Source organism: Cervus elaphus, chromosome 27 (assembly GCF_910594005.1).
Source record: "Cervus elaphus chromosome 27, mCerEla1.1, whole genome shotgun sequence".
Lineage (NCBI taxonomy): Eukaryota > Metazoa > Chordata > Mammalia > Artiodactyla > Cervidae > Cervus > Cervus elaphus.
In genome coordinates this window covers 29,406,957-29,551,135 of record NC_057841.1, presented here as the reverse complement: position 1 = coordinate 29,551,135, position 144,179 = coordinate 29,406,957, and the positions used below count along the sequence as shown (strand labels likewise).

Genomic DNA, 144,179 nt, shown 5'->3' with positions numbered 1-144,179 from the left:
TTGGCCAAAAAGTTCACTATGAAAAAACCTGAACGAAATTTTTGGCTAATATTTGTTCTTTTTATTGAAAAAGAATAAGGAATGAGTGTTTTGAAAGAATGCGACTTCCATAGAACCATAAATATTATTGTTATTATACACAGAAAGATGTTTAAAGACCTGCCTTTTCATTATTATTTATCTGTGATTTTAGTCTTCAAAACATGGTGAGAATTGAGGAAATCTGAGGAGTTTATTGTCAATTACAAAATTCTATAAATTTAGATTTAGATAGATTTACATTGTAGTGAGCTATGACCATGAACATATTTCAAAATAATTAATAATATTTCAACTCAGTATTGAGTGAAAGATGATTTTTGAAATAACAGCATAATTTTCTTCAGCACATCTTACAGAGTTAATGAAGCATAACTATATTAGTAGCTACATGATTAAAGGCATAAGAAATTGTGAGTAAACTGCTTTATCACTTAATCCCTTTAAAGCAGGAATATTATGTAGTTATTTATCAAACCATTTGGACTGATGTTTGTATTTTGCTAAGTCAGGGATATTTTAAAGTATGCAAAATTTACATTATATTTTTATTAGTAAAAATGATTCCTTTTTCTTACTAGAGTAACATAGCCCATTTCAAATGATTTCCAAAATAGAATTTTTTTATATCAGTAGTACTATTCAATATTCTGTTATCAGGTAAAGGTAAAGTATAATTTGAACACAGAGAATGTTTAATGCTTCTTAAACAGGAATGTGTTCCTCAATATCATGTACACAAATTACCGTAAGGTAAAATTTCCTGAAGGTGGCAGCATTCTAAGCAAACCTGTCCTCAACTTTTGCATTATAAAGCATTATTACATTTGCTGTTTAAAATGGCTGGTAATATTACAAACCATTAGTAATTATGAAAACAATGTCACTGTAACCATCGTGCTGATGGGATTTCAAAAGAACTCCTACTAGTTATAGTCTATACTTTAAGTTATTCTTCTGTATATAAGCATATGCTATATATCTGCTGTCCCTAACTAGCTTTTTAGCACCAGGGACCAGTTTTGTGGAAGGTAATTCTTCCACAGACTGGGGTGGGTGGGGATGGGGCGGAGATGGTTTCAGGATGATTCAAGCACACTACACTTATTTTATACTTTATTTCGACTATTATTACATCAGCCCCACCTCAGATCATCAGGCATTAGATTCTAAAGTTTGAGGCCTCTGGTGTGTGTATATATATATATATATACATATATATATATATATATCTTGCACAAATATATGAAAGAAAGTGAAAGTGAAATTTGCTCAGTTGTGTCTGACTCTGTGACACCATGGACTGTGGTCCATGGAATTCTCCAGGCCAGAATACTGGGGTGAGTAGCCTTTCTCTTCTCCAGGGGATCTTCCCAACCCGGGGATCAAACCCAGGTCTCCCACATTGCAGGCAGATTCTTTACCAGCTGAGCCACCAGGGAAGCCCTGTGAATGCCAAGAAGACCAGGGAAGCACAAATATATATATAAGACTAAATACTCAATATATATATTACCCAAACACAAATATATACTTTTAAGGGCTTATATACCTATGAAAATTTCTGTTCCCTGAGATATTACATTAATTTTCTTACTAATAAATGTTAGCAAAGTGACAAGGTGCCAAAGATGCATTTCAATATTCCAGTTTTCAACTTTGAATAAGAAGAAATTAATTTTTATGCCAATTCTTTCTCTACATTTCTTGAAATATGAGGAAAATAATCATGATGAATATTATGGTTACGATTCTTGAAACTAAGACTGGCCCCCGTAAATCAGAGGACAAATTCTAATTTAAACATTGAGTTTTAAAGTACTTATTCAATTCCATTCACAGCTTTAAATGAAAACCCGTAAAGGTTCATGGCTACCAATAAAATATGATTTGATGATATACTTTTGAAGCTATAATTCTGTATATTGATGGTTGTGACTGTTATTTTTATATTGAAAGGCAAGTTTCCTGACCTATACTTTGCCAATAGGGACTCTTCTAAGAAGAGAGAGTTCCTAAGTAATGCTAGATAATCACTGTCATCCCTGTAACTCCACCGGAGATCACAGTCACCTCAAGGGAAATGTTAGCCTGTAGGAACAACAGAAACATATGGTTCTTTAGTAGGAATCTTACAATACCCAGTTCTTTCCATCCATGCCCATTGGCTTGTACCTAAATTCTCCTATACTCATACAACCCCTGAAAAAGGAATCGGCATTTTCTCGGGAATAGCAGCCATTTATCCTTTGTTGTGTCATTCATCAATGGAATTCCTCTGGAAGATCCCCTGGAGAAGGGGAATGGCAACCCACTCCAGTATTCCTGCCTGGAAAATCCCATGGCACAGGAGCATGGTGAACTACAGTCCACGGGGTTGCAAGAGTTGGACACGATTGAGCAACTAACACACACACACACACACACACAGAATCCTTTGCTGTGTCATTCATCAGTGGAGTTCCTCCGGATTTAGGTTATTTTTCATTTAAGATGAGATGTGCTTCTCCATTCATAGTTGTTGTTTGGTTGACTTCTAGCCGTTTGTTACTCCTTGTCTAAATTCTACTGTGTTTGTCAGTAACCTCCTGTGTAAATGTTAAGGCAGATTCATCAAGTATAAATTATACTGTCATACAATGAAATGTTTCTTAGAAAGAGAATGAAGTCTTTTGTGCCATGAGTACAAAGACATAGTGTGTCTCTGCAGATGGTAACATGCAAGCCAGCTAATCCATGTGTGACCATATGGTTTTTAGCAAAGAAAAAATCCCTGGAAGTCAGTAAATGCAATCTCAGCAATTTTTTCTTTCCATCTAGAGTTTCCCCAATGGAGAAGACAATGGCACCCCACTCCGGTACTCTTGCCTGGAAAATCCCAGGGACAGGGGAGCCTGGTGGGCTGCCATCTATGGGGTCACACAGAGTCGGACACAACTTAAGTGACTTAGCAGCAGCAGCAACAGAGTTTCCCCAAACAAGCTTTCCTCTTTATCCCTATTGGTTTTCATTTTTCCTTCTTTCCACTTCTCCCTTTGCTCTTCTTCATATCATTTTTCTTTCATTTGTTGTATCTTTTCTCCTCCTCCTTTTTTTTTTAAACCTCTGTCCCTTTTCTCTGCAGTTTATGATTCTGCGAGCATAACACAATTTTTTTTCTGGCCTCTAGACCACTTTTTTTTTCTCTCCCTCTCTGTCATTCCCTAACATTATAATATTGATTATGTTTTTTTTTTCCTTGCTTTCCTCCAAGGAAAATTTGAGAAAACACAAGGTCTGGGACTTGAGGTCACAAAAGCAATAATAACATAGATTCTGGGTGGTGATGGACAATGATTGGAATTATGATTTATCCAGATATCATCAGAGAATAGGGACAAGGATAGTTCTATGAAGTTTACTTATAAATTTAAAACCAAAAATTTTCCAACATAACTCATCCAATGAATCTTATTTTTTACATACTTAGGACTAGCAAGTTTAAAATTCTTAAAATATTTGGCTTGAACTCCTCAGTCAATGCTATAGAGTACACTAAACAAGATATTGTACATACAGATGAAGAAGTGGATTCTTTTTCTATATTTTGCTAAACAGGACTTAGTGAAGAAAAGATTTAAAGAAATAAATGAGAAGGCTATTTTAACAAAATGAGATCACTTGAGCATGAGTGACAGAAGACAGAAATTTAAAGAAGAGAAAATAGGCATGATTCTAGTATGAGGAACTTGAAAGAGATTAGAGAGGAATGAAAGTTGAAATATAAGAAACAGTGAAAGCATTCATATATGCAATTAGCAATTGCCTTGGAGGAAAGCAAGAAAAAAAAATCAATATTATAATATTAGGGAATGACAGAGAGAGGGAGAGAAAGAGAACTGGTCTAGAGGCCAGAAAAAAAAATTCTTGTTGACTACAATAGTAAGAAGGAAATAAATTTGGAACGTAACATGGTGGAAGGGACTTCCCTGGTGGCTCAGTGATAAAAAAAAAAGTGAAAGTGAAGTTGCTCAGTTGTGTCCGACTCTTTGTGACCCCATGAAGCCTACCAGCATTCTCCATCCATGGGATTTTTCCAGGCAAGAGTACCGGAGTGGGTTGCCATTGCCTTCTCCAAGTGATAAAAAAAAAAAAAAAAAAAAAAATCTGCCTACAAATGCAGGAGACACTGGTTCGATCCTTGGATTAAGAAGATTCCCCTGCAGAAGGAAATGGCAACCCACTCTAGTACTCTCACCTGGGAAATCGCTTGGACAGAGGAGCCCGGTGTGCTGCAGTCCAAGGGGTCGCAAAGAGTTGGACGTGACTGAGGGACTAGGTGGAAGAAGCAGTAAGGACTGGTTAGATCTTCTGCCAAGTGGAGAAGATTTAAGCATCTGAGCCAAACAGAAGAAATATCCATGACTGTTGCACAAGAAGTCAGTTTTGCCCTAAATCAAGTATAGTGAAAACACTGGTTCTAGCCAGCAAGCTGATTTTTATATCATGCATGAAAAGAACAAAAAATACATAATCTAATTATCACTGAAAGCAGAGATGACACTAATTATGTTTTAACCTCTTCATAATCTCATGGAATGTGATATTAAGTGAACTGTGGACAACATCAAGCTCATTCTGATGCCCAACTAAAGGCACACAATGAAATTAAAAGTAGCAAGAAGGAATTTGTATTATTCTTCTATGTTAGCTACCTGGAAAATCTTAGGTACTTTGCATTTGAGACAGATTTTCTTGTTTCCTGACCCTTCTAGCAACATAAAGGTAATATAAGCAGTTCTTTGCCAACGTGAACACAGAAAGGAGAGACAGGGCAGAGTCACCCTAAGCATATATCACTCTCCTCCCTCGCCTACGTGTAGAACAAGCTAGGAGATGCAAGAAATGTTGGTTTGATCCCTGGGTCTGGAAGATACCCTGCAGTAAGGAAATGACAACCCACTCTAGTTTTCTTACCTGGAAAATTCCATGGGCAGAGAAGCCTGACCAGCTACAGTCCACAGGGTCACCAAAAATTGAACAAGACTGAGCAGACAGCATACAACAGAACAAGTTAGTCATATCAGAAGTGGGGCATCCATTACCTCCACCCATTTTCAAGTTTCCCATTGGAATACTGACTCCTCTATGGACCTCCAGTACAAGGAAATGAGAACACAAGAGTGGAACATAAGCTCTTAATTTTGGCTATTGGGAGAAATTAGTCAATATTAATTACTCCCGAAGCATCCCCGAATTTTTTACCTCTTTGGAAACAGTTGTGATGTCAGAGGAATTCCATTTACAAGAAGAGTCCCAAGACTTTAAACAGGGTTAGTAAACACTAGAGCTTACCGCCAGATTCTACTGTGGCTGAGTTAGAACACTAAAGATTAGGGAAAGGGCTATTTTTTCTTTTTTTCGCTTCAAACTCTCAGAAGGTAGCCTTAGAGTTGGCCTTCCAGACGGAGAAGCCTAAATGTGGATGCCTCTTGGACCCAGGAAGTCTTGGGCTTAGGAAAGGGACTTCACAAGGCATTTTGCTGCGGGCTGTAAAGGGATTCAAAAAGTTCTTTATAAAAGCAAATTTGTAAGAAGTTCTACATAGACTCATAGAGAAGTTTCAGTGACTTTTTATTTTTTAAAAGTTTTTTTCTTTGACGTGGACCATTTTTTTAGTCTTTATTGTTTTTGTTACAATATTGTTTCTATTTTATGTTTTGGTGTTTTGGCCGTGAGGCATGTGGGGTCTTAGTTCCCTGACCAGAGACTGAACCTGTACCCCCTGCACTGGAAGGTGAAGTCTTAACTACTGGACCACCAGGGAAGTCCCTAATTGCTTTTTAAATGAACATATAATATAAATATGGTATGCCTATTGTGCCTCTGAAAAGTGGACCTATCACAGGTGTATGACTCAGTGAATTTTTATCATATAAATACATCTCATGTAACAAGCTCCCGGATCATGATCTAAAGCACTAACAGAAAGGACTTTAAATATAACTACTAGCCTGAGTTCTAACAGCAGAGATTTGCCTATTTTTTGCTTTTAAACTTTGTTCATTTATTTTGAATAAATGAAATAATGCTACATGTTCTCATATGTATCTGGCTCCCATTCAGATATTACATTTGTATGTTTCATTCATATATTTGGGGGTATTATGGACTGGAAGGGTTATTCTCACTGCTGTATAGTAGTCTATATAGTAGACTATATACTATAGTCTACAGTATATGAACATACTGTAATATATTATCCATTCTACTACTGATGAACACACTTGAGCAGCTTCTAATCTGGGGATGTTATGAACAGTGCTATGATAAACATTCTCATATACGTGTCTTTCGGTGCACATATCCATTCATTTAAGATAGGTATATATCAAACAAGTGGAATTGCTAAGCCATAGGGTAGGTACATGTTCATTTGTTTTAATAGATACTGCCAAACAATTTTCCAAAGTGTTTCTACCAATTTACATTGCAACTGTCATGTGTGAGAGTTACAATTGATCTACATCTTTGACAATCTTTTCCACTTTTTCACTTTAGCCTTTCTGATGGGTGACCATGGGAATTTAGAAATGTACTCTTAACACTAGCTGAGGAGTCTTGGACCCAGATCTTGATAATTCCACTTGTAAATGATGTATCTGTGTCTCAGATCCCACTATTACATGCAGCATCTTTTAAGTGAAAATAAATCAATTTTAAGAAGTCTACCCAAAAAACCAACTTTACCCGTCAACCAACACTTTGAAAAACAGTTGAGGGGTCAATTCTTCAAGCACATCAAATGAAGCTGCAGTTTCAAGGATATATAGTTTTTTTATTTCATTTTTTCCTAATGCTTTTACTTTTAATCAATCTGATTATCTGTTCCTTTACAGATTTATCCAGACTTCATTGGTGCTTTCCAAAGCAGAATACAGACCTACTGGAAAACTTGTTCTAGCTTAAAATGTTATTTATTATATTATTACTACCTGATATTTTCAGTGATAATTATCAGAGATGCAAAGATCATTAAAATAGAATCCCCCTTTTACTTAGAATCCTAAGTAACTCACAAACTTAGGAGAAAGATAACAGCTTACTTATTTTGAGTCTTTGGTGTATGAACTTCACACGCTTATCTCATTTAATCCTCCTTAACAACACAGGCACAGGATCGATTATTGGCCCTTTCTATAGATGAGGAGACTGAGCCACAGAGATGTGAATAAACTTGCCCGAGGTGGCAGTGATGTAGAAGTGGCATTCAAAGTCACTATGCTTTTAACCATGACACCATCCTATGCCTATGACAAAAGACAGAATAGGATATGTGCTTTAAAATAGGGCTGAAAACAAAGTTATCAAAACAAAAAGAGACACAAGTGGGAAAGATGAATTGTGACTGAGGAAATTGGAAACTTTATGGAAAACACATAGGATGAGCTGAGTCTTCAAAATTAGGTAGTACTTTGAAGGAATAAAGTGAGAAGGAATGGACCCTCATGTAGAGGAAATAATACAGATTCAAAATTCCTTGGAGAAGGAGGTGTAACCCAAGAGACTAGAAAAAAATGAGTTAACAAACGGACACAGAATGGACACAGAAATTTAGAGGATGTCAAGTATTTTATGCAGGCTTCCCAGGTGGCATAGTGATAAAGAATCCGCTGGCCAATGCAGGAGATGTAAAAGATGCAGGTTCAATCCCTGGTTCAGGAAGATCCCCTAGAAGAGCGCATGGCAACCCACTCCAGTATTCTTGCCTGGGAAATCCCATGGACAGAGGAGGCTGGCAGGCTATAGGCCATGGGTTCCCAAAGAGTTGGACACAACTGAAAATGTACACATGCAAGTATTTTATGCATCGTGTAATCTTGTATTGCCGTTTAAGTAGCTGACAGATGAGAGTGAATAAGTGGGTAAAGGCTACATTCAGGAAAGCAGCTCTTTAGGGTCTGCATAACCAAAGAAGAACCTCAGCCTAACGTTACAATTTCTCATTCTGTACAATTTATTTTATAATGTTGGGATCTTCAATTTAAGCAACTCTCTTCAAAATTCTGGGGGTGGTTTTGCTAAAGGATCGTTAAATTTAATTGTGTAGAAACTAGGCCAAATTTCAAATCACTTTCAGTAGTGTTATCTTCACCTAATTGTTTTAAAAAATTTATTTTAAAATGATAGAGAAATCACTGACCCAAAATATTATTTTGGCATTAAGGAGAAGAAATAGATATTTTTAAATTATTACTGCAAAAGTATTTGGAAAATGTCCATCCTTGCTTATAATCAAAGAAGCACAAATTATAACAACCTGGAGATGATATGGTACACTTATAAGAAGTCCAAAAATATTTTTGATGATCATGATGGCTATGCTGAGGTGATACTGGCCCAAGGAAACAGTTAGTAGCTCTATAAATTATGTCATGCTTTTTGGGAACAATGTATTCAAGAATCATGAATAAATCTATATTATAGTTATTCTATTTCCAGAAATTTGCTCATTTGTTTATATAGTAGATGGTTATTGAGCATCTATGGTAGGGACCTAGAATATAAATATCAGCAACATATAGTCCATTCCTTCAAGAAGCTAATCTACTAAGTGAAAGCAAACTTGAAAAATAAAACAAAATACTACCTTTCAGTTTAGTGACTTTTATAAAGTATGGTATACATGGAGGGAAGAGAAAACTAAAAATAGGTTATTTTAAGGAAACCATCTGGGACAGCAAAAAGAAATTCATGAGGCTGTTAATTGGGCACCTGCAATAATAAAAACAAAATCAAGAAGAATAAAAAAGGTCAACCCCCCCAATATACTGACTTAATGAAACAGTTTAAAGCATTATGATAAGACAAAATGGAGTGTGACAATATCTTTAAAAATGAAAAACCATATTCATTACAAATTATCATGCAAAATTGTTTACACAACATGCTTGTGGCATGTAAAAATACACATATATGAGATAATGAATAAAAATTGATCAGCGTGACAAAAAGATCATTTTAATAAAAAACGGCATTTAAGATTGTATTTTGTTTCTAATAAAAGGTAAACTTTACTCATTTAATAATTTCTGGAAAATTAAAGGGAAAATATTCAGATGGTAAAATTATAGAGATTATCCCTAAATATTAAGGTAAATATAAGGCAAAATATTAATCTTAAGGTAAATATTAAGGTAAAAACTTTGATATGTTAAGTTGCAGAATGTTGACAACCTAATATTTTTATATTTGTACCAGATCTTCCCAGTTCAAAACCTTCATCAATTATTATCATTATGAACACAATATTTCTGTTAAAGAAGTGGGTGTTGATTGGTGACTATCTCCATATTTCTCAAGTGACAGAGCTGAGATTATTTCAATGATGTGTCATTTGCTTGATTACAAGGGCTGAGGTCTCTCTATCTTAAGTCAACAATGATTTCCAAAGGGCTCAGTAGCTTCTAATCAGAACTTTTCAAACTAACTAACTTTTTCTTTACCTGCCAAACTTTGAATTTAGAACTCCACGTTTTTCTCCACTGGAGTTTATCATATAGCACCATAAAGTTATTCTGGAAGTTCAACTATGACTATGTTCTAATAAAGTAGAACATAGATGCTCTACTTTAACATAAACGTAAGAAATTAAAAATAACTTATTAGAGAATATAACTTTCTTTTTCAACTTTTACAGTTAAAGAATTTATGGAAATATTAGTGTATGTAATAACTTTATTGTATATAATATTTGCTTGAAAGATGGGACCAACATAAACTGTTATGTTGGTCCCATGTTCTGTATAAAATACAGAGATACAAAATTTTGAAAATAAGTTTGGCCAGTAGAGTTTTTCTCAAGAAGAAAAAAATCCTATGAGGTTTTGTTTTCAATATATGTGCACACAACCTATTTTCATGATCAGAGCAAGTAATTGTTATTACAAGAAAAGTAGCTCTCAGAATTATACTATTACTGGATCGACTTTTCAGCATTGACCTCTACTGTTATTAGTTGGAATAATACACTAAGACTTTAAAGAATTGTGGGTGAAGCCCTTGTAACTAATTGCACTTATGAATTAAATAATGATGCTTGGGTTGTGCCTTTTTTCCCCCCAAAGCTATTTGAAGTGTGACCAACAAGCTTGATGGGTACAATTTGACTCCTTACTCATAACACTGAAGACAAGTATACCATGTACATTTTAGACAACTATCTATAACAATTTTTGTTGGTCCCATCTTTCAAACAAATATTTTATACAATAATGTTCTTATATACTCTAACAATCCCATAAAATTCTTTAACTGTAAAAGTTGAAAAACAAAGTTATGTTCTCTATTATTTTTAATTTCTTAAAGAAAATACCTCAAGTGGTTATTAACTTGACTTTGCATAGTCTATTAATAAATAGAAAACTGAAATAAGATTCTTTCTTTAGGAAAAAAAAGAATTATTTATTCTAAATATTGAGAATATCTAACTTTCTAGAATTTTTTATTTACATATGCTTTCACAAAATGAAATTTGTGAGACAGAAATTATAATACTAATGTTTTTCTTATTCTTTTAAAATGATGAATAATAAGAAAAGTAATAAAGGCTCTAATTATTTCTTCTGAATGTTCATTTTGATCTATCCTAATTATCTTAGAACAAATATTTAGCTGTTCGTGATTTAGTTTTTTTTCCTCTTAATCACTTCCTACCCACTCCCAAGTCTATATTTTAAGCAATTTCAATCAGAGCAGATTTTAAAATCCCAGCTTGTTCATGGGAACATACTGATTCAGAGTGAATCTTTCCTAATTATTTCGTATTCACATGGGTGTTCACTTTGGCCCCTCTCCAAGCTTGCAGCCAAGAGGGAAAATTACCTTCCCACACCCAACTAAAAACAGAGTCAAAGAATAATTCCTTTGGTGAGCAGCGTCACTGAATAAGCAGTTTTCGCTTGGTGTGTGTGTATTTTTCTGAATGAAGATCTGTTTGTAGATTAAGCCAACAAAGTAGCTTTCACATGGAAGAATATGCATTGCTGTTGTTTTTTTCTTTAGAAATCAAATTCTGAAATTTACAACCCTTATTACCAAGTTTTTAAAATGCCAAATGACATGTGTTTTACACAGCATGAAACAGTTTTCTTAAAAAGCAAGTTATAATTCTTTTCTTAATCTGTTTTTTAAGTCCTTCATCTTCACCCTTCCAAAATAACATCTTCTTTGATATTATCATCTTTCATGCTGTTCTAAATGAGCATATCTTTGAGTTAGTTCCTTTTTAGAAGGTGAATATACTCAAGCCATGGTCTAAGAAAAGAACTCTGACAGCATTAAGGCACAAAACAGTTTCCTAGCCTTCTGAATATAAAAGTTCAGGGTTAATTTTTGTCTTGTTTGACCTGGGAAAAATATCCAAGCCCTTTAGAGAGGCCTGGTCCAAGCTTTCTCTATCAGGAATTGCTTTGATTTAGAACAACACAGATTGTGTGCTTATGAAGAAGAAAAAAGAAAAATCCCCATGAGCTGAGTTGATATTCTAGAGAAAGATGGAGAGGTTTTTTCAGAATGATGAGGGCAAATGGTGAGGTTTTAAAGTCTCTGATTCCTCTTCAAACCCACCTTCAGAAGTATCACTCACACACACATGCACACACACACACACACCCGCCGTTTCCAAGATGATGAATCAGACAATCCACTCATCTCGGGAGTGGTTTCTGCACTGGTAACTGGCAAAGCACTCCACTTGAGGGTTGACGAGCACTTTTGAAAATGGAGGTGATGACAGACTTGGATGAGCTTTTGCCACATGGCTTATGAGAGTACAATTTTAGAGGCAAGATTTGAGATGAATGCCACTGTAAGTGAAAAGGGATGAACAGAATTAATAATGTGTATGGATGTAGAAATAAAAACAGAAGTTTGAAAATGTTCCTGTCTTCCACATGGTCATAGACTTTACTTTTGACCTAGAAAATGAATGACTTCCTTTCACGTTAAGGTACTTTTGATGTAAGATAAAATATATAAACATTGCATTACTATGTCATTTGTATCCTTGAGTTTGGAAGAGGGGCAAAATCCTAAAACACAGATCTTGCGGTATTATTCACCAGTTGCGAAGAGCTGACTCATTTGAAAAGACCCTGATGCTGGGAAAGATTGAGGGCAGGAGGAGAAGGGGATGACAGAGGATGAGATGGTTGGATGGCATCACCGACTCAATGGACATGGGTTTGGGTGGACTCCGGGAGTTGGTGATGGACAGGGAGGCCTGGCGTGCTGCGGTTCATGGGGTCGCAAAGAGTCAGACAAGACTGAGCGACTGAACTGACTGACTGACTGACTGACAAACCTCCAGTTGGAAAAATTAAAAGAACTTGTCTGACACCTTATTTCTGAAAATTCCCCCATTTTATAACTTTAGTCAGCTAAGAAACCTAGGTTTCATTAACTTTGACTATGCCAAGATCTCAATTAAATGAAGTAGCTTCTCCCATTTTACTTTTTACAGAATCTAGTACATGCAAGCCTGCCTATTTCCAGGTTATGCTCTGTTCAAAACTGAATCTCAGGGAGCATTTTAAAAACAATAGAATAGATCTTTCCATTTTCCTTAACCATATTCCCTTTCTTCCCTTATAAAATGTCCTTTTATGAAGTGAAAGTTGTTTAGTCATGTCCGATTCTTTGTGACCCCATGGACTGTAGTCCATGGAATTCTCCAAGCCAGAATACTGGAGTGGGTAGCCTTTCCCTTCTCCAGGGGAACGTCCCAACCTAGGGATTGAACCCAGGTCTTGCGCATTGCAGGTGGATTCTTTTCCAGTTGAGACACAAGGGAAGACCGATAAAACACCCTTTTATAGTAAATTCTTTATTAAAAAGAGAGACACATAAACACTCTACTCTGATATCCCCAGTTCAAGGCTGTATAAATGGTGCTATCTATCTGAATTTTTCATCTCAATAAATTCTGTGCCAAATATCTCTTTGTTTCCTTCTTTTATCATCTATTATCCTCTATTCTAAAAACAATTGACAATTTACTAAGCACTTTCTGTGTATTCATTCTCCAATATTAGTTTCCTCCTTTTCCAAATGCTTACTAAATTACAATATAAAAGGCTCTCTAATCTTTTTCTTCTGAGCTTACATTTGAAAGTGTGCATGTGTATGTGTGTGTGCGCATGCACATGTCTGCACACATGTGCCCGCACATGCATACACATGCGTGTGCCTTCAATTTTTCCCAGCATCAGTGTCTTGTCCAACTCGTGGGCTCTTTGCATCACGTGGCCAAAGTACTGGAGCTTCAGCTTCAGCATCAGTCCTTCCAATAAATATTCAGGGCTGATTTCCTTTAGGACTGATGGTTTGATCTCCTTGCAGTCCAAGAGACTCGCAAGAATGTTCTCCAACACCACAACAGGAAAGCATCAATTCTTCAGCACTCAATCTTCTTTATGGTCCAACTCTCACATCCATACATGACTACTGGAAAAACCATAGCTTTGACTATACGGATCTTTGTTGGCAAAGTGATGTCTCTGCTTTTTAATACACTTGTCTAGGTTTGTCACAGCTTTCCTTCCAAGGAGCAAGTGTTTTTTTAATTTCATGGTTGCAGTCACTGTCTGCAGTTTTTATATATACATATTTTGTATTGCGTGCTTAGTCATATCCGATTCTTTGCAACCCCATTCACTGTAGCCCACTGGTCTCCTCTATCCATGAAATTTTCCAGGCAAGATACTGGAGTAGGGTGCTATTTCCTACTCTAGGGGATCCTCTGAACCCAGGGATCAAACCCATGTCTTTTGTGTCTCCTGCATTAACAAGCAGATTCTTTTTTTTTTTTTAGCAAGCAGATTCTTTACCACTTGCCCCACCTGGGAAGCCTTAGAGCCCAAGAAAATAAAGTCTGTCACCGTTATCACTTTCTCCCCTTCTATTTGACATGAAGTGATGGGACCAGATGCCTTGATCTTAATTTTTTGAATGCTGAGTTTCAAGCCAGCTTTTTCACTCTCCTCTTTCACCCTCATCAAGAGGTTCTTTAGTTCCTCTTCAATTTCTGCCATTAGAGTGGTATCATCTGTATATCTGAAGCTGTTGATATTTCTCCCTGGCAATCTTGATTCCAGCTTGTGAGTCATCCAGCCTGGCATTTTGCAAGATGTACTTTGTATAGAAGTAAAACAAGCAAGGTGACAATATACAGCCTTGACGTATTCCTTCCCCAACTTTGAACCAGTCCATTGTGCCACGCATGGTTCTAACTGTTGTTCTTGACCTGCATACAGTTTTCTCAGGAGGCAGGTAAGGTGGTCTGGTATTCCCACCTCTTTAAGAATTTTCCACAGTTTGCTGTGATCCACATTCAAAGGCTTTAGTGTAGTCAATGAAGCAGAAATAGATGTTTTTCTGGAATTCCCTTGATTTCACTATGATCCTATGAATGTTGGCAATTTGATCTCTGATCCCTCTGCCTTTTCTAAACCCAGCTTCTATATGTGGAAGTTCTGGTTCACATACTGCTGAAGCCTAGCTTGAAGGATTTTGAGCATAACCTTACTAGTATGTGAAATGAATGCAATTGTATGGTAGTTTGAACATTCTTTGGTATTACCTTTTTTGGGATTGGCATGAAGACTGACCTTTTCCACCACCTCCATTGCTCCAATACTAATACTAGTACACAAGATCCTTCACCTGGGTTTCTGGAATAACCTCCTAGATGGAATGTCTGTTGCTCTTCTCTCTCTCTAAAGTCTATTTTCCACATTGCAATGTAAGGAGTCCTTTGAAAATGAAAGTCAAATCTCATCATCACTGTTTACAACCCTGCAATATTTTTTTCATGTAACAGAATAAAAGTTAAATTACTCATGATGCCTTTAAGGTGGCCCCACATCATCTGTCCCGTGCACTATCTCCTTTCCCTCAAATCTATGTAAGGAATTTCTGCTTTAAGATATTTGCCTGTGTATTTCCTCCATCTAAGATGTTCCTCCAGCAGATATCTGCATGGACAACTCCCTTTCTATCTCAAAGCTTGGACTCAAAAATCATGTGTTCAGTACGTTTATCCTGATCATCTATTTAACTCCCCACTCTTAAATTACTCTTGTCCTGCTCTAATTTTTCCACACACTTAACACTTTCTTATGTATACAATTTATTTATTATTTTTTATACTTATCTTCTCACCCACTAGACTATAAATTCCAATAACCCAGGGATTTTTTGTACTGTTTGTTTACTCCTTTGTCTGTTTATCCCAAATGCCTAATATAGTGCCTAGCAGATGGCGGGAACTGAAGGTTTGCTGAATGAATAGATATGAAAATAACTACCCTTTCTCAAGCTCTAGCTTTCTAGATGGAATACATATGGTTGATCACATTAAGCCTACTTTCCAACATGAATAATTTTTTATGATTCTCCTCCAGATTTTCTCCATATTCTCAGAAGCTTATATGTTATGTATCCAAATGAAGTTTAGCACTTCAATAATGTCTGTAGTCTGAGGGTAGAAGAATATTCACAATGAAATTTGCCAAGTATTCTTCCATATTTATCACAGAATTCCTACTGCATTTCTGATATTATTCCAAGAACTAGAGACAAATTTGTCCCAGAAGAAGAAACAATAAACCTGAGCTCTTTATTCAATGACAAATACACCTGGCTTCTGATAACCATATGATTTTAATGGCAGACTATTTGTTCTCTAGTAAAACATCTCCCTGACCTCACCATGGATTCTTTCTGCTAGACTATGAAACCCTATGGTTTTATATACAATAGAATCTAGAGTAATTATCTACCAGCTTCATACATCACTCCACATTAGTACCATTTGTGCTTCAAAAGGACACATGACCCTTTTCTGTGGCTTTTCTTATTGCCAGTGAGAAACAGCTAGAGTATTCTGGAAGATATACAAGGAACTCATTTGCTACTTGAGGGTAACGTGTTAAAGAACTGAATGTGACCAAGTTTCAGAGTTAATAACAGCTGAGAAAATGAAGCCTTGAATCTACCATGTTTACCTTGATGCCACCTTACTCTCATCTATCAAAATTTTTAAAAACATTCTTTTTTTTATTTGGTGGGCAGGTGGGTAGAGGCATGGGAGGGTGGTAGAGTTTTTTATTTTCATATTCTTGGTCTTTTCATGTATCATAGAGTATGATGCCTTGGCAGCAGAATTTGACTATAAATTTCTGTTTACTTGGCTAAAGTGACATGTTGGTTTTCCCCGTTAAGATTTTACAAGAGATCTTCTCAGAGATAGCAGCTAGAGCACAACTCCTTTTGCCTTTTCTGTCTCCAAGGGATTTCCTGACCCAGGGATTGAACACGAGTCTCTTATGTCTCCTGCGTCAGCAGGAGGGTTCTTTACCACTAGCACCAATGGGATGAGGTCAAAATATCAACATTAACAAGAAACAGCAAGAAATTAATTCCAACTCTTATGAATGACTTTGAGAGGTTCAAGACTTCAATGGAGGAAGTAACTGTAGATGTGGTGAGAATGAGAAGTGGTGCCTCAAAGTGTGATTGAATTGCTGCAATCTGGTGATAAAACTTGGATGAAAAATTAGTTTCTTATGGATAAGCAAAGAAAGCAGTTCCCTGAGATGCGATCTACTCCTTGTGACGATGCTGTGAAGATTGATGAAATGCCAACAGAGGATATAGAATATTCCATAAACTTAGTTAATAAAGCAGCGACAGGGTTTGAGAGGACAGACCACAATTTTGACAGTAGTTTTACTGTGGGTAAAATACTGTAACCAAGCTCCAAGTTATGGCTATGGTATAATAAAACATTATATTGAAACTATAGTTCTTTCTAGGATGTCAGGCAATACTGCAAAGAAGAAAAGCCTTTTGAGATGTATTTTAAAGATTAATAAAGAATTTGTCAGACTGAGAAATGAGGTGAGGGTTGGGGGAAAGAAAACCCAACAGAATGAAACCACATGAGCACAGTCATAGAGGAATGAAAAGGCTCAGCAACTGGAGAAAAGGTTAAGTAGTCCAGTGGAGCACATGTTAGTCATGTCTGACTCTTGGCAATTATATAGACTGAAGCCCGCCAGGCTCCTCTATCCATGGAATTCTCCAGGCAAGAATAGTGGAGTGGGTAGCCATTCCTTTCTCCAGGGAATCTTTGGAAGTGATGAGAGAAGAGAGGAAGATTTTGGTCAGATATTTAGACTTGAGATAGCAAGTGAAGAAAACTCTTCTAGCCAGTAACCTGCCCCCTCATTGGTCTAGAGAAATACAACTTCGTGTAAGCAAATGTATGGGGCCTGTGTAGGCAGTTCATTTATGTATTATATTATGCTAATGGTAAGATTCCAAGTTGTCAGTCTCAACTCATTTTCCTCAGGATGGGACCACAAGACAACCCAGAAGGATTCCGGTGCCGTTTTCAGCACTACCTCTGTTACATTGGGACTCTAAGACTGTTTGCATAAATAGCTCTCTTTCTCAGCCATCCTATGTGTTCTTCCTAACAAAAGATGTACGTGTGATATTTATTGTCCTACAGGAGATATCTGAACCCATTCGACTAATTTATGACTTATCTAACAGACTGAAAGACCCGAACACCCCTGCACACAGACCTTTGGTACACCTGTTGTGTTGGTTCTTGTTTCCAGCTGTTATGAGAGGATCGCCTTTCCCTATGAAGTTTATCCCGCACCCCAGCTATGCCTAGAACACCCAGAATTCTCAGGATGTCTCCTGCATGTTCCTGAAAGCGCTCAACTGACATCTGCCATTTTCTTCCTCTCCTCGCTGACCCCCTCAGGTGTTGTTTGCTCCAGAGATAAGCCACTTTTACATTATGATCATCACCTTCTGCCATGTGCGACTGTCTCCTCGTGGAATCCTCAACCTGTGCAGTCTACAGTGCATTCTGTAAAGAAGAGGTGTCACACTCTTCTTTCCTACCGGGAGCCATGTTTTAGGTTGCCAGTAATAGGTTTTAGTGAAGATATCATTTCAGTTTTACATTCAACCCCTCCTTTTCCAATAGAATCGGGTATGCATCAGAATGTCAAGAGACAGATCGATGTATGAACAACATGGTGTATTCATGATTGTTTCTGCTTCTCTGACAGTCAGTGCTTTGTTTCCTAGACCAAACTTGTCCTCCTGTCTCTCTTCATGGGTGAGAACCTCTCCTAGGTAGCTCATCAGTCCCTCATGCATCTCTAAATTTCTGATGAGCCTATACAGACATAATGAAGCCAGAGGCACATAACTGGGTGAGAGAAAGGGAACTTTACTTGCACTTCAGTTCACGCCTCTACATGTCAGCAGCCATTGTTTGTGAGGAAGTGCCACAAAAGGAGAGATATATAGTTGTATATTTATTCATTGAAATTACCAAATGCTAAAAGAGCTTTCTATGAAAAAAAATGCTTTAAAAGCTCTAAAGTGAAAGCAAATCATTTTATTTATTTCCTCTTAGCATCTTTTCAAGGTAAAAGGAGAAGGGGGTGGCAGAGGATGAGATGTTTAAATAGCATCACCGACTCAATGGACATGAGTTTGAGCGAACTCCAGGAGATAGTGAAGGACAGGGAAGCCTGGCGTGCTGCAATTCATGGGGTCACAAAGAGTTGGAGACAACTTAGCAACTAAACAACAACAGCATCTTTTGAAACGTGTTTCAAAAATATTCAAGTGGAGTTGTTTACAAAAGACACAGAGATAATAAGTATGAGGTCAGGAGAGGAAGTAGAGGCCTCAAGTACTGGAATGGGACCAGCATGGCACAGCCCAGGAGCAAAGCTTGTCCTGGGAGTGAAGCGCTCTTGAGAACCGGATGGTATGGGTCACTCAGAGTTCTTCCTGCCTTGCCCATGCCTGAGACTGGGGGGGACTTTGGTACAAAAACCTTCACCTTTGAAAGATGTTATAATGCATCATTAATTTGATGTCCCTCCATAATAAAGGGTTTCCCTGGTGGCTCAGGGGGTAGAGAATCTGCCTGCAATGCAGGAGACCCAGGTTTGATCCCTGAGTCAGGAAGATCCCCTGGAGAAGGAACTGGCAACCCACTCCAGTATTCTTGCCTGGAAATCCCATGGACAGAGGAGCCTGGCTGGCTACAGTCCACGGGGTCACAAAGAGTTGAACGTGACTGAGCAACTAACACATTCACCATTAGAAAAGAGGATGACATTCTTTTTTCCTCTCACCAAGACTACTGTATCATGGGATCCAACCCTCTTCAGTGGGAGACGGGGCATTGACTGGGCAAGGGAAGTGGTCCACTTGGCATCACCAGATCTGCTCAGGAACACTTTCAGGAAATCCTCCAAGAAATCTCAGAAATGCTTGAGGGTTCAAAGAGTGGTTTGTTCGCAATTGAGGGCTGGGTGTGTATTAGCAGATGGGTGCCCTGTCTGATGAAAGATCAATTTCAATTAAAAGGACCAGATCTATTTATCCACCCCTTTTCCCCACAGCCTGTCCTTTATTGCCTCTCTACGATTTTGTTTATCAGTTTTAGTACAACCATAACCTTTGGCAGGTTTCCTGGGTGGGTCACAATCTCCTTAGGAAAGTCTCTGAACAGATCGTACTGAAAAGCGCATCATTGCCCTTAGTGCTTCTTCAGTTCACTATGAACTCTACCATCGGACAAAAGTTCCTCACCAGCTACAGAAACCAAATTTGGGATTTTATGAATGCGGCAACAGCTTTTTGTCCTTATATACTGCATCCAGGCCAAATCAGTTCAATGAGCTCTTAATTGGCTTCCGAGCAGTGCCTGAACCACATCATCTTGAGTCATAAGGAGTCTAGCATGTCAAGATTCTTATTCAAGTGACTCCAATCTTTCCTTATCTCTTTCAACTTCTTTCACACTTTCACTCCTCCCCCATCCATCCATTTTGCGCAGCAGGTTTTCAAGAGTGCTCACCTTCTCAGAACTGCATCTCACACCATGAAAACATTAGCCTACTTAACTTTTTTTCTCTCCCCTTTCTCAACCTGCCTCTTTTCAAGGACCCAACACGCCTAATCTCAGCAGAGCCTCTCCACCCCGCCTACTGCCCAACCCAGAGTCAGAGCACAGGTTGCTGCACGCTCTGGGCTTCTCCTCCTCCCACCATCCCTCTCCACCCACCGCCCCTGTCCCCCCCGCCCAGTCTACACCTGGAGGCGATCCCCTGCTCTCCCAAGCTACTTAGACCATTATCTTCACTGCCCATCCTGAGAGCCAGTTTTACTGCTCATTGTTCACTAGAGGGAAAAAAAAAAAGCAAAAACCACTGAGACAGCACCCAAGTAACTTTGAGAAGGCAGTTGAGGAGGAATACAGATGCTCTAGACAGTCACTTTCATTTCTTTTTTTTTTAAAACCATAACTCATCACAAGAAATAGTACATAAAATATAGTTTATATAGTGATCCAGTTGTTGTTCAGTTGTTAAGTCCTATCCAACTCTTTGTGACCCCAGGACTGAAGCCTGCCAGGCTCCTCTGTCTGGAGCTCACATTCACATCTATCGAGGTGGTGATGCTATATAACCATCTCATCCTCTGTCACCTTTTTCTCCTCCTACTTTCAATCTTTCCCAGCATCAGGGTCTTTTCCAATGAGTTGGCTCTTTGCATCAGATGGCCAAAGTATTGGAGCTTTAGCATCAGTCCTTCCAATGAATATTCAGAACTGATTTCCTTTAGGATGGTCTGGTTGGATCTCCTTGCAGTCCAAGGGCCTCTCAAGAGTCTTCTCCAGCACCACAGTTCGAAAGCATCAGTTCTTCAGCGCTCAACCTTCTTTATAGTCTAGCTCTCACATCCATATCCAGTACATACACATATACTGAAGAATTTATAAATTAATACAACACACAAAAGGAAAGAATAGAATACACCAAGTATATCATCAAGCACAGGATTAATTTACATCAATTCAATCACATATTTTAAAAAACTGGAAACTTACATGGTATGTGCATAATGTTTATTATATTCTGTACATTTCTGTGTTATAATGATAATATTTGACACTTATTCAGTACTTGTTCTATGCTTGGCACATATATTAAATCATGAAATCCTTCTAACACTATGAGGCAGACACCAATATCAGACTTACTTTAGCAATAAGGAAACAGGCGCAGAAAGGTGAAAGAACCTTCCCAGGGTCGCAGGGGTTGAAAATCAACAGACTAGGATTTGAAACCAGGCTGCCACACTCTGGGACAAGCGCTCTATCCTCCTACACTAAACATGTGTAACTTTATGTCACTATGTAGGGCTATGTTCACAAAACAAAGTATATCGATGTTGATGGGTAATTTAAGGGTTTTTTTGGAGGTTATTATCAATGTGATTTTGGTTCCATCCACTTACTTTACAATAATCTAACTCCTTGCAAGAAGAAATTCATAATGGAATAAATTGATGTTAAGAATTAATATAGTGTTTCTAGTTAAATATAAAGCAGTTTTAGTAAACTACATTTCTAAATCTCAGGGCAGATTAATATTATGAATAAAATACAAAAATAGTAATTAACCAGTGCATCTTTCTATTATTCTTTTAAATAAAAGGGGTAAAATTTACATTAATGCTATCATTTTCAATCGAATAGCAAATAAAAACCTACCTCTAAAAAACATAACTATGTGCTAATGACCAGGCAATCTTAACATCATAAACCTTGGAAAACTGAACAATTCCAACTTCTATCATTAACAGAATGAAAACAATAATGGAATTTTTTTGCTATTTTATCAATAATAATTTTAACAATTATTAGCTAAATTTTCCATTCTTTTTATAACTGTGAAGATAATATAACTCTTTCGCTTCCTTTAATTCTAGGAATGCCTAAGGTCTATCTTTATCCATCATCTGAATTGTCACGATCAGTCAGTTCAGTTCAGTTCAGTCGCTCAGTCAAGTCCAACTCTTTGTGACCCCATGGACTGCAGCACGCCAGGCTTCCCTGTCCATCACCAACTCCCAGAGTTTACCCAAACTCATGTCCATTGAGTCGGTGATGCCATCCAACCATCTCACCCTCTGTCGTCCCTTTCTCCTCCCGCTTTCAATCTTTCTCAGCATCAGGGTCTTTTCAAATGAGTCAGCTCTTCACATCAGGTAGCCAAAGTATTGGAGTTTCAGCTTCGACATCAGTCCTTCCAATGAATACTCAGGGCTGATCTCCTATAGGATGGAGTGGTTGGATCTCCTTGCAGTCAGACTGCAAGGGACTCTCAAGAGTCTTCTCCAACACCACAGTTCAAAAGCATCAATTCTTCAGTGCTCAGCTTTCTTTACAGTCCAACTCTCACATTCATACATGACCACTGGAAAAACCATAGCCTTGACTAGGCAGACCTTTGTTGACAAAGTCTCTGCTTTTTAATATGCTGTCTAAGTCGGTCATAACTTTCCTGCCAAGGAGTAAGCATCTTTGAATTTCATGGCTGCAGTCACCATCTGCAGTGATGTTGGAGCCCAAAAAAATAAACTCTGTCACTGTTTCTGATGTTTCCCCATCTATTTGCCATGAAGTGATGGGGCCAGATGCCATGATCTTAGTTTTCTGAATGTTGAGTTTTAAGCCAACTTTTTCACTCTCCTCTTTCACTTTCATCAAGAGGCTCTTTAGTTCTTTTTCACTTTCTGCCATAAGGGTGGTGTCATCTGCATATCTGAGGTTATTGTCATTTCTCCCAGCAATCTTGATTCCAACTTGTGCTTCATCCAGCCCAGCATTTCTCATGATGTACTCTGCATATAAGTTAAATAAGCAGGGTGACAATATACAGCCCTGACATACTCCTTTTCCTGTTTGGAACCAGTCTGTTGCTCCATGTCCAGTTCTAACTGTTGCTTCCTGTCTTGCATACAGATTTCTCAAGAGACAGGTCAGGTGGTCTGGTATTCCCATCTCTTTCAGAATTTTCCACAGTTTATTGTGATCCACACAGTCAAAGGCTTTGGCATAGTCAATAAAGCAGAAGTAGATGTTTTTCTGGAACTCTCTGGCTTTTTCGATGATCCAACGGATAATGGCAATTTGATCTCTGGTTCCTCGGCCTTTTCTAAATCCAGCTTGAACATCTGGAAGTTCACTGTTCATGTACTGTTGAAGCCTGGCTTGGAGAATTTTGAGCATTACTTTACTAGCGTATGAGATGAGTGCAATTGTGTGGTAGTTTGAGCATTCTTTGGCATTGCCTTTCTTAGGGATTGGAATGAAAACTGACCTTTTCCAGTCCTGTGGCCACTGCTGAGTTTTCCAAATTTCCTGGCATATTGACAGCATCATCTTTTAGGATCTGAAATAGCTCAACTGGAATTCCATCACCTCCACTAGCTTTGTTCATAGTGATGCTTCCTAAGGCCCACTTGACTTCACATTCCAGGATGTCTGGCTCTAGATGAGTGATCACACCATCGTGATTATCTGGGTCGTAAAGATCTTTTTTGTACAGTTCTTCTGTGTATTCTTGCCACCTCTTCTTAATATCTTCTGCTTCTGTTAGGTCCATACCATTTCTGTCCTTTATTGAGCCCATCTTTGCATGAAATGTTCCCTTGGTATCTCTAATTTTCTTGAAGAGATCTCTAGTCTTTCCCATTCTATTGTTTTCCTCTATTTCTTTGCACTGATCACTGAGGAAGGCTTTCTTATCTCTCCTTGCTATTCTTTGGAACTCTGAATTCAAATGGGTATATCTTTCCTTTTCTCCTTTGCTTTTCTCTTCTCTTCTCAGCTATTTGTAAGGCCTCCTCAGACAGCCAGTTTGCTTTTTTGCATTTCTCTTTCTTGGGGATGGTCTTGATCCCTGTCTCCTGTACAGTGTCACGAACTTCTGTTCATAGTTCATCAGGCTCTCTGTCTATCAGATCTAGTCCCTTAAATCTATTTCTCACTTCCACTAATTTCAATCTTATATCTCAGTGGTATTTTTTCAGTCAATAAAAATGGATCAATTTATGAAATCTTACATTGACAGGCTAGGCTGGTGTAGAAAAAAGCATTAAAAGAGTCTAAGACCTGAGGTAACCTTGGACAAGTCTTTCTTGCTGTCTCAGGCCCTCATGTGTCTTTTGTGAACTGAAGAGGTAGAGCAGTCAATAATCACAGTTGTTCCCAAAGATGTGATTATTCTAAAAATATATTGAGTTCATACTGTATGATAAGTACTGTGGCATAAAATAATAATAGTTTACAACTACACAGGATAGAAAAGTTTACTACACAAATTACACATAACCTTAACCTTGCAGCTTCACTTAATGCAATTCCAAAGTTCCCTCTCTCTTAAATTTATAACAAAATGTACTTATTATAAAAATATTTCTTTCATAGAATCATAAACTATTAGAATTAGAAGAAACCTCCTTGTACCCGGTACAACATAACATTTCTTTGTGGGAAAGAACTTTGCCACCCAGAAATATGTCAGCCTCATTCAAGGTATGACTTAAAAATGAGTGGTAGAAGGGCTTAATAAATAATCATAATTTTCCTTAAATATTTCCAAGGAAAACTCACTTTTAATACCACACAAATTTAAATAGGACTTTTTTTTTTTTTTTTCTTTTTTTTCTCTTTTTTTATCGGGCCAGGGAACTGGCCTGGGGGCCGACGGGCGCGGGGTGGAGCATGCGGGGAATCCTGGTGTGGGGTGGGACCTGTACGGAGGACTCCGTCTGGGCCTCGGCTCCCGCTTCTGGGAAATGGCACCTTTCTGTGTGTGCAAGTTGTGTGAAGTACTGGTAGGAGCCGTGCTTGTGGGGGATAATAATAGCATAATTTTTGTTTTATAGTGTTAGTTGCTCATTTCTGTCCAATTCTGTACGACCCCATGGATTGTAGCCGGCCAGGCTCCTCTGTCCATGGGATTATCCAGGCAAGAATACTGGAGTGGGTTGCCATTTCCTTCTCCTAAATAGGACTTTTAAAATACAGTTTATCTTCTAAATGTTTCCATGTCTTTAAAGTATGTGAAATGCTTTGTTTTCAAAACTAAGTTCTACATTGGACCATAATTAGAAAGTTGGTGGTTATAATTTCCAAAATCATTGTAAATTCCACTTCCATTATCTCCACTTCCACAGTTGGCTTAACCACATCTAGAGCCCACCCTGGTTGCCAAATCCAGGACCTCCATCACCATATCTTCCTCTTCCTCCCCATAACAAGAGAGATCTCCAAAATTACCACCTCCAGGTCCTCCTCCATAACCATGACAGCCATGTTCCTAGTAATCTTTGTAAGAGTGTTCATTGTGTAGTCACTAAATCGTGTCTGATTCTTTTGCGATGCCATGGACCATAGCCCACCAGGCTCCTCTGTCCATGGGATTTTCCAGGCGAGAATATGGGTGTAGGTTGCCATTTTCCTCTCCATGTAAGAGTACAGAAGCATTCCTTCTTTGATAATGTTTCAAACGACAAGTGAAACCTTTTTCAAGGTTTTTCTCAAAGTTTTGAAAAACTATTAACCAGGAATTTGGTGTAATGGAACATAACATTATTCCTTTAAAAATGTTAAATGTGTATGTAGAGTTAAGAAGCGGTTATAGGGAAAAAACCTAAATTCTATCTGAGTAAAGTAAGTTGTTACAGAGAATAATGAGTATGCCTGTGAAGTTATATTAATTGGTCACACCCACCAGAAAAGAAAGTCTGAGTTCTTGCTGAGAACATACATTTATAAGACTTACTAATCTAGCAAAATAATATTAATATAAAGCCCCTGTGACAAGTGGTAAGATAATAAGATAGCAACAGACATGAAATAATAGTCAAACCCACAAATTTGATTCTAATTCACCATGTACATCTCCTCAGGCTGAGTGAGATAACATTTACAGTTATGGTCAGAGCTGGGAGGTACAGCTCTAAAGGGACAAATATGGAGTTAGGCAATAAAAGAAAGTCCATTCCGTTTCTAGCAGTGTCCCTGTTGAGTCCATTGTCTCTACTGAGTCCATTCGGTTTTCAGCAGTTTCTCTATTGAGTTCATCATTTCTGTTGAGTCCATTCTGCTTCTAGTAGAGTCTCTATTGAGTCCATTATCTCTGCTGGTTTTTAATAGTGTCTCCATTGAATTCATCCTCTCTGTTGAGTCCATTCAGTTTCTAGTAGTGTTTCTATTTCATTTTAAAATTAGAGTACTATTTAAATCAAATATTCACCCCAACTTAGAGAATCCGATGACCATACATCACCACTTGGTCCTGAGACTGCTTTCAGGTTGGGGTCTGGGAGACTCTAGGGTGTATCAAACTCAATTTATCAACCATCAAAGTCTGAAAAGTCACAACCTAGCCAAGATTCCACAAATACCATCTTGATATATTAATAACCCCTAGTAAGCAACAAGCTCTTAATAAAGTTATCTATGCAGTTAAGTTGAAAAGATGGGTAAACTCTTTGACTCATTGCTAAAAAGAATCAGCTGACTCTAGACGTAACTCAACCACTGGAGCACTCACATCTTTCAGAAAGTTTTGATAGCCTTTCATTTTAAGTGCAATACACCTCGAAATTCAGAGACAGTTAAATAAACTATGTATAAGATCCTTAAAAAGAAAGATGCTTTTAAAAATGGTGAATGATTCATTTCATCATGCCTGCAAAAGTAGTGAATGTTCATTTAAAATACACTTTAACTCTAGGAGTTAAGGAGGTTTTCAGTACTTTCATTAACTCTGAAAGTCTTTTGGTCTGCTATCTCTATTGCAGTAAAATACATGTGGCAGATAATCACATGGAATTTTATACTCAGTTTTTATTTTCAGTGCTTATATTCTACTACTAATTGTGAACATAAAACAATATTGGACTTCCCTGGTGGTCCAGTGCTTAAGAACCTGCATGCCAATGCAGGGAACAGGGGTTCGATCCCTGATCCAGGAAGATCTGACATGCCACAGGGCAACTGAACTCATACACCACAACGTCTCAGCCTGCGCTCTGGAGCCTGTGAGCCACAAGTACTGAGCCTGCGTGTCCTAGAGCCTGTGCTCTGTAACAAGAGAAGCCACCGCAATGAGAAGCTTGCACACGGCCAACAGAGAGGAGCCCCCAGCTCACCGCAATCTGAGAAAGCCCACATTGCAACAAGACCCAGCGGAGCTAAAAATAAAACAACTAAATTAAATTTAAAAAATACTACTAGAGACTATTTCAATAAATCTACTAAGTTTTGAACTTTGGAAAGCTTAAAACTATTTAACATTTTTGTATCAAACATGTGGTTTAAGAAGGTAATTCAAGCATCAGGCTGAAGAGCAACTGAGAGGAAATCTAACCATATTTCCAATTTCTGTAATTTAAAAAAAAATTTTTGTTTCATTCATTTTTTTTTTTGCATTCATATTGAAGACCATATTGCTTACCAGGGTCAATAACGTTTTATTTGAAACACTAACAACTTTCTGTAAATTTATGAGAAAAGCAAACTCATCACAAAAAAAGGAATTTATATCTTCTTATATAGTTACTCTCTCCAATATTTGTCAGGTTGTTGTGTAATATTTTGTGCTTGATACAGCATTGAGTGCCTAGATGCAGGCACTCAATAAATACTAGTGGAATAAATGAAAGCATAATATTAAATTCTCAAAAACTCTTGTGCGTACCGTTTTTTACCTTGTGGGTAAAAAAAAAAAAAAAGGAATATTAGGGGACTACTCAGGGTTTCCCAGGTAGAACCTGCTTGCCAATGCAGGAGACATAAGAGACAGGGGTTCGATCCCTGTATCAGGAAGTTCCCCTGGAGGAGGGCATGCAACACACTCCAGTATTCCTGCCTGGAGGATCCCATGGACAGAGGAGCCTGGTGGGTTACAGTCCACAGGGTCACAAAGAGTCAGACATGACTGAAGCGACTTAGTATGCAAGCGAGCAATTACTCATTATTTGTTTTAAAATAAACATGACTTAGGCTCACTCATGTTAACAGTTTAACGGTCAGTGGTTCTGAGTGGTTTCTGTTTTTAAAGTAGTTCTCCTTTTAAATATTTATATAGTTTGCATTTATATAAAAGCTTTTTATTGGATTGTAATATCACTAATGAATATCTGCCAAGAAAATACTCAATTACTGAAATTACAATTAATTTTATTTGTATTTCATTAATTTTATGAAGAAGATAGTTTTATAATATTTGAAATATTTTATACATATGTGAAAATTTGAACTAATTTTTGGAATTACCACTGTTTAGCTAATAAATGGAGAATATATAAATTGGGGGTCTATCTACTTAGTCTACAGTGATGGGAAAATATAAGCTATCAGAGGTTCCTTGCAATAACTTTAGCCTGTCACATTCCTGGCTTGCAGAATATGACTTAAAGCAAAGTGACTCCACTGACTTAAAGGAAAATAGATAATACAAATATAAAATAATACTGTCATTTTTTTCCACAAGGGCACCATGCTCTTTGAACTGTGACCTCCATATGGATATGCTGACTAACATCGAGCATAGCATATGACATATAATCAGAACACAACCCAAGTTTATTGCATGAGTAAATTATTGAATTTCATTCACTGGCAGGCATCTATATATTCATTATCCATCACTCTCTCAAAATATTCCACTGACGGAACATTTTTTTTTTGTTTTAATAATTGATGGATATTCTTATGCCAAGTATTTGTTGGGATCTGAGTGTGGGGGGAAGAGGGACATTTTGAGGTGCAGGTGGAATCCTGGCTGGCTCACGGACCATAGCATGCTGTGGGTGTGGCCCTCTTTGTACCACCTGCCTCATCAAACAGAAGGCTTCTGGGATATACTCTCTTTAAAGAGAAAGTGACTACTGGAGGTCAAACCTCATTTTATGAAACATCCCATCATGGAGGAACCCCGACCCTAGCAGGTTTTATAAGTAAGGTCTCATTCAATGCCAAAAAGCCCCTATTTCTAGAATTAGGAAGAAAGACCTGTGGAGATTTCACAATGGAATATCTAGCCCTGTGAGACTATTTCTAAATCCAGAAGTCCTGACAATAAACAAAAGACAATGAGAGAAAAAGAATCTTCAGTATAGTGTGAGGAGTTTATAGCAAAGACATACACACCAACATACACACAGGCTGAGGTCATCCATCCTCCAGAAAGAAGATACAAAACAGATAAGCAACCGTATTAATGGTTAAACAAATGTTTGTAGAGGAAAACCCAGCATTTAAGAGAGTTGTTTTAGACCCTGATTGTATAAATAAAATGGGCATTAAACTTTCCCATCCAGAGTCTCATCCCCAGCTTGCATGGAGGAGAAGCAACTTATCACAGGGCATCTTAAGATGCTTCACAGATGAGTAACATAAACCAACTGTTGAACAAACACCAGAAAGTATTGCTGGGCCTTCAGAAAAATAATTCTGATGTGGGCTGATGTGAGCAAGTGGGTGATGATTGCATAGACACCTGCTAGGGTGTGTCCCAATGAGGCAATGATGGAGGGAGGGGAGAATGATAACCCACGTGGCATGCCATCCCTGTAGGGCCTTTTGCAACCCACTCTATGGCAGAAAGAGCTTCCCTGGTGGCTCAGTGGTAAAAAATCTGCCTGCTAATGCGGGACACTTGGGTTCAATCCCTGGGTCAGGAAGATCCCCTGGAGAAGGAAATGGCATCCCACTCCAGTATTCTTATCTGCGAAATTTCAAGGAAAGAGGAGTCTGGGGTTACAAAAGAGTTGGGCATGACAGCAACTAAACAACAGCTGCAAGAGAAAAAGGAAGTTCACCCATGTGTCCTCTTGGAGTAAACAAAACATAGCCAGTTACAGCAAAGCTAACCCAAACAACAATCTCTTGTCAAATCCTGTCTCTTTCAACTGTCTAGGCTTTGGTTCATTGTGACTTTGGCATAATCAGTTCACTCTAAGATGATGCATTTCTCCTACCCCTACATTCCCTCTTCATCTTACAGACATCCTTCACATCCCATCAGTATTCATCTCAAATGCTAACTCCTCTGTGAAGATACCTCTCATTCTTTAAAGCAGATGAGTGTTTGCATCATTCTTTACCATGAAGCCACCAGGGAACTGACTCCAAAGTTTGTCTTCTTTGCAATTTCAGGCAATTTCTCCTTATTAACAGAAACACCAGTTGGCATCCGGTCCCATCACTTCATGGCAAATAGATGGGGAAACAGTGACTGACTTTATTTTGGGGGACTCCAAAATCACTGCAGATGGTGATTGCAGTCATGAAATTCAAAGACACCTTCTCCTTGGAAGAAAAGCTATGACCAACCTAGACAGCATATTAAAAAGCAGAGACACTACTTTGTCAACAAAGGTCCATCTAGTCAAGGCTATGGTTTTTCCAGTAGTCATGTATGGATGTGAGAGTTGGACTATGAAGAAATCTGAGCACAGAAGAATTGATGCTTTTGAACTGTGCTGTTGGAGAAGACTCTTGAAAGTCCCTTGGACTGCAAGGAGATCCAACCAGTCCATCCTAAAGGAAATCAGTCCTGGGTGTTCATCGGAAGGACTGATGCTGAAACTGAAACTCCAATACTTTGGCCACCTGATGCGAAGAACTGACTCATTGGAAAAGACCCTGATGCTGGTAAAGATTGAGGGCAGGAGGAGAAGGGGACGACAGAGGATGAGATGGTTGCATGGCATCACTGACTCGATGCACATGAGTTTGGGTGAACTCCAGGAGTTGGTGATAGACAGGGAGGCCTGGCATGCTGCAGTTCATGGGGTTGCAAAGAGTCGGACACGACTGAGCGACTGAACTGAACAGAAACACCAGAACCTTCTCCACTGCTGAAAATGTCAGAAACTGGCAATAACAACTTAAATCAGGGAATACTCCCGGGATCATTGAGTCTCTATTCATTTGTGTAACAGTTGTGATGTCTACACCAAGACAATATAGGAATAAAATCCTTAATAAGTAAGCTTCTATATCAGAGGCTCTCAAATTTTAAGGCACATACAAGCCACTTTGGACACAAATTAAAAATATCATTATCTGGCTCCCCCTCTCTAGAAATACAAATTTAGTAAATACAATGACCTGAGAATCAACACTTTAAGGACATTTTGAGACACAGTTTTCTATGTATTCTTCACTTAATTTGCAGAGAATCAAACTTAACACCTCTGAATGGAAGTAAATATGTTTAATGGTAAAAACTTTAATAATATCTTGTAGTTATTCTCTGATATGATTAGTCCAAGATAAAGAGTTGGTGATGTGACATTGACACAATTTCTGATAGGACTCAGCATTTCTCTTATGCTTACTTCACAATCAATAGCTCTGAATGGATGCAGATTTTTCTTGGGTGTTCTTCTCACTGACTCTAAGATCACAGTTCTGTGACTCATAATGTACTAGTTTGACTGCTTGGATGTGCAGTTCCAAGGGTTAGTCATCAGCATTTCATATTAACTAGTTAATTATATCATGAAATTTTGATGAGGTCTGCAGTTGCTTGAGTTGAAAAATGCTCCCATGAACCAGAAGCATGTTTTAAAAACCTGTTCCCAGGTTTCTTGTTATGTTTGTCATAATTGCCAAAAAATATGCACTGCTCACTGACTGCAACAGCAATTCACTTTGGAAATCTCCCGTGGTATAAAAATAAAAATAAAAAAAAATAAAAATAAAATAAAAAAAAATAAAGAAATCACTGCTTGAGATCAAGTGATGAAAAAATGAATACAGAAGATACTAATTTCTTTTCAAGATATGATAGAAGTAATTGTGGGATGAGTCTAGAAAAATGTTGTAACAAGAATGGCAGCATTTCTTTTTTTTTTAATTAATTAATTTATTTGGCTGTGCCAGGTCTCAGCTGCAGCATGCAACATGCAGACTCTTAGTTGCAGCATGTGGGATCTACTTCCCTGACCAGGAATTGAACCCAGACCGTCAGCATTGGGAGTACAGTTTTAGCCACTGGACCACCAGGGAAGTCCCCAGAATTTCTTTAAAATAGGGCTTTTGAATTCAACTTAACCTAAAATGTTTATTGGGTATTTATGGGGTCCCAGGCAACAATGGGGAAGCAGAAGTAAAAAGATGAGCTCCCCAACTTTCAGTTCAGTTCAGTTGCTCATTTTTCAAATTGTGATATATGTGCATCTTTATTGACTACAAAATCTAGCACTGGATCTAATAACTACCGTAACTTCAAAATAGTGATGAGCATCAGTCAGTCAGTTTGGTCACTCAATTGTGTCTGATTCTTTATGACCCCATGGACTGCAGAACACCAGGCCTCCCTGTCCATCACCAACTCCCCGAGTTTACTCAAACTCAAGTCCATCGAGTCAGTGATGCCATCCAACCATCTCATCCTGTGCCGTCTTCAATCTTTCCCAGCATCAGAGGTCTTTTACAATGAATCATTTCTTCGCATGAGGTGGCCAGAGCCTTGGAGTTTCAGCTTCAGCATCAGTCCTTCCAATGAATATTCAGGACTGATTTCCTTTAGGATGAACTGGTTGGATCTCCTTGCTGTCCAGTTCAGTTCAGTCACTCAGTCATATCCAACTCTTTGAGACCCCATGAATCACAGCACACCAGGCCTCCCTGTCCATCACCAACTCCCAGAGTCCACCCAAACCCATGTCCATCGAGTCAGTGATGCCATCCAGCCATCTCATCCTCTGTCGTCCCCTTCTCCTCCTGCCCCCAATCCTTCCCAGCATTAGGGTCTTTTCCAATGAGTCAACTCTTCACATGAGGTGGCCAAAGTATTGGAGTTTCAGCTTCAACATCAGTCCTTCCAATGAACACCCAGGACTGATCTCCTTTAGGATGGACTGATTGGATCTTCTTGCAGTCCAAGGGACTCTCAAGAGTCTTCTCCAACACCTTGTCGTCCAAATGACTCTCAAAAGTCTTCTCCAACACCACAGTTCAAAAGCATCAATTCTTCGGCACTCAGCTTTCTTTATAATCCAACTCTCACATCCATACATGACTACTGGAAAAACCATAGCTTTGACTAGATGGACCTTTGTTGGCAAAGTAAAGTCTCTGCTTTTTAACATGCTGTCTAGGTTGGTCATAGCTTTTCTTCCAAGGAGCAAGCATCTTTGAATTTCATGGCTGCAGTCACCATCTGCAATGATTTTGGAACCCAAAAAATAAAGTCTGCCACTGTTTCCATTGCTTCCCCATCTATTTGCCATGAAGTGATGGGACCGGATGCCATGATCTTAGTTTTCTGAATGTTGAGTTTTAAGCCAACTTTTTTTACTCTTCTCTTTCACTTTTATCAAGAGGTTCTTTAGTTCTTCTTCCCTTTCTGTCATTAGGGTGGTGTCATCTGCATATCTGAGGTTATTGATATTTCTCCCAGCAATCTTGATTCCAGCTTGTGCTTCATCCAGCCCAGCGTTTCTCATGATGTATTCTGCATGTAAGTTAAATAAGCAGGGTGACAATATACAGCCTTGATGTACTCCTTTCCTGACTTGGAACCAGTCTGTTGTTCCATGTCCAGTTCTAACTATTGCTTCCTGACCTACATACAGATTTCTCAAGAGGCAGGTCAAGTGATCTGGTATTCCCCTCTCTTCAAGAATTTCCCACAGTTTGTTGCGGTCCACACATTCAAAGGCTTTGGCATAGTCAATAAAGCAGAAATAGACGTTTTTCTGGAACTCTCTTGCTTTTTTGATGATCCTATGGGTGTTGGCAATTTGATCTCTGGTTCCTCTGCCTTTTCTAAACCGAGCTTGAACATTTGGAAGTTCACTGTTCATGTACTGTTGAAGCCTGGTTTGGAGAATTTTGAGCATTACTTTGCTAGTGTGTGAGATGAGTGCAATTGTGTGGTAGCTTAAGCATTCTTTGGCTTGACTTTCTTTGGGATTGAAATTAAAACTGACCTTTTCCAGTCCTGTGGCCACTGCTGAGTTTACCAAATTTGCTGGCATATTGAGTGAAGCACTTTCATAGCATCATCTTTTAGGATTTGAAATAACTCAACTGGAATTCCATCACCTCCACTAGCTTTGTTCCCCAACTTTAAGGAGATTTTAATTTCTCAAGATGCATGTACATAATATCTTGAGTACAACTCATACCATCATAAACACCAGTTCTTGTGACCACCCCTAAGATTTGCAAAATTGTTCCACTTCTAACATTTAAATTCTAATGGGAAAGTTTTAGGACCACAACCTTCTATTCTTCCATTAATCTTATTCCTTTGCTCCTAATAGACATGTCTTTGATTTCATTGAGACCTCCAGATCCTTATACCCTGCATTTCTCCAAAACTATCAGAATGGTTCCCATTTTCATGGCTAGAACAATCCAGGGGTGAGGACTGAGAGTAAAATCACACAAATACATGTAAACTTGCAATTTTGAGACCTGTAAGGGAGGAGGTGTAGGAGGGCCCTCCAGACTCCTTACAAATAGAAGGTGGTACAAGGTGAGACTGAAGAGTGACCAAGTGTCAGACAACTCAGGACCTTCCACCCTAAACTAAGAACTTCTGTTCCCTTTTATGATAAAAGCCATTGAGCATATTTGTAGGTTTGGTTTTTGCTCTTGAAAATACTTTTCCTTGCACTCATGTAGTAAAGAGATTGGAAGCTGGTCCAAATGGATGCAGATCTATTAGGAAGCCACAATGATAATAATCCAGGTGAGGGAACATTATCTCATACCTAAGATAGTGATGGTCAAGATGGAGAGAAGGGAAGGAAATTGAAAGATATTTTGGTTGTGAAGTCAAAAGAATTTGGTGACAGATCAGACGTGGAAGGTTACAGAAGAAAATGGTGTCAGTAACATCTCCTGGGCTTCAGTCTTAAATAACTGAATAGAGATAGATGGTGGTCTTATTAAGCTTGGGCAATGGATGCTGGTCAAAGTGAGAAAACAACGTGAATTTTCAACATTCTGAAATTGAGCTATATTTGAAACTTCCAAGAGGAGATGTCTAGTGGGTATTTGGTTATATAGGTCTGGAGTTCAGAGTAAAATAGGGCGGGAGGTTTTTATTGCATGAAATCACTCTAGAGATTACCAATAAGGAAAAGAAACATAGGACCAAGCTTAATGAAATATTGCAACCAGTGGGTTGAATTCAGAGAATAGAAATTGTTGCATAAAAGCGCAGGTATATTGAATGCTTTTGTTAATTTGTCAAATCACCTTCCCAAAACATTTACCAACTGGAGCTTCCACTTTCACTCAAGGAGTTGATTTCCCATTTTTCTATTTCCTCCCCAACAATGGTGTTATCATTTGATTATCATTTGTTAGAATTTGATTTTGTTATCAAATGCTAATCTGACTGGTAAGATATTTTTACTTGTTTTTGTTGTCATTATTATTTATATATCTAATTCTGACTAAGATTGAGTAACTTCTGCCTATGAATCATTTTATGTCCTTTTTAAGTGAAAGATCTGTTTATGTAGTTTGCCTATTTTAGGAGGGGTTGTCAACTTTTCCTCACAGATTTGCAAGAGTTCATTACATACTATGGGAACTGAAATTTGCTACACATAAAACACATTTTTTTCTAGCTTAACTCTTTTTTTCTTTGCACATGCTATTTGCTATGCTCATGTTTTAATTTTTATATTGCTAAAATTCATCAATCCTTTACTCTTAAGGTTTAGATCGACATCCCCCAATTTAAGGTATTAATTTTTACTCAGTTCTTTTCCTCTATGATTAGCTTCCTTTATGTTTAAATGCTTTCTCCATCTGGAATTTTTTCTGAGGCAGGATAATTTTGTTCTAAGTGGCTGGCCACTTGCCTCAACACCATCTTTTAAATTATGCACAGACTTCTTAATGATCTGAGAAGCCATTTGTATTCTGGACCAGAGATCTTTATTAACTATATGTTAAATCTCTTCTGAAATTCTTAATCTATTTCATTGATCTTTTTATTCATTTTCAATCCCCAAAAGTGTTCACTACTGTAGTGCTGTACTTAATAGCTTGTCGGGCTTCCCTGATAGCTCAGTTGGTGAAGAATCCGCCTGCAATGCAGGAGACCTGGCTTCGATTCCTGAGTTGGGAACTGCTGCTGGAGAAGGGATAGGCTACCCACTCCAGTATTCTTGGGCTTCTCTGGTGGCTCAGCTGTTAAAGAATCTGCCTGCAATGCGGGAGGCCTAGGTTGGATCTCTGGGGTTGGGAAAATCCCCTGGAGAAGGGAAATGCTACCCACTCCAGTATTCTGGCCTGGAGGATTCCATGGACTGTATAGTCTATGGGGTCACAAAGAGTCAGACACAACTGAGCAACTTTCACTTTCACTTCACTTTCAAGGTTTGACTTCATTCATTACTATACTTTATATATACTAGAATTTGTCAAATTCCACAAAAAAAAAGAGTCTTTTTATCATTGTTTTTCTGCACAAAAACAGGGTGTGTCTTTCCGGCACTTCATGTCCTCTTTATGTCCCTCAGGAAAGCATTAAAGTTTTCATCATGTAGATTCAACATTCTTCTCTGCTTCATTATGAGGTAGTTTACATTTATAGTTGCTACTAAAAACTAGTATATTATATTCCTAACTGATAATTGTTTAGATTTTTGAATTTTGTTATTAATTAGGTACTCAGCCACCTGAATAAATTCTCTTGCTCTTTGCATTAATTTTTAAATTGATTCTCTTGGAATCAATGTATACTTTATGAATAGTGATAATTTTAACTCCCTTCCAATACTATTTGGCTATTAGTTCCAGAAAATATTATATAATAGTGGGATCATTTTCATGATTAAAAAAATGTGTTTTGGGACTTCTCTGCTGGTCCAGTGGCTGGGACTCCATGCCTCCAATGCAGAGGACCTGGATTCAGTCCCTGGTCTGGGAACTAGATCCCACATGCTGCAACTAAAGATCCCACACGCCCCAGCAAAGATTGGAAATCCTGCAACTAAGATCCTGTGCACTCACAATAAATAAAAATATATTTCTAAAAATGTGTTTAGCATTTGATGTCAAGAATAAATGGCAGACTTTTGTATGATACATCATTTTTATAAAGTTAATGATCATTCCATTTCTTTATTTTTCATTCTCTGACTTTAGAACAGGTGATAAATTACATCAAGCTTTTTATTTTTTTATTTTTTTTTATTTTTTTTTTACATCAAGCTTTTTAAAGCATTTGTGGAAGTTATTTTTTGAGTTGTTACAATAGTTAAACATTGCAATAGATTTTTCTAACTTTGTACCATCTTACCATCTTTGTACCATCTTACATTCATAAAGAGAATTTCAACTGGTTATGACATTCTTTTAATGTGCCCCTCAAATTTGTATGTTAATATATTATTTCAAACTTCAGCAATTTTAGCAGTGAATAATATTTTCCCATTTGGTTTTGTTGTTGTATTGCTTTTTGTTTTTGTTGTCTTTGTCTAACTTATTTTCAGAATCATATATTTAAAATCTGTCAACGACTAAAAATATAAATTAAAATCTCTTAGTTCTACGCTTTCCTTTGCATTTTTTCTTTTGAGCATGTTATGCTATTTTACTTGATGCAACAGTGTTCATGATAATGATATCTTCACCACATTTAATTATTGTCTCCTTTAAAAATGTCTTTATTTTAAATTATGTCAATAATATTTATTGTTACTCCTGCTTTTTGTTTTGTGTATATTGGTGCTAAAATGATTTTGAAAACTGAACATTAAAAATACGATATTTTCTGGAGTTTAAAATGCCCCAAATAAAATTTTCCTCATTTGTCTCCTAAAATGCTCTTTATTACTGTTCTTCATTGCCATTGGATCCAAATAAGAATCAAATATTGTGTGGAGTTTTGATGTCCTTCAATATGCCAGCAAATTTGGAAAACTTAGCAGTGGCCACAGGACTGGAAAAGGTCAGTTTTAATTCTAATGCCAAATTCAAAATTAGGAAAGGAGTACATCAAGGCTGTATATTGTCACCCTGCTTATTTAACTAGCTTATATGCAGAGAACATCATGTGAAATGCTGGGCTGGATGAAACACAACTGGGAATCAAGACTGCCAGGAGAAATATCAATAACCTCAGATATGCAGATGACACCACCCTTATGGCAGAAAGTGAAGAGGAACTAAAGAGCCTCTTGATGAAGGTGAAAGAGGAGAGTGAAGAAGTTGGCTCAAAACTCAACATTCAAAAAACTAAGATCATGGCATCCGGTCCCATCACTTCATGGCAAATAGATGGGGAAACAATGGAAACAATGACAGACTTTATTTTCTTGGGCTTCAAAATCACTGCAGATGGTGACTGCAGCCATGAAATTAAAAGATGCTTAATCCTTGGAAGAAAAGCAATGACAAACCTTGACAGCATACTAAAAAGCAGAGATATTACTTTACCTGCAAAGATCCATATAGTCAAAGCTATGGTTTTTCCAGTAGTCACATACGGATGTGAGAGTTGGATTATAAAGAAAGCTGAGTGCCAAAGAATTGATGTTTTTGAACTGTGGTGCTGGAGAAGACTCACGAGAGACCCTGAGACAGCAAAGAGATCAAACCAGTCAATCCTAAAGGAAATCAGTCCTGAATATTCATTGGAAGGACTGATGCTGAAGCTGAAACTCCAATACTTTGGTCACCTGATGTGAAGAGCCTATTCAATGGAAAAGACCCTGATGCTGGGAAAGACTGAAGGCAGGAAAAGAAGGGGATGCTAGAGGATGAGATGGTTGGATGGCATCACTGACTCAATGGACATGAGTTTGAGCAAACTCCAGGAGATGGTGAAGGACAGGGAAGCCTAGCATGCTGCAGTTCATGGTGTCAAAAGAGTCAGACACGATTGAGTGACTGAACAATAATAAATCTAGCATAACCACCCACTATATTTTATGTATCATAACATTGGCATTTTTTAAAAGCTCAGGTGTTTTTTAATATAGAATATTCCCAAACTGAGATTTTCCTGATTGTTTTCTCGTTTGGAGATTCAGGTTAAGCATTTTGGACAGGACTATTACATGGGTGACATTATATAGTTTTGACTGCATCATGCAAAGAGCTGCATATTTTCAGCTTCTGCCACTGTAAACAATGCTTAGTTTTATTGACTGGTGAGATGATGTGATATATTGAGACCGTGTAAATACCTGGTTTCCCAGCAAAGCTTCACTCAGTGATATTAACATCCACTGATGATCTTTACCTGAATCACTTAGTATCTTACTAAGCGCAACATTAAAATTTTCTAATTTTACTTTTTTTTCTATATTTATTAGCTGACAATCTCCTCAAAAGAAGACCTTACCATCAGCACCATCATCCCTTCTGAGCAACACTGTGGACTCGCATATTCTTTTTTATTCAGTGTATCATTGTTCATTAACAACATTATTCTTTTTGATGCTTTTTGGTTCAAGGACACTAAAACTGACTATATAGCAGGGATCTTTGCTATTAGGAGATATATACGATAATATTTAGAAATGAAGTGTCGTAATATATGCAACTTTCAAATTATTCAAAATACACAAATATGCAAAATATACCAAGAAGATATTTGCTCACAATGAGAGAGCTAATGTGCCAAAATATTAACAGATTTGAAGTCTGGATAAATGTTTGAATTTTTTTAAGTAGAAGAGGGGAAAAAAACACAAACAAAATGTTAAAAACTGATCAGTTCTTACACCAAACCTCAGATAGGTTTTTTTTCCTTCCATTGCACCCAATTTCAAAAGGAGGGAGGTGGTGCTCTCCAGTCCCCATCACCTATTCCTCCATCTTCATTAAATCTATCATTCAATACTGTCTATTTTACTCCATCATACATCCATTTCCTTTTTCCTTTCCCTGAAACCACACTATTTCAGGTTTATTACCCAAACCATTATGATGACCTCCAAATTTATCTTTCTGTCTCTATTATCTCTTCTCTATCATTTACCATGAAGCTTCCAGGACAAATTCCTCAAGCACAGCTTTGACTAGGTAAATACTGGTTCTTTGTCTGCAGTATAATACCATGCAAATTCCTCAACAGGGCATTCAAAGTCCTTCACATTCTGCCAGTTCATCAACCCTGCTACCTTCAACCTAAATAATATACTTAGATCTAATCTGACTCTTGTTTAGCCTGAAAAATACATATCCCTTTTACCTTCTTTGCCATCTACATCTCCATTTGTTGAGAAGATAGTCATCCTAAAAATTTCAAAATCTACCATTTCCATGAAATGTTCTCCAGTTTCCTTAGTGTGGAAATTATTTCCCTTTTGCAGGACTCAGAACACTCACTATACACTTTCCCTACCGCACATACATCAGAGTGGCTTGAAATAGAGAGAAGCCTTATCATCCCTGTGGGAGCCAGTCAAGATTGTAGCCTTCTTAAAGACAGAAACTTCTATTATCCATTTTCACCTCTCCTATAAACTAGTACAGTTCCTAGCAGGGCTCAAGAATGTTGATGGGATTGATTTTTTTAAACTGCAGTCAAATAACTGTTTCTGAAAATGGTAAAGAAAAATTTTTACCATCTCATAGGCTATACACTCACCCTTAAATGGAAAATATTCTAGATAGCTATCAATGAACATATGTTGCGGTACCATCATCATCAAAAGCAGTCTCCCAAAATGAAAGGCAATGGTGGAAAACACTAAAACCATTGAGGCTGACTGCATTTTGTTTGTACCAGATATAGTAAGTTGGAGACACAAATTTGTTTCCAAGAGGTTGCAATATTAAGACCTTTTGACCTGGGAGGAAATATGCTTACTGCAGTTTCCAGAGAAGAGACATGGCATAAGGTACGCAATGCTGCAGAAAGAATATTCTGGAAAATGAATACAAAACTGACTAGAGAGAAGAAAGCAGAAGTGCAATTAGAGGTATGGCCTGGCAATGCCAGGTGAAAAGGGCCAGGAAGGGAGTTATGACAGCAACAATAAAGACAGAAAGGCACAGATGCAAATTTAAAGTGTTAATATAACAAGAGTTGATTTAGGTAAGCTACAGAAAAAAGAAGAAATCAAGAATTTTGTATCATAAACATGTAGGTTCCCAAAGTACCTTGTGTGCATTTCTATTTAACATGTTGGTAGAAAAAAAAAAAATCTGTTTTATTTCTCATCCCAGCTCATTTGGAGCCACTTAAGGGCAGAAACCATGTTGCACCCATCTTTGTTAACTCCAGTCCTCAGTCTAGGCACATGCGTGTGTGTACGCATGCGTGCCAAGTTGCTTTAGTCATGTACGACTCTCTGAGATGACTCCCTGAGAGAAGACCAAAGAAAAAAAATGTCATAGAACTAAACTGATGACAATTTATTACAGGTAAAAGGGAGGACTGAACTTGTACATGAAGTTCAAAAGAGTACCCTGCAGTGGTACCTAATACACACATGTGTGAGTTGGAGAGTCACCCAGAAGGGAGTAGTAATACTTTTGTTTCAGTATAGATGAAATCTAGAAAGATGGTAGTGATGAACCCATTTGCAGGGCAGCAATGAAAATGCAGAAACTGGAGGCACAGTGGGGGACGGAGAGAATGGGATGGACTTGGAGAGTAGCATTGAAAGATATGTCTTTATTTTTAAAGACGCATGCTGAATTACATAGGAACAAAATCTCATGATGACAGAGATTTTCTTCATGGTAATTTAGCAATAAAATGGATGAAGTAAATATGGCAAACTGTGAACTGTTAAATCCAAATGATGGCTACATAACTACTCAGCTCTGCTGCTCTACAGGGAACATAGCCATAGACAATACATAAGCCAATGAGTATGGCTGTATCCCAGCTATGGGTGACATCTTTAAGAACAGAGTTCAAAATTATTTTCTAAGTTCCACCTAGCACAATACTGAATATGCAGTCATGCAGTGGATGTTCAATGAGAAATTTTTTTTTAAGTTTGGGTCTTCCCTGGTGGTGCAGTGGATAAAGAATCTGCCTGCCAATGCAGGAGACATGGGTTCCATCCCTTGTCTGGGAAGATTCCACACGTTGCAGAGTGTCTGAACCCATATGCCACAATTACCGAAGCCTGCATGCTCTAGAGCCAGGAAGCCGCAAGTACTGCGCCCACGTGCTGCAACTACTGAAGTCCGCACCTAGAGCTTTTGCTCCAGGACAAAAGAAACTAGAGAAAGCAGCAATAAAGACCCAGTAGAGCCAAAAAAATTTTTAATTACTTTAATTTTAAAAAAGAATTGACAATAGCAATCTCTTCACCACTCTTATTGTAAGATATTTCAGTAGGATCCAGTGTTTTCAGAGTCACATAGGATTCCCCTGCTAATGAATAATCTTTCCATATAGAGAAAACCACATAAAGATGTGATGATGTTGGACTCTCATTCTAGAACTGACTAGAGAAAAATGAAAAGTCTCCTTATATCTGATTTAAAGGAAAGGAAGAAGAGTTAGACTGTAGAATATTTTGATGAATTTAAAAAGTCCTTCTGAAAATATAAAGCTAAAACTATAATTGATTATAAAGATGTATCTTTTCCTCAATGATTAATTGCTTTAATTTTGGTGGTTATTTTCAGTCTTCCTGATTTCTGTTCATAATCTCCAGATTAATCTTCTGAATTCTCCTAAAATCAACTAATGTATTAATGAATCATATTTCGTATTACAAAATACAATCTATCCATCTGGTGCAGGAGTCAGCAAAATTTTCTGTAAAGGGCCAGAAAAGTAATTATTTTATGCTTTGCAGGCTACACGGTCTCTGTCATAACCACTCAGCTCTGCTGTTCTAGAGGGAACATAGCCATAGACAATACGTAAACCAATGAAAACGGTTGTGTCCCAATAAAATAACAAGCTAGTGAGCCAGATTTGGCCCATGGCTATAATTTGCCAACACCTACCTATCGTTATTTTTAATTTTATTACAACAATTCTCAACTATACAGAAAACAAAGAGAAAACCATAAGCCATCACTTAGATTCAACAGTTCACATTTTGCCATATTCACTTCATCCATTTTATTGCTGAATTACCATGAAGAAAATTTCTGTCATCATGAGATTTTGTTCCTATATAATTCAGCATGCATCTTTAAAAAGAAAGACATACCTTTCAGTGCTACTCTCCCAATTCATCCCATCCTCTCCTTCCCCAACTGTGTCCACAATGTCTGTGTTTCCACTGCTGCCCTGCAAATAGGTTCATCAGTACCATCTTTCTAAATTCCACATATATGCATTCATATATGATATTTGTTTTTCTCTTTCTGACTTACTTCACTGTGTATAATAGGTTTTAGGTTCATCCACTTCATTGTAACTGACTCAGATATGTTTTTTTATGACTGAGTAATACTCCATTGCATATAGGTACCACAACTTCTTTACCCATTCATCTGTCGATGGGCATCTAGGCTGCTTCCATGGCTGATTCATGTTGCTGCACGGCAGAAACCAGCACAATATTGTAAAGCAATTATCCTCCAATTAAAATTAAACAAATTTAATAAAAAACAGATACATTAATAAATATATTAATACATAGAGATATAATTATAATCAGCTAATTGGTATCAATTGCATAATTTTATATAATTACAAAATATCATAACAATAAATTAATCAATATAACAAATTATTAAGATATACATGACTAATAAAATTTATAATTCCTTAACAGCCTATTTTTAAATTTTTCCAAATATCCCCAAAGTTATTTCTAGAGTTGTTTTGTTCATATCAGGAATCCAGTTAAGGATCAGGCATTGCATTTGACTATTATATACAAAAAGAAAAGTCTCATTTAACCAAATGCTGACTCCATCCCCCAGACTTTTTATGTGACTCATTGAGGAATAGTCTGATTTTAAACAACTTGAGCAAGATCTAGACTCAATACCTCTCATAGGAACACTAACATAGAGGCAAACACAAAAAGTTTTGTTTCTATTATCCTTAACATTTCTCTCAATTTCTTCTCCATTTTTAAGATTTTTAAAAATATCTTTCACCTGTTTTTTAAAACAATTTCTAGAGCTCATTAATGTAATTTAGATATATATGGCACGAGAGGCTCACATATAATATAAAAACATATTCCAAAGGGTTTCTCTGGAATGTATGAGTCCACCATGTAAATGAAGGGGGACAGAACAGTCGCTTACATGAGGCTTAAGAAATTATAGATCAGTAGAATCCATCAGCTTCTGTGGAAAATGCTGATCACTTTGTCTTTCAGGAAGGTACTACAATATCCCAAGTTGTGAAAAAAAATAAAGAAATGTAGACACTTGGGATGACATTCTTGGGTGTGCAATGCCTTAGAAAAGAGCAAAATCCTTTCCCCCAAGAATTTTGATCCTTGTGAGAAAATCTGTCCATTTTACCAGAAAACACCAGGAAAAAAACAAGACAGAAAAATCACCCCAGGTTTCATTAAATTCCCGTGAAGTAAGAACTGCTGGGATGTAAGTGGAAGTGCACATACTGAACATTGTTCATAGTAGAATCAGAATGTAACGAGACCAGGAAGATTAAGCAACCTTGTGCAGCACAGTTACGTCTTAGAGGGGTGAGAGTTACAGATAAGGGGACTGGAAGAAATGCTTGAGGAAACATGACCACAGAAATGAGAGTTGTGTGCTGTTGCCTCTGTTTTAGTTTCCTAGCTCATTGGCATTAGGAAATATGATCAGCAAGGAGTCAAATATAAGGGACTTGGCAACTGAGATAATAGGAAAAGAATCAAATGTGCTGAATGGAAAAGCAGAAAGCTAGAGTTCCCTCAGTTGAGAAAAAGAATAGGGTAGATTTCATTAGAAAGAGCTGAATTGATAAACAACAGGAATTAGGCTTAGGATAATTAGATAGAAGATAATAAAAACAACGATGCTCTAACCTCTTTGCACTGGGGCAACATGGTAACCACTGGCCGTATGTGGCTGGGTTTCTCTGGTGGCTCATGGGTAAAAAATCCACCTGCCAGTATAGGAGACGTGGGTTTGATCCTTGGGTTGGGAAGATCCCTTGGCGAAGGCAATGGCAACCCACTCCAGTATTCTTGCCTGGGAAATCCCATGGACAGAGAAGCCTGGCAGGCTACAGCCCATGGGGTCATAAAAGAGTCGGACACAATTTAGGAACTAAACAAGAAAAAATGGCCTCGTGCAGTTATTTAAATTTAAAGTTAAAAATTTAGTTTCTGAGTTGTTTCAATTGCTCAATAACCACATATGGTTAGTGGCTAGCATAATGGATCCACAGATCCACAATCGATTCAAGTGTTCTCCCAGATAGAGAACATTTCCACATTTCAGGAAGTTGTCTATTGAACAACACTGCTTTAAGGACATTAAGATGAGTAGGGAAAAAAAGGTAGAGAAGGAGATGAAGGAGGAGGAATGGTGTGATTCATAACCTCCCTTCTCCTAATGTCACTAGCTCTCATGTGACAATTAAGACAATCATTGCTCTGCAATATCCAGGTTCTCCCACACCTCCTCTCCAGAAAGCTCCTGGAGACACTGCTGCCTTACAGATGCTCCAGTTGGTTGGGATTGTGGAGCAAGTCACTGAGTTAGGGGTGGAGCCAGGGTTGGGTGTGGGGAAGAGTCATTCCATGGATGAAGAGGACCAGTGTACATCTTAGCACCATGCCCAGAATTCAAGGTGGAAAGAACATTCACTTGTCACTGGGAGGCTTGTAAATGTAGATCCTTCCATCTCCCATGCCCAGTGAGTCTTCAGCCATTTGTGGTCAGACTTTCCTACTACTAATACATTGCTCAGACTAAATCATAGGTCGATAGTTACATTATATCCTACTTGACTAATGAGAAAGTTGATCCAATTATTCACATCAACCAATTCCTATCATAAGTATTCTTATTCACTTTTTTTTTTTTTACCATTTATGCTAGTAAATATAGGCAGCCTGTCTTCTCCTTCTAAGCTCCATGACGAAGAGCATGACATTTCCAAACCATTGAGGAGTAATCTTTTTAGCCACACACCTGTAATGAAATGACAGCATTCTGGAGAACCTCTGACCCTCAGAGATACTCTTCCTTTCTGGGATAATTCTTAACATCTTTTTGACCATAATCAACATCTTACCAGATAGATCTCTTGGTCCAGACTGCTACTTCCAGCTCCATAGACTTCCTGCCACTCACAATATTCATACTAGACATTGCCAGGTGAAGAGGAGATTACCCTTAGAACACTAAAGGCTTTCCTGCGACAGTTCACTATTTATTTTCACAGACTTCAGGGCTCCATTCAGTTTCCTATTTGCATGTGTGGGCAGCTTTTTCTCCAGTGTATTCCCTATGCTCTAATTGGCTCACTATACAGATTCTTGGCTCTGTGCTTGGGACTCATCACTGACTTTTAACCCACCTCTCCTGAAGAACAGCTTTCTGTGTTTCTATTAGTATTTCAGGCTCTGACCCTCACTTTTAAAATTATCACCGAGATTTTAATTGGTGGTTTTTATTGTTTATGTTTAATCTTCCCTAGTGATATTTTACATTTTATTTTACTCCATTTGCAAAGGACAGAACCTTAAAGAGAGAGAAATAATTGGGGAAAGAAGACATTCATTTAGAGAGACAATAGAGACGTCCCTGGACTTTGGCTAATCACTTAAAGGGAACTGTGATTTATTCCAGGAACCTTAAAATTGTAAGTATATACGTTTTGTTTGTTTGAATGAATGCTTAAAAAAAAAAAATCCTCACTCCTAACATTAGCAGAGTTTCTGTCTCTTAAAAATAGTTCAGAAAATGACTGTTTCCTAACGTCCACTGAAATGGAAAGTTTATAATGTTCTACTGTGACCTGAAGGTCTGGCAATGAACATGGGTCACATAATCCTCTTTGAATAGTATAAACATTCAGACTCCACTTCCCTTTTCAATATGGGAAGAAGTTGAACAACCTGTAAAGAGAGCCTAGGGTGAAAAACCCCTATCCATTGTACAGTTCTTCACACTTCTGATCATTCTAAATGCCTGCCACTGGAAACCCTCACTAAAGGAGTGAATCTTCCATGCCCCACAGAAAGCTGCCTTTCAGCTGGAAGAGGGTGTGTCCCTAAGTTTTTACCTGCGAGCAATGATGATCCTGTTAAGCATTTCAGGGAGACCAGCCCAAGTTTTTAGGGTGGGGATCTAAACAGGTTATACGTACCTTCAGACCTGCTCCCAGAGAAGGCAGAAACACCTCAAAGCCTGCATGTAAGAACATCTACTGAGAAATTATTTTTAAGCAGACACCAGCTGAGTGGGGGGAAGAGAAAGAACAGAGAAGCAAAAACAAAACTCCCTTGATCTTGGATGTAAGAGAACCCAGCAGCGATGAACTGGCCCTTCTTCGGAGCAGCTGTGGTGCTGTTCATTTTCCTGGTAAGTGAATCCTGTTAAAAACTTTCCATCATCGTTCTCATTGTAAACAAGAGAGAACTTTTAGGAAAATGTTATTTTGTGTTATTTCTAACCTAAACCCATTAAAAGTTTAGGTTAATGATAAGGTGATTTTTATGGACTAGATTTTTTAATAGTGTTTCTCTCCTTAATTGAAGACTCCAAGGTCATATTAGTGCATCAGTGTCAACTCACCATATCACATCTCTGACATCGAAGTCATTGCCAAGTCACCGGGGAAACACTGAACTTAGGAAAGTCAGATCACTACTTAATAGCATTCTGTTCAAATTCTCCTTTGCAGGTGGGCTTTGAAAACTAATCTCACAGGTGTATCGATTTTTAATCCAGGCATTTTCCCATACTTTTGGTATCTTTGCTGGTAGATTCACTATAATTTTTAAAATGTAAAAGTAGGATCCCTATAAATTAAAACCATAGCTGTTTGTAACTGGCTTCACCACCCAAACAGTCTCATCGGTTCTGTATGTGGTTGGGGATTCATATCCACTAATATCAGAAGCCCCACACTTCTAAACTGTAATTTTATTTAAAACATTTAATTTCAAAAAGAATGGCAGTATGGGAGATTTATAAATGACATAGTAGGTGAGGGAATGGCTATAATTAAGGAATAAGTATAATTATTATGATAATGGTTCTTACTACTAGAAAGTCAGTAATGACCACGAGACTAAAGTTGCACATTTGATGATCAGAGAAACTATAACAAAATACTTTATTACTGCAACCCTACACTTTATTAGTCTTCTCACTTTAGAGACAACTTCTAAGTACAGCACTAGTGTGTTGCATCAGCTTCTCTTGTGTTGAAAAATTGAAAATTGCAGTCTCTCTCACAATAATGTTAATATAATATAAAGAGGAAAGTGCCAGGTAAATCGTGTCTTCCAATTTTGGCAGGATGTAGTGCTGTGGTGAATATTTGTCTCTACTTGCTTCATTTTTGAACTGGATTGTTGGGTGTCTACAGTAACAAGTGAGATCTTTGATTCAACATATGCTGGTTAACTTGAATTCACTTTATTAATTGAGAGGCCATAACCAGTGGGTTTATTAATAAATGAGCATCAGTAAGTGGTAGTTATATAGTTCCAAACTGCCCTTCAAACATTAGCCTTATTCCAGGGACTTGATACTGAGAATCTCATAATTTGGGACATGGCAGGGATTAATGAGCACCACACAGTATGGCATTTGAACATAGGAGTGTTTGTTAATTATGAAATAAGAAAATACTTTTAATTTCATATAAATTTGATCTGATTCAGGTCCATTATAGTATCAGTTGATTAAAGTTTATTCGGATGCTTATGTATCTTCATTGAATCTATAAGGTGCCTTTTTAAATTTTTATGATTATTTCTAATTAATTACATCCTATAAAATTCCTTTAAACAGCCATTTGTATCTAGTCATTCTTCAGTACAGCATATCATTTTATCAAACCCATGTATTTTCATGTAACTTTCTCTCTTTGTAGAGAGAGTTCTGGGCCTTTGTCCTTTATTTTCTGAGTCTGGATAGTTTTTGCCTGTTTGCATGTGAATCATTTGTTTGTCTTTTGCCATATTTTACTTTGGAATCAATCATAAGTTCTCATACACATTAGGAAAATTATTTCTTGAAGAACTTATTTTATAAAGAATTGAAATCTTCCATTTAAAATAACTTTTTTTAAAAAATTTCACTTTCTAAGGTTTAGAAAAATCACAAGTTATTTTTACTACTGATTTTACCAGATGATCTGGATAAATATCCTTTGGAGTTATCCAATCTATTTTTGCTTTAAAATACTTTTTCTGAACGTGAACCAGCACGATATCAAACTTTTCTGCTAGCCTTATTCTGAATGTTTGCTTTTACCAATTTAAAAAAAAGAAAAGAAATCTATGTAAAGTCTTTATATTCTCTGCTCAAAATTGGTAAGTGAAAATTACATTAAGGAGCATATTTGGGCAATTTTGAAAACTTTTAAGACATTTAAACTGATACTATCTTTGATGCAAACCCACTGAGAGCCCGACAACCATATACTTAACAAGTATGCTGTGTAATCTGCTCAATGTTCCTTTAAGTTTTAAGACTACAAATTAGCGGGTTCAATCAAGGAGAATAAAGCTGAAGAAACTTCTTATGGAGGCCAAGCTTGCCACACGACTATTCCATTATCTAGGCAAGGTGCCTGAACAGACACTAGCTTACAGCTGTTATAACATTGCAGGCCAAAGAAATGTTATTAATGCTACATTTATTTTTCTTTCTTTCTTTTTGTTTCCATGAGTTTGGTGTGTATATGTGTGGCTAGCAAGGGGCTGGAGGTGGTTAGAATGAATTCTACACCAGAAAACAAGGCTAACTTTACATCAAATATAAGAAATCTCTCTGAGTGGCTGTAACTGTGGTAGAAGGGATGACATGGTGACTGTGAAAAAGCAAAGTAGAACCAGTAGAATTTTATAGTTCTGTTGATTTCTAAAACTCACTTTGCAACTTCACCAGGTCCAATCGATCAACTCAAATCAATACAGATATCAAGGTGTCTTTTTCTATAAAAGTCAACTTCTGCAGCATACACTCAAAGAACAAATACACCCATCTTTACTACCAAGAATGATTGATTTCTTCAGTTGATCATATCAGCCTCACTTCTCCTCTTTCCACAGTTAATACTTCCATTAAAAAAAACTTCTTCTGACCACCAGATAAACTAATTCTATAGTTTGAACTTAGCTGAAATTATTAAGTTGTTGAAATTATTATGCAGTTGTTTTTAGAGTATTTCTCAAGCCCAGAGCTAAAATATAATATATACTTTATTACATAGTTCATCAACTTATGTGAACCAGAATCTTAAATTTCCATAATTGTGTTTATTGATGCCTAAAGCAAGAGCTAACGAATTAGTACAGACACAACAGAAGAGAAGCAAAAGAGAGGGTTTTAGGCTTTCTTGTGCTCATATTATAGTGATACATATTACAGATATCAGAATTTCAGTAAAATATTTTCTAGAAGATGGAAGCAGCATTTCTGTTTACCTGTTAATTCAAATGTATAAATTGTATTTAAGCAAAGTCATGATGCTCTTAAAAGCTTTGGAATTTCACAGCAGATTTAAGATCAGCCTGTTCTTTAACTTTTATGAGAATAAAGAGTACAAATTTGTCATCATTTAATTGGCTTGAGTTGCTACAGAGTAAAATCATTTGCTGTGTCTGATTGAGGTGACAGAAAAACCTAAAGAACTAGGAAATGCTAACTGGAAAAATCTGATGACTTGGCTGCTAAAGGACAAGATTCACCAACTTAACAAGGCTCATAAATCTAGAAAAATAACACTGTCTATTCCCAGAGCATTGTATTTCTGATAACTCTTCTGCTACATATTCTTCAAGGACGTTGTTGTTGGCTATCTCCGTGTCCTAACAGACACGACATTGTCCTGACACTGGAAGCAGGATGGGCACTTAGTACCGCAGTTAGACTTACCGTGCTCCCCACAGTGAGGGAGCACCCTTCCAGAGCACTGGGTCATGTCACTCTCGCTGGCTATGCTTGGCATGCGATGACCTCTAATGGACTTAGGCAAGTCAAAGTGGTTCAAATGCCACCGGTTGCTGATCTCAGTTGGTCTACAAGCATGGAGCACAGCCTTGGCTAATAAACAACCACAGCTTCACAAATTAAGCACTGCCTGCTGCTCATAAAACTACCTGGCTGTAAGTTATTCGAGGGCAGGTTCTGTCTCTAAGTCACTTTTGTATCCTTCATAGTGCCTTGCACCAGTGCAAGATTGCTCAGTAGACATCTAATTCACAAAGAAGAGGTGTCAATAGGGAATTTTAAGGTGGTTTCTATTTTCTCCCCGCTGCACACACACTCCAAATAATCATGAGGGTATTACACATGAAAACAGTCGCGATGAATTTTTCTGTTACTTTCATGATGCATCATACATTTACATTTTATCTAAGGCTTGTCATAATATTTCTAGGGCTTAGATCCTTCAAAAGTCTTAATAATAAAGCCTTGGTTTCACACATCAGATATGTATTTGTCAAAGAAATAAATAAACCAATCAACAAATAAGAAGAAGGACCTACCAACGTGCTGTCGACTCCAGCTATGGTCGAAGTAATACAAAGGAAAGACAAAACAGGAGGTTTTTTTAAAAGAAGCAATTTATCATATTTTGGCTTTATCTCAGGTTCATTCTTGTACATAACAGTTAGACACAAAATGTGATGCTTTAAAAACTGTCATGTGACTGTTGAAGATTAACACAATTATTAAATGCAAGAAGTTGTCCTTATAAAAACTACTTATTACTTTCAAGACCATTTTTACTATATGTAAAGAAATGTAAACCTCGACGTCAAAAGAAAAAAAAATGAGCTTAATTAGAATCATTGAAATTAGCATGCAATTTTGTGTCTGTGGCTTTTAAATATGTATATGTATGAATTGGCTCCTAAAATAGAGATGCAGGGAAGGTTCATTGAGGATGTGCTTTAAGTGAATTATTCACTGCTTTCTTAGAATATTTGAATTGGAAAGGGCTTTAGTCTCATATACAGAAGAGGAAACTGAGGCACCAAATGGCTAAGTGACTCACCCCAACACCCATATGCAGTGGGCAAAAGAGCTGAGATGTACTCAGCTTGACCAGTCTTCATTACCTAAGTGCATCTCCATCATGGTCTCCACGGAACACATCCCCAACACATCTCATAAACCAAACTAGTCCCCTGCTGCTGCTGCTGCTAAGTCGCTTCAGTTGTGTCCGACTCTGTTCGACCCCATAGATGGCAGCCCACTAGGCTCCCCTACCCCTGGGACTCTCCAGGCAAGAACACTGGAGTGGGTTGCCATTTCCTTCTCCTAGTTTTCCCCAAATAACCTTATCCTTGTTCTAGAGACAAAGTCTAAATTATTCAGGATAGTGTCCTTCAATTTACCTCTTCAACCAAGTGACTTTCATCTCCAACATGTCTCCCTCTCCAAAACTATTTCCTTGCACACTATTAGTAATCTAATTCTACTATCACATCTTTCTAACTTTTTTTTTGATCACCAAATTCCTTGGGAAAGTGATCATTTTCATGTCCTTTTTCCCATCTTATTCCCCAATTTCTTTCAGTCAGAAAGAGCCTGTTCCATCCAACTGAAGCATCCTATTCAAAGTCCTAGAAAACCTCAGATTTCTTCAGGAATCACTCTGTTCAGCTATTTTATATCATCTGATATGGTTCATGCCCCATCTGTCTTTCAGTTTTCCCTTCCTTTGACATCCTTGATTTTGCATGACATTTTCTTCCTGTTTTTTCAGCCATTTCTTTTTCTCCTTTTCATTTCTTATTTTTTGTCATTGTTCCCAGTTACATAGATGTAGGAATTCCCATATTTTATTCTCATCCCCAGGCTGTTTCTTGGCTGTGTTCTTGAGGGATTTCAAATTCTCCCATGATTTCAACTAAGCAAACTGAGCAGTTATTCCTCCACATGTCAGGCCTGAAGCACCATTGTTCACCGTGCTGATGTGCTTTTCAAATAGCTAAGCATCTTCACCCAGGCCCTTCTCCGGCATCTTAAACTTGCCGTGTTCTAACCTGCTAAATTCTGCTATGCCCGTGCTCCGGATCTGCCTGTTTAAAACTGCCGTCACCTGAAATTCTTCCCTCTCTTGACTCCCACGTCCCATTGGTTCTCAAGCCCTGTCAGTTTCACCCTTGCAGTATCTCTCCCTTAATCTTTTCTGGTCTGTTCCCACTGCTCCTGTTCAGCTCTGCATCTCCGGCCTAATTTGATGTAAACACTCACTGCTGGTGGCCTGTAATCACTGCCTCTTCCCTGTGGTTGGCCTAATCTTTTAAACCTGCAATTTTATCATGCCTTTCCCAAGATCAAAAAATTTCAATATTTTCCTACTGCACACAGAGATTTATTGTTAACATTGAAAAGGTAACTATATATATTTAGTCTACCCCTGTCATTTCACAAATGAGAAAACTAAGCTAAGAGAATTCAGCAAGTACACTGAAAGTTTTCTGACCCTATGAAGTACTCTGTTTATTTCATTATTTTGCCTTTGAAAGTCCAAGAATGACAATTTCAGGGTTTGGTTTTTTTTTTTTTCCTGGACTCTGAGCAAATCACAGTGAGATTATGTTCACAAAACATAATTTTAAGCAGACTTGGCAGTTTTTTAATTACTAATCCAGTTGAGAGCCTGGCTCTGTGGTGAAACTTGCTTGATCTTCTGCCTGAGTTGCTACTCATGGGAAAAAGAATGACCCAGCTTCATAAAGTTGGAAGGTTTCTTAGTCATCTGGCATAGTTCTCCAAAACAAACAGCAAGCACTGACACCTTGGTGTGGTAAGGGAAGCACAAGACAGATAGCTAATGCATACACAATTCTGTAACTGTGAAGAAATGGCTCCCAGACAAATAAGATACCCCCACACCCCAGTTCCACACCTACAAATTAGAGGAAAAAGTGTTCATGAGTTCACAGGTAGCAAGAAATACATACCTGCACTAACATCATTTCAATTCGGTGCCCAAAAGGGACTCTACAACAACAACTCAGTTACTTGTCCAAAGTAACTTGGACCATTTGGGTCATTTATTTTTCTTTCTCCTCCCACCCCATGCATAGCATTACTGTTATTGCTGTTATCATTGTATATAAGCATTCCTATTAATAATTCACAAGGATATTATGAGATTAGATTAAAATCAGAATTATTTTGAATTCTCAAAGTTGTAATAATGTCAATTCTTCATAGTATATTTTACTTAGAAATTTACATGGAATAGCCATCTTATATTACACATGCCACAAACACAAATTTAGGCTGAATTGTTTTGGATTGTGAGTGCGTGCTCAGTCACTCAGTCATGTCCAACTCTCTGTGACCAGCCAGGCTCCTCTCTCCATGGGGTTTTCCAGGCAAGAATACTGGATGGGGTTGCCATTTCCTCCTCCAGGGGATCTTCCCAACCCAGGGATCAAACCCCTGTCTCCTGTGTCTCCTGCATTGGCAGGCAGATGCTTTTGTATTTAGCTCTAAATTAATACCCAAACCTCAATTTCTTCATCTGTAAAATGGAAAGAATTATAGTATTGACCACATATACTACTGAAGACTGAGTGCATGGATTTCTCTAAAGACATTTTCCAATATTTAGTTATCATTCAGTAAATTGTAATGGTGATTAATGATAATGATTAACATTTGATACCATGAGTATATAATTTCTATAATAAAAACATAATCTCTTTATACTACTGATATTAACCATTATGAATTATGGAAATTTTTTAAAAATATGTACTTGGAGACTAAAATTTTATTTTTATTTAAGGGTGAAATTGAAAGTGACTATAAAAAGTAATTATTATATTTTGAAATTACTATTGTTAGTATTTTTTAAAATACAAACTATAATTTTCTTTTATCAGTGGTCCAGATAAAGTCTAATTATGACAACATCTCTCATAATTAGCAATTCTGGAAAGAAAAAAACAGAAGTTAAAATTTTCTTATTTAGGGGTGAATAAAAACTAAGAGTGTATACCACCTTTAACTAATTCTAAGTTAAATTTAATAAATGTAGATAAATCCTTCAAATTCACACCTAATTTTTTGATATTTTACAATGTCTTTAGTATATTGATATAGTAGACTTAATATATAAATGTGTGTTTTTAGAAATGCCTTTGTCTTTAGAAAAAAATAATTTAAATTATATACATAATTTTACACTACAAATTATATATAAAGATCAAGGCCAGAGCTGAAACTAGGGAGAGTTCTGTTTGACTAGTTCATTTGTTTGACAGGGAAATTGTTTAATGCAGGAGAAAAGATTAATGAAAGTTGCGTACACAGCAATTTGTCCCTACAGTCCTGTAATTTATTTTCATTGCTGTGGAAGGATGCATTTATATCATCTGTTTTGTTTAATGCCAGCAATAAAACATCAAATATGAACTCATTTTTACATAAAATTGTTTTGATTTCAGCACTTTTATTCTCATATTTCAAAGCAAATTAAAGATTTATCATCTTAAGATTTTCAAGAATACTCAAAAATCTTCCATCTAGAATTGGACTGTGAAAAAGCAAATTCCAAAGTTTTCCAGATATTTTCTGCTCTATATGCTTTCTTTACTTCAGCTTTTCTTTCCTATTTCCATTTGTGGCTAGTCAGATGCCAAAACTATAGTCAAATATTTTAGTATCATTACGTACTATTGAAATCACTAAATACCATCCAAGTGCTTTCAACTCTTCAGACATAAGATTTACTAAGAGATCTTGAGTTCCCAACCCTCATTCTCCCCGGGTTCTAGTTTCAAATATCCTAGCTCATATGATTACAAGTATCTGTACAGGCTAAGAATGAAAAAGAAGTTAACAATAAAAAGCAATGAAAAGAAGAGCAAAATTGAAAGGTAAAAACCAAACATAAAAGAATCCTTAGTATTGTCCTCAGACCTTGAGAGAGAAACCAAATTCACCTGTTAATGACCCACAAGACTGTTTTTTTTTTTCAAGCAGTGGGATAACATGCATTGTAGAGCATTCAATTAAAAATTAACTATTATGATTATCTTATTTTTTATAGGTGGTGCTGGAAGTTAACAGTGAATTTAGAATCCAGGTAATATATAGCAAATTAATTTTTTTCCAAATTAAAAGTGAAAAAATATAGTTTGGGAGAAGTAATATATTTTCCAATAAAAATTTATCCTTTATAAGTAAAGTTAATGTTATGCTAAAATTAATGGATTATCAAAATTACCAATTATTCCAACTAAACATCCTCTCTTTCTGACACTGTTCTAACCCCTAACATCTCCAATGGAATGTGAATTATGAATAAATTATATTTATTAATAGATACTATTACTTTGTCCTGCCCACCCAAGGTCAGAGATTATAACACTAAAAATGGCACCATCAAGTGGCTTTCCACCAGGAGGCAAAAGCGTGAGTGGATTAAGTTTGCTGCAGCCTGCCGTGAAGGTGAGGACAACTCAAAGAGGAACCCGATCGCCAAAGTGAGTATCAACCCCAAAGCAAAAAACCGAACATCAGAACGGACAGAGTTAAAATTTCAAAACAGCCTATCTTTGAAATATTTTATGAGCATATCTCACTGAGAAGTTATGATACAGAACACAACTATAGCTATTCAGATTATAAAAACTGAAGCCATCAAAAGTGTAAATTAAGAAATTTAGCCACTTGGGTAGACAGTTGAACACTGACTCATCACATTAGTGAAATTAATATACACAATCATGTGTCACCCTAAACTCTAGATGAAAAAATATAGTGATTTAAACAATGAATTTAATGTTCAGCACATTCACAGGGACCATTTAAATGTGTGCTCTTTCTGCCTCATGATCTCCTAGAATTGACTTTGTACTTTTAGCTTTCTATGAACAATCACAATGTACCCTCTTTCACATTCTCTTTTCCCTTCATTTTCCCTTTTTTCCTTTTGTAAACACCCAGTCACATGCACATGTGCACATACACACACACATGGAAACATCTCCACACACAGATTCACACATACAAACATATATGCATACATACACACAGATTTACACAGAGATTCCCCCATAAGATTGCTTACAATCATACAATTTTTAATTTCAAAGAGATCCCTGGTTTCCATAAAATTTATTTGGAATGGTCTCTTTGATTTTTCTGCTAATACCACCTCCTATTTTCAGAATTAAAACCTTCTACAATAGAGTTGGATAACTCTCTCTTGTCACCTACATAAATCCACTTAAAACTTTCTTCCAAAACTTTACATTTAAAAAAACATTTAATCAAAAGATCAAAGTTATGTAATAACATTGAGAAACTCCTGAAGAGGGTAAGGAGTTCCCTACTGGCCTCAACATTAGCACAGACATTAAAAATAATATGATCCATCTTAAATGTTGAATGAGTGAATGCATGAATGATAACTATACAGATTTAGATTTATGAGAGTGATATTTTACTTTTTTCTTATTTGGTAGAAACTAAAATTGAATTTCTTCTATTACATTGTCATTTACTGCTGAAAATACTAGAGCTGTAATTATTCCACTTATCCAGGAAAATAATTCCTATTTCCAACATTTCTCAAAAGATAACAGGATAACTCACATTCAACAATTCTCAAGAACGATAGTTATTACATCAAACAGTTGTACTCTTGATTTCCTCTCTGTAATGTGCTCTCTTTGCAGATTCACTCAGATTGCGCTGCAAACCAGCAAGTTACATACCGCATCTCTGGAGTAGGAATTGATCAACCACCTTACGGAATCTTTGTTATTAATCAAAAAACTGGTGAAATTAATATAACATCCATAGTTGATCGAGAGGTCACCCCTTTTTTCATTGTAAGTGCATGAATGTGTGTGTTCGGGCCTATATTACTTTTGAAATATGTTCAGATCATATTTATTTGATTTCAAGAGTCTCAATATTGGGCATTTTTGGTTGTCTCTTATTTCATGGGCATTCAATGACCTGACAGAAACAAAAGGTTAAGAGAAAGAGGAGTGTTTGCTTAACAGCCTTAGCAAAAGAGCTAACCTCTCGTCAGTTCCCGTGTCAAGCTAAGTGTTTGTCAAGAAGGGCAAGCGCCTAACTTACTTCTCTTTCTTTAATTCAGTTGAGAATATCAGTTCCTCTTCACTCCAATGCCAAATGGTGATTTCTGGAACTCCAGATGGAGCCTTTCCTGAGTGAACGTACTTGATGATAAATTCACATTGCTCAACTCCCCTGAGCTCAGAGTGTGCCTTGGAGAAACTTTAACTCACCCTTAATCTCACTCTATTCTTTACAGTCACCGTGACAAAACTTCAAACTCTCAACCTCATTTCCACTTTATGCAGTTGACCTGATGACCCGCTTCATTAAAAAGTTTGAGGCCTTCCATCACAAACTCCCATAATTAATTCTCTCTCCTCCAGTTCAGAAATGTTCTGAATTAAATCCAAAAAAAAAAAAAAATGATCGATTTTCTGCTTTTTCCCAATGAATTATCCCAAGAGCTAGCTATTTTCCCATAATTATCTGTCCAAGAACCTTAATCAATTTACTTTGTTTTTTCATCTCTCTTCTGACTGCTCCATTGGCTGCTAATCGATTTCCATCTATCACTAGGGTCAACACTTGTTAATACTTGAAAAACAAAAATAGAGAAATTTTAATATCTTTCTTTGATCTTGTAACCTCTCCAATTCAAACCCCATAATTTTCCAAAATGCCTTCAAATAGTAACCTCTGCTTGCAGGTTTTCACTCATACTGCTTGTCTGTAATGCCTCAAACTACTTTAATTCCTTAGTCTACTATTCCATATCGGTATTCCTGCCTTGTCTCCCACAATGTTTCCCTGAAAATTCTAAAAGCCAGCCTATTAGCTTCTCTTGAAACACATGCCTTTTTATATGAAACACAGTAAGTTCCCTATGGGCTTCCCACATAGTGCTAGTGGTAAAGACCCACCTGCCCCTGCAGGAGATGTAAGAGAGGCAGATTCGATCCCTGGGTCAGGAAGATCCCCTGGCAGAGGGCATGGCAACCCAACTCCAGTATTCTTGCCTGGATAATCCCATGGACAGAGGAGCCCAGTGGGCTACAGTCCATGACGTCACAAAGAGTTGGACACAAAGAGCATGCACATACGCACAGTAAATTCCCTACATACCAACGAGTTTCATTCTAGGAATGCATTCGTAAGTCCTGCAAAGTTAGCCTAGGTACCCAACTAATACAATTGGCTATGTAGTACTGTACTGGGATAGATTGATAATACATTTGCATCTTTAAAAGTTTGCAACTTGAAGGTTCATATGTAGGGGACTTACTATATATCACACAGGCAAAATAGTATACAATACACTTATGTAACACCCAATAAGTGAAGCTGGTATGCTGCAGTCCATGGGGTCACAAAGAGTCGGACATGACTAAACGAATGAACAACAACAACAAATAATAATATAAACACCCACATAGCCCTCACTTATCCCATGAATGCTATATTTCTTTGAAGCCCCTGTGTGACTCTCCTTTGAAATAATCTCAAACTCCATAACCCCTATTCCTAATTCCAAGCAATGAGTTTTTGCCACTTCACTTCCTTCCTCACATGAATCCTTTTCCTTGGAACACCCTGTCAATTATCTGCTTCACCTGTTGAAATTTTCTTTGAAGATCTCTCAATCATTACATCCTCCTATGAAGTCATAGCTATTTTGTTCTTCCTTTACATAACTTATCATGTTACCTTTTCTCAAATGGGATTTTGACTTTGTGTTTGCCTCCCCTTCTAAGTACTGCTTGTGCCTACCTTTGAGTAGGAAATCATATGTCTCACTGTTCTTTTAGTTTCCCACAATACCTAAGCATAATGCTCAGAGAAAGCGAGAACTTAATAATTACGGGTTGCACCATGTAATTATTCCTCTTTTTTCTCCTAGATCTATTGTCGAGCTCTGAATTCACTGGGCCAAGATTTAGAGAAACCTCTTGAGCTTAGAGTCAGGGTTTTGGATATAAATGACAACCCTCCAGTATTTTCTATGTCTACTTTTGTAGGAGAAATAGAAGAAAATTCTAATGCAAGTAAGTAGTCTACTTTGTTAAGTAAACAAGACTATTGGGTTTCCAGATCTGTTTCTTAACAGCCAGGCATCTAGAGGCTAAACTCTGTCAAGATACTACATCACAAATGTGAAAGATAAGTTTGGAGAAGCATGTAGAACAGAAAGGCATGAAGAAGGCTCCATCATGGCTTTCCCTTCAACCATGGAAGCAGCTCCAACTGTCATACACAAGAAGCAATGCTAACGAAATGGGAGGAATTTGCTCACACACCACCTCTGTAGTAGATTCCTAAGGAAAAATTCCAAAAGTATTTTGCACAGTGATGACAGAGGCACTGGGAAGAGAATTCAGCCTCCCAGTCTGACTACTATGAGGATGTCCATGGTGACTCAAACAGAAAAGAATCTGCCTGCAAGGCAGGAGACCTGGGTTCAGTCCCTGGGTAGGGAAGATCCCCTGGAGAAGGGGATGGCTACCCACTCCAGTATTCTTGACTGGAAAATTCCATAGACAGAGGAGGCTAGCAGGCTATAGGTTCATGGGGTCGCAAAGAGTCAGATATGACTGAGTGACTAACACACACACACACGGACTACTTGAAGGGGAATCTTATCCACTTCTATTCATACTGCTTTTAAAAAATTTTTTAACTACTTTAAAGTAACTCACAGAAATCACCTCCAGACAATCTATTTGGTGTTCATAATCTTAAAGAGCTTTTTAGGCAAAGAAATACAAAACACCTACAACGCGGGAGACCTGGGTTTGACCCCTGGGTTGGGAAGATCCCCTGGAGAAGGGAACGGCTCCCCACTCCAGTATTCTGGCCTGGAGGATTTCATGGACAGAGGAGCCTGGAGGGCCACAGTCCGTGGAGTCGCAAAGAGTTGGACATGACTGAGTGACTTTTACTAAATACAAAGCAAGCATTTTCCCCTTCTTATATATGATTTAATAAATATACATTTTGTTTGCTTTTTAGTCAAGGCACCGATTTTATGTATTTGAAATGTATTTTAAACCTAATCCTGTTTGGTCCTCCATGTGGATTTAAAGGTGACCATGTCAAGGGATGCCAGTGGAAGGGCACCAGAAAATCTAGAAACTAGATCCAGTATTTACTCTCAAGAGCTTTCATAATCTAAACGTGCAATTACTTCCTTATGGATTACTGTTAAAAGCAATATTTTAACTGCCAAATATTCAGTCCCTTGTGCAGATAGTGTATTAATTGCTTAGGGTACCACTGAAGATTGTCCTAAATATATTAAAAAACAGCAGAGACACTGTCTCATTTAAATTTAAAACTTCAACTAACCATAGTACTTTTAAGGAGTATAATTTCTTGTAAATTCAAATAATTCTTACACTTTAATTTTTATTTGTTAAAATATTATACCTATATTTTAAACTTTTAAAAATACTACTATAAGAAGGTTTGCTATAAAAATTTCACAAAATATGAGTAAAAATGGAATAAAATGCTTTCTTTGCTCTCCTTTGTACCATTCTTCAGAGGCAAATAGAATCACTAGTTACTTAGGTACATACTTTCTATAATCATGTAGATATATATAAACATATTTTCAAAGAAGGAACAAATGTGACCATATTTTACATACTAATCTACAGTGTGAATTTTTAAATATATTTTGAACACATTTTCATATTAGGAAATACAGGTTTCATCATTTCTTTTTAAGAGTTTCATGAGATTTTATTATATGAATGCACCATAATTAATGAAATAATTGCCTCTGAAAAACACTTAAAAATGATGAAATAAATCCACACAGATATTGGGAGAGAGAGAGAGAGGGACAGGAGCTGATAGTTTGTGTCTAAAGACAAATTGTGCTTGAAATAGAGTTGAGTATAGAAAAGTCTAGTTTATGAATGCTGGCAGCTCTTCACATTCTCCAGCATTCTTCATCAAAACTACCAATAAGATTATTGGAAAAGGTGAAGAACGGGTGCAGTATGTAATTAAACATGCATCTCTTTAAACCTACTAGACACCTAGTACTTTACTAGAGACCATGCAAACTAGAATAATAAAATATATTTACTGAATGCACATTATTCAATAGGAACTTCACATAATTTTATTTCATATAGCTATTTAATTCTTTCATGAATTCAGTGAGGACAATCCAATTTCATCCCCATTTATAGATGTAGAAACTGAGGCCAAGATCACATAGCTAAAAAGTACTATAGTTGGGAGAGTTAGTCTGTCCTTATATCACTTTGTTTCACCATAGAAGCCTTTTAAAAAAATAATTACACTAGAATAAGAAATGTAAAAGCAGAGGAAAATATTTCCTTGTTTTCTAAATATCAGTAATGTCTAAAGTTCCTGGTAAAATGTGATCTTTTCATCAAGACAAAGGTATTGAAAGGAGCTAAAATATTGATATGTTGAAGCAATAGAAAAGGAAAGTGGTGGAGTTCCCATTACATGGACTAACTAACCATAACACTTTGTTGGAAAAGCAATATACTATATTACAACAAAAATGCAAATTGTCCATTTGCAATCAATCTTTCTTGATTTCTAGATACACTGGTGATGGTACTCAACGCTACTGATGCAGATGAACCAAATAATTTGAACTCAAAAATAGCCTTCAAGATCATAAGACAAGAACCTTCAGATTCACCAATGTTTATCATCAACAGATACACTGGAGAAATTCGAACAATGAATAATTTTCTAGACAGAGAGGTAATTTTTGTTCTTTTGAGTGGGTTGTAGTCTCAATGGAACTGATTCTAAAAGCAAGAGTTCTAAGCAGAAGAAATGAAAAAGAAAACAATAGTTTAAAATTTTAATTACATAACCTTTTCACATAATGGGAATGACATAAGAAATATTTGTGAGATGAAAAAAATAAGAATTCTTCAAATAGATTTTATACTCATTTCTCATTTAATCTTACTGGATTTGTCTCAATTTGAGAAAACTACATTCTAAAAGTACATAAAAATACACAAGGTAGACGTAAAAGCTCTATTTTCTCTATTTTTCTATATTTTTTCTAAGTTTGTTCTACAATGAAATAAATTTAAGAAACAATTGCTGTAATGTCCCCCATCTTCGTGAGTCACAATGGAGGTGAACACAATAGAAGCCCCAAGAATTTTTACAGGTTAAGAAACTTGCTTATCTTTCTTTTTTTGTTTTGTTTGTTTGCTTATCTTTCTTTAATCTATCCTATCGTAGAGTCATTTGACAAGAGAATTCTTTTTTCCCTTTTCTCTTCCTATATCTCACATACTGATAGCCCACTGATTACTTTGGGAAATGACTCACAGAATCAGAAGGATGGAGAGGAATTCAGTAATATTCAGACCAGTCTAGTCACTTGCAAATAAAAAATAATTACTGATTTTTACCAAGTTGAACCATGTTTTTCTCCAGATATATGCCCAGGAGTGGGATTGCTAATCATACGGCAGCTCTAGTTTTAGTTTCTTAAGGAACTTCCATATTTTTTTTCATAGTAGCTGCAGCAATTTACATTCCCACCAACAATATAGGAGGGTTCCCTTTTCTCTATACCCTCTCCAGCATTTATTGTGTGTAGATTTTTTGATGACAGCTATTTTGGCTGGTGTGAGGTAATATCTCATTGTAGTTCTGATTTGCATCTCTAATAATTTGATTTGCATCTTTAAGTGATGTTAAGCATCTTTCCATGTACTTTTTGGCCATCTGATGTCTTCCTTGAAGATATGTCTACTTAGGTCTTCTGCCCATTTTTTGATTGGTTGTTTGTTTTTTCATATATGGAGCTACATGGGCTGTTTATAAATTTTAGAAACAAATCCCTTGTTGTTCAAATCGTTTGCAAATATTTTCTCCCAGTCTCTAGGTTGTCTTTTCATTTTGTTTATGGTTTTCTTAGCCATGCAAAAGCTTTTGAATTTATTTAGCTTTCACTTGTTTATTTTTTTTAATTTATTTTTCTATTGAAGGATAATTGCTTTACAGAATTTTGTTGTTTTCTGTCAAACCTCAACATGAATCAGCCACAGGTATACATATATCCCCTCCCTTCTGAATCTCCCTCCCATCTCCCTCCCCACCCCACCCCCTAGGTTGATACAGAGCCCCTGTTTGAGTTTCCTGAGCCACACAGCATATTCCCGTTGGCTATCTGTTTTACATATGGTAATGTAAGCTTCCATGTTACTCTTCTCATACATTTCACCCACTCCTCCCCTCTCCCCATGTCCATAAGTCTATTGTCTGTTTTTCCATCAATGTCCTGTTATTTTTGTTTTTATTTCCATTACTCTAAGAGATGGCTCAAAAAAAAATATTGCCGAAATTTATATCAAAGACTGTTCTGCCTATAGTTTCCTTGAAGAGTTTTCTAGTATCCAGTCTTACATTTAAATCTTTAATCTATTTTGTGTATCATGTTATTTTTGTGTATGATGTTAACGAATGTTCTAGTTTCATTTTTTACATGTAGCTGTCCAGTTTTCTCAGCACTGAACACCTCTTAATATTGAAGAGACTGTCTTTCCTCCATTGTAAAGTCTTGTTTCTTTTGTTGTAGATTAACTGATCTTAGGTGCATGGGTTTACTTTGGGTTTCTATATTGTTCCATTGATCTATGTTTCTATTTTTGTATCAGTTACATGCTGTTTTGATGACTGTACCTTTGTAGTATAGTCTGAGGTCAGGGAGTCTAATTTTCCTAGCTCCATTTTTGTCAAGAGAGCATTGGCTTTTCAGGATCTTTTGTGTCACCATACAACTTTTAAGATTTTTTGTTCTTGTTTTGTGAAAACCACCACTGGTAATTTGGTAGGAATTGCATTGAATTTGTAGATTCCCTTAGGTAGTGCAGTCATTTTGACAATATTGATTCTTCCAATTCAAGAACATGGTATATACTTCCATCTGTTTGTGTCATCTTTGATTTCTTTCATCAGCATCTTATAGTTTTCAGAGTACAGGTCTTTTGTCTCCTTAGGTAGGTTTATCCCCAGGTATTTTATTCTTTTTGATGTAATGAGAAATAAAATTGTTTAATTTCTCTCTCTGAGACTTCATTGTGAGAGTATAGATTTCATTGTGAGAGCAACAGATTTCTGTGTATTAATTTTTTATCCTGCAACTTTACCAAATACGCTGATGAGCTCTAGCTTCCTGGTAGCATCTTTGGGATTTTCTATATATAGTATCATGTCATCTGCAAATAGTGACAGTTTTACTTTTTCTTCCCCAATTTGGATTTAGTTTATTTCATTTTCTCTGATTGTTGTGGCTAGGACTTCCAAAACTATGCTGAGTAAAGGTAGCAAGAGTGGATATCCTTGTCTTGTTCCTTTGTTCCTGATCTTAGAGGAAATATTTTCTAGCTTTTCACCACTGAGTAGGATTTTAGTTGTAGGTTTATCATATTTGGCCTTTATTATGTTGAGGTATGTTCCTTCTATGCTCACTTTATGAAGAGATTTATCATAAATGGGTGTTGAATTTTGTCAAAAGCTTTTCTTTTGATGATGATGACAATGAAGATGATCATATGTTTTTATTCTTCAATTTGTTGATGTGATGTATCACACTGATTGATTTGCAGGACTGAAAAATCTTTGCATCTCTGGGATAAATCCCTTTTGATCATGGGGTATAATCTTCTTAATGTATTATTGGATTTGGATTGCTAGTATTTTGTTGAGGATTTTTGTGTCTATTTTCATCAGTGATATGGGCCTATAATTTTCTTTTTTGTGGTACTTTGTCTGATTTTTGTAACAGGATGACGGTGGCCTCATAGAATAAGTTTGGGAATATTCCTTCCCCTACAATTTTTTTGAATAGTTTCAAAAGAATAGGTGTTAACTCTTCTCTAAATGTTTGATAGAATTCACTGGCAAAGCCACCTGATGCTTTATTTGTTGAGAGTTTTAAAATCACAGTTTCAATTTTAGTACTTGTGACTAGTCTGTTCATATTTTCTGTTTCTTCCTGGTTCAGTCTTGGGAGATTGTACCTTTATAAGAACTTGTCCATTTATTCCAGGTTGTCCATTTTATGGTGTACAGTTGCTTGTAGTAGTTTCTCATGATTTCTGTGGTGTCCATTGTTACTTCTCTTTTTTCATATCTAATCTTATTAATTTGAGGCCTCTCCCTTTTTTTCAGAGCAGATATTCTTAACCTGAGATTTGTGGAGAGCCCTCAAGACATCTCTAATTATGAATCCTCTAAAATTATATCAACTTTGAGTGAGGATACACACAAACATATATTTAGAAAAGGCTTCATGGCTTTTACCAGCTTCTAAAAATTGAAGCACCATTGAATAGAATCAAGAAAATAGATCATCACTAACTGTACTGCCACATCCTGCCACTCCCCAGAAATGCAAACATTTGCTATCTCTTTATTCTACTTGCACATTCAAGGGCTAATAATTTAGGTACAGAATTTTCATTCTATAAATCCCTGGTAAACGATCTCTCCCCTCCTAACAATTTTGGTCTGCTTCGCCCTTTATATTATTTTTCAACATATAATAAGGAACGAGGGCTTTTAAAATTTTTGCTTCTTTTAAATAATGCTAGATAGGCATTGTTGGAAATAGAAGTGGCAGCTTCATATCGATTCATGTGAGATTTGTGAATTTTCAACATTCTGTGTTACTTCTATCTTCATCATAGATTTATGCAAATGTTGAGCCAACATTTTAAAAGATCTTTGTACAAAACAAAATAAGAACTGTCTACATCAACTGTGATATTGTTTGTTGTGTCTTTTTAGCAATATGGCCAGTACTCTCTAGCTGTAAGAGGCTCAGACCGAGATGGTGGGGCAGATGGTATGTCAGCAGAGTGTGAATGCAACATTAAAATCCTCGATGTCAATGATAACATCCCATACATGGAACAGCCAACAGTAAGTATTAGTCCTTGAATTTTTTTAAATTATTTATTTGGCTGCACCTGGTCTTAGTTGCAGCATGTGGGAATTAATACCCTGACCATGGATTGAACCTGGACCCCTGCATTAGAAGCTTTCAGTCTTAGCCACTGGACCACCAGGGAAGTTCCAAAGTTTGGGGTCTCTATGGGGGGGGGGGTCACCATGCAGCATGTGGGATCTTAGTTCCCCAGCCAGGGATCAAATCCCCACCCTCTGCACTGGAAGACGGAGTCTCAGCCACTGGACCACCAGCAAAGTCCAGTCTTTGAATTTAATAACTTTAATTTCTTTAACTTCTAAAATTTGTTCTAACAATTCTATTTAGAGATGTACATGTTAGTTATTTTTAAGTCATAACACAAAGGTACACACATATTTCATCTCGTGTTTGTTTATATAATACATATGAAAAAAACCCATATTTGAACAATGAAAAGTCAGACCACAAACATGGATCCCCTTTCTATATCATGAATAACTATAAACATTCTATATAAAACTAGTATAATTCTCTTTCTTACATAGTTTGTGCTAAAATATTTTTACTTCTTGTTTCAGTATTCCATAAGCATTGAAGAAAACGCTCTGAATTCAAATTTGCTCGAGATTAGAGTAATAGACTTGGATGAGGAGTTCTCAGCTAACTGGATGGCAGTCATTTTTTTCATCTCTGGAAATGAGGGGAATTGGTTTGAAATAGAAATGAATGAAAGAACAAATGTGGGAATTTTAAAGGTTGTTAAGGTATGGTATCCTATTATAGTATATCCTATCCAATATTTTCTTTTCTTGGCTCTTTTTCAAAGTGGTAATCTTAAAATGATGTTAACACTTCACAAACTTGAGTGGGCAAAAGAATAAAAATTACTGTGTTTTAGGGTTATATATGATATAGAGCCTTTTATAGAGAGTTTTTCTGCTTATATCATTTCATAAAAATAGGCACTGAAGTTTTTACTTGAAACTCTTTCCTATCAATACAATATTCCCTCATGGATCATATAAAGGGAAAGCATTTTTAAACATAAATCTTGTTTTATGCTTGCAACAATAATTAATTAATCCTTTCAGTTTGAAGAATTTTATTTTTAACCAGATTCAACATGGCCTAAAAAAATGTGTCCCTGTCAATACTGTACATCAATTATTATTCACTAACAATATTCATCATATGAATTAAAACTTGTTAGTTTATCCAGAGTTTTTTTACAAAATTAAAATTAGACTACAGTCCATGGAATTCTCCAGGCCAGAATACTGGAGTGGGTAGCCGTGCCCACCTCCAGGTGATCTTCCCAACCCAGGGATGGAACCCATATCTCCCACATTGCAGGTGGATTCTTTACCAGCCTACACACCAGCGAAGCCCAAGAATACTGGAAAGGGTAGCCTATCCCTTCTCCAACAGATCTTCCCAACCCAGGAATCAATCCAAGGTCTCCTGCATTGCAGGCAGATTCTTTACCAGCTGAGCTACAGGGAAGCCCACTGTACTTGCAGGATTATCAAATTCTCATCTCACATTGGCTGCTGACCCAGGCTTATTACAGGCATACATACACTAGAGATTTGGTCCATATCATAGAAATTTGGTCCCAGTCAACAGAGTTCTTCCGTGTCTCCACTACATTATTTATCCACCAATTTAACTGCAGTAGAATTTTCTCTGAGATTCAGAGGAAAAATGTCTGACTCCCAGGGGGTTGACAGTGAAAGTTTCACCCTGTGTTGTTAGACTTGTCAGTCAATTTTTTAAAATCTGCAACAGCTGTGCATGGATTGTGTCTGATGCACACAACACGTATTCCTCATGGTAAAATGCAATCCTCTTTTAACTATTTCCTTCCTTCAAAATTGCCCTGGGAAATGAACTCCTGAGGAATTGCATCCCTATAGGAACGTGTGATCATTTGTCTCATATGTCTTCATAAATGTCACCATACCTAGAGCCTCCATTCACTTAGTCATTGTGCACATGCCTTAGCTTATGCTCTACAGTATCCCTGCAAATTAGGCTCTATGCCCACATTACAAATAAATACACTGAGGTTCAGAGAGAGTTTGTAACCTGCTCAGTTCTCATCTCTAGTAAGTGCGACAACTGACACTCAAACCTCGGCTTCTCTAGCTATTAAGTTCACATTCTTTTTTCCACTATCCTACCTAGACTTCCATGCTGGGAAAACTGAGTCCTAATCTATTACACCCCAAACTATGATGTTACTGTAGAAAATCAATTTCTCTATCTGGCCTCAATATCTCTATCTGTAAAATGGGAATAATGTTGATTTTTCTCCCAGATGTGTGTGACATCATGTATCAATTCTTTTTAGGATTATATGCATGTAATAAGTGCATAGAGCTTCCCTGGTAGGTCAGTCAGTAAACAATTTGTCTGCAGTGCAGGAGACCCAGGTTCGATCCCTAGGTCAGGCAGATCCCCCTGGAGAAGGAAATGGCAATCTACTCCAGTACTTTTGCCTGGAAAATCCTATGGACAGAGGAGCCTGGTGGGCTACATTCCATGGGGTCGCAAGAGTTGGACATGACTTAGTGACTAAACCAGCACAATAAGTGCATATGATGTGTATCTATACATAATTTTATAACCATTCTTGGAGTTGCAAATTGAGATAATATTAGAGCAAAGACTGAAAATTTTAGCTAATTGGAGAGCTCAATGTGTGAATTGATGGTCATCTAATCTACTCTTGTGAAAATTTAGAAAAATGTAGTTGGTATTTATGTGCATACTGCATAGCTGTGGATTATATGAGTAGTGGATTTTGACATCATCTTTCATAATGAAAATTACTATTTGATAATTTTATAATGTAAAATGAATTTTTTCCTAGATATATTGAATAAACTATAGATTTCTTATTATTTATATATTATATTCTATTATTTGATTTAGTGAAAGAAATCACATATACAAAATAAAATTTCTTATAAATAGTTCTTTATGGATAAAATCAGTCAAATGATTGAGACTAGATATATTTGGCCCATTCTTTGTAATAAATAGAGCTATTTTCTGAGAAACGTGAAATGATAGCAACTAGCATAAGCTCTCTTTGCACTACAAAATCAATGGATTTGACCGTCTGTATTATTTTAAATTTTTTAATTTGGTGGTCAGTTAGAACTCACATATTTTTAACTTTTTCAACAAAGGATCTAAGACAACTGGATTTTTTTCTTACTGTATTTCATGTGTTTGTATTGAATTGAACATAAAGTAAGAATAGACTGTGTATTTATATGTATTTATATTTTATTAGAGAAAAAGATATGAGAATTTCTTTTGCTTCTAATCAAAGAATTTCTCTTTCCTCTAGAATGCTTTTTTTCCTTCTAGTAAAACCATTTCACTTTGTATTTTCTAGCCCCTAGATTTTGAAGCTATGAATAATCTGCAACTTAGTCTTGGTGTTAGAAATAAAGCTGAATTTCATCAATCAATTATGTCTCAATATAAACTCACAGCAACTGCAGTCTCTGTGACCGTGTTAAACGTAATTGAAGGCTCAGTGTTCCGTCCAGGTTCAAAGACATTTGTAGTAAATAGTAATATGGGACAGAACTATAAAATAGGGGACTACGTAGCTTTGGATCTCGACACAGGTCGGCCTTCAACAACTGTTAGGTAAGACTGACTTTTTCCAACTAATTTTCACCACATATTGAACTGTATCTGAATTAAAATAGTTATCACTATTTTTGAAATTCAATCATATAACATACAAACTGGTGAACTGTTACTTAATTTAGAGTGTTACTTAATTTACTTAATTTAACTTAATTAAGTTACTTAATTTAAAGCATAAATATCTGTGAAAAATGTAAGACGGAAAGTGTGAAGGTTTAAAATGTGAAAATAATTGTATCTTGAAAGTTTGACACTCCTGTGTTTATATATTTTATTGATCAGTTAGCTGATTTCCACATATCATGGTATTCCTCTTAGAAGATTTGATGGATTGATTTTCCCATTGCAAATCCACCCATTGAAATCAATTAGATTTAGCTAACTCGTATCAGTTACTTTCTTACTTTAATCAGCACTTAATATTGGTCAACAATAACCTTGATATGAAAAAGTTGGTTACATTAAGGAAAAAGTCATGCTTTGTATTTTTTTTAACTCTACATATCCGAATGTTTCTACTTGATCATGAAAAATCACTGTATTATATGTGCACACGTATTTTGAAAAGTGCCTGTAGTCAAGAACAATGGTGGGATGGAAAGACCTCACAAATGAGTTTTAAAAGTTTTTGCTCTGTAGTCACCTCACTCCATACGAGTATTATAGCTCTTACCACACTGTGCCATTACTGTTTGTTTGTTGGTTTTTAATGTTATTGGAATATAGTTGCTTAAGGCTTCCCAGGTGGCTCAGTGGTAAAGAATCCAGTTGCCAATTCAGGAGAAGCAAGAGACGTGGGTTCAATTCCTGGGTTGGGAAGATCCCCGGGAGGAGGGCATGGCAACCCACATTCTCGCCGCAATGGAGAATTCCGTGGACAGAGGAGTCTGGTAGGCTACAGTCCATGGAGTCGGAAAGAGCTGGACATGACTGAGCGACTGAGCCGGAGCTGGAGCATAGTTGCTTTCCAGTGTTGTGTTAACTTCTACAGCAAAGCGACTCAGCTAAACATATACATATATCCCTTCATTTTTGGATTTCCTCCCCACAGGTCACCACAGAGTACTGCCTAGAGTTCCCTGAGCTACACAGTAGCTTCTCATTAGTTACCCATTTTATACATGGTATCAATAGAGTATATATGTCAGCTCCAATCTCCTAATTCACCACACCCCTCCTTCCACCTTGGTATCCATACATCTGTTCTCTATATCTGTCTCTATTTCTGCTTTATAAATAGATCATCTACACCAAATTTTTTCAGATTCCACATACAGGCATTACTATCTACGGTCTTTGCACCACCATTGCTGATAAGCTCTCTTGTACTCCACAGACGTGAGTTCACTGAGGGAAGACTACACCTCTGCCTCCGACTCCTTTCTAAGTTCTATTCCCACCATTTAGCACAATGCCTGACACAGACAGTTATCTAACCAATGTATGTCTAACAAACATATAAATGGAAGGAAAACTTCAAAGATGAGGAGAGGAAAAGAATAGAGAATAGGATAGAGGTGCAAGACAAGGACGGAGTTTGGAATCCACAAGAAATTCTGTAAATTCACTGTGTATATAGGAAGGGAGTGGAAATAGGAAAGGGATGAAAGACAAGCTCTGAAGAAATAACTTCTTTGGTAAAAGAAAAGTTTAGAATTAGCAGCAGTCCAAGAAGTTCCACTATCTGGGTTGTCCAGGACAGTTCTGATGCTACCAAAATCAAATGAAAATGAGGCTGCAAGTATCAAGGGATTGTTCAGACATCCAAGTGGGTATAACAGACATTCCATCACAAGTGGTTGCTTAATTCTTTTTCTTAAATTTAAATCCCCATCCTTTTCTGAATGTCCTCAGACAAAGTTTCTAATGATTGAAAATTATATTCAGGGGTTATATCTACTGGCAGGAAACATGTTTTAAAATCAAAACCATCACCTCACACCAGTTAGAAAGGCCATCATCCAAAAATCTACAAACAATAAATGCTAGAGAGGGTATAGAGAGAAGGGAACCCTCCTACATTCCCTTCTGTTGGTGGGAATGTAAACTGATACAGACAGATGGAGAACAGTATGGAGATTTCCTTTTAAAAAAATCTAGGAATAAAGCTACCATTTGACCCAGCAGTCTCACTACTGGGCACATACCCTGAAAAAACCATAATTCAAAAAGACACATGTACCCTAATGTTCACTGCAGCACTATTTACAATAACTAGGGCATGGAAGATGTCCATTGACAGATGAATGGATAAAATGTGGTACCTATATACAATGGAATATTCAGCTCAGTTCAGTTCAGTCGCTCAGTTGTGTCCAACTCTTTGCGACCCCATGAACCACAGCACGCCAGGCCTTCCTGTCCATCACCAACTCCCGGAGTTCACCCAAACCCATGTCTGTCGAGTCGGTGATGCCATCCAACCATCTCATCCTCTGTCGTCCCCTTCTCCTCCTGCCCTCAATCTTTCCCAGCATCAGGGTCTTTTCAAATGAGTCAGCTCTTCACATCAGGTGGCCAAAGTATTAGAGTTTCAGCTTCAACATCACTCCTTCCACTGAACACCCAGGACTGATCTCCTTTAGGATGGACTATTACTCATAAAAAGGAATGACTGAGTCAGTTCTAGTGAGGGTGGATGAACCTAGAGCTTATTATACAGAGTGAAGTCAGAAAGGGAAAAACAAATACTGTATATTAATGCAAATCTATGGAATCTAGAAAAATGGTACTGACGAGCCAATTTGCAGGTAGGAATAGAGACACAGACACAGAGAACAGACTTGTGGACACAGCAGGGGAAGGAGAGGGTGGGATGAATTGTGAGAGAAGCATTGAAACATATACATTACCATATGTAAAATAGATAGCTAACACAGGGAGCTCTGTGAAAACCTAGATGGGTGGGACAGGATGGGGGGGTGGAAGGGAAGTCTAAGAGGGAAGGAATATATGTATGCTTATGGCTGATTCACATTGGATGGCAGCAGAAACCAGCACAACATTGTAAAGCAATTATCCTTCAAAAAAATCAAAATCAATCTCTTGCTCTCTCTACATAACTAACATTAATTTGTACCACTGTCTTTCAAAAACAGATACGTAATGGGAAGAAATCCAGCTGACCTGATCGCTATTGACTCAAAAACAGCAGTAATTACTTTGAGAAATAAAGTTACTATGGAACAATACAAAATACTTCAGGGAAAATACCAAGGAACAATTCTATCTATAGATGGTAAGAAATCAGCTTATTTTTTTCCCTTCTCATGGAATTTGTGTATACAGTTATATTATATAGACATGGAACTTATATATACATATACATTCAGAAACTAAAATTTTAATTATTGTATTTTGAAGTACCCTTTTTCCAACAAAAATTATCACACTGGGCATTACAGAATCAAATCCTGAATGATACAAGAGACATTATAATTTATGGTTAGGACCGTGAGCTCTGAAATGAAACTGGATTGGTATATTGTACTGTCATTTACTAGCTACAGATTTTAGAGAAGTTATTTAACCCATTTATCCCTCACATTTTTCTTCCATAAAATGGGACAGTAACATTATGGATTTAGAAGTACTTAAGGAGTTATTAAGTACTTCCCTAGTGGCTCAGACAGTAAAGAATCTGCCTGCAATGTGGGAGACCTGGGTTCGATCCCAGGGTGGGGAAGATCCCCTGGAGAAGGGCATGGCAACCCACTCCAGTATTTGTGCCAGGAGAATTCCATGGGCAGAGGAGCCCAGTGAGCTATAGTCCATGGGGTTGCAAAGAGTCAGACATGACTGAGCAACTAACACTTTCACTTTCAAGGAGTTATTACAGTAAAGTGCTAGACAAGTGCTGACTTTGAATAAATGTTAGTTCCTATTAATGTCGGTAATTGAAAATTTTTAATTATATTGTAGAATTATTTTCAAATAGACACAAAGCCAAGCTAGCTTAACTTTATATGATCCTTAGTTGATGTACAACTTCATGTAAGCAATTTGGAATTAGCAAATTTATTACTTTTCAAGATGAACAGCTTTAAATTAGGTTAGATCACTAGGAGGAAAGTTCCTCAAAGCTGATTCTAAGCAATATTTGCTGTGTCAGCTTCTCATTATTCATCTGTCTCTTTCTTCTCTTTTTCTTTCAATTGTCCTAAAATGGGATTGACAATTTCCACTTGCTTCACGGATTAAAAAGAAATAAAGGAGCACTTCTTTAAAGTCATTCATTAATTCAGAATTTTTACCAAGTTATGCTGGTCTTTTTCACAATCAGTCAAAATAAATGTAGTTTTTAAAATGTGTATTACAAATAGAAATGTTTATTCCATCCACAGATAAGCTTATTTCAGTGCCGAAATTGTCTTAAGCAATTGCTAGGTTACTCCTTTTCTTACACCCAAAATCAAGCTTAATTGGACACATGAAGGAGAAATTGAAATTTAAGCTTACCAAAACTGTAGGTTTATGGCAAGTAGGGAACAATACCTTTGTCATTAAAAAATACAGTTTTCTGGGGTAAACATTGGATCTGATGATAACAATAAAAATAACAAAAACAGTAACAATAGAATTGTTGTACTCTAACACAACAATAACAATAGAATCAGCTTAGCTTGACTGAAATGACATGGACTTTGATATCAGATAGATTAGGATGTGGGCTTCTCAGGTGGTGCAGTGGCCAAGAATCTGCTTGCCAATGCAGGAGACTCGAGAGATGTGGGTTCAATCGCTGGGTCAAGAAGATCCCCTGGAGTAGAAAATGGCAACCTGCTCCAGAATTCTTGCCTGGAAAATTCCATGGACAGAGGAGCCTGGTGGGCATTGCAAAGAATCGGACACAATAGAGCACACGCGCACACACACACAGACTAGGACGTAAGCCTATCTCTATTATGTACCTGCAGGAATTCCTTTATTCATTTATTCAGAAACTATGTATTGAATTCTAACCAAATGTTAGCCACTGTGCCAGATTCTAGAGTGACAATGATGAACAAAGTCTGACAACAAAACTTAGATCTATAAAATAGAGATAATAATCCAGCTCACGGGGTCTCAGGAGTCTGACACAATTTAGCAACTGAACAACAATAATAGTAACTTGCTGAAACCAGCAGCAAGTATGGAGCCATTAAGTTGAAACAAATCACAAATATCTCTCCTCTTCTGTTTAGCCAACAAAGACAATAATTTACTGAAACTTCGAAGGACAAGAAGAAAGCAAATTTGAAATATCTGATAGTGAAATAAAAGTTCTTCACTTTATTAATAATGAAAATCCATCCCCCACCTCCAACAGTGCCAAATTCTCCCTCCTATGGGTTGTTTGAACTGACAGTTGTGAGTTTGAGGATATGATGTTTTATTAGTAGGTGATTTCTATACAAATGACAGACCAACCTGCTCAAAGTCTGTTGGTTTTGTCATCCTATAAAAGGAAAAAAAACAAAAACTGAAGATGAAAGACAGTAAAACAGCAAATAAAATATAGAGAAGTGTGCAACACATAGTCTAGAAATGTCTCCACACTGACTTATAACACACTGCTGACCAACACATAACGTGTTTACTGTGTATGTTTCTCAACACATGGAACAGTTTTTCTCAAGCACTAATATTTACTCATAATGATTTGACTGAAAAACTGAGTCGCAGACAAAAGACAATATGGGGGGTTACTGAATTGGTAGGAATTAAGACACTGAAATAAGTATTTATGCAAAGAGAAAATAGTTTCGTATCATCCAACAATTATTAAACTAAATGTATAAAATAATTCTTTCATTTTAAACTCTGTTACAGATGCTCTTCAAAGAACTTGTACTGGTACAATTATTATCAACCTTGAAAATGGTGGCTGGAAAACCGATGGTCCAAATTTGAATGGAAGTACTACCAGTGAAAATGGCCTTACTTCTGGCGATGTTACCACTAATGGCGATGTAGTTGGTGTCGGTATTACCAAAAATACTTTCACTGTTGGTGGCACAAATGATTATAATGTAGGTTCACCTAATGTTTATCAGCCACTAGGAGATAATGTACATTTTGGTCCTGCGGGCATTGGACTACTCATCATGGGATTCTTGGTCCTAGGATGTAAGTATTTGAACAGTCCTGTTTTTATGTGTCCCTCCAAAAAAACTAGGGAGGCAATTAGTTTCTGTCCCTTTGATGAAACATATTCTATACATTCTTATTTTGTGCAATTATCAAGAAATTTCTGTTTGATGTTGGGTTTATGACATGAAAAAAAATCAGTTTTGATTTCTTAGAGTGCAGTAGAGGATAAAAACTATTTTGCATTGAGTCTCAATGTAATAGGGAAGTACCCTAACAGGCTTCCCTGGTGGCTCAGTTGGTTAAGAATTCCCCTGCAATGCAGGAGACTGCCTGAAATGCAAGAGACTTGAGTTTGATCCCTGGGTGGGGAAGATTCCCTGGGAAGGAAACGGCAACCCACTCCAGTATTCTGGCCTGAGAAATCCCATGGACAGAGGAGCCTGGTGGGCTATAGTCTGTGGGGTTACAACAGTCGAACACAATGACTAAACCACCACCAACCACCACCATAACAGACAGATTCAAACTGCTGTTTGAGTGAAGAAGACAGTAAGAAACAATTGATTGCAACAATCAGAAAAGGCTACATGGAGCAAGCAAACTCTGAGTTGGGTTTTAACAGATGAATAGGAGCTAGCCTAGGACAAGAAAAGGGGAACACAATACAAAAAGAAGAAAAAAACATCCATGTGCACAATCCCAAAAGAATGAGAGTACAAGTAATCTCAATCAAGGACTCCAGCAGAGAAGAAATAAAGGATGTGTCTGACAGTGGGACGAGAGTTGATACTACAAACATAGGGAGGGGTTAGCCTTGAGGGGATTTCACTTCACTTCAGTTCATTCGCTCAGTCGTGTCCAACCCTTTGTGCCCCCATGAAGTGCAGCACGCCACGCTTCCCTGTCCATCACCAACTCCCGCAGCTTGCTCAAACTCATGTCCTTCGAGTCGGTGATGCCATCCCACCATCTCATCCTCTGTCATCCCCGTCTCCTCCTGCCTTCAATCTTTCCCAGCATCAGGGTCTTTTCCAGTGAGTCAGTTCTTCGCATCAGGTGGCCAGAGTTTGGAGCTCCAGCTTCAGCGTCAGTCCTTCCAATGAATATTCAGGACTGATCTCCTTTAGGATGGACTGGTTGGATCTCTTGCTGTCCAAGGGACTCTCAAGAGTCTTCTCCAACACCACAGTTCAAAAGCTATGCTAAAGCTGTGGAGTCTAAGAAAAGGAGAGCCAAAGAGAAGAAGGGGTAAATAAACTCCAGCTTCTAAATTCAATTGTCTGAGTCTTTCCAAGGTTACCCAACTTTTCTGAGCCTTGCTTTTTTTTTAGTATCTATTTTTTAATTTTTATTTTTTAAATCATGAAGGTATGATAACACATTTACAGGAGACTTGGAAAACACAGAACAAAGTTACACATAGTTCCACTATATATTACAATATTTTTAAATAGATAAGATTCTTATTTGGAGTTTCAATATCGAACTCTCCAGGCCTCGCTTTTGCCTTCTGTGAAATAATAAGACTTACTTTACAACAACACTTTGATAATGAAAAAGAAGTATCACGCATGGGAGCAATTAGAAATAGACCACAGGTTTCCCTGGTGGCTCAGTGGTAAAGAATCTGCCTGCCAATGCAGGAGACATGTGTTCAAGCCCTGATCTGGGAAGATCTCACATGCTCCCGAGACATGAAGCCACAGCTATTGAGCCTGTTCTCCAGTGCCTGGGAGCTTCAACTACTGTGTCCACAAGCCCCAACTACTGAAGCCTGTGGGCCTAGAGCCCGTATTCAACCACAAGAGAAGCCACAGCAGTGAAAAGCCCACACGCCACAGCTAAAGAGTAGCCCCCAATTGCCACAACTGGAGAAAAGCCCATGCATGCAGCAGTAAAAACCCAATAAAAAAGCCAAAAATAATAAATAATTAAGCAAAAAAATTAATTAAAAAAATTTTAAAAAGAGAGAGATCACATCCTATGGTCACTAGAGAGGACCTAGTCAAGGATCTAGATATGAGGGTGCAATGTTCAATGGATTCTCCAAGCAGTCTTTAACATTGCTTTAGAGGATGATAGAGTGGAAATGAGCCAAATGTTACAATCTCTGAGGAATATTTCTCCTTTAATACTTTCCTAAGTAATGACAGGGGGAAAAAAAACTCATCTGTTTTAACAGTATAATACCATCTGTCATCAGAATACTCTGTAACAAGTAAAAATTGACTGTAGTCTGAAGCTCACATTGATTTTGTTATCTCACCAATATTCAGTTTGTTTTCTGAACCTTTCATAATTATGTTAGAATCAAGTGGAGTTAAATTAGGGATTCAAATTTAATCATCAGGGTAGGTTGTTTTGTTTTAGTGTGGTCCCACTGTTAATCCCAGTATTCCTGTCTTTTCCCCATCAGTGGTCCCGTTCTTGCTGATCTGCTGTGACTGTGGAGGCGCCCCTAGCGGCAGGGCTGGCTTCGAGCCTGTTCCTGAATGTTCCGACGGAGCAATCCACTCGTGGGCCGTGGAAGGTGCACAGGCCGATCCTGGGGTAAGTGCTCACCAATAACAGGCGGCCCCTTCACAGTCTTCAAAACTCTTGAACCAAGACACAGGGAATCACTCACAGTCTAGACTGTTCTTTGTTCTGAGAGAGCCGAGAGGGAGAACGAAGAGAAATCAAAGGTGCGTCAAAATTGGATGACAGCAGCCAAGAAAGCCTTTCTCAATGAGGTTCACATTATTTTTAGTACTTTTTTTTAATGTCTCAGATAATTTGAGAACAAGCCCACTGTATAACCATTGAAAGAAAAGAATCATTACAAATGGGAAAATGTTTCCTGTCCTTTAGGCTCTGACCAATATTGGTGTACCATGCATACCAGCCACCAATGCAAATGTAATTGAGTATGTTGACAACTCAGGTAAGAAAAAATTTTTTTAAGTTTTAACAATTCATTTACTAAGAAGGAACTCTGTTCTCTGTCTTTGTATACCTTACTACTTCCCAACCATCTTATCTTTACAATTGTCCCTATCATTCTTTTTTAGATGACTAATTTGCAAATTAAATGATAAAGAAAAACCTACAGTAATTATTATTCTTTTAAGCTGTATTTTTTTAAATCTTCCATAATCATCAGAAAGTACACAGGAGATGACTGGGATTTCTGTAAATAGAGAAGTACAAAAGTCAATTTTGGTTGAGATTCTTTTGTTTAATAGAACAATTGTTATTTATTAAAAACTACTCATTTGAACTTAAAAACAACCCTATTAAATAGATGTATGCTCATTTACTGAGGCTGGCCTCTGCCTCTACAATTCACAAAATCAGTCTAATAAAAAGAGCAATTAATTTTAAAAACTCATATTTTGAAAATAATTGTACCATCTTGCTTCTTTTCAAGGTAAATAAATATTACGGATTCTGTTTTTTTCAGTCTTTTTCAAACTTGTGATCATGACCTTTCCACTTTGAACTCTTCAAAATGGAAAAGACATAGAATGTTTATAACTTACAGAACTGGACCACATTCAAAACGAGGGAAATGCTAGTGTTTAAACTTATTTCTACCCCTGCGGCATCCATTTTTGTTAATGACACCAATACCTTCCACCTCAAAAGCAGAAACTCATTGTTGACTCTCATAGCTTCCTATTCATTGACACCCAATCAGTTCTCAAGACTTGACAAATCTTCAAACCCACAAGGATTTATTTATGCATTTAGTCCCTTATTAAATCTACAAACCTTGAGCAAAACACAATGAACAGCACCAGAATAAGAAGTACGAAAAGCTGTACCTAAACTCAAGAGCTTTAAAATATGAAAGCCATGGGACTGTTCCATTGTCAACACTCTCTGTCCATGGCACTTGCATAGTCTAGGCCACCCTTTTATCTTATCTATCTGGAATACTATAACAGACTTCCACTCACCCCTCACATTCAAATGCAAATCCCAGAGTCTCCAGGCAAGCCTTTTCCCTTACCATAGCCATGTTCTCTTCTCTGAAAGCCTTGGAGTGCCTGTGCTAGAGTCTAATATATATACACTGAGTCATGGGGTCCCATGGGGTCACAAAGAGTCGGACATGACTGACATACATAACAATACAACAAATAATTACTGAATTAACAAACTGGTTAATAATATTATTTTGAACTCAATGTCATATTTATAATCTCCTTTATTTATGTATTACCTTCATTTTATTTCTTTGCTCACTCACAACTGCATACCTAAATGAAGAAATTATACATTAGAGTAAGTTACTAATTTTTAGTTTACAATGCACTAGAGAAAATATAGTTTACTGGATTTAAAATACAGTTTACTGGGAAGTAAAATTTAATTTGATCAACACTTTTAGGAGTTTACACAAATGAGTATGGTGGCAGAGAAATGCAAGATCTGGGAGGAGGAGAAAGAACAACAGGATTTGAACTAACAGAAGGAGTTAAAATGTCAGGAGGACCTGAGATATGTCAAGAATATCCTGGAACACTAAGAAGAAATTCTATGAGGGAATGTAGAGAAGGTGGGCTGAATATGAACTTCATGGAAAGTTACTTCTGCCAGGTAAGCTCTCTGTCCCCATGCCTTCTTTCCATCCTGCACCCATATGTTTACCCCATGCTCAGTAGCTCCGTGATGCCCAACTCTACGACCCTTGGACCGTAACCCACCAGGTTCCTCTGTCCAAGGGATTTTTCAGGCAAGAATACTGGAGTGGGTTGCAATTTCCTCCTACAGGGCATCTTCCTGACCCAGGGACTGAACCCATCTCCTGTGTCTCCTGCACTGCAGGTGGATTCTCCACCACTGAGCCATCAAGGAAGCCCCATCTCTACCCCAGACCCCTACCGTTTTCAACAAGGGTATGGTGGGCATCTCCTAACTAGGTTCCCAGCCTCTGGTCTTTAGATATAGATGCTGGCAATCTATACTCCAGTCGAATAACATTTTTAAAATTCTGACTTGAGCACTTTACTCCCCTGCTTTAAAACAGCCAGTGGCTCCCACCTCTGATTTGTCTATGGAATGAAATCCAAAATTCCTTCACATAGCCGTTAACCAACTGACCTCTGCCCTCACACCTCCAGTTACTCCTTACCAACAACCCCACTTGCCCAGCGCCTCTGCCTTATTCACACTGGCCCACTCCCCTCCATGTCTTTTTTCATGCTGTGCTTGTCCTGGAATGCTTCTGTCTGATCATCTCTCTTATCAACCCCCACTCATCTTTCAATCCACTTCAAACATTTCCACCTTTCTGAAATTGTTAACTGTGCATCCTCTCATCCAAAATAGGATTGATGTTTCTGTAGGTGTATTTCTGTAGTACTTTGTACGTTTTATGGAATGTTCCATTGCTAAAATCTGTTAGTCACATGCCCATGTCCATACACGCTCTACATTATGTTGCTGGTACCTGGCTCAGTTTCAAGCACAGGGTAAAGAAGTAATGCAGTAAGAGTAACGGAAATTTTTAAAAGGGGATATATATATTATATTTATATACATTATATATATTATATATAATATTATATAACATATTATATAATAAATATATTAATTATATTTTATATTTTATATATTAATATATTAATTAATAATTAATATAATTAATTACTATATTAATATAATAAATATATTATATTATATATAAACACACATTATATATAAACACATTAGATATATATAATATTATATATTATACATTATACATTAATATATTAATTGATATTAATTAATTATTAATATATATTTAATATATAATTATTTTTATATATTATATATATATATAAAGACATATAACTGATTCCCTTTGCTATACAGCTGAAACTAACAAAGTACTGTAATGCAACAATACTCCAATAAAAAATTTTTTAAAAAGAAAGAGTAGGCCCAAGAGCCATAGTATACTTCTAGGACATTCTAAGAACCAGAGAGAACTAATTTTGCTATCTCCAGGTAGAGACAGAATTGCCCTTAGTTATACTACTTCTTAGGACACTTAAACCTTCAAAAATTTCTTACCTCTGAGACTGTCTCTCATACATTTATGTCCTTATACATCCTGGCCTAAAACACCTTCATTAACTCTCCTAATCAGAAAAACAGTGAAAAAGTCGCTCAGTCGTGTCTGACTCTATGCGCCCCCATGGGCTGTAGTCCGCCAGGCTCCTCTGTCCGTGGGATTTTCCAGGCAAGAATAGTGGATTGGTTGCCATTTCCTTCTCCAGAGAAGCTTCCTGACCCAGGGATAGAACCCAGTGGCTGATATTTTGAACTGAAATACCAGTAAAAAAATCTTTCAAATAGTAGCAAATAATAAAAGGACTGTTGCTGAAATCCATAGGCAGACTTCTTATCCATGTCCCTACACATGAATATTATTTTCATGAAAAGTACAATTTCTGCCACAAAACTTTTGCACTTATAGCTCCTTCTGTCCAGAACCCTCTCTCTCTACTTTACTCTCCCGGTGACTTTATTCCAGTTTCTGAACAAACACCACTTTATGAGATGCTTTCCCTGACCACTCTGTCTGAAAGACAAACCCCATCTCTCTCTATTCCTTTACTCTGCACCTTCTGACAGATACCTTTACGTGTTATTTTCTGGTTCATCCTACTGAAATGTAAGCCCTATGAGAAAGGGACTTTACCTGGTTTTGCTCATTACTTTATTGCCAACTTCCTAATCGAGTGTCTGGCAAACAGTAAGGACTCGAAACATAATTTTGAATTGAAATGGCACAATGAGTTGGTTTGCTAGGTGTTTCTGTTTAACCTGAAAGTTTGTAATCTAATATTGCAGACAAGAGAGATGAAATAAAAGCACACACGTCTGTGGGCTTTCACTTTGACTTGACAGAGGTTCCATTTTTAAGAACTGTCTTTGGTCACCTTCGATTTTGAACCTCAAAGTAGCATAGACCCAGAGTCAAACTCTCCTCTTATCTTGCTTTACAAACCACATGGAAATAAATCACCATATTCACTTCATCTGAAGGAGGACAAGTGCCATCCCAAATGAACTCAAATCAACTATAAACTACGTCTTTTAAGCAAATCCAAAAAATACACAATTCTGGCATACTTTAAGTTCTATGTTTTTAAGTATGTCCTTCTAACTTGGTTGCAAAATAATTCATTTTATTCTTTTCGTGATTTTGTGTCCAAAGTGCACCAACATGAAAAAGTCCATCTAAATATCAAAATAAATGATCAAAATTACGGTTAGAGTCATTTCTAACCAAACTCTTTCAAGTAATTACATAATGACTTCTAAAAAGTCTGTGCAGAAGGAAATGGAAGCCCATTCCAGTATCTTTGCCTGGGAAATCCCATGGAGAGAGGAGCCTGGTGGGCTACAGTCCATGGGGTCGCCAAGAGTCAGACACGACTTAGCAACTAAACAACAAGGGTCTCTGGAAGATGTGAGAATTTTGCTTTATGTGTAGTTTTCTGGTAAAGCCCTGGAAGAAGAAATAAAGCTAACGACCTCTATTACTGTTAAAAATGTATTCATCATTCCATTTTCTCTTTCCTCTACAAATTCAGAAAGCATATGCCTATGCGGATGAAGAGGAAGGACGCCCATCCAACGACTGCCTGCTCATCTATGATATTGAAGGTGCAGGCTCCCCTGCGGGGTCTGTGGGCTGTTGTAGCTTCATTGGAGAAGACTTGGATGACAGCTTCTTGGACACACTGGGGCCGAAGTTTAAGAAGTTGGCGGACATCAGCCTGGGAAAAGACGTTGAACCATTTCCAGACTCTGATCCCTCCTGGCCACCCGACAGCACTGAGCCGGTCTGCCCTCCGCAGGGAACAGAGCCCATTGGTAGTGGACACCCACCCATCTCCCCACGTTTCGGCACCACCACCGTCATCTCTGAGAACACCTACCCCTCGGGACCTGGGGTACAGCATCCCACGCCAATTCCTGATCCTCTGGGCTATGGTAATGTCACCGTGACCGAGTCTTACACCTCCTCGGGCACTCTGAAGCCCTCTGTCCACATTCACGATAACCGACACGCATCAAACGTGGTGGTGACGGAGCGGGTAGTCGGTCCAATCTCCGGTGCCGACTTGCAGGGGATGTTAGAGATGCCTGACTTGAGAGATGGGTCAAACGTGATAGTGACAGAAAGGGTCATAGCACCAAGTTCAAGTCTGCCCACCACTCTGACCATCCCTGACCCTAGGCAGTCTTCGAATGTAGTAGTGACGGAAAGAGTGATCCAGCCAACCTCCGGCATAGTGGGCAATCTGAGCATGCACCCTGAGTTATCGAACACCCACAACGTGATTGTGACAGAGAGGGTAGTTTCCGGCTCCGGCATCTCGGGCAGCAGCGGCCTGCTGGGCAGTGCTGGTGGAGGAGGTGGTGGCGGCATCGGGCTGGGCAGCCTAGGAGGTGGCGGGGGCCTGAGTAGCAGCTTAGGGGGCACAGCCACCATCGGCCACTTGCGGGGTTCCTCTGAGCATCACTTTAGCAACACCCTCGGTTCCGCATCCCCTACCACAACTCGGAGTCGAATCACAAAGTACAGTACAGTTCAATATACCAAGTAGCCAGGGACCCCAGCATGCTTTTTTCGCCATCATTGTGATTTAGGTTTAATTCCCATCAGCACAATACTAACAGTGTGATTTAGGATGCACAAACACGTGCTAAGAAAATTGTGACACACGGTGAGACACCACAGTGAGAAAAATCGATGGAAACAGTGTCATTGGGCAAGAGCTCCCCTGAGCCTTTGTAACTTTTTTTTTTTGTATATTAATACTAAGGCAATCATGACCATGAACTAAAACTTGAGACAGGGGCTTCTTTGTGCTGGTAGGGTCTTTTGTGCTTTTGTGCTTTTGTGTGGCCTCCAGCACGTGGAACAAAACACTGACCTTAAGATGGCAATGGTCATCATTCTCCTTGCTTGGTTTTGAAATTTCATATAGCTCAGGCAATATTTTTAAAAAACTAAACATGCAATATACACTCAAGTATGTGGGAAGAATTTGAAATGTGCCCCAAATGCCTGGTCTGGTCAGTGTCACAGAGGATATAAATAAAAACTCAACCACATATTTAGACCAGGGTTAACCATTAAAGAGGGCTTCCCTCACAGCTCAGTGGGGGAAGAATCTGCCTGCAATGCAGGAGACCTGGGTTCGATCCTGGGTCAGGAAGATCCCCGGAGAAGGGAATGGCAACCCACTCCAGTATTCTTGCCTGGAAAAATCCCATGGACAGAGGAGACAGGTGTGCTACAGCCCATGGGGTCACAAAAAATCTGATATAACTGAGCTACTAACACTTTCACTTTCACTTTCACTTTAGCCATTAAAGAATAAAAACCTGGCTACACATCCAAGTCCACAAGTGGCCAACCACTCCCACCTTAATAAGGGCACTAGATGAAACAAACCTCAAATTAGGAAATGTTTCCTGGGAGGGAAATTCCCTAAGAGAGTGGCAGCCGAGTGAGACTGACTAGGCGCTGAACTGGCGCTGTGTGAGCCTGGATCCCGCGCTGGAGCTTCAGCTGCAATTCCTATGGAGTCAAGGACTTCTCTGATTCTAGTTTGTGTTTAGTGGTAGATGCAATAGTGAGGAATATTGTATACTGGTGAGGTTGCAGGGCATCACACTCATTTCTCCCTTTACCACTGTGACTCTGACCTAATAAAGGAGAACTTACCAGGTGTTCTTCTCAGACTGAAGCAAGTAACGCTTGACACGGTTGTCATCACTAGTGGTAAATTATCTTCCAAAGAAGCAGATGGGAACCGCATTGCATTTTCAGACTGTGTTTTTAGTGTTATTCCTTTATATTTCCAGCTCTTTATTACACATTTTCTACATTAAAGGATTTGGGAGGAGCTGTGAGAAAAAGCCTGCAGTATAGTTATGCTTTGGGGAGATTATTTGAAGGGGATCTACAAAAATTGTTTTTAGAAAATGTAAAATGTTTAATGGGGGGAGCTAGAATGTCTCAGTAAAGTAATACCATACTACTGGTTTTAACTGAGTTTCGTACTTTTTAAAACAACCCTCTGCTGCTATTTTGAAGAGATCAACTAGGAACTCTTAACAGAGTTGATGATATTGTGTTAACATGAGTGAAGTTGTACTAGACAAACCATTTTCTTACTCTATTCCACCCTCAAACTGAATTTTCTCACTAGCCTCAATTTTACATTCCTGATTTGCCATAAGCTCCTGGATTATCGATGCTCCAATTTATAAATAGTTTCCAAATTATATATTGTGATATATTTTTATAACTTCAAAATTTTAGTAATGTGCTATTTATGATAAGTCATTTCTGTGAATTTGCTATATAGTGTTACCTGGTTAAAAATCTCTGAATAGAATCAAAGCATTCTTGGAGGTAAATTTACTGTTGTATGGTAGAGGCATTTTTTTCTCTTTTCTAAATTCAGTGTTAATATGTGCTCACTAATGTGAAACTAGATATGACAAAAATCTTTTAAGGATTAGTCTGCCCCAATTACTCAATTTTCCAGAGTGTTATAAGATCAAAGAATAGTTATTGGACTTTGAACACTTGTCAAAGGGGGGTTGTGAGTGAATTATTTTACCCAGAGCTATTTTGCTCTATGTTACAGCAAATGGTATCAGTATTTTCAAATCCACAATATACATCATATATTGACTCTGTAGACTATGTAAAATTTTGATAGTCTTTAGCATGCCAAAATGCAGAGGTGTAAATAAAATCATTCACAGGGAGTCTTTCTTTTATTTCTCTCATTTAGAGGTTCCATTAATAATGGGTAATCTTTCCAGAAATAAAGCATACTTGAGTATGCCTGGATCCAGGAGTTTGAAGAAATAAAAATAATTATTAATTAATTGCTAGTATTTGTCACTTTGATATGACATATCATACAGAAGTGTTTTCTTAAGACTCCTGATATCTTCCAGATGCATTTTTTAGATAATCTAACAAATGCCAGAGTGACTATCCTTAATAACTTTTGTTATTAAGATCCACTAGTTACATAAAATCATGGGAGATACAAGAGAAAAATGGCAGTATTAGTCATCAATCTTCCTAGGAAGATAATTTCAAAATAAAATTTTTTTTTCAGGATTACACATTGATGTTCTAATTTTTTATCCCTAAATTTTAAAATTACCTTTTTAAGACAGCAACCATTCTAAGTCATTTAAAGGCATGTAATTTTTTTTTAAATGATCAGCCTTTAGGAAGAATTTAATCCTTCTCTTTAGATGCTTTACTCTAATTCATATACCTTGTATCATTCCATAGATGTAAAGATATGAAAATATCTTTATAAGTGAATAGTCATATTTCAAACCCATATTGCAAGCTGAGTCTCAGATCAGCTGGCTCCTAACAAAAGAGAAAGAATAAAGAGTTATTTATATGTTATGTATATATAGTTTGAAAATAAAGTGTTTAATATTTACAAAACATCCTACTCTCCAAAAATGTAGTCCTCAGAGACAAAAATTAGTGTACTACAAATACTTTATTATTTAATATCAATCAAAATACCATTTTGAGCTAATTTTGACATTGAATTTCAAATATATCTGCTAGATAGTATTAGCTTGCCTGATATAACAATATTTGCACTGAAAAATTTATAGAAAAAGTATCTATTTGGGGTTATTTATAGGCCTTCATCTGGACATCTGCTCTACATTTTTATATAAAGTTTTTAGCCTCATAATCTTTATTCAATGTACTATTCTGACACAATTTTAACTATATAGCTTCAAAAATTACATATTTACTCTGGATGTTTCCAGTTGCTACATACACAATTCATTTCTAATTTTATACCAATATTTGAATGTAAGTCAGGGTATAACATATATGACAGCCTTTGACTTTAGCAGGATTTAAAGGTGTTGTAATCTTGGCTAAAACGGCCCTCACTTTTTCAGAAAAACGTATGAAACCCAGAACAAACTTTTGAAGGTATTGCCACATTTCCTCGTGCCTATTTAATCAATTCTAACTTCTGAGGGACTCCTGGTGTTTGCAAGACTTATTCCACATTGTATTAGAATCCACGGGTCCATGAAAGAGAATTTGTCTTCCAGTTCTAAGTTCTTCAAATCATGTTAGGATGAAAGCATAAGCGGATCAATATGTTCTCCATCAAATAATTTTAAAACAATGAATAAGCTATTGTTTAGTTGTCTATACTCCTCCATTTTGTTATATTTGAATTACTAAACACTTTATCATCAAGCTGTACTTAGTCTAACTTATTTTTCTTTTGCTATTTTACAACTAGTTTTAAACTCTAATATTCATCTTGGGTAATGTTTACAACAAGGTGCTTTTCTTCCATTTTCAGTATAAATATTTGGGGATTATTTGGGTCCTAATTCCTTGCATGGTCATCTGTTGGCTATTTTAGGTTGGTTTGTAATTTCTAAAGAGTTATGTTTACAGCAATAAAATGATTCATATGCCTTCATTATCTTTTCTGAATTGCAAGGTGGGGATGGGTTTCAACATATAAAGAATAATTAGGAGTTATCAAATCTAGTTATTATTTGCAGTCCATATAAGGGAAGAAATGATTTTATTTTCATGCTGTTAAATTTTTTTATTTTTGATTTCCTAATTCATTTCTTCTCATGTTTATTAAGGAACCCTCTCTCTAGAATGCTACTCAGTTATGTCAGAACACAGCCTTAAGCAGCCTCATGTAAATAAGCCAATGATTAATAACTTGCATTTTAAGCTTTTATTTGATACTTTCAGCATCTTTGTTTTCACCTTTTTCTCTTTCATACTCTGCTTTTTTGGTACACCAGCATTTTATATCTTTTAAGTGGATTTTCTTATTTACTACCTTTATTATCATATCATCTTTATTGGGGTACATCTCCTTTTCACTCTCCAGTGCCACTTTCAGAACATTATCATCTTCCCCTTTCAGACACATGGGATCTGTTTATCTTCCCCTCCCTTTCTTCTCCTTGTGCTATTTTACTGACCTCTTAATAACACTCCCACTTTTACTAAAGACTCTTGTACTCTAGCCCACTGTCTTCCACGGCCTCTCCAACTCCATGGATGAGGCACTCGGTACCCCCGCATTCTCAGCTCCTACACCTCCATTCCCCCAGTTTCCTCAGTCATTTGCTTCCTCATCATAACCCAGCATGGCAGGACCTCAAATGCCTCTCTTTCAATTTCTCCCTATCCTTGTAGCTCACTTGCTGACAAATTCCGATTGTTGCAATTCCTCCACTTCATTACTCTTTGGACTCCCACCACTTTCTCAGCATCTGTCAGCTTCACTTCCCTCCTTGTCTAAACAAACTTCTTGAGTCCAACTGCTGTTACCGCTTGGACCATACCTTTGACCACCTTGCCCTGACCCTCCTCCTTTCAAATCCCAAATCTTTCACACCCACATGTTTGTCTGCACACAAACAGCTAAACAAATGATTCAAGTGAGTTGACTTTTTTCATTTTAAATACTCGATTTCAAATTTCATATTAACAGCAAATGCTTCCCTAGTCCTATCTGATTCTTTGGTAGACTTCCCATCTCATTATACTAGATTATTATTTCATACCTGCTCTATCCTCAACACTCTCACACCTCCTCCTCCCTCTTTATTCTCAGTTGATGAGCTAACCCTATTGTTCATGAGAAAATAAAAATCATAAATCTCAAATCCACTCATCTTTCTCTAAAAGCCTGCACAGCCACCCACATTTAGACCCATATTCTCCCCTTGCTGTATTACAATGGAGTTAGTGTCCTACTCATGGAAAAAGACAATTCCCCATCTGAGTTCAAGGACTTTGCTCCTTCCCTCTTTCTTCTTCTCTCTCTTTCTCCCCACCCCCATAACTTTGCCATCTGCACCCCTCCCTGTGGCTGCTGTCTCATTTTTTATCTATTTCACCAAATTTCTCAAGACTTATATGCATGTGCTTTCCTTTCTTTCCCATGTCCCACGAGACATCAGTGCTCACCCATCAGTCCATCAGAATGGCCCTTGTCAAATCTAAGATCTATACATTGCCAAATATAAGGCCTACTTTTCTGTCGGTCTTTCTTAACCGTTGGCAAGAATCTGAAAAAAAGAGTAACTGCTCTCTCTCCCTTGAAAGACTGTTCTTTTTTGGCTTATATAACACCATCCTCTAAGGAGGATACTCTTTTTTTAAATAAATTTATTTATTTTTAATTGACGGACAATTGCTTTACAATATTGTGTTGGTTTCTGCCATACATCAACATGAATCAGTCATAGGCATTTGTCCCCTCCCTCTTGAAAATCCCTAGGGAGGATACTCTTTTACATAAGATAATTGAGGCATGGATAGTTATAAGACAATATTTGAGCAGACACCTGAAGAACACTCGGGGACAAGCCATATGGCTATCTAGGCATTGGGCATTTCAGGCCAAGGGGACAGCAAAGTTGTAAGCACTCTGAGGTAGGCATGTGCTTGGGGGATTCAAGGAAGAAGAAGAAGAGACCTACATGTGGAGTGAAAGAAGGAAAGCAATGAGAAATGAAGTCTGAGAGGTACCAGGGGTAGGATGGAGTTTAACCTCACGGGACATTGTAAGAATTCTGACTTCCTCAGTGACATGCAGAGCCACTGGAAAGCCTGGACAGAGGAGTACTCTGATCAGGCTTGTATTTTCAAAAGATCACCTGTTGCCAGCTCTTCCATGCGTACGTGTGTGCTAAGTTGCTTCAGTTGTGTCCAACTCTTGGTGATCCCATGGAGTCCAATTATTTGGTTTGACCAAACAATTTGGTAGCAAAACAAGTGACAAAAATAGACCAAAAGCCCTAAACAGTTTAACAGCAACATGCAAAAAGAAACTGGAAAAGGGGCACTGAGCAGTAAATTAAAATCCCACTATAAAGAATCTTGAAAGAACTCAAGCACAATAAATATAAATGGAGAATACTGGCCAAAAATTTTGAACAAATGCCATTCTCAGCACGAACTTAGTGACTGAGTTCAAATAATACAAACTCCAGCTGACTCTGGGAGGCTTACTTTTTCTAGTTTTACAAACAAAGCTTAATTATGCCAGACTTGGGATATCGCAGTCTGTTCTGTGCCTGTGTCCTAGCCATCCTTACATAAAATCTAGGGACGAAATCCCCTGCCTCTAGAGCCTTCCTGCGACTGCTCAAAATCTCAGGCTATAATCCTTATCAAAGTTCCTATCTGGGACTTTCCTGTGGTCCAATGGTTAAGAATCTGCCTAGTAATGCAGGGGACATGGGTTCAATCCCTGGTCCAAGAAGATCCCACATGCCATGGTGCAAGTAGGCCAGAGAGCCACAACTACTGAAGCCCATGCACCTAGAGCCCACACTCCACGGCAAGAGAAGCCACTGCCATGAGAAGCCCGAGCACTGCAACTAGAAAAAGCCTGAACTGGAGAAAGCCCATAGCAATGAAGATCCAACCCAGCCATAAATATATAAATAAATAAAAGTTCCTATCCGGTTGGACCCAGAATGTGATTGGTCACATTTTTCAAAGGAAAATACTTTGCTGCATTCAAATTAATAGATACTTCTTTCCAAATGTATGCCTGTTTTCTGCTTGATAAATTACTCCCCCAGGCTTCTCGGTTTATTTTGATCATGTTTTCAATTGGTTTCACCCAGAAGTAGACCCTAAGATAGGATGTGAGGGTAATCTGGAGGGAAAGGATGGATAAGCAGGAACCACAGGTAGTAAATGGTGAGATGAAAGAGGGACGGGAAAGCAGGCAATAAAAGCCAGGGATCATCATGGACAACTGAAGCTCAGCACTTCTGGGAAGGGAAAATCCCTCCTGGGGAAAACCCTGGGAGCTGGCGTGGTATTTGCACCATAAAGATAAACTGTCCTAGGAATGAGGGCAATATATGCAGAGGGTACTGAAAAGATCTGTCACAAACACTGGTACCCTCTATAGAGCACTCTCTGATAAAATATGTGACATGAAACCTCAGAATTTTCTGATTTGACAGGCCTTTCTTGAACATTCCACTGTCAATAAGAATGATCATGAGTTAATATATCAACAGAGTGGATAATGAAATCCAATGGAGTAAAATAGGAAAGTCTTCAGGTCTCCCTTGTCATTAACTTGTACCTTTATGATATTATATCATTTATATTAATTAGATGCTTGTCCCTGTAAAGTGTATAGACATATAATCATTCTCTTATAATACATGACTTAGCTTTACTGTTACCCATTTAGGAGTGACCTTGATAGATAATCAGTTTTGATGTTTACTCACTGCCAAAAACAAGGGCTATGAGTCATTTAAATTCATCATTTTCTGTGTACATAGTCCCAGCACTCTAACAACTTATTTCTAACGACAACATGACCATTTACTCTGTTTCAAAGATATATTCTTCCACTTAGCTTATTGAAAAACATACATTGAAATTTCTATTGTCATTATTTGAATATGGAAGCAATTAAATAACAAGTCTTGAATTAACGTGTGAGGCAGAGAGATCAGCACAGTGACAAGCAGAAACTCAATAATTATTTTCTGGATACACGAATAAATGCAATTCATTCACACTTCAGTCTTTCTAAAATCCATTCTCGTCTTGACAGTCTGTATGAGAACTGAGACCCTAGATTACATCACAGAGCATATCAAATTCCACTGTTCTCAACAGAAATTCTCTTTTGAAATTATTCTTTGGCATGATGATATCTCATGAGGGACAATATAATTCAATTTGTTAGATTGTAAAATGTACCTTTACCTTAAAAGGTAAGATTTGATGGAAAGATTAGATATATAAAATTTAGACCTTACTAGTGGGTAGTTAAAATTAAGTGGTTAATGAAAGAAAAATAGTTTATTTCCAAATATAAATATTTTTCAAATATCTGAAAAATGAGTCCAAAAAACTGCAATGAGAATGTTGCTTTCTTCATATGACAAAGATCATGATAACAATAGAGAAGTACTCTGAGAATCCTATGAGATCAACAAATCATATCAATGATCAACTGACAGGTGAAATCAAATATATGTAGAAGTTCATACCTTTTCATATGCTATCCTCTGGGAGAAAAAATAAAGGTATTTCTTTCACACGGGAAGAATATTTTATTAGAGACCCCTGCTGCTTAGGTGAAGAGCATGTCAAAATATCTATCCATCTTTGCTCTCTATTAATGATCAATAAACAATTTGATGGTTGGTACCTTAAATGCTAGGACAAGTAGAGGACACCTGGAGAGAGAATATTAACTTTACAGTTATCTTACCATGGAAAAAAAATCCCCCCAGTACAAACTCATTAGTTAATATTCTACTTTATAGATTGTCTTCTATAAACATGATTATTGAACATCTATCACCAGGAAAACTGATCTATTTTCAATATAAAAACAAAAATAAATGTGACCCTAGAAAACACAGGTGTAAACTGCAATGGAGAACTCAGGCCAAGTTAGGTAATTTATAGGTCCTATTTGGGTAACTGTCTGGCTTGACTTCTCTTTGCAATACTCATTATTAACAACCCAAAAGCTCTCCCTCTAAAACATTATTATTTGCAAAGTAAGAATAATGAGCCATATTTTTAAGACATAATGAATTTTTAAAATTATTAAAACCAAGGTGAGGATTAAAAACTAACTATATAGAACAAAATTTTAAACACAGATACAAAATGGTTAGAAATTAATGTGTTATAACCTAGAGTAGCAAGCAATAAGAAAATCATATTTAATATCTAACACTAAAAACTGAATACTAGTTTATAGAAAAAACAGTGTATACCTACACTTAATGCCAAAAATTTTAATAAATGTCAAATCCATTAAAGATACAGACACTCTATAAATTATGAAAGAAAGAATACCACTCAAAGAGAATGCACTGAGTGCTAGTGTTTCTATAAAAATATATCTAATTTAATGTCCTAAAATCTACAAGGGGAGGAAATAGGTAAGGAATCTGCTATTTACAGAGATAAATTAACTCACTCATGGAAACAAACCCAGTTTATAAAATTTCTGGAATTTGAACCATATCTAAATTTTTTACCCATTTCAAAATGCCACACTGGCATAGCACATTGACATTAACTGTAAATAGGTAATTCTATGAGCATGACAAATAAGATGCTATAATTAGAGATAAGGTACCTGAAATAAATAAAATAAAAATATATTTTAACTTCTACGCAGTAAAAACTAACACAGGTGATAAAAGTGAAGACAATGAAGATTTCCAATTAATGATAGTTGAGTCAAGATATTTTTATGCTACTCAACGCTATGAAATAAAGTAACAATAAATAAAGTAATAGTTGAAAATAACAATCTACCTTCAAAAGCTTACATATACACGTGCAATGTCCACTAAGTTACACTGAAACGTGGACCAAAACTAGGAAGTTCTAGTTTTGAGGCAGTAGATATTCCTCTAGGTCTCTTGTGAAGATTTCTCTAAAAATAAATGACACAGCCTTTCAAGATTTAGTGATGTAGGCAGGCTAAAGATTCATAAGAGAACATTTTTACAGGAATTCCATATCACTGGTCAGTAGGTGAGTCAAAGCTGAAAGGCAGACTCCTTAAAGACGTCACCTTTACTTTCTGACTCCATAGAAATGAGGGAGGCAGGAAGAGAACACTACAGCACATTCAAGGTAACCCAGAGACCTATTCAGCTAAACTTCATGAGAAAACTTCTTACAGCAGCAATAGGGAACTAAGAGATAGCAGGATTCTTTATAACTGCCTATTCAGTGTAAAAATATAATCATTTTCAATTGCAAAATTAAAACATACCCAAGAGAAACTCAAAAGAGAAAAAAAAATAGCTGAAAATAATTGCAACACATATGACAGAGGTTAATTTTCCTTACATGTGAAGAGTGTTTATAAATCCATAATTAAGACCTCAGTGACACAATAGGAAAAAGGAAGCAAACTTTTCACAGAAAAAGAAACACTAAAAGCCAGTAGCCCTTCCCTCCCATGAAGAGGTGCTCATCTTACCATATTAGAAAAATGTCCATGTTTTCCTGCTGCCATTTTGGGTTATCCATAGGCCCTGGTTAATTACGCTGGTTCAGTGACTCCTAAATTTCAGCCTGCAACTCCAGAATTACCTAGAAAGTTTGTTAAGAATAAATGATTCTAGCTTCCACCTCCAGAGATTCTGATTCAGTAAATCTGGGGTCCAGAAACCTGCATTTGTTTTGTACTGGACCAAATGATTTTGGTGCAAGTAGTTCAAGAAATATATTTATAAAAGCACTGCCTAGCTTTTGACTTCCCTGGATCTGGATTTCTTCCAAAACAACCTGAGCCCAGATCTCATTCAGAGTCTGCGTGGTGCTGAACCAACAGCATCAAAGGTCAACTACATACACATTACAACTTTGCCAAAGAGGGGCACGGCCAGTGCCATCAAAGTAGCCAGAGTGACATAAGTAACGACCACATCGTGGGACAGCTGCCGCTGCTATAATGACCCGGAGTCAGGGGGTGAACGACAATGACATCTGTGGGGAGAAGTATGCAGTAAGTATATGTCTCCTGCATTGGCAGGTGGGTTCTTTACCACCAGCGCCACCTGGGAAGCCCATGCAATAAGCATGTAAGTAATAATTAACACAGAGCTAGAAGCCACGCTATTCTTTCTGCCCTTGTTTGGAATACATCCCACACCAAGGACATGAAGTCACAGAGAACCAACAAGGCACTTCTGTCTGTGGCTAAGTATGATTTTAGGGTGTAAACTAACATCATCCTTATGGTACTAACGTAACTCTTTAGGAAACTGATGTTTAACTCCGTGATGTCGAACACCCACTAAATAACCTGGTTTGCCAGCACCCTGGTTGTCATACATAAACTGGTTTTAATGAGGAGACAGGTTGTTTATCTTCAATGCCATTATCTCAAAGTGAACAGACATGTATTCAGAGTAACTGCTCTAGGTCAAAACCAAAACAGCTTTGTTTACCTTTTGCCCATCTCCCCAGGCCCATGCTAATGAAAACCCTTTTGCTTGAGTCAACTCTAGAACCTACTTGCCTCTAGCATTTGACACAGTTTGGGACCATAAATATTTTTTAAATTTCCTTTCCTTTAAAACCGGTTTTCAAGAATTTAAGCTTCCCTTAGATACTTAAATCATATCCACCAGTAATCCTAAACTATAATTTCATGTAAAACTTTTGCCCTAGCATCATTTTCATAGTATCTTTGCCTGTAGAGATGTCTTTCTTTTTTGTTTCCAAAAAGAATTTGTACTGGAATGTATTGAATTAGCTGTTCTCTGTAGCATTATTTTTTAAAATCATATTAAAGTGCTCTCTATGTGTTAGGAGAGTATGACATTTGGGATGAAAATATACTATGACTTTGGAAGCAGGAAGAGACAATATTATAGAAGCACAAGAACAGTAATTAAATATCAAATGCACCCCTGAAATTCAATGTACACTTTCATATGAGGAAATGAAATACAACCAGTTTGATTTCAAACATAAATAATAGGGCACGCTTAACTTGAAAATTTCCATTTACAGAGTTAACTGGTAAACTCAATAGTTTGTTCAACTCTATAACATAGAAAGGCTGATTCATGTTGATATATGGCAGAAACCAACAAAATATTTTAAGAAATTAACCTCCAATTAAAACTAAATTTCAATTAAAAAAAAAAAAACTGACTGTGGTCAAAGTTGTACACATCGGTAAATATACAAAAAAATTTATTTACTTATACACATGAAATGACTAAATTTTTCAGTATGTGAATTATACCTCAATAAACCTCTCATTTAAAAAGAAAGGTAACGTTCAGCTGTCAACTTTTTTCTATTTTGCATTCACATATCTACCATTACTGAAAAGTGGCTTTAAAGTGTTAGTCACTCAGTCGTCCAACTCTTTGCAATTCCATGGACTGTAGCCCACCAGCTCCTCTGTCCATGGGATTTCCCAGGAAAAATACTGGAGTGTGTAGCTATTCTCTTCTCTAGGGGATCTTCCCAACCCAGGGATCGAACCCATGTCTCCTGCATTGCAAGCAGATTTGTTACTGTCTGAGCCACAATGTAGTCCTTATTTCTATTGCTTATTGTTTCTTTTCTTTGAAATTCACCCTGTGAATAGCAATTCAGATAGAAAATTCTGTATTTCAGAAGAAATCAATCAATGGTATAAACAAAAGAAGGAAATCCTTGTAAAATATCTCCATACGACACAGCAAGGGAAAAGTATAATTTTCCCCTTGTGAAAAACAATAACTCATAGGGATCTAAACTTGTTTCATTAATTTGCTTAGGCAAATTAAATTATTATGATTCAATATTAACTAATACAAATTCCTTTAACTGGCTAAACAATGGTCAGTTTTCGTATGATAATCTTAGTATAATACACCATTAGAGGTTACCTCAGAGCCTGCTTGGAAGTTGTTATAGAAATAAAACCATCATGATAGCCACTGACTTCTCCCTGATCCTTTAGTTCCTCCTTAAACTCTGACTGACCCAACGTTCAGAACCATAAATCCCTGCTGGCTTCTCCCATTCGCTACTGTTCTGTAGTGACTCCCACTGCAATCCAAGATTTTCCACATTTATTCCTGCCTCTTGACCCAGAGCATGGTACTGGAAGCAGTGAAGCTCCCATAACTCTCTACCATCCTCTCATATTCTCCTTTTGATGCGGACACCAAAAAAGAAATAGTATATGGGCCATGATAAATTGGTGGCACATAGAAAGAAGATGTCAGTCATATATTTTTTAAGCCTGAGATTCCATTTTATTTGAAACACTTTATTTTCTTCTCCTGTGTTTTTACAATTAAAATTCAAGCAATATTGCACATTACATTTCCACAAGACACAAACCATCTCCAGAGCTGTTGGTGGTAAGTTTCTAGGGATGGAAATAATGCCACAGTTAGCCGAGGAATAACCCCACTCACTGACAGTGCAAATTCTCATTGTCCTTCTTTATTGCAAGCTAAGTCAAATCCTTCATACAAAAATAAAAACAAGGTCATAGTGTAATTATAGCCAACGAAAAGGTCTCTGGGAAGCTGGATTGGAGAGAACCATTTCTCACCACCCTTTCTCTTAGAAATAATCTCAAGCAGCAGCGCCATTTGTACCTTTGATACTCAGAAAAACAGAGGGGAAAATGCTGTGCATTCCAAAAGCCCCAAGCTCACTGGCACCATTGAGAGAGGATATATCTCAAAGAGTGAAAAATAATTTAATGTTGTTCTGATATAGCTATAAAAGAAAATTTCTCTATGGTAGATACAATTGTCAGATTTCAAACCTCTGGACAAAAATTCATGCAAATGAAGAAGGATGAAAGCTCAGTTGGATATAAAAACGTTACAAGAGAATGCTTTCAATGCTTATTTACTCAAGCATAGGTTTCCATAATTCTTGGTTTAAAGACTAATCTAGCATACAATTAAACAGTTGGTTAATATCCACCCCATAAAGGTATGTGCATTAGTCTTACACATCCTGAACAGCCGCTCAAAAATGTATTTTAAAACACAATCCACACACCTGCTTTATCAGGTCATCTTATATATACTTGAATTAGGCAGATATAGGTTGTTCAGTGGTAAATTCTCACCTGCCACATGGGAGGTCCGGATTCCTTTTCTGGCCTATGCAGCCACAGTGTCCCCTGTTTAGGGGCTTCCCCGGTGGCTCTGATGGTAAAGAATCTGCCCACAATGCAGCAGACCTGAGTTTGACCCCTGGGTCTGGAAGATCCCCTGGAGAAGGCATGGCAACCCACTCCAGTATTCTTGCCTGGAGAATCCCATGGACAGAGGAGCCTGGAGGGCTGCAGTCCACGGGGTCGCAAAGAGTCAGACATGACCAAGTGACTAACACACACCTAAATATATAGGTTAGCTTAGGCAGATACATCCAAATACTGTCTCTTTGTAACAATTCACTTTTTAACGTTGCTTAAGTATAATTTCCTGCTCTCTGTCTCACAAATACCTTTAACATATCACTCATTTCTCTTCACTTTAGAATACTATGCCAGCCCTCCAACTGCCTAGATTCTATCCTATGCCTCCAAAAATACTAAACTAAGGTTCTCAAAGGACTAAGTGTTATTTGGAATACATTCCACGAGTAGGAATTGCTTCTGCATTGTTACTGAAGACAAGACACAGTCTCCCTTTAAAATTCTTCAACAATACCTACTAGCAATTAGAGAACGTTTAACATTTTCTTTTTATGTTGTGAAAGTTGATGCCAGCCAGCAATTTTTTATGAGAAAACTATACCTATTCTAAACCCAGACAAAGAAAGGAGAAGAAAGAAATGAAAAAGGGAAAATGATTTTCAGAAATAACCAGATGTTGCTCTGCTCTTTTCCCCTTCAATTCTTAGATACATCTTTATGAGGACTTAAAAGGTGTTCCTCAGCCATATTATGCACTTTTTTTATCAGCAGAAATGCCATGAGGAATAAACATACTCTGTACTGTGGTTACCTTAGAACAATTTAATTAATGTTATACCACACTGATTTGACCGTATGCTAAGAAGATGCTAAAATGTGCAAACAAATATTCTAGTGAACTCAAGAGTTTCTTTGTCTTAACTTTATCTTTAGAAGATCTTTAAAACTGAAGAATGCAACTCAACAACAGGACTTTTTAAGGAGCGAGGGAAGAATCACTAAAATTAAGACATGAGAATTCCATTATTCTGTCTGTCTCCCTACTTAGGCCTGGTACCTTTTCACAATGTCCTCTGCTCAAAGTGTCTGTCCTTGAAGTTGGCTCTGTAGTGAACATGTGCATGTGTATATGTGTGTGTGAGTATATGTAATTTTGCTTTTACAATGTTGGCAGTAAGAAGAAGCCTACTAATTTCATTCAGCATGATGACAGGCCCTAGCATTTTAATTATTTTTCATGTTGTGAGTAATTTATTATTCACTGGGTATCTTCCCTGTAAATCTTGTCTGCACTCTGTAGGATTTTTCTTTGGTGTCCAACAAAGGGTTTCATTGCAATAAGAATCAAGGTGTGTCTATGCTGTTACCCAGAACCCAGGCAATGCCAGTCCTTCGGGCCAGCCCAGAAGTTCGGGGTGGGGAAACAGAGTCATTATAGAACATCTTCATCCCTTGGCTCAGACAGCAGCAGAGTCATCACCCAGGCCCTCCTCGAAGGACATTTCAAAGCACATTTTCCAGAGCCGAATTCAGGACAAGGACCAGACTCAAATCAGATCTCACTGCCCGTGCAAGAAAGACCCGGAGGAATGGACTGGCTCCTTTTCAGGAACATTTGCCTTTTGATCATTTTAATGGTAAGTAGAATCTAAAGGCCTGGGAAAGAAGTGCAGACCCGAGGCCTTGCCTCCTGTGTCAGCTGTTGGACTTTCTACCTGGGATTTGCTCCATTTTTAAACCTCTTCCTGCCAAGGGAGTTCTGTGCATCCAGCCTCTGGGACTTCAAAGGACTCTCCATGGTAGACAAATGCAATAGAGAAGCAGGGTGAGAATCTGGTTGAATTAGACCTAAATGACATCAGAGACAGACTCTAATTCAGATAGATTACTGGAATATTTATATAATTTATAATCAGAAATGAAATTATTTTTCTATTTTCTTTTACTTAGACTTAAATCAGACCGATTGCTGTCAAAATTCTCAATGCAAATGGGCTCTAGGGAAGTAAAGTCGATCAACCCCATTTCTTTTAAACAGTTATTTCCCTGCGAGTTTGTTTCAATGTGGAGGAATGTTAACTATGTCAGGATTGCCCTGCAATTACTTATAAAATATTTAAGTCATAGGAATTTTTTCCTCAGAAATGACTAAAGAAAAATGAATGCCATGAAGAGAAACCCTTTCTGGAATTATTAAGGCATTCCTACAGTCCAGGAAGGGAACAATTACATGATCTATGTCTTCAATGTAAATACGGCATTTTGGATATTATACTACTTTCCTCCAATCCTCATAACACATAGTGAGTATTCTAGCCTTCAGAGAGGTTGTTGCTGTTGTTTTCTAGTCGCTAAGTCGTGTCTGACTCATCTGCAACCCTATGGATTGTAGCCCACCAGGCTCCTCTGTCCATGGGATTGCCCAGACAAGCATACTGGAGTGTGTTGCCATTTCCTTCTGCAGGGGATCTTCCCAACCCAGGGATCAAACCCGCATCTCCCTCATTGGCAGGTGTATTTTTTATCACTGAACCACTAGGGAGGCCCATTTGAAAGAGATTAGGCAGCTCCTAACGCCAGATCCTTAGAGAAACAAAGATCAGGTTAGTTAATTCACCAAACAATTGTTAATTCAACTAGAAAAGTCTATTTGAGAATAAAATAAGATAAGTTAAATTAGACTAGACTTAAATCTATTAACGGTTACGTGACAGACCAATTCGTCAAAACAGTTAAAAAATAAGTGGAAAGATAGAAGAGAATTGTTGGAAATTGTAGGGGTTTTTTCCCCAAGCAAATAAAGCCAAATACCTATAGTTGGCTGCACCTCAGTCTCCCAGGACTGTCAGCAGTGGTGCTGCAATGTAAGCTTGCTAAATGATTTCCACCCTATTTTCAGGCAGTGGTGTTACATGAGACTCATGTGAATGTCAGCTCAAAAGGGCAGAAGGCAGCCAAGCGGGGAAGATAAGGAATCGTTGTACAGTTGGTCTGGCAGGCACTGTCCTTCCGCAGTTCATGTTTCTATGAACTTCAAAAGTGGTGCAGGAGCCTGACACTGCCAAAGGGCACACAGTCCAAGCTTGGAAGGCAACAGTGGTAGGACATTCCATTCTCTGAGCTTGGAAGACAGAGTACGAAATGACAATTTTTGAAAAATATGTGTAAACTGAAAAACTCCAAATAGAATTGCAATGCCCTGCTGTAATGATCACTGTTAATTTATTCCACTAAAGGAAGAGGGAACATTCTGACTTAACCTTTAACAGAAATCAAGAATCATCAGTATGACCTCTTGTTACACTTCTGTGGGTTATCTGCATATTTTGACTCAGAAAAACTTTTTGTTTCTGTAAGAAAAACTGATTGCATGTATCAAGATTTTAAAGGTGACTTTTGAGCACTAAATTTTGCCTCCTATTCCTCTATGCACAGCATGTTTTATGACAATATTGTTAACTGAAGAGTTTGTTTTTCTTCTCTTGATCTTGAAAGAGTATTATATTCCAGATTCTCAGGATCTCTTTTTGGTAGTATTGATTTATTATTCTTAGTAATTTTGGAGTTTTTGATACTAAATTCCTCCCAGCATGCCTGTGTGCTAAGTCACTTCAGTTATGTCCGACTCTTTGTGACCCTAAGGACAGTAGCCCACCAGGCTCTTCTGTCCATGGGATTCTGCAGGCAAGAATACTGGAGTGGGTTTCCATGCCCTCCTCCAAGGGATCTTCCTGACCCAGGGATCAAATTCGCCTCTTCTGTGGCTCCTGCACTGCAGGTGAATTCCTTACTGTTGAACCACCAGGGACACCTGGATTTCTCCCTACTCCCCACTAAAGCATTTGTGTCTTACATTTCTTAATAATGGTGATAGACTTAAAGACTTGCATTTCTAATAGATCCCTTAACGTATCAATTAATAACTTCTAGAATTGGGAAATAGAAACTTCTAGCATGTTTCAACATTGGAATAAATGCAAGAAATGTTTAAGGACAATCAGTACAATATTATAGATGCTGTGGAAAAAAGGCATGCCTACTTGTCTTTCGGGCTTCCCAGTGGCTCAGTGGTAAGCAAAATGAAAGTGTTAGTCGCTCATTCATTTCCGACTCTTTGCAACCCAATGAATTGTATTCAGATTCTTTACCATCTGAACCACTAGGGAAGCCCCAATGGTAAAGCATACACTTGCAGTGCAAGAGACTTGGGTTTGATCCCTGGGCCAGGAAGATTCCTTGGAGGAAGAAATGGTACCCCATTCCAGTATTCTTGCCTGGGAAATCCCATGGACAGAGGAGCCTGGTGGGTTACAGTCCATGGGGTCACAAAGAGCCGGACACGACTTAGTGACTAAACAACAACAAATTATCTTTCATTTCCTGAACCTGAACTCTGACCTTTTTTCATGAACGAAATCAAAGGCTTTCTGGAGCATCACTGCAGCTTACCCTAACGAGGGTGTGGCAGCCTCTCAGTTGTCTCAGTGACAACTATCCCTCAACCACAAAAAGTACTTTAAGCAAGATTTTGACTGACAACCTATAAAAGGTACCCCCAAACTCAACGCTACAAGAGGGTGTTTCATTATACCACAGGAGTCCTTTGGCATCTTCTTTCTAAGGATGCTGCTCATCATGTACTTCTACTATAAAACAAATCAGGGTGGTAAGGTGCAATCAACACTGAACTGAGACTCAGAAGCCCCAGGGCTGAGTCACAGCTTCCCCTCAAAGGGGCTGCGTACCTTTGGCCAAGGCACCCAACCTCACAAGGCCTCACTGTGCCCCACATCTGGACACACAGTTCTTCCAGTGCAGAAACTCTGCAAATCGTAACTGGCTCCTGAATATTATTTTCATAACTTTGGTTGTAGAATCTAAAGCTGGAAGTCATGCTATGAATTACATAAGTTTTTTTTTTTATTCTGAATTATATGTTTTATTGGACTTCTCTGTAGCTCAGATGGTAAAGAATCTGCCTGCATTGCAGGAGGCCCGGGTTCAATCCCTGGGTCAGGAAGATCCTCTGGAGAAGGGAATGGCAACCCACTCCAGTATTCTTGCCTGGAGAATCCCATGGACAGAGAAGCCTGGTGGTTACAGTCCCTGGGGTCACAAAGAGTCAGACACGACTGAGCTAATAACACTACTACTACTGCTATAGGTTTTATTAGGAAGGAATCACCTTAAGGCAGGGCAGTTATTAGCTGTGAGAGGATATATTTTATCAAGTTGATAAAATCATTAAAAACAGCTACATAGCTTTTATCAGATAAGAATTTCCATACACCTATGGTGATCTTTTGTGCTATATATAAGATGTAAACATTACAATCAAACATTCTGGTTCTTGGAAAGCAAATAAGATTGGTGGCAAAGCATATAGATACTACCTCACTGTAAGCTGAAAACAAGCATCAAGATTTTAAAATATATTTAGAACTAACTTGTCAAAACTCTCACTTAAAACAATGCTATTCTGATATGTGGAACAGAATTTTGTTTTTATTTATATAATTGACAGGAAAATTTCTAGAAGTATAGGCTAGAAGGGAAAAAAAATACCCTTATCTGATTTGGTTTTTTACTTGTATTAAACAGAATACCCTAGACAGCCTTAAATGACTGGTATTAGTACTGCTTGTTGTAGAGCATTAAAAAATGTCTTCATCACACCAAAGCTTACATAGAAGCAAACCTCATCTTTATTATTTTTTGTTAATATAAATGGCTAAGAAATTATAAATTTTAACCCCCCCAGTGGGAAAAAAATGTATTTTTGCCTTCATATACCTACAGACTTCATGATGAACTAAAAAAATAAATGTTCCATTCTAAGATACATCAGGGCTTCCCTGGTGGTTCAGTGGTAAAGAGTCTGCCTGCAATGCAGGAGATGCAGGTTCTATGTTGGGAAGATTCTGTAGAAGGGAATGGTAACCCGCTCCAGCATTCTGCCTGGGAAACCCCATGAACAGAGGAGCCTAGCAGACTACAGTCCACAGGGTCGCAAAGAGTGGGTGGGACATGACTGAGTGACTAAACAACAACAGGATATATCTCTATTACCCTAGCATAACCTACAATTTTAATAGCCTTCTAAATAATATCTCCCTGTAGAGTGTAGCATAAAAGTCCTACTCTCAAAATATTTCATAGCTCTTGAGACTCTATGATGCTCTCCCTCTTTCAAAGATATTTCTCTTTTTTAGAGAACTTCTGGATCCTGAGTATACAGTTCTTATGACTCTTGTTATACTTAAGCATTCAGGGAAGAATCCTTGTAAAGCAATGAACCTGTTGTTTGAGCTGCAGTGATATTTCCTTTTCTTTCCCACTTGGGATTGAGGTTGGGATTCTTCACTCACAGAGAGTAGCTCTGATGACAGGGTTGTCAGAGAAAGACTGGAGTGAAACCTTCAGATATTACCTGCCTGAGAAATGTTTGTCCTGCCTTTCTACAGAGAAAATTATATGGCTTCCAAACGAAAATGCCACTACTTAATATACCTTCAATTACAAACAAAAGTGGTATAATTAGGCTTGAACTTGGCATCTCCCTCTGAGAACAGCAATTGCTTTCCTCAATTATTTTTACAAGTGTTATTGAGGGGAGAACTGCTTATTAATAAATTGGTCCGGGTGTGCAAATGACTTCGAAAACTGACTTCAAAAAGATACGTTATGCAGGTGAAAAATAGCCTTGTTCTGTGGCTACGACTTGAAATACACTCAGTATGAAAGAGAGTAATATGTATTTCAACACTGCAATCCACACATGTAATGACTTAGATTCTCCATATTATATATAAAATCATCATATTCCCTCTAGTAGAAAGTATTTTAAAAGAAAACTAGACCCAGAAAAAACTTCAACAACTTGCCAAAAATTAGATGGCTAGAGAATATTATATATCCTATTATTCTTCCTAGAATATACACATCATAAAAGGTTGGAACTTGTACACAAAAGATAGTGCCTGTCATATAATATTTTGTCGATAAAAATTTGTGAATGAATGCATGGGTTTAATTTCTAATTTATCTTTCTTACCAAGTCACTTTACCATATTTCCCACCTATACACAACAGGCAACTTCAATGGGGCGGTGAGTTTCAAACTGAGTTTGAGGGTTAAAAATTGAGACAACCAAGGGGTTGGTCTCTGGTATCAGCTCTGTCACTGCCATCCCATTTCACCACCTTCCACTAGCAAAACATCTTACAGGTAACAAAGTTATTTCACACACATAACAAAAACCCTGAAAGATAAATAGAGATATCCTCATTTTATAAATAAAATTGGGGGGCATAAATGACTCATAAATGTACCATAAGGGGTACAGTGGAATTTGAACCCAATATCACATGTCCCAAACTCAATCTACAGTTCCAAAATGGACTCCTTTCCCGAAATGAGCCGACGCTGTATCCTGCACATGCTTCTTTTACAATGTGTATGATATTCCAGTATCTTTTATCATCTGTTTTCCTCCCTCTTTTTTTTTTAATTTATATATTTTATTTTATTTTATTTTATTTTATTAGTTGGAGGCTAATTACTTCACAACATTTCAGTGGGTTTTGTCATACATTGATATGAATCAGCCATAGATTTACACTTATTCCCCATCCCGATCCCCCCTCCCACCTCCCTCTCCACCCGATTCCTCTGGGTCTTCCCAGTGCACCAGGCCCGAGCACTTGTCTCATGCATCCCACCTGGGCTGGTGATCTGTTTCACCATAGATAGTATACATGCTGCTCTTTTGAAACATCCCACCCTCACCTTCTCCCACAGAGTTCAAAAGTCTGTTCTGTATTTCTGTGTCTCTTTTTCTGTTTTGCATATAGGGTTATCATTACCATCTTTCTAAATTCCATATATATGTGTTAGTATGCTGTAATGTTCTTTATCTTTCTGGCTTACTTCACTCTGTATAATGGGCTCCAGTATCGTCCATCTCATTAGGACTGATTCAAATGAATTCTTTTTAACGGCTGATTAATATTCCATGGTGTATATGTACCACAGCTTCCTTATCCATTCATCTGCTGATGGGCATCTAGGTTGCTTCCATGTCCTGGCTATTATAAACAGTGCTGTGATGAACATTGGGGTGCACGTGTCTCTTTCAGATCTGGTTTCTTCAGTGTGTATGCCCAGAAGTGGGACTGCTGGGTCATATGGCAGTTCTATTTCCAGTTTTTTAAGAAATCTCCACACTGTTTTCCATAGCGGCTGTTTTCCTCCCTCTTCTAACCTGTGAGCTCTTTACCCCATCTGAGTCTTCATCATATTCTTGGAGATTAGCATAGGCACATACATTTTAGTTTCCTTGGCATTTTTACATTGCTAGAAAAGGTCCTATTCAGGTTACTAAAGTTAATACCATTTATTGTAAGGACCTCCAGAGAAAAAAAGGAAGACAGGAAACTCATCAACTGGGGCACAGAGACTGGGAGTGGCATTTCTGGGTCATATGATAGTTCTAGTTTTGGTTTTCTGAGAAACTTCCACATTATGCTCCACTGTGGCTGAACCAGTGTACACTTCTATTAACAGTATACTAAGGTCCCCTTTCCTCCATATCCTCACCAACATTTGTTATTTGTGGTCTTTTTAATGATAGTCATTCTGACAGGTGTTACTTGATATCTCATTATGGTTTTAATTTGCATTTCTCATTTCATCATGATTAATGATACTGCACATTTTTTCAAGTACCTGTTGGCCACATGAATGTCCTCTGGATAAGTGTCTATTCAGGTCTTCTGCCATTTTTCAATTGGGTTTTGGTTTTTTTGTTTGTTGATGTTGCCTTGAGTGAGCTATTTACATATTTTGGATCTTGACTCATAGGTCATATCATTTACAAATGTTTTCTCCCATTTTAGTACTTGTCTTTTCATTTTGCTGATGGGTTCTTTGGCATCAAATGAATGCAACTTTTGGATTCTACTGGCTACATTTAAAAAGTAGTGTAACAGTTTTATTTCAAAATATCAACATTTACAATATTCTTAAATTCCATCCTTTACAGCTATCTAAACTCATGATGAAATTTTTCAGATGTCTTAGGTTGTTTTCCACTGTATCCACCCTAGTTTCTGCCTACTTAAAAGTCTGCAAGGTTAATGCTGGATGTGTGTGGTATGAAAACACCCACTGGAGGATGGACCCAAAGCACTGATTTTTTTGTTTAATTAATTGCCTAATTAATTAATTTAATTATTTATTTAATAAATTAAAAGATTAGGTTAAATTTTTTAGAAAATTTTGAAGAAGTACATCATTTTTCAAAAAACATTAAGGCCACATAAGCAAAAATTTCTGAAGATTTCTGTACGACAGTATTAGGAGTAGTTCAACATAAACATCAATATTCTCCCAGTCAGAAGAATAATTATGTGACAGCAAGGTTTAAGCAAAACCAGGGCAATTTGGCAAAATAATATCAGGTGATTCAAGAGACGCTTTAGGCATTGAGTAAATGAGTTGTTAAAAGATAAACTAAAATATATTAAAATTTTAGAATTTATTTGAACAAAAACTGATTCAAATCAGGCATAACCAAACTGTAAGCAGTTAGCAACACTCTGCCCACAGAGGCTGGGGGAAAGCTTTTATAGAGAAAAAGCAAAGTAAGGAAATTACTGGTGCTGCAGTCGAAAGCCTGGGATTTCCCAGGTGGCTCAGTGAGTGAAGACCTGCAATGCAGGAGATGCAAGAGGCACAGGTTCGATCCCTGGGAAGATCCCCTGGTGGAGGGCATGGCAACCCACTCCAGCAGTCTTGCCTGGAGCATCCCATGGACAAAGGAGCCTGGGGGGCTACAGTCCACGGAGTTGCAAAGAGCTGGACAGGACTGAAGCAAGGGAACACACCCACAAACACAGCCTAAAACCGAGCAGGCTATTTGTGAACAGCTATCCTCGAGGCATTTACAGGCTTAGATTTTGGTTTGCTTGCCTCAACACCAGAGCATCAGAGCCACCGCAGTTTAATAGCCTCCTGCTTAATTCATTTAACAAAAAGAGTTAGTAATTTGGATCCATCCTCCAGCAGGTGTTTTCATACCACACACATCCAATATTAACCTGGCAGACTTTTAAGTAGGCAGAAACTAGGGTGGATACAGTGGAAAATTACTGCCACATCACTCACTGAGTTATGAGCAGAACCCCACTAGGACTCACTCTCACTACCTTCCAGTTAAAATTAGGTTACTGGGTTGATTATAGCTCAGACAGGAAGCAGCATACTGAGGCTAGCATGATTCTCAGTCAAACCTAAGACAACATTAGGTAGGACGAGAGGAATAGGTGGAAGAGAATATCAAAGGAGAGAGAAAGAAGGAGGAGAAGCAGAGGAGAGAGAGAAGAGAGACAAGGGGGAAGTGAAGATGAGGACAGAGAGCTTCTTAGTAACTGTGGGCTTACATGCTGAGCTCACCGAGCATCTGACATCCACCAAGACCACCCTTAACCTCTCACTAGAGGACAGCGCTTGAGAATCGCATGTCAGTTTCATCTCCAGCTCTAAATCACAGAATCTGTCAGTTCTCTGTTATCCTAATATCCTGATACCCTGAATGGAAGACATCTATTAAAGTGGTACATAAGGCAACCTTCAAAATATACAATGTCTCTATGTATTCACTGACATGGAACTTTACCCCAATAATCAGTGCAAAAACCAAATTATCAAATGGCATGTTATAATATGATTTCTTTTTGGTTAAAAAAAATTACAACTTGTATATGTGTTAAAAAAAAAAATATCCTGGAAGAATTTCTCCAAATATTAACCATGGTGATTTCCAAGTAGTGGGATACTGTGTGATTTTTTTACTTTCTTAGACCTTCCAGAATCATCTATTTTTCTAACAAAAAGAATACCTAACTCCCAAAAAGCAATATTCAAATAAAAAAAAAAACCTACTTATTTATTTATTTGGCTATGTTGGGTCTGAGTTGCAATACTTTGGATCTTCGTTGTGTCCAGGGGCTTAGTTGCCCTGCAGCATGAGATCTTAGTACCCTGACCAGGGATCGAACCTGCATCCTTTGCATTGGAAGGTGGATTCTTAACCACTGGACCACCAGGGAAGTCCCCAAAAGGCAATATTAATTACAAAATAAGACATCTTATGCAACCAATTAAAACCATCTTCTGTTCAATAATAAACTTTCTTCCCAGGTCTAGATAGTTTACTATGTCTAATAAAAGTATCATGAGTGAGAAAGTAAGTTAAAAGGAAATACTGGGCCCTACTGTTAAATTTCTCCTCCGTATTTTACCCTCTCTGGACTCAGCTGTCATTCCAAATCCCCACCCTACCCTCCCTCTTACCCTCCCCCCATCTCACACCTGCAAAATCTGCTCTGCGCCCCTCCACCAGTCCCAGGCTCTCTGTCTCAGTTCACTGACTCTCTGGGGTTCACAGTCGTGTCTGATCCCCTCCCTGCATCTCTGCTATGTTCTTGACAACAAACCCCCAAACCAGAATAGCCCTCGTATTCTTTGTCCACCCACTCCCAGACTGTCAAGTACAGCTAGAAAAGACACAGAACAAATGCACAATGAGGGAATAATCATTTCAAGAATGCTAGGTGGGCCGGCGGCTCCTCTCTGACTTGGGCTTGTTGGACTGGCTTCCTGTTACCTCCCCTCTGGCAGCTTCCAGAGGTCTTTGACAGTCTCTTCTAGCCCTCCCCACACCTGCTCACTCCAACTGTTCAGAACTATGAAGTAGGTATGTGTGTAATTTTCCTCCAATTACACCTCCAAATGATTTTCTCTCTTCATTGTATTCTTTTGACCCTCTGTTTCAGAAGAAGAAACAGTCTTCCTCCTATCTGGTCTCTTTCACCCACAGCTCTGATTCAGCCATTCCTATTCTCTCAATCAGGGCTTCCCTGGTGGCTCAGTGGTAAACAGTCCAACTGCCAAAGCAGGAGACATGAGTTCTATCCCTGGGTTGGAAAGATCCCATGGAGAAGGGAATGGCAACTCACTCCAGTATTCTTGCCTCGGAAATCCCGTGAACAGGGGAGCCTGGAGGGCTCCAGTCCATGGTGTCTCAAACAGTTGGACACAACTGAGTGACTAAAGAACAACAGAATTTTCTCAGTCACAGTCGTAACCACCTTTGATTTCTTCCCCCTCCATTTCCTTTCTCTTCCTATCACTCTTTCTCCACAATCCCATTTCCTCTCCCTGTAGACTATATATTTGATCATGGTGTCCCAAAATATGACTTGATCTAGTTAAATCCTCACGGCATCTCACACTTTTAAAATATCTGAACTTGAAAATGTAATCTATAATTGCTATTTCCATTTTTCTCAATAACTTATTTCTTGAATCCTATAATTTGATTTATGCCCCTGGGAAAAGTTAGCAAAGACTGACTACTTTAGATCCCATGATGTCCTCATTCCCATTCTCCTTGTCCTTGCTATGGCACGTAAACCACTAAATATTCCCTCTTTGTCTAACTTATCACCCCAGTCCACTCACTCTGCCTGCTCTTTGGCTACTTCTCCTTCACCTACTTATTCAACTTCTTTTACTTTCTGAACTACACATCCTCTCCAGCCCTCCACTGCAAGGACCATAACCCCTACCCCTTCTTAGCATTCTCACACTAACAGAATCTGCTGTACACACAGTCCTGATCCCTTGACCTCTCTTTTCTGTTAGTCTCTGGGTGCCCTCTGTTTTCAGACTTCTTCCTTCTGACCTCTGCACAAATACAAGCGGTTCCCATTAGATTCCGATCCCTGCCTACTTCCTTTATATTAAACTGTTTCAAGACATAGCTTCAATTCCTTCAACTTTAAACAGCACTCCTGTTTGGGTAAATTCTACTTCTATAGGTGGCATACTTGGTAAAGAATCTGCCTGCCAATTCAGGAGATTCAAGAGATATGGGTTCAATCCCTGGGTTGGGGAGATTCCCTGGAGAAGGCAACCGCTACCCACTCCAGTACTCTTGCCTTGGAGTATCCCACGGACAGAGGAGTTTGGTGGGCTACAGTCCATGGGGTTGCAAAGACTCGGATGCAACTGAGCACACGCACACATATAGCTTTTATATCTATTCCAAATTTCAGAAACCCATTGAAAACAAATAAAACAAACTTAGGTCACCATCTCCCTGCAGTGATAATCTCCTGCTGAATTTTCTGTTTCTATTAATAGTACCTCAATTCTCCAAGAAAGCCTCGCTCACCTTCCTCTCTTCTTCCTCACAGGATTCCTCACAGAATCATGTGACTCTTCCTCTCTCCTGCCCCGCAGCCCACAAGCTTCCATCCTCTCCCCTTCCCAGTGCCACCTCAGCACCGATGTTCATGTTCTATGCCTTACCTAAGCAACTGCTATCTAAGGCTGTCAACTTCAAGTGCTTTCTCCTTGTAATCTCCTCTTTGTATCAATGACGTGTTTTAAAAATCATGTTCTCATCACTCCCAGTCTCTTACCCAATAAAGTCTAGACTCTTGAGTCTGGCATATAAAACTTCATGATCTAGCTCCAAGCTCACATCTAAGCCTTGTCACCCAACAGTCCTCATGATTTCCTCTAATTCCTCAAGTCCCTTGGACTGCAAGGAGATCCAACCAGGCCATCCTAAAGGAGATCAGTCTTGGGTGTTCATTGGAAGGACTGATGTTGAAGCTGAAACTCCAATACTTTGGCCACCTGATCCAAAGAGCTGACTTATTTGAAAAGACCCTGATGCTTGCAAAGATTGAGGGCAGGAGGAGAAGGGGACAACAGAGGATGAGATGGTTGGATGGTGTCACCGACTCAATAGACATGGGTTGGGGTAGACTCTGGCAGTTGGTGATGGACAGGGAGGCCTGGCATGCTGCAGTTCATGGGGTCGCAAACAGTCGGACATGACTGAGTGACTGAACTGAACTGACTGAATATTATTTACCATTTCCAGAACATCCTCTAAAACTTAGTGCCTTTACAACTGTACTTGTGATTTCCTCTTGCGAAAATTTTCTTCCCCATCAATTCCTCTTATCAAAGCAGGTTCATCCTGAAGACCCTTTCAATGGCCTCCTCTCCTATGAGTCTTTCCCAGGATTCACCTTGATAACTTGAGTGGTCCACTCTGTCCTTTCACTGAGCCCATCAGTATCTATGTTGAAGTATGTATCCTAACCTGCCTTGCTTTAAGTTAAAAGTTTGTCTTCCCTGAAAGTTAAGCCTTTAGAGGGCCAAAAGCCTGTATTATTCATTTTGCATTACCCATGTTTATTCCATATTATTAACAAAATAGTATTTAACAAATGAATTAATGAAAACTCTGTCAATGCTTTTCTGGTATGGCTTCCTTTAAATTATGAAAATTTATGCTTATATTTTACCTTCCGTAACAGGTGGTGCTGGAAGTAAACAGTGAATTTGTTGTTGAGGTAATGTATAATAAAACTATTTTTCAATTTAAAATCAAAAGAAAAACTGAATTTTGTAATGCATCATATATCAAAAATCAGAAACCATAACAGTTGAGATAAAAGATGAGAAAGAACTTCTTCCAAGTTGAAATAGCAATGGTAAAACCTATATTCCCCAATAGCCATGCATTTAGCCATGGTTTGTGACAGCTCAGAGTAGTAACTCCTACTTATCAAACGATGCCATCAGCTTATCTATACATTTTCCAACCTAAATCAAAGAAAAAGAAGCAACGTTACATATAAGAGTGGGAAGAGGATTTTTTGACAGTTACATCAGCAAGAAGATAACTGACAGTAAATCAATGAGTAAAAGATACAAAAGTAAAAAATATGTAATCACAACTAAACAAAACAACAGAGAATCTAGTGCAGATTCTTAGAGCAGGAGTCAGGATATAAAGCTACTGTCCTCTATCTCCAGCAGGACTTTATTTCAGTAGTTAAATTTCCATTTTGAGGATCTCAAACCTTTGGAAAAAAAATTAGTTTTCTAATCTCTGTTGCAAACAGGGGAACATTTGTATCAAATGGAAGTTGCATCAAAATGGGGAGAAAATGAAAAATTCTTTGATTCTTGAAAGAATTTAAGAATTCTTTGATTCTTGAAATTCACTGATTTCTTTCCCCAAAGTGGTAATTAAATAAAGTCTTGATTAAAGCAAACACACTTATCCACATCTTGATAAATATATTAGGAGTTACTGCTAAAAATCTCTACACATAAGTACACATGTATACAAACACTTAGGTAGTAATATTTCTAAATTCTTTTCTTCTTTATTTATTTTTAAGTGAAGGATAATTGTTTTATGATATTGTGTTGGTTTCTGCCATACATCAACATGATTCAGCCACAGGTACTATACATATGTCCCCTCCCTTTTTGAGCCTGCCTCTCACCTCCCATGTAAATTCTTTAACTATAAAATTCTTAAATATCCTCCAACAATAGCAACATAAGACTACAGATAAAAACATATAGCAAGCAAAGATATAAACAGACAATGCTGAGAAGCCATCTAGACGTCCATGGGATTACTGCAGGTACCATCAACTCAGCTAAAATATCCCTCTAATCCCGCGCTAATCTATTTGGATGCCTAGCCAGGGCAGTGTCCTTATCAAGAGAGGAGAAAAATCCCTTCCCTCTCTTAGCTGAGCACACTCACCAACACAAAGCTCTTTTCACAGGGGATATACTCACAAGGAACACTGCAGTTTTTACACTCTGGAGACCAGGAATCCTGGTCACAGCAGAGTGAAGGGTGAGATGGGCAGGACTCCTCACTTGGCAAGGACAGATTGAGGAAAGAAAAACCACACCTGTTACCCATTAGAACATACTATAAGCTCCATACAAAGCTAAGAAAATTTGTTTCACTAGAATCCTATAGTTAGAAAGAGATCATTCCAAGAGAAGTTGCTAAGTCAAGGTGACCAGGCTGTGTCCATCCAGAGTTATGAAATAGTAAACACTTTCTTTGTTCCTCAAATTCAATACCATTGCTTCCTCTGGGTGCACCTTACAGTGTTGAATAAATGTCCTTACTGAGTAAAACTGCTCTAACACTGTGCAAAATGGGAATGCTTTTTGCTTAAGGTGAAGGAATTGGACGTGGAAAATGGCACCGCAAAATGGCAAACAGTCAGAAGACAGAAGCGGGAGTGGATCAAGTTTGCTGCGGCCTGTCGAGAAGGAGAAGATAACTCCAAGAGGAATCCGATTGCCAGAGTAAGTGATGAAACAAACAGGAGGAGGCTGTGCTGATAACAAAGGCTTCTGGAGGCAGGAAAGGCCCCAGACGTGTTGAGGACTTGCAGCCTCCAGGACACCATAGTGACTTAGGAAGATGGGTGATGTGGAGTAATTTGTTCACATTGTTGAGACACTGTTTTGAATATCACAGTCTGGGAGCTGATAATACAAAGCAGAGGGTCTTTGAGTGATCCGGGGAAATCTGGATCTCCTGCATAACTGAGCTTTATCTGTTGGTTTGCATTCTGTGTACTGTCACATGTCTACGTTATAGGAGGGGTATGCATGATGTATGCAATAGTCTTATAATACAAAATCAAAGGTTTACAGTATTGATTAATTCCCCCCAAGTCAGGATAGTGTCAAAAGTTTCCACTAGATTTCCTGTGTGAAGTCACTTCCATCGTGTCTGACTCTGCGACCCTATGTGCTGTAGCCTGCCAGGCTCCTCTGTCCATGGGATTTCCCAGGCAAGAATACTAGAGTGGGTTGCCATTTGCTTCTCCAGAGGATCTTCCTGACCCAGGAATTGAACCCACATCTCGAGTTTCCTGAACTGGGAGGCGGGTTCTTTACTACTAGCACCACCTGGGAAGGTTTACAGTATTGATTAATCCCTTCCAAGACAGGACAGGGTCAAAAACTTCCACTAGATTCCTACATCCAGAAATTAATTAAGAGAGTCTTAAAAAGTACTCTAAATACTGGCAATCAGTAAGGAAGGAGAGTGAAGAAAAGAATATATAATAAATTGATTCGTGAAGGAGGGGACCCGCATTAACAGCCTCATTAGCGCTTTCTGGATATCTTGGCCCTGCCCTCATGGTGAAATCAACAGTACAGTGATCTACCAGAATTCTCTCCTTAAATATTACATATATGCATTGCTTAAATGTATATAGAAAGTTTTACATATATAGTAAGCATCCCACTGATATCAAAGATGTAACCTCACCTCAAGAAAAGAGATTATTTTCTCTCAGAAGTTTTCAAATTCTTGGAAATTTTTGGAAAGCTTTAAATTGTTACCATTTCAACTCACAGTTACAGCTTTCTGTTATCCCATTTGTGTGATATCTTGTGTCAGTCGCTCAGTCGTGTCCGACTCTTTGTGACGCCATGGACTATAGCTACCAGGCTCCTCTGTCCATGACATTTCCCAGGCAAGAATACTGGAGTGGATTGCCATTTCCTTTTCTTCTCTTTTTATTCACACTTGGGGGATTTCCTGGATTCTCACTTATATAAATAAGATCTTTAGATTAAGGCAAGCTAATCCAAGTTGTATTTTCAGCTGTCATTGTTTAAGTGTGGATATTTGGGCAAGAAATCTTAGTATTTTACTGGGTGTTCTCATCTTCAATATACAAGTGAGATTTCAAAATTGAAATATCTTTGTTTAAATTTATGAGTAGCGTATACAAAACTACTCAAAACTTACATGGCAGAATATTTGTCACAAAATCTGTTTGGCAAATGAGTGATACAGTAGGCTTCAACTGATAAAATTATTGCCAATATCTCTAAACACTGTATTTCTCTTCTGGCTTTCCTAATTTATTGGTAATTTTGATTAAATCTCTAACTAAAGTCTAGACTGTTGTATTAATGTGAAACACCTTTTTAAAAAACAGTAGAGATGGTGCTTTCTTCTCTCAAATTCTTTCTCCAGGAGCAAAGAGAACCAGAAAATTAAAGAATGTTTTCATAATAACAAGTGTAGCATCAAGCACATTAAGTGCCATATGCCAGGAATTGGGGTGAAGTGAGGAGGGGTGAGGTGACTATGTGCTACCTCATACAATCACCAGAGTAAACCTAGGGTATAGGTGGTATTAGCAAACCCAGGATATAGGCAGTATTATTAATATCTCATTATCGGTTGGTGCTTGGCAAAGCTAAGTGAATTTTCCAGAGTTACACAGGCATGAGTCATGGCTCCAGCTTTTGGTTCAAAGCCCACCTAACTACAAAGTCCATTCCCTTCTCGGTCCACTGCACTCGGCAGATTAAGACCTGCTTTAAATTAAATCACACTTCTGGCCATTTTCTTCATAGATTCGATCAGACTGTGAAGTGAATCAGAAGATTACATACCGCATCTCTGGGGCAGGAATTGATCGACCGCCCTATGGAGTGTTCACCATTAACCCTCGGACGGGGGAAATTAACATCACTTCAGTGGTGGACCGAGAAATAACACCACTTTTCTTGGTAAGTCACAGCAGTGCTCTGAGTTATGCATTTTTTTTTTTCTTTAAAAAATAGCATCTCAGGACCAATGCTTACTTTTGATAAAATACAGTAAGTCAAAATCAAATAAATGACTTAAAAATATAAATTTACAGTTCAGAATTCTCTCATGTGTTACATTATGTATGTGATCAAATATCTTGATAAAATTTAAATCACTAGATTGTAATACAGTCTGAATTTACCAGGAAAATTGTTGCTTTGCACACTACCTGATATATTTTCAGGCTTTTGCTTAACTTCCTTTGGTGAAAACAGTGTTTTGGTTTTTTTTTTTTCCAACTTTCCACAGATTTATTGCCGGGCCCTGAATTCACGGGGTGAAGACTTAGAAAGGCCTCTTGAGCTTCGAGTCAAAGTTATGGACATAAATGATAACCCCCCAGTCTTTACACAAAATGTGTACACAGCCAGCATTGAAGAAAACAGCGATGCAAGTAAGTAGAGTGACATGCCTTCACTGCGTTACACCATCTATTTGTCTTGGTCAAAAGCTTTAGTAGATTGAAATACAGGCAATTTCAATATCAGAAAAAGCCAAATTTGTATTTGAAAATGGAAAGTAATTTTTTTTAATTGTATTAAACAATTTTTAAAGTTTTTTAAAAATACATTTGCAGAAACGTGAGACAATGCCAACCATGTCACTAAATTCCATTGTGATATAGTTCATTTTTTATTTTTAAAAAATGTGACTTATGTAAACATAATGAGTTTATTGTTGTCACTTTAAATAAATTAATAAGTACATTTTAAAACAAAGATTATTGATTTTTTAAAGATTCCTATATTTTGCTAATTTGCCACCTAGTCGTTTAAGGAGTATAAGTACTTTATAAATGGCAAAGGATTTTATAGAAGGAAACCACCATCATCTTTGTAATCAGCAGTGAAGCGGAAAGTCATGGTACTATATTCTCATGGAAAACTAGAACAAGCGAATTCAGGAGAAGGCAAACTACTCTTTCTTCCTATGCCTGATGATTTGCAGAACTGATTCTAACAGACTCCCAAACCTTCTTCGCCTCCGTCTTCATTTCTAGACACCCTGGTGGTAAAGCTAAGTGCCACAGATGCAGATGAAGACAATCATCTGAATTCTAAAATTGCCTATAAGATCGTGTCTCAGGAGCCAGCGGGCTCACCAATGTTCATCATGAACAGGTACACTGGAGAAGTGCGCACGACGTCCAATTTCCTCGACAGAGAGGTAAAGCCTGCTGTGAATGAATTTTTAAAAATAAGGAATTCAGTTTTGAAGAGACAAAGATGAAATGATTCATGTGTGCCCATGCCTTTTTCGTGTAAAGGAGAAGAGTAAAAATAGTCCAGCCATTACTTTTCAATGAAAATGATGAAAAGAAAAAAATATTGTATTGAAAGATGACAGAAAATTATAAAAGAAAATGGAATAATCAGAATGTGTTGGACTGTATTCCAAACTAGGTCAGAGTCTTAAAATTCTCTTTCATCTTAAGCAACACAGCATGTATAACCTCCTCGTGAGGGGCTCAGATCGGGATGGAGCTACGGATGGACTGTCTTCAGAGTGTGACTGCAGAATCAAGGTTTTAGACGTCAACGATAATTTCCCCACTTTGGAGAAAACTTCTGTGAGTCGTTACTCTTCTATCCCTTTTTTCCCCATAAGGGTTGATAACAGATTTACTTTCCTGCTAGTTTGTGAACCTGGTTCTATGACACATATGCTGCTGTGCTGTGTGAAGTTGTGTCCAACTCTTTGCAACCCCGTGGACTGTAGCCCACCAGGCTCCTCTGTCCACGGGGTTATGACACGTGTAGACATACTCAACTTTCTCGCTGTATAAACTTTGGAACTTCTTACATATAATCATATACAAGACCCGCTGGAGAAGGAATAGACTACCCACTCCGTATCTTGGGGGCTTCCCTGCTGACTCAGCTGGTAAAGAATCCACCTGCAATGCGAGAGACCTGGGTTTGATCCTTGGGTTGGGAAGATCCCCTGGAGAAGGTAATGGCTACTCCAGTATTCTGGCCTGGAGAATTCCATGGACTATACAGTCCATGGGTCACAAAGAGTCGGACACGACTGAGTGTCTTTCACGTTCACTGAATAGTACGTATGCCTTGGAGTCACTATTCTGTGTAAATCTCTTCTTTGGCAGCAATGAACTATCTCCCCCATACTCTACTCACAGAAATGCAGAAATTTATGAACATAACTCTGGGAATCATGTAACAACGTTGATGTATTTTTCTATGCCTGATGATTTGCTGAATCAATTCCAGAAAAGTCCCAAACATTCCAACTTCCATATTCATAAAGAGGCACACAATTGAAAACAGTAGGGCCAAACCTGGCTCACTGCCTGTTTTGGTTAAAATTAAAATGTTTTATTGGGCCACGACTGTCCTGTGTTGTCTGTGGCTGCTTTGATCTTAACAACAGCAGAGATGAGTAACCGACACAAACTCTCTGGTCCACAAAGTCTAATATAATTACCATCCCACCCTTTACTTAAAAGGAATAACTAACTTAAGCAAAATTTAAAATAAGCAAGAAAAATAAAATGAAGTGCCTGTTTGACCTTGATTCCACGTGCAGCACAAGAAAATCAGTTTTATTATCTTGTAATCATTTTATTCTTTTATTTCTGATAGAACAGATGGCTGATGCAAAAATCATTGGCATAGTCTGTTGTTAGCACTTCAAATAATAATTATGATAAGTCAATCTCTTTCCTTTTGAAAATGCATTGATTATAAAACTGATCTATGCCATTTCAGTACTCAGCGAGTATCGAAGAGAATTGTTTAAGTTCGGAACTGATCCGATTTCAAGCAATTGATCTTGACGAAGAAGGCACTGACAACTGGTTGGCAAAATATTTAATTCTTTCTGGAAATGATGGGAATTGGTTTGATATTCAAACAGACCCACAAACCAACGAAGGCATTTTGAAAGTCGTCAAGGTACAGTATGGGATCTGCAATATTTGCTTTCCAAGAAGGGCTAAAATACTGAGAGAGAGAATGTCTCTGTAACAAATATACCATAACCTTGCATACTACTTGTGTGGACAAGTATCCTGAGTTAGTGGACTATATCAGTTCAGCAATGCAGTGTTTATTACTAAGAGAAATAAGAAGTCTGTTTTGTTCTCACAGTGCCCAACATCTAGTTAAGAAAATAAGGCAGGTACTTCCAAACTAGGTAATAATATGAGTTAAAAACCAAACACATAGTAGATGCTATGGTATTAGGCATAAACTGGAGTGGGTCGCCATGCCCTCCTACAGAGGATCTCCCCGACCCAGGGATCAAATCCGTGTCTCTTACATCTCCTGCGTTGGTAGGCAGGTTCTTTACCACTAGCACCATCTGGGAAGCCCCAGTGAATAGCCAGATGGGTGAATATGAAATAGGTACTAACAGATAAGATCTTTCTGAGCAAGAGGTGGTTGAAAGAGTTTCAGTCATGGAATCAGGTTTAAGACTTTATAACTGAGATTGTTAACGTGGGTAACAAAATGCACAAACACACAGGTGAGAAGGCAAAAGGCGTGTTCAGGCATGATGAGCAGTTCTGTGGGGCTGTTTGCAGAGTATTCATGGAGAAAAGTGATGAGATGCAAGAACACATATTAAGAACTTTGAGTACTGGACTGTAGGGTTTGACTTTTTTTCTTATAGATTAATTTTTCTTGAACTACTTTATGCTTTATGGACAACAATAAAATCTAAAAATACAAATAAAACTACAGACCAATAAGATTCAAATTAGCATTAATGAAATCAGTGAAATCAATTTTTCACAAACAAAATTACCACTAACAACATAAACAGAACTTATAGCTATGAAAACATATACTAGTAGACCTATGTATGTATTTATTTTAGCATGCAGTGTGAACTGTGATTATTCAGTTGTTACTACTTTTCTCTATTCCAGTTACTGTGATACATTTTTGCAGACAGTAGATTAGGAAGCCATTTAGCCCTTATCTGAGGCAAACATATTGTTTATATATTGAATTTTTTTCTGTCCTTTTTGCAACTGTTTGGAGAAATTAAAGTATTACTACTTTACCACAAAATACAACCACTAGCACAGAAATCATGCAGTGTATCAAATTACAGGCAGTCATCAAAAACATGGAAAACATCTGTATGTGCTTTTTAAATTGCCATTCAAATCAATATACGACATTTCAAAATTCCTTAAGAGAAAACAAAGACTCCAAGAATACGCAATGAACTTCCTGTTTGAGAAACATGGCTCTGGGCCAGAGATCAGCAAACAGCAGCCAAATCTGACCAGCCACTTTTTTGCCAATAAAGTTTTACTGAAACACAACCACACACATTCATTCATATATTTCCTATGGCTGTTTCCACACTCCATTGGCTGAACTGAATGCTCAACACGGAAACTGTATCTGACCTCCAAAGCCTAAAATATTTATATCTTCCCTTAACCAAAAAAATTCACCAACCCTATTTATACACCAAGAAAAGCTTTGGGGTATATTTTTAAATAGCCATAACATTATAAGCTTAACTCCAGAAAGATGAAAGAAAATAATTATTATATTGATGAAGTCTTGAAGTTAGGAACCTGATCTAAAGTGAATGAAGTCAAAATACAAATTAAGGAACAAACAGGAGCCACCGCCAAATGTGACATGAATAGAAAGAGAGAGGAGGTTGCCTGTCACCTCATCAAATTCTGAATATTTAGTCACATTTCTTACCAGGGATCAGAATTTGTTCTACCTTGCATCTTAGTTAAAAATCAAGATCTAGACATGTCATGAAATTCTTACCTATCTTCTTACCACCTTTATCACTGTCTTTGTATATTACTTGCAATATATAACTTTTTTTGCTTTTAATCTGCCTCCTAAACTACTAAAATAAGAGCAAAAAAAAAAAAATCTTTGAGCACAACTTGACCTAAATATCTTTCCATCCCTTGAACCTAGTCCCGTGTTCAGAAGATAGTAGCAGCTCACCAAACTTTGAGAGTAATGATGATGCCACTTACTGAAACTGCTGCTCTCACCGAAACAGGAGGCACTGAGCTTGAATGCAGAGTTCATCATTTCTACAAAATTAGAAAAATGAAAAAGAAAACACGTTCATCACTCAGGCAGTGCACTATCTATGACATGCATAATGTTTTCTGTGACAGCTAAAACTTTTTTTTTTTTTTTTTTTTTTAAACTTTTTTAAAGATCTACTTACATTATTGCAAAAAAGAAAAAAAAAAACTACTGGAAATTCAATTTCATGAAAAATTGGTCAAGGTAGTATTAGATATGGTGTAAACAAAGTATGTATATTTTTTCAGAATGATAACTTCCCAAGTTTCTTACAAAGAGCAGAAAACAATATGCTTTAAAACATCAAAATAATGTAGGAGGGCTAATGAAATTTAAAATATTGATATGTGTGCCCTGATGCTGGGGAAAGATTGAAGACAGAAGGAGAAGGGGATGACAGAGGATGAGATGGTTGAATGGCATCACCAATTCAATGGGCATGAGTTTGAGTAAGCTCTGGGAGTTGGTGACGGACAGGGAAGCCTGGCGGGCTGCAGTCCATGGGGTCGCAAAGAGTCGGACACAACTGAGCGACTGAACTGAACTGAATATGTGTGCTAGCACACAGCCAAAAGAGCTATGTATGTAGAGGATGTATGTGCAATTTTCCAAGATTTGGCATTTGGAATGAGGTCACTAATGTCCTCTGGGACTCTCTCCATATTCACTCAAGCTATCACTTAACCTCGTAGAAACTGACGTCTAAGTCACAAGCTTTTGACTAAGATTTCTAGAACCCTTTCCTTAGTCTGAGGACATTACAAATAATCCAGTTCAACCCAAATTTGAGAAATGAAGGGTGCCAGGAATATGAATCAGACATGGTCCCAGTTCTCCAGGAACTATCCCACTTTATAACCATCACACTTATAAATCACTCTTAAGGATTTTCTGAGCAGAAAATCCTAACAGATTCATCCTCATGGTTTTCCCTTTGTTCTGGAAACCGTGTTCCTTTCAGGACTGTGGTATCCTTAGTTTAGCAAACCTTTTTCTCTTTTTCCCCACCAGCTCTCACTATTGCCCATAATTAATTAACCCCATTTCTTGGGTATGGAAGCCTGGAAGTCCTACCCTCCTTAGGATTGGCCCCTGTGGTATACCTGAACAAGAGAAAGACCTCTAAGAAAGTGAAAAATCTCTTTGTCAATAATAATTTTTTTTGGTATTTATGAACACATATGTATAGATAACAAAGAATATAAATAGATGGGGGAGTATGCACACATTCACTTGAACATCAAGAAGAAAAGCAAAATACTATCCAATTGGAATTCTAACAAAGAAATATTGGTTGTGTATTTTTATAATAACCCTAATCAAGATTTATTACACACGTGCTGACCCTGTTCCCGCATGGCACATGGCAAAGACTCCACCTGCCAATACGAAAGAGGCAAGAGACGTGGGTTTGATCCCTGGGTCGGGAAGATTCACTGGAAGAAGAAATGGCAACCCACTCCAGTATTCTTGCCTGGAAAATTTCATGGACAGAGGAGCCTGGTGAGCTACAGCCCATGGGGTCACAAAGAGTCAGACACGACTGAGCACGCGAGCAAGCAGTCTCTGGACACCAGTTATTGGGTTATATTATGTGTATAAAGGCTCTATGCATATTATCTCAATCATCACAACTAAGGGAAGAAAATATTATGATTCCTTTTTTTATAGAAAGTGAAACAAAACCAAAGAGGAAAACTAATTTGTCTAAGTTCACCTAGGCAGCAAATGACAAAGACAAGTTCCAACCAGATCTCTCTGATTCCAAACTCATACTTAACTGCCACCTCTTTGCCCGACAGTGTAATCCGGGACCAGTAAACCAAGTTTTAGGAAAGAACAAGCATCTGAAGATTTTTCCCTCTATTGATCTCTGTAAGATCTTTCCCGACTGTGTGTGCCCTGCTGGTCTCTTCCAAACACATCTGTACCAGAAAATGTCAATTCCTGGGAATTTCAGCAATTGAAATCCCAAATCTCAAGGGTTTTAGCTGAATTTTAAGTGAGGCATGTTGAGCCAGCCCCAAACAAGAACCCTAGTAAATTCCTGTGAATATTTTTATCTTACTACCTCCTGTGAAGAATTTAACCAAAATCTAGAAGAACATTCATGAGGTTATGGAATTTCCCTGAGAAGCAGAGATTCTTCTAAGGTTCTTGCTGATGGTACTTATGTCTTATCTTCTGTTATTGGTAAATGTGTTGCAATTATGTTTATCTTAGCTCCCAGAGCACTTCTAACAGCACCCAGTACTCCCTTTTCTACAACTGTTTTTTTTACAAATGGAGAAAATGGATCTCTTCCAGTTGAAAATTCATTTTTTAGCCCACAATTCATTTCAGCTCTGTGCTGAATCATTGTTGGTGACTTCTCATGTCACCACATCAGTCATTCTGGATTAAAAGATTCTATTCATCTTTTATCCAAAGAACCCATCTCAAAGGTGACTTTTCTCATTTGAATGTGCCCTATGAAGGAGTCTTCTTGTTCACCAGACTCAGCCCAATTAAATTATAGTTGAGGGCTCTAATAGTCTATAATAGCTATAGACTATAATAGTCACAAATTCTCCTTTAGAAGTTGTTTGCATCATTTTTCAAAATTACAGGTTCAATTACATCATATATACTGGCTTCTAGGTTCTCTGATTATACTTCCAAGATATTCTCAGATAGGCATTCTACAAGAGACATGGCTAGTATTTATTCATTTAATAACTGTAAATATTTTTTTTCATTCTAAGTTTTACATATTATTTTTCATAAGCACCTCATTTGGAAAGAAGGATCATCTTTCATTTTAGGGTTTTATGTAGGAAGTTCGAAACTAGAGTCCAACTTAAAGTCACAGGCCTAAATGATTCATGTACCATGCACCGGATTATGCCAAAAGATAAAGGAAATAACAGGTCTGATATACGGAAATGAAAGTGAAAGTGTTAGCCGATCAATCGTGTCTAACTCTTTGTGACCCTATGGACTGTAGCCCACCAGGTCCTCTGTTCATGGAATTCTCCAGGCAAGAATACTGGAGTGAGTTGCCATGCCCTTCTCCAGGGGAGCTTCCTGACCCAGGGATCGAACCAGGGTCTCCCGCACTGCAGTCAGATTCTTTACCATCCGAGACACCAGGGAAGCCCATGATATACATATGTGGTAACAAACAAAATTTGATCGGTTCAAGAGCAGAATTGCATAGCTCCTGGCCTAGTTATTCTAGTGTACTGCTTTTTTAATCTTGACTTCTATCAAGAAAGTCTTTTTGCTGTTTCAGAGCTTGTTTTGTTTTTTTTTAACTTTCTATCATTTCAGACGCTGGATTATGAACAAGTGCCTAATATTCATCTTAGCATTGGAGTTAAAAACCAAGCTGAGTTTCACCACTCGGTTGCCTCTCAATTCCGAATGCACTCAACCCCTGTGAGAATTCAGGTTGTTAATGTGAGAGAAGGACCCGCATTTCATCCAAATTCTATGACATTCAGTGTGCGAGAAGGATTGAAAGGAAATTCCTTATTGAATTTTGTGCTTGGCACATACACAGCTATAGATTTGGATACAGGAAATCCTGCAACAAATGTCAGGTACTGCAGATATTTTGCTCGTGTTAAAGAGAGAAAGCTCAGCTCTTCCTATACTAATTCACTAGAAGGTACTAGTGTATGAGGGTTGAAGTACTTCTGAAGTTTTGCTTTACTTTTTCTCTTCGTTTTAGAAGACAACTGCAGTATTAACTTTATTTCAGAATTTTAATAGTGCTTTAGAGGCAATAAGGACTCCAATGGGTTAAAGGAGTAATTGCGTCCAGCGGGCAATTGTAAGATCAAAGAGCCACCTACAGATACTCTGTGAATCTCTCTGACCTTTTGTGCCTGGCTATACTACCCTGGCCCCAAGATGACTAAGCTATATTATAAACAATAAGACATCATAAAAGATGAGTCACTTTTTTTTCTTAAAAGCTGTGTTATCTAATGACTTTGGGTCTAATTTCAATCTCCTACTTGACCTAAAATGAAAAAGAAAAAAAAAGAAGAGGCTGAAACATAGATGTTTCAGAAATTTGATGAATCTTAAGAGAATCAGAACCGAAAAAATAGAAAGGTAGGTATTAGGGTCACTAGATACACAGATTATATATGAGTTAGATTTATGTAAGATATCCTGGAAAATAACTATAGCAAAATATACAAGTATTCTCTATATCTTTTCCTTCCAATATTTTTGGAATGAACAAAGTCTACTGACCTATAAATTACTTTTGACATAAAATTTTTTGATTAATTAGCTAATAAATTGGTAGGCAACAAAAATTATGAAGTCTATTAGAGGAAAGAATGTGCCAGATAAGTGTCTTGGACGTTTGAATTTATGCCTGGTACAGAGAACAGATGTTCTATCAATAAGGTCAAAAGCTTTGAATCCATTATATGTAAAAAAAAAAAAAAAAAAATCCACATACATAGGCAGACTAGATGATACCACAACCCCTAACAGGCCAACAATGAGGGGCTCTGAAACCAATATGCATTAAAATCTAAGAAAAAAATATATCACATGTGAAAATGAATAAAGCACATTCTCACATTCTTTCAATAGACACTGCTATGATTTTATAAACAACCCTGAAATAATTTCATACATTCTATTAACAATTATATTAAGAGCCAGAAGAGTAAGAATTATGAGATTATAAAATTCTGTTGTGAATCTGTACATAAATATGTTCAATACTGGAATTTTATTCTCTATATATTTTATAAACTGACTCAGTTGTCACTATAAAGCATGCAAATGCCATATATAAGATTAACACATTGTACAGCTTAAAAAGATTAACTTTTATATAAGCAAATAATGAATGTATTTATCTAAAAACAGGTATATCATAGGACATGATGCAGGCAACTGGTTAAAAATAGATTCAAGGACTGGCGAGATACAATTTTCTAGGGAATTTGATAAGAAGTCAAAATATATTATCAATGGGATATACACAGCAGAGATCCTGGCTATAGATGGTAAGAAAATTTATTGTCAATTCTTAATAAAAGTATTACTATTACATTCAGTAAAAGTAATATTCTTTTTTTTTTCATTTATTTTTATTAGTTGGAGGCTAATTACTTTACAATATTGTAGCGGTTTTGCCATACATTGACACGAATCAGCCATGGATTTACATGTGTTCCCCATCCCGATGCCCCCTCCCGCCTCCCTCCCCATCCCATCCCTCTGTGTCTTCCCAGTGCACCAGCCCTGAGCGCTTGTCTCATGCATCCAACCTGGGACAAGTAATATTCTAATGTTGATACTAGATTGACTCAAATCCAACATACAGTTTATTGGTGTCTTTAAGACTTATAGAGAGTTCTAAATATCTTAGATCAAGGACTGAGTTCAGTATCCTTATAATCATAATTTACATTTAAGTCATAATTTATTTCACCTATTTACAAAAAGAATTGTATGTGATTTACAGTGTGAAGCATAAAAGTTAAAATATATAAATAAAATTCAGTTTCTGCTTTCGACCTCATCTCTTGAGACAATTGATCAGCTTGTAGAGTTTGTCAGAAATGTTTACTTAAGTAAGCGCTACAAAGTGCGCTCAAAATTCACCAGCAGGTAAGGCAGTGTCCCAAAGTGTATAGTTATTTCAGAACCACTAAAATTGAGCTACAGTAAGAGGCCTGTGTGAGTATTGTTGTCCAAAGAAACTTGGTCTTTCTTGAAGACCAAGAAAGCACAAGGTTTTTCCAAATATAAGATTCAAATTACATTCGTAAGGGCAGATGCACTGAAGTAACTTGTAATTGACCAGTTCCTCACGTGGGAAAATCTATTAAGCATTCCTCTTGGTGAGTAGCAACAGGAATTTGTTTGTTTAGGAACAGTTAATGATTCTCCAGAACAAAGGCTACTACTGCTTTTTCCTAGCAGTAGCTAGGAAACCAGCCACTATGAAACAAAACAACAGAGAAAGGCCAGTAACCAGGAAAGAAGGGAGACGATAGATGTCTCAAGAACATACCTAATAGAAGATAGATATTGCAGGATTGCATTGTTTATACCTGAAATTTACAGTAGCCAAACAAACAGAAAGATACACAGTCAGTACAGGATTGAAAGAGAAACCACGGTAATACCCAAACAATTACAGTCCATACATTCTGGTCTTCATCCTATGAGTGTCACTTTCAGCATCTGCGTGAGTTATATAAATATTATAGCCCTATTTGTTATCAGTATTCTGAAAATGAATTCTAGCCAGGTTGATCACAGCCAATGGGTCATACGAGAAAATCCAATTCTAGTTCAAAAACTAGAATAAAAAATTAGTCAAGTAAATAAAAAGAAAACGACATGAAAATGTACCCACAGAAACCTAAAAACAAGGGCCATTGTTGATTCTCCTAAGCCAAGTATCCGCACTGGCACAAGCCTTCCAGATAGCTGGAATAAGTTTGCTCAAGGATGCTTGGCCAGTAGGTAAAGAAGCAGAGCTCTGCCTACAGCAGACGCGACAAGGAGCAGATGCTGTCGACAGTAGCTTCAGCTGTGGTTTGCCACAGAAAGTGAAAGTCGCTCAGCCGTGTCTGACTCTTTATGACCCCATGGACTATACAGTCCGTGGAATTCTCCTGGTCAGAACACTGGAGTGGGTAGCCTTTCCCTTCTCCAGGGGATCTTCCTAACCCAGAGGATGAGAGAACAATACAGCACATAATCTAATCTGCAGGATAATCTAGTGTCTCTCTAATGAACCTAAATCTAGAATAGAAAGTCAACTCCCAAATCGGGTATAAGAATACACTGTACAAAACCATATACAGCATGAATAGGCTCCTGGTTTGTTATCATTCGAGTAACTAAATGACTCTACCATTTAGGCATACAGAAGACATCTTTAAAAGACATTTATTAACTTCACAAAGAGTGACCTAGCCAAATACCTAGAGATGATAATGTTCTGACTCACAAATGAAAATACTAAGACTCTCTGCAAGTAAAAAACAAAACAGTTCTTTATTCAACATAAAGTATAAAAGTAGACTAAAAGCCCAGACTCCCATTTCTTGGTCCTCTGTCCCTTCGAATAACATACTAACTCCAAATTTGTTTCAAATGGGTTAGGAAAAAAGCAAATATATTTATATTTGTTTTCAGAAGTACCATTTCAGAGAGAAACAGTGTCTATCTAATGGATGGATTTAAACAGTGAAACAGGAAAAAAGAAATAAACAATTATTTAACTTCAATTGCAGTTATTTCCACAAACACCAGACTCAATAAGTACCCAGAATGAAAGGCTCTAAACTGGACTACAGGGGTCTCCTTTGGGGAGATACGGTAGACTAGAAAGCAGTAAACCTTCTCTGAGAAAGGACGCTGAATTTTGCATTCTGAGATATGTAGCTGAATGAAACAGGGATGAAAAACATTTTAGGAAGAGTGACTAGAAGGCACAAGTGTTTGGTTTAGGAAAGAATGAGTTCAAAGAACTAAAAAGAAGCCAGTGTGTCTGGAAGGTACTGAGCAAAGGCAAGAGTGGCTTCAGGAGATTTAAGCAGGCAGGATCCTATCACGCACCATCTCAGGAGTCAAGTCATACTATTCCTCTATGCTGTGGCATCACCATGGGATATGAGAAAGAATTTTCTCCCCATCACCATTCACCCCAACACCCTATATGTCTTGCTGTTTCAGATGGCTCTGTAAAAACGGCCACCGGAACCATATGTATCGAAGTTCCTGATGTCAACGATTACTGCCCAGTCATTGTTGCTGAGAGAGAAAACATCTGCATTGCCTCTCCCTCCATCCTCATCTCTGCTGCAGACGTTAACAGTCACTCTTATGGGTCTCCCTTTACCTTCTGTGTTGTTAATGAACCCCCAGGGACAGCGAACATTTGGGATATCAGATCAGTAAATGGTAAGTAGAATGCAAATTTGCTTATACTCTAAGGCCAAAAGCAAAAGCAATTACCAAGTAATTAGTCAAGTCACATAATAATACTTTCTAACTCTATTTCCACCAAAAGTGTAAAGAGTCCATAATAGTATGCGTGTTTATGATAACTGTTGCTGCTTTAAAATAAAGGCCTCACATTGATAAAAATAGAGATATAATTTCAGGCATCTTAACAATTTACATACCTTGGGTTCTTTTTCCTGAGATGTTAGATGTATAATAGAAAATGAAATGTTTTGAGACAATTTCATTCTGGACATGTGCATACTAACTCACTTCAGTCGCGTCCAACTCTTTGCAACCCTGTGGACTATACAGACTGTAGCCCGCCAGGCTCCTCTTTCCATGGGATTCTCCAGGCAAGAATACTAGAGAGGGTTGCCATTTCCTCCTCCAGGGGATCTTCCCAACCCAGGGATCAAACCCGCGTCTCTTACATCTCCTGCATTGGCCGGCGGGTTCTTTACCACCTGGTAAAGTGCCACTTGGGAAGCCCCCATTGTGGCCACAATAGCTCCCTCATCAGACATTCATTTGGAGAAACAGGAGAGACATTGTGGGTAGGGTGGTAAGATGGTGGTCAGAGTTCAAGGTAAGAGGAAAAATCCACCTTTCTGAGGACACCAAGCTTTTCCATTCATCCTAAAATGATGCCAGAAAAAAAAAAAATGCCACCATTAAGGACTTGGAGGAAATTAGGTAACCTGTTTTCACCATAAAACCTTTTAGCCCTTTTGCACAAAATCACCTTAATATTTTTAAAAGCTAAGCAATTCCATTAAAATCAAGATAACTCTAAATTCATCGTTCCCTACAAAATTCAATATGTTATTCTTAAATAATTGCTAACTACTTTTTCTTCATTCATATCCTAGATTTTATGAGGAAAAACAAGAAAAAATATTCAACATGAGATATTTATATCATAGATTTGTCAGTAAAAAATATAGTCTTATTGGAAAGAATATTCTTATGGGTCTATTTACATGCTGGTCTTGAAGAAAAGAAAAAATCCCATTTAGCAGGTTGGGGCCATGACTTATTTGACTCTTATTTTGAGCTCAGGTTACATTTTGGTAGACACAGCCACTTATTACATAGCTAACTGAAAGCAATAACCCATAATAGTAATAATTAACAATAATAATAATTGAGTGTTAAGGATTCACCAATTACTATTCATGATTTAGGAGTAAATCACTTCTAAGGCCTCCTCAGGTTGATAAATTTCAACATGTTTTAAGCAATGGTTTCTATAAAAATCAATAGATAATCACAGCACAAAGAATTAGTAAAATAATAGTTTTGGGAATAATTTTAAATGTTAAGACAGTGATTTTGAATAAGAGATGCGCAGTCTTCATGAGGGTATTTGGAAGCTGTCATCCCAAATAGAAAACTTCCAATATTTCCTTTCAGCTCAATATTCTTCATTCATTGGATAAATATCCACTGAGTGCATATTATATGCCAAGTATTGTTGCTCTGGAAATAAGCATCACAAGTGTTAATTTTTAAAAACTGACAATGTATTCTATGACGAGCATGAAAAAAGGTCAGATCATAAGTTAATCATGGGTATTAGGAAGAGTTACTCCCCAAGAAATTTTTTAATTTTTCCTGTATATTCGAGGACAGTCACTGGACAATTTTTGTGTTACTTTCAGGTATACAACAAAGTGATTCAGTTAAACATACAAATATAACCATTCTTTTCCAAATTCTTTTTCCATATGGATTTTTACAGAGTATTGAGTAGAGTTCCCTCTACTATACAGTACCACCTTATTTTTTATCTATTTTATATATTTTGGTATCTATCTGTTAATCCCCAATTCCTAATTTATCCCCCCCATCTCCCCTTTGGTAATCAAAGTTTGTTTTCTATGTTTGTGAGTCTATTTCTGTTTTGTGAATAAATTCATCTGTATCATCTTCTTAGATTTCACATATAAGCTATATCATATGATATTTTTCTTTCTCTGTCTGACTTCACTTAGTATTATAATCTCTAGGTCTGTTCATGTTGCTGCAATATGACTTCAATTCTTTTCTATGACTGTGTAATATTCCATTATATATATATGTACCCCCATCTTTAATTTATTTTCTCTCTTGCTTTTCAGCTACCTCTGCAATCCTGAAAGCTGAGCAGACTTTATATTCTGGATACTATGAAATCCCAATCCTAGTAAAGGACAGTTTTAACAGAGCATGCGAATTGCCGCAGATCATAGAGTTAAGGGCCTGTGACTGTGACATCAACCACATGTGCTTGTACCCGGGTACCACAGACATCAGTACCGGGGATGGTAGCTCTGTCACCAGTGTATCTGTCACTGACGACCAAACTGAGGCTTCAAATGTTGGTATGGGATCAACAGGGATTGGCATGATCACTACGGGCATCTTACTGCTGCTTCGTAAGTACTGGATTAAATCCCTCTTTTCAGCAGTTCTTCAAATTAAGAATGTAATCAGGTTCACTGGAATGGTCATTTCTTTTTGGTACCTATGGCAATGTTTGTGGAAATCTGGAAATAAGCAATGGGACTGATATGGGCATGTTACTTGTTCAATAATGGTAAGTAAGAATATTCACTGGAAGGACTAATGCTGAAGCTGAAACTCCAATATTCTGGCCACCTGACGTGAACAGTCAACTCACTGGAAAAGACCCTGATGGTGGGAAAGACTGAGGGTAGGAGGAGAAGGGGAAGAGAGAGGATAGATGGTTGGATGGCATCACCAACTCAATGGACATGAGTTTGAGCAAACTCTGGGAGATAGTGAAGGACAGGCAAGCCTGGTGTGCTGCAGTCCATGGGGTCCCAAAGAGTAGGACACAACTGAGTGACTGAACAACAACAACAACAAAAAAAAAAGTCCAGGGTTAGTGAGGGTCAAAAAGATGGGAAACATGCAAGCCTCTAAGTATAGTATTTCTGCTGTTGTTCAGTAGCTCAGTCATGTCCGGTAACAGAGCAGAGCATAATGTAATCCCATCATGACAATTTCAGCAGAGTCCTTTAAGAGCAGAAAGGAAGTAATTAAGTCTAAATGGGAAAGTTGGGGAAGTCCTGATGGAGAAAGTGACTTTGAGCTGAAGATCTTAGAAGAAGCATGGTGTGTGGGGAAATCCAGAAAAGCAGTCTAGAACATAGGAAAAGCACACACATAAACACACATGTATAAACGTGCACACATGTACATAGGGGACTAGGAAACATAAAACTGGATTTGAATCCTGGGTCTGCCAATAACCAGTTTGGAGTCTTAGATTAGCAGGAAGAAAGAACCTTTGCCTCATCAGGTAAAACTGTCCAGTTTACCTGATCTTAAGTGATTAGCGGATTTGTATTTATAAACACAGATATGTATACTCAATCCTTAATGTTATTCGATCAGTTGTGTCTGACTCTTTGTAATCCCATGGACTGTAGCCTACCAGGCTCCTGGGTCCATGGGATTTCCCAGGCAAGAATACTGGAGTGAGTTGCCATTTCCTTTTCCTGGGGATCTTTCCAACCCAGAGATCGAACTTGGGTCTCCTGCACTGCAGGCATATTCTTTACCATCTGAGCCACCAAGGAAGCCCCACTCAATCCTTCAGGGGAAATTAATGAATTACATTTGTATTCTTCCCTCTAGCTCTGAATATCATGGCGCATTTTCCCAAAAGTGATGCATTTGATGACTTCCTAAATTGAGCGATGCGTGTTAACCCTTCCTTCCCACTTTCTTGGGCAGTGGCACCGCTCTTGCTGCTCCTGTGCTGCTGCTGCAAACGAAAACAGCCAGAAGGGCTGGGGACGAGTTTTGCTCCTGTGCCTGAGGGGGGAGAAGGAGTGGTGCAATCCTGGAGAATAGAAGGGGCCCATCCCGAGGACAGGGTGAGTGGATTCGTCAGGTTCCACAGAAGCTCGGTGTTTCAGTGGGATTCAGCGTGTCCTGTTAATTATACACTGCACAAAGTTGAAAATACATCATTTTTGAAATGTTTAGCATACGCACTTCCCTGGTCCAGTGGCTAAAACTCTGTGCTTCCCATGCAGGGGGCCTGGGTTCAATCCCTGGTCAGGGATCTAGATCCCACATGACACAACTAAAGGTCTCATGTGCTACAACTAAGACCGGTGCAGCCAAAATAAGTAATTAAATATATATTTTTCAATGTTTAACATAAAACACTTATTTAAAATCCTTTTTTCTTCTTTTCAGGATGTGTCCAACATATGTGTACCAATGACAGCCACTAATACCCAGGACCGTATGGACTCCTCTGGTCAGTGGATATCAAAATCTGTTTTCCTTTTTAAAATTTGCAAATTGTTCAACCAGACAAATCTCATGTATAAGTACCTTACCAAAACTCAGCACATCTGTCATTTTCCTTGGAGGACAGTATAAGTGGAGGGAAAGTTACATATTTGAAGTGGTGACTTTATTTTTCTGTCTTAAACTACTGGCAGTGAAGAACAATGTAGCAATTCAAAGGGCAAAGTCTGGAACCGGAATGCTTAAGTTTGATTCCCAGCTCTGCCACTTGTTAGTAATTAAGTCCTTGAGTAAGACACTTCACCTCTCTGGGCCTCAATTTCCTTCTTTGAAACTGAATTTATAATAGTACCTACTTAAAAGTGTTGCTATGAGTAAATGATCATACATATATATACATATGATATATTATATGTATATATATATTATATATTATATGTATAGTATATGTTATATATATTATAGGCATAGTATGCAATTATGTATGTGTAGTGTACATATTATATATGTGTGATACATAATATGTATCATATATGTTACATATATCATATACCAATGTATGTATATGTGCTGTGTGTATATATGTATATCACAAAATATACATTAGAATAGTGCCTTGCACAGTAACTGCTACCATTATTTGTAAAACAAGAAGTTCAGAAAAAAAGAAAAAACGAAGCAGCAAATATGTTCTCCTAAGAATACACTGAAGGGGACAATAGAGGATGAGAGGTTGGATGGCATCATGGACTTGATGGACAGGAGTTTGAGCAAGCTCTGGGAGTTGGTGATGGCCAGGGAAGCCTGGCGTGCTGCAGTCCATGGAGTTGCAAAGAGTTGGACACGACTGAGCGACTGAGCTGAAATAAGGAACTTTTGCCTCACCACTCTTATTCTCTCCTAATTTATCAAGTCCAAGACACACCCTAAAATACTGGAAAAATACCCTGCACTGGGCAATAACTGAACAAAGTAGAGAGGCTGCCCAGTTCTAGAGCGGGCTTGTGATTTCTCAGTGATGATTTCTGAGTATCCCAAGCCAGACTCTGGCTGCGAGAGCCTAAGGGGACTGAACACTCCTATGGAAGCCCACTCCCCATCCAGCACCAGGGTGAATGAGGACCCTGAGTTTCAGTTTCTGCAAACGCATGGCTGGCCTTGCTCTGGAGGGCTCACGAGTGAGTGCAAGTCTTCTCAGCCAGGCCGGGGGAGCTTGCCAGAGGCAGCCAGAGAAGGGACTAGTGTGGGCAAAATGGAGGCCCTGGTCCTCTGGCCTCTTCTGCACCTTCAAGTCTTTGGGATACAGGTTCCCAAAAGGTGACAAAGCCACGCCTGATACCTGGCTCTCTCTGTACTGTTTATTTAGTTTTATTTTTATCAGCAAGCCTGAAGATTATTGATATAGTTGGAATTGCTCCTATACTAGCGTTCCAGAGCCTTCCCTTTGTTGGGGAGAAGGGGTGGTGGTGTTGCTGACAGTGTTTACGTGGGTAAACAATGCAGATGACTCTAGCACCGTTGAACCCCCTCTCCTTTCAGAAATCTACACTAACACCTACGCAGGTGGAGGAACGGTTGAAGGGGGTGTCTCGGGAGTGGAGCTCAATACTGGTCTGGGGGCGGCCGCTGGCCTGGCTGCCGGGGGAGCAGCGGGCACCGTGGGGAGGAGGAGCTCGGCGGTGGGCATCCAGCGGGACTATGGGGACACCGGCCTGAACCTGGCTTTCCTGGACAGCTATTTCTCTGAGGTAACTTCCCTGCACACAGCTCCACAAAATAGTCTTGAGACTGAATAATAATAATAACAATGGCGGTAGAGTCTTCTGAAATATATTCAGGGACTCTTAACTCTACCCCAATCCTGAATAAAAAAATATTTCTCTGAGGTAATTCCCCTGCATACAGTTCCACAAAATAGTCTTGAGACTGAATAATAATAATAATGGCAGCAGAGTCTTCTGAAATATATTCAGCGACTCTTAATACTATCCCAGTCCTGAATAAAAAAATATTTCTCTGAGGTAATTCCCCTGCACACAGTTCAACAATATTATCATTCACTCTTGAGACTGCATAATAATAACAATGGCAGTAGATTCTTTTCTGAGATATATTCAGTTACTTTTAACTCTATCCCAATCTTGAATAAAAAATATTTCACTTTTCCTTAAAATACAAAAAGCCAACTTACTGAAACATGTCATATCCAATACATAATACATCTGACTACTGTGAAAAAGGCTAGTATCTCATCATTTTCCATTTCCCTTCTGCTATTTTCCTGTATTCTGTTTCTTTCTGGTGTTCCCACATTGTTTCCCACAGCAAAGAGCAAAGAGAATCCCGATCAAGGAAAACTGTGTGTTCATGTGTGTTCTTCACGGTGTCCTTTCACTCCTGCAGATACCTCCAACAGAAAGGAGAAAAAATAAATCAAGAGCCAGAATTAGGGAAGAAAGAGAGCAGAAACTGAGAAATAGGGCCTCACCAAGATTTGATGACAGATTAGGGCCTGGAACCCAGGTCTCCTCATCTCTACCCAGGGCCCCAGGCACTGTGTCCCTCACTAGGGGCGAGGATCGTGGGTCTATGAGCATGCCAGGAGGAAAGACGCAAGGCACTGGGATGGCCTAAGAGGGTAGCACAAAGGATAAACAGAGGATTTATTTAAATTATCTTGAGAATTCCTATTTAGTACCTTTATTTCTTTTATTTAGTAGTCCATTTTATCTCATATTCTAATTAGCCCATTTTACTCCTTATGTGGCAACAAGTGAGTGTCACCACTGCTCTTAACAAAAAATGCTAAATATGTTGTAAGTTGTATCTTAAAATTGCTGGTTACCAATACCACTATAGACAGTTATTTAAATGAGTCATCCATACCACTCCAGTACATTTGGCAAATGGGCACAAATTACATACATGTCATAGAAGTGTCCTAGAAATTATATTCAAAGAATCATTCATAAAAGTCACACTAATATTTAACAAACTTTGTCATTCCTGTCAAAATTGCACTGGGCTTTTTTTTTTTTTCCCCCACTTGGTTTCAATTGGTGTTTTATGGGACCGAGAAAATCAAAGTGCATTCTTCTTTCCTTGGGCAGTGAGGTCATGCCAAACATTTTAGCGTTTTTTTAACACTAAAACGTGGCACTGAACTTCAAGCAGTGAGAACCAGCCTTTCCCTCTGCAAGGTAAAACCTCTGCAGAGTGGTATCCATGCTTCTTTCCAGTCACTTTTTTGCACCACCACCACCCAGCCCAGCAGCTAACTTGTGCTGCAGGCAAGAGAAGGCTGTCCCCTTCCCAGTCATGTAAAATATTCAACAGCAAAGTTTTAAGGTGCTACCAAACTCATGAGTAATTAATTTCAAGACCTAAAGTCATTTACTTTTCAAGGTAGGATTTAGGGCCTTCCATGGTGGTCCAGTGGCTAAGACTCCTCACTCCCAATGTGGGAGGGCCTGGGTTTGATCCCTGGTTGGGGAACTAGATCCGACATACCACAACTAAAAATCCTGCTTGCCACAACTAAGAACTGGCACAGCCAAATAAATAAATAGAAATTTTTTTTAAGAAACGGTAGGGATGTAGACTCTGGTACAGACTGTAGGGAAAGCAGCATGATGCAGTCGAGAAAAGACAGGTGGATTTGACGTTGTGTCGGACAACTATTTACGTCTTGGGCATGACATTCACCTTCTCTGGGCTTGTGGTTACCTTATTTATAAAAGAAAGAAAGGGTCAGATTATATCAAGGGATTTTGGATGGTGTTGGGCAGGTCCTGTGGGATTTCATGGAAACCACCAAAGGCTATAGCAGTTGAGGCAAATAGGGAAGGGAACCACCAGGTCTCTGCTCCCATCCCACCCCTTTAAACAAAGAAGTTCTCATTTTATCACTTCTACATGTTGGAGTCATGCCTAGGATTTCATTTAAGGTGTCTGTCATTAAAAAAAAATTTTTAATCACAGTAGATAACTCCCTCCTGATAACATAACTCCAAAAACACCCCAGTTCTCTTCATCTAGGCCACATAAAATAAGCCTCTGAAACATAGAGCTATGTACACCTCTAGATGCTTTTATTTCAAATTGATCAAATATCTCTTCTTAAATAATGTTTTGCACATAACTAAATACGTTATTATTTTAGACCACCTCAGAAACAAAAGACTATGCACATTGATCTCCTTTCAGAATTCCATTATTTAGAAATACGGCAATCAATCAGGGTATCTCATCTTAGATCATATGTCTTTAAGGTATTGTTGTTCTTCTCCAATTATTTTATAGAGAAAAGAAACTCTAATTGTCTGTTTTTCTTCCAATTTTAGAAAGCATATGCTTATGCAGGAGAAGATGAAGGCCGCCCCGCAAACGATTGTTTGCTCATTTATGACCACGAAGGAGTAGGGTCTCCTGTGGGCTCCATTGGTTGTTGCAGTTGGATTGTGGATGATTTAGATGAAAGCTACATGGAAACTTTAGATCCGAAATTTAAGACTCTTGCTGAGATCTGCTTAAACACAGAAATTGACCCATTTCCCTCACAGCAGTCCTGTATCCCCATCAGCACTGATCTCCCTTTACTTGGACCAAACTACTTTGTTAATGAATCTTCAGGAATGACTGTCTCAGAGGCTGAATTCCAAGAAGAAATGGCAATACCTGAACCCGTGATGCACGGGGATATTGTAGTGACCGAGACTTACACTACTGCTGATCCATGCGTGCAACCCACTGCGACTGTCTTTGATCCTCAGCTTGCACCCAATGTTGTAGTAACGGAAACAGTAATGGCACCTGTCTACGAGGTTCAAGGGAATATTTGTGTCCCTGCTGAGTTAGCCAACACACACAACGTAATCTATGCTGAGAGAGTGGTGTCTAGTCCTGGTAGGCCTGACGTGAGCAGCAGTAGCATGAGTGATGGTTGTAGGGGACCTGTGATGAGTGGTGGCATTTTGGTAGGGCCAGAAATTCAAGTGACACAAATGGTGAGTCCAGACATTCGCATAAGCCAAACTATTGGTTCCACATCCCCAGTGACGTCTCGACACAGAGTCACACGGTACAGTAACATACATTACTCCCAACAGTAAGTGTTTTATGGTCAATACTCTCTATGGAGACCATGCACCTTGCAATCACCAACATGTCCATCAAAGATGCTCAGTGTACCATATTTAACATTTTAAGTCAACAACTGTTCAAAAATTCTAAATTCAGTGAGATTCTTTGGTTATATCTTTTGGGGCATAATATCGCTAAGCACTTTAGACAAGCCTTTAATTTTTTTTCTGATTTTAAATTATGTGCCAAAAAAACTTAAAGAAAATGTTACATCCTTTGATACTGTCTAATAAATAGCACATAATTCATACAGTGAATCTTAAGGACTTCAGGCCTGTAAAACTGGTCATATAAACCAAGATGCTCTTGTTCTTGAATGTTGCATAGAAAAGCCTTGTCTGCATTCACTAGCCATGTTAACTTTTAAAGACATATTTCTATTTAAAGCTTTTAAGTGGAAAGAATGAATTAAATGTATACTTTTGAAGGGAAATTGAAAAAGAAGACAGAATCTATCAATAGAGATCTAAAGTCACTTGTCTAGTCAAATGGTTTCTCAAGATATGCAATGATTGGGGCATGCTTAATATAATACAGGGAAAGAGCTTCTTAGCTGAATGTGTCACTGAAAATGGTCCATCAAAAGGAATTATATACATATATAGATATGCATATATTCATATCAATATGGATGAATTCTTATTGCACTTTATTGATTTATATCATCAACTGTAAATTAATTTAGACTAGCAGAAATATAATTATGACAACATGACAACAGAAACAGTTTCCAGGAGAAGTATTGGAGATTTTACTCCTTAGAGAACAATTTTTTCCCTGCTTTTGTTAATTATGTCAGAAAACCATATGCAATGTGCTTTAATCAGTTTCACTGACCTGAGTCATAGACTATTCCTTTGGCAACCAGATAGCCTCTAAAAGCACCTCTGTAATTATGCATACATTCAATAATATTTACTTGGAAGCTTCTCTGTGTTGAGTGCTGGTCTTGACTCTGAATGTTAGTTGAAGACAACTGGCAAGATTCCTGTCTTCAAAAAGCTTCTAATTGATTTCTAGACTTAAAACTCTGGGAATATCGCTTTGAGTTCCTACCAAAAATAATTAACAAAATATTTAATTCCATTACCAAGTTGTGTTTCTCTTTTTAATGCTACTAGTAATGTTGAATAAATAAAATGGAAACCCATGCACAGATTGCTTATTCTTAGTAGGCATCAAGTTGTCCTGAGAAAAAGAAATTCTAGCGAGATAGTTTTATTTAATTCTGTAAAATATGTAAACTATATAATAGTAAGTATAATGATGTGACTAGTAAGATAATATAAATGGAATAAATTTACTTTCAGGGCTTATTTTCTTCTGGAAGGAAATATCTGTAGTGCTTCTTGCTTAATATTTTTATAAGTAAAAGTGTTGAAGAATTTAGGGCATCTCACAATCTCTTGTCCAGTTCTCTCATTTTATAGAAAAATTTTCTGTGATCTATCCCACTATCAATATGTAAAGATTTAATGGTGCTTTGAAAAGAGAAACCCCACTTCTGGTGGATGCATTCCCCCATACTACCCATGGAAATGAGACCAAAACCATTTCATTTTTTCTCTCAACATTATCAGTGGAGAGGAAATTCTCCATCATTCTAGGTATCAATCATATGTGACTCAAGCCTCTGAAACTGGCATGTTAAAAACATCATCTCAAACAAAATAAAAGGCATAAAGCAAGATTTCTTCTGCTTAAGAGAGTACTGATATAGCTAGGAGATAAAGATGACATAGCATTTATGTTAACATTTGAAAATGAACCCAGGAGTCCATGAAATGAGATTTAATAAACAAATACAATAGAATGTAGTTTGAGTTATATCTCCTGCCCCATAGAGTGAATAAATGGGTTCTCTTAGAAAAGTCTTATCAGGTGAAGGGAAAAGAAGACATTGACAAGACAGAATTTATAAACTTCTTTCAGAAAAACATTCTTTTAAAATATTCCCTCTTTTGGATTAGATCCTTCTGATTGCAATATATTACTGAACATAATAATGTTTTATATATGTCTTCAATAAAAAATATGTGATAAGAAAATATATGTTTTGTTTTCTCTTTGGTACATGCGGTATTCCATACACAAATACACATTTGGAAAACTGTTTCCCATTTTGTTACTAGGTGATTATCATCTTTATCATTATGTGCACAATACAGGAACATGAATCCACTTATAAACCAAAATTCAGAATAATGTATTTATCAGTGGTAGAATTTCTCAATAGCATCATTATTTTACAAGTAAATGGCTCATTACAAACTAACAAATCAATTGAATAAGATCCCGAAGTTGTTCTAGACATTGTATAAATTATAAAACACCATCTCTTCTCACTGTATTTAAACTTAGCAATATAGGGCTGGCTTCCCTGGTGGTACAGTCGATAAGAGCCCCCAATGCAGGGTACACGGGTTCCACCCCTGGTCCAGGAAGACTCCCACGCTGTGGAGCAACTAAAGCCCGTGGGCCACAACTAGAGCCCGTGTGCTGCAATTTCTGAAGCTTGCACTTAGACCCTGTGATCTGCAACAAGAGAAGCCACCACAACAAGAAGCCCTCTCACCGCCGTGAGGAGTGATCCCCGCTCGCCGCCAACTAGAGACGAGCAACAAAGACGCAGCACAATGAAGAAATGAGTAAAGATTCAACCTCTAAAATTATTTTAAAAGTTATCAGTATTATTTCTGTACCAGAGGTATCAGTTTCTGTTGAAATAAGAAAAGGATAATTAATTTCAATTATTTTTTAAAGGCTCCTTGAAGATGGTGACGCCTGAGGTAGACCAAGTAGAATTCTGTCTGACAGTGGTTCCGAAAGTATCAAAGTCAGAAATACAGGATAATACTCAGAAAGCAGTAACAGTGAAACATAATTTAAAATGTCTGAAGCAAAATATGAATTATCATATAGTCAGCCATTTTATATAATGCTTGCCATACGAATTACTCGAAATTATATGTTATTGAATTCTTTTTTTTAATTAATTATTTTAATTGGAGGCTAATTACTTTACAATATTGTGGTGGTTTTTGCCACACATTGACATGAATCAGCCACGGGTGTACATGTTATGTGGGCTTAAGTAAATAGCAGAGTTAAAATTCAACCACAGAACAGCCTAACCTCAAAAACCTTATTATTAGTACTCATCAAATTCTTCCAACTTAATTCTAGAAGGACATATGGGAGGCAGATGGCAGAGGATCTTGAATCCCATTACAGTTTTGGATTTAACTTTGTAGAAAGTGGCTCAGACGGTTAAGAATCTGCCTGTAATGCAGAAGACCTGGGTTCAACACCTGGATCAGGAAGAGCCCCTGGAGAAGGAAATGGCAACCCACTTCAGTATTCCTGCCTGGAGAATTCCATGGACCAAGGAGTCTGGCAGGCTACAGTCCATGGTCACAAAGAGTCGGACACGACTAAGCGACTAACACTTTCACTTTTCATAGAAAATGAGGGTCCCAGTGAAAATTTCTGTGCTAATGAGTGGCCAGGTCCTATTTCATGAGATGACACTGGGGCAGGCCTCAGAAATCTCATGATGCGTTACATGCTGTGCTGTTGATCATATGATAAAGAGACACCCCCGTGGCCAGCTCACTAAGGCAGAGAGCCCAGTATGGTGTCAGGATCTTCCAAAAAGCCAGCGTTCCAAGC

The 144,179-nt window shown here is 37.7% G+C and overlaps 2 protein-coding genes across 2 annotated transcripts; both read left to right on the top strand.

The window, feature by feature from the left end:
* The first annotated feature begins 46,437 nt into the window (after positions 1-46,437).
* Positions 46,438-89,278, top strand: DSG1 (desmoglein 1). Its single transcript, XM_043888770.1, has 16 exons — positions 46,438-46,691; positions 47,281-47,413; positions 56,091-56,126; positions 56,395-56,526; positions 57,724-57,879; positions 59,973-60,117; positions 62,661-62,827; positions 66,884-67,018; positions 67,604-67,789; positions 70,435-70,694; positions 73,796-73,935; positions 76,512-76,808; positions 79,189-79,322; positions 79,623-79,695; positions 81,148-81,356; positions 84,347-89,278. The coding sequence occupies exons 2-16, from the start codon at positions 47,366-47,368 to the stop codon at positions 85,364-85,366; spliced, it is 3,138 nt and encodes a 1,045-aa protein (XP_043744705.1). The 5' UTR covers positions 46,438-46,691; positions 47,281-47,365; the 3' UTR covers positions 85,367-89,278.
* An 11,733-nt stretch (positions 89,279-101,011) lies between these two features.
* On the top strand, positions 101,012-140,764 carry DSG4 (desmoglein 4). The gene is made up of 16 exons (XM_043888771.1): positions 101,012-101,163; positions 113,930-113,965; positions 115,611-115,742; positions 117,825-117,980; positions 118,312-118,456; positions 119,063-119,229; positions 119,498-119,632; positions 120,792-120,977; positions 126,423-126,694; positions 127,992-128,131; positions 130,821-131,048; positions 133,214-133,510; positions 134,838-134,980; positions 135,309-135,372; positions 136,905-137,113; positions 139,709-140,764. Exons 1-16 carry the CDS (start codon positions 101,116-101,118, stop codon positions 140,474-140,476), a joined length of 3,126 nt encoding a protein of 1,041 aa, XP_043744706.1. The 5' UTR covers positions 101,012-101,115; the 3' UTR covers positions 140,477-140,764.
* Positions 140,765-144,179: the final 3,415 nt, after the last annotated feature.

Coding starts and splice junctions, on each gene's coding strand:
- DSG4 (XM_043888771.1), top strand. CDS start 101,116: ATGGACTGGCTCCTTTTCAGGAACATTTGCCTTTTGATCATTTTAATG. Junction 113,966..115,610: donor ACAGTGAATTTGTTGTTGAG/GTAATGTATAAT, acceptor TTTTTGCTTAAG/GTGAAGGAATTGGACGTGGA. Junction 135,373..136,904: donor GGACCGTATGGACTCCTCTG/GTCAGTGGATAT, acceptor CTCTCCTTTCAG/AAATCTACACTAACACCTAC.
- DSG1 (XM_043888770.1), top strand. CDS start 47,366: ATGAACTGGCCCTTCTTCGGAGCAGCTGTGGTGCTGTTCATTTTCCTG. Junction 60,118..62,660: donor AGAAGAAAATTCTAATGCAA/GTAAGTAGTCTA, acceptor CTTGATTTCTAG/ATACACTGGTGATGGTACTC. Junction 62,828..66,883: donor ATAATTTTCTAGACAGAGAG/GTAATTTTTGTT, acceptor GTGTCTTTTTAG/CAATATGGCCAGTACTCTCT.